The 127,598-nt window shown below is 36.2% G+C and overlaps 1 long non-coding RNA gene across 10 annotated transcripts; it reads left to right on the top strand.

The window, feature by feature from the left end:
- The first annotated feature begins 2,417 nt into the window (after positions 1 to 2,417).
- Positions 2,418 to 107,058, top strand: LOC144283155 (uncharacterized). Of its 10 annotated transcripts, none has more exons than XR_013351540.1 (7): positions 2,418 to 2,484; positions 2,717 to 2,791; positions 89,958 to 90,026; positions 91,671 to 91,851; positions 99,762 to 99,894; positions 101,618 to 101,718; positions 106,854 to 107,058. It is a non-coding gene; the product is annotated as an uncharacterized LOC144283155 (long non-coding RNA). The 10 variants fall into 10 exon arrangements; XR_013351536.1 differs by having other exon boundaries at positions 2,428 to 2,484; positions 91,692 to 91,851; XR_013351537.1 differs by lacking the exon at positions 2,717 to 2,791 and having other exon boundaries at positions 2,464 to 2,484; positions 91,692 to 91,851.
- Positions 107,059 to 127,598: the final 20,540 nt, after the last annotated feature.

The raw sequence follows: 127,598 nt of genomic DNA on the forward strand, positions 1-127,598 counted from the left end.
AAAGGAAAACAAATTAAATTGGAGTTTATCAAGATTAAAAATGTTTGTTCTACAAAACTCACTATTGAGAGAATGATAGGAAAAGCTACAGACTGGAAGAGTATTTGCAAATTGAATTTCTGACAAAGGGCTTTTATTTAAAATATATTAAAATCTCTGAAAACTCAGCAATTAGACAATAATTCAATTTTAGAATAAAAGAACTGAATATACATTTCACCGAAGGAAAAAAAAAAGAACAGAACGCAAGTAGGAATATGAAAAGATACTCAATATCATTTGTCATTAGGAAAACACAAATTAAAACCACAAAGAGATACCACTGCACATTTTTAGAATGGCTGAATAATTAAGTACCAAATGCTGACAAAGATGTATAGTGACTAGAAGTCACTACATTCTTAGTAGGAACACAAAATAGTAGATATTGTGGAGTACAGTGTAAGAGGTTTTAAATTTTTATTTTGCTATGAATTTAAACATACTGCTATGAAATGACCCAATAATTCTCTTTCTGGATATTTATAAATGTGCAGTGAAAATCTTACACGCAAATCTGTATGTGAATGTTGAGAACAGATTATTCACACTCGCCCAAATTTAGAAACAACCTGGATGTTATTCAATTGGTGAATGCATAAACAAACTGGCACATCCATAAAAAACAAAATGCGTGAGTTTTAATTGCATTTGCTAACCATAAGTAACCAGATCCAAAAGGCTACATGTTACATGATAGGATTTATATGTCATTCTAGAAAAGGCAGAACAATAGGAAGAAAAATGAACCAATGGTTAACAGGGATAGCGTGAAAGGATTGTCTGACTACAAAGAGGAACATGAGGGAATTTTTAGGTTAATGGAATTGCTTCTTATCATGACTTTTATGGTAGATACACAACTCTGCATATGTCGAATCCCTTAGGACTGTCCACCACAAAGAGCAAATTTTATTGCATGTAATTTTTTTTTACAAATCAACAATGTATGGGGAAATCACAGTAAATATGACCTATAATAAAGGGACCTAATCATATTAAACATGAAAACGTTACCACATAAAACGGAAATCGTATTTTGACTGGCTAATGTAAGACAAAAGAAAAAAGAAACATACACAAACATTTTATTCTAGTTAGGATATTTGTTTCTCCTAGATCTGTAGCTTACCAATTCTAAAGCTATTTTTACAGCTTTGAAATTTAACTATTACAGATAAGGAAAGCTAATTTTTTCAGTGTTAGACAAAGAAATTATAAATAATGCAGGGGGTGGGGAGAGCTAGAATAAGCCAAGAGACATTTGATTGGAATCTTAAGTATCAATATGGATTAATGTTTTTATTATATACGTGTGTTGTATGTGGCTTTATATGGATATAGAAATATAGGTATGTTTATGTATATATATATACACATATACATCTAAATGTATATATGTGTGTGTGTATATGCACACACATCCAAACTTTCTCCTGAGAATGTCTAGAAATAATGAAATCTTAGTAATAATTCATCTAGTACATCCCCACGATAGTTCCTAAATATGGTTTTCAAAGAAAAAAAAAAAACAGAATCAAGGAATCAAACTAGGTTTAGACATGAAAATTCAATGAAATGTGTGATTCTGGCTTGGATCCTGGTTCAAAAAAACCTCCTTGGAGAAGCAGTTGGTTCCTGGCTTTTGGTCAGGGAAAACACAAGATCAACCTGGATTATCTTTTGGTGCCAAAAATAAGGAAATACTCCAAAAAGGGTGAGAACATGTCAAAAGGGCATAGGAACCAACCTGAAAGAGTTCCTAGTAGCCAAAGCTGAACTTTTTGAGCAGTAAAATAGTGATAATACTGTCTTATAACCCATAGAATTAAGTAAATATCTCTGAGTTCATACTGATAAATCTAAATAACTGAAAAAGTAAATAAATGTGAGGGAAAGAACAACTCTTCCTTTATAAAATAATTCCAACTGCTAAATGCAGAAGAATGAGGGAAATAGAATAGGCATGATGCTAAAATTAGTAGGCAAAAGTTTGAGAAGAAACAGGGAATTTTCATTGCCTTTAAGAGCTTCCCCCAAGATCTTTATTAGTTGAAAAGGGAAGACTACCAACCTTAGAGTGGGTAAACGGCTGACACCACCTCCGCCCAGTTAGCACTGTTAGCAATAGATACACGCAATTTATCTTATTAGTATCATATATCCTCTGATGTTCTGCGTCAAGAAGGGTGCATCAGTTCTGTGGTATTCTTGCTAAAATACATGACCTTCATCCAATCATGAAAGGACACATCAACAACCTCAAACTGAGAGATAATCTACAAAATAACCAACAGGACTCCTTCAAGGTCATAAAAGACAAGAAAGAACCAAAGAGGAGACTAGGGAAACATAAAAATTAAATACCATGTGGGCTGGATCCTGGAACATTAAAAGGACATCACTGGAATAGCTGGTGAAATCCAGTTGCGTTCTGTAGCTCAGGTAATAGTATTCTACTCAATATGAATTCCTTTATATAATTGTACTATGGTTATATAAGATGCTAACCTGAGGGGAAGCTGGGTGAAATTATATGGGAACTCTGTGCTATTTTTGCAACTTTCTGTAAGCCTTAAATTCTTTCAAAATTAAAAAAAAAGTCTAGTCTGATCTAATATTGAAACTTCAATCTTTCATGTAATTTTACACCTCTTGGCACCCTTTCACTATGCAGCCTTTGGCATCTTCAGAGTGAGAACTGGGAGGAGGCAAGAGGGAAGACTCAGCAAAGCATAGCATAACTTGACAGGTATGCAATCTATGGCTTTAAAACCACCTGGGTACAGCGAATGCTATCCAAAGACTACTTCTTTTTCTCATCCTTGCTTGCTTTTGTGCAAAAATCCTTGCTGGGGAACACAAACTCATTTTCTGGCATGGGTAGATGTAAGCCCCAGATAATCACTGATGGCCGCTCCTCTCGGTGGCTACATCTGACAGTTCATCTCTAGTCTCTTTGGGCTAATGTGGATTTGCTCCTGGCAGGAAACGATCCCTCATGGAGGGCTCCTTCCCAAGATGGCTCTATGCCCGTTCTCGTCTGTTCTCTACGAGATATTCACATTGCTGCCCATTCCAAGGTGTAAGACCAGAAAGGCAGCAGGATTTTGCATACTGGACCAGGCCTAAATATTACAATGTTGCTATTCTCTTCTTACACATCTTATCTCTGACAGCAACAACACATTTAAAAGCTAGTAAGAGGTCGTAAGTGGAAATTAATTATAACATACTTATTACAATTATACTGATCACTTTTAGTGTATTGTGCTATTTTGAGGGCCTTATTTTTGTAAACATAAAGAAGGTTTAAATTCATTCTTGGCCTTGGTTCCTCTAAATTAAGTTTCTGTAATAGTACATTTTTTAAAAAATGGGCTTTAACATTGCTGTTATGTTAATTTTACATTTTTAAAACAGTGATTAAAAATTTACAAAGGATCCTCTGGATAATTCATCCAGCATTGAGCCCTAAGCATGGATGTTTGAGAAACAGCTGCAGTCAAGTGTGCTTCCATGAGGAACAAAGCAACTCTGAGCAAATATGTGGGTGACCAGGACTCCCAGGGGCAGAGACACAGGACATGGCAGGGACTTTAGTCACGGGTCTGCAGGTGAGGTTCTGAGAACTCCCACGTACAACAGAAACTTAATTTAGAGGAACCAGGGCTGAGAATGAATTTAAACCTTCTTTATGTTTACAAAAATAAAGCCCTCAAAATAGCACAATACACTAAAAGTGATCAGTATAATTTTAATAAGTATGTTATAATTAATTTGTAGACCACTTTTGGGTTTTTTTTCCAGGGGATTCCCTCAAGACGTATTTGCCCCCTTCCACAAACTCCTTAACTTCCCAGATCTCTGGGCTATGGACTCTTGGATAGACTGCTACTTTCTTTATAATTCATTCATTCATTCATGAAACCCTAGTTGAATACAACCTAATTGCCTTAATACTTGGAAATATAACACTACAGACTCTTGGATAGACTGCTACTTTTCTTATAATTCATTCATTAATTCATGGAACCCTTACTTAATGCATTCTATTTGCCTTAATACTTGGAAACACAACAATGTATAAGACCCTCAAGGAACTTAGAAGACAGTGAAAAAGAAGATGCATATGAGATCATTATATTTCAGTGGAGTTTTATGATAAAGAAGCACAATATACTTTGGAAAGGAAACAAAGTGGGTACTTAACTAAGAATTAGTAGGTCAAGGATGCTTCCCTAATGGACCAAGAATGTTAGAAGATAAAGAGGCTGGAAATGGAAAGATGTAAAACGTGGAAGAATGAGAAAGAAGGGCTCTCTGCGCAGAAGGGACAGGATGAAGAAGGAGATGGTGGAGAGAAATGGCATGTGAATTACCTTAAGTAAATCAAGGTGGTTGAAGCATAAAGGGCAAAACACCAGCGGTTCAGTAGTGGAGTTTATAAAAGAGAACACTGTCAGGATCACAGCGGCAAAGGAACTTGTATTCCTATAGAGCTGCACTGTCTGATACATGTGTTTAATTAAATTACAATTAAGTTAACATTTTAGCTCCTCAGTCACACCAGCCATATTTCAAGAGCCTTTAGCCACATTGGCTAGTGTTTAGAGGATAGAACATTTCCACCATCATTGAAATTTCCACGGAATAGTACTTCTATCAACAGTGGGAGTGTATAGAGACTTTTCTTAAAAAGTTGTTTGAATGTTCTTGCCTTGGAAGATGCAACTTTTCTAAAAATGCAAGTATTTATTTGTCATTTCCTCTATCACATTTTCTATCTAAAAGTGCCACATTTTAATTTTGTTAATATTTGCTTTTCTAAGAAAGATGGATACCTGAACCACCAACAGATAAAGCCCCATTTCACTGAGAGGAAACTTGGTGATGTCAATACAAGGGCAAGCAAGACTTAACCAAGTGACAGTGGCAAGTAGAGAGAGTACTGTGAGAGGCTGAAGCATGGTCAAAGGAGGTGAATATCTGTGCACATTCTGCTTGATCAGAAGATGCTTTGAGAGTTGGCTCATCTCCTTGCCATCCCTCAATACCTACCTCAGGCATGGGCCAGAAGCAGTCAAGTGTAGTAGGAGAATGGTGGCTCCCATCACATCCACTGCTGTGAGAAGCTCTGGGCTCTGAGTGTCTCTAATTTGATATATAGACCAGACGAGGCAGATGAGAGATAAGTGATACTACTTTTGTGTTTGTTCACTAAACTTGAATTAAATGAGCTTCTGCCTCTTGCCTTTGGGTTTTGGGTGTCTAATTCAAGGTGAATGGGATAATAAGAACACTTTAGAATCAATCCTTCCCATGGGTTTGGAAAGGTAGTTAATTGTCATAATGTGAATATATCCGTTTAATCAGCACACAGATCAAGAAACAGAATATTAGCAGCATCCCCAAAGCCCCTGTGTGCTTCATATCAGTTACCATCCCCATAAGGATAACCATTGCTCTAGTTTTGTTTTTTTATAGAGAGAGTATGCCCTCTTCCAAATCTGATTTGTTTCACCCAGTACTATGTCAACTAATGGTTTCTGTTACATAAATTTTAAGGTTGCTTATCTATGTCACATGTGTACAGGAGAATGTGCCAAGTGCATACATAAATTTAAAGGAAAATCATCAAATTAAAAACATATGTTCTCCCACAGGTATCTAAGACAGATTTTTACCAGGATCTTAGAGATTCTCAGTGAGTTCTTCTTTCGCCCTCCCTCTCTCAAATGAGTAGCATCAGCCATCCTAGCTGCATGAGGCAAGGGCAATGTTGGCACTGTAATCAAGACTCTTAAAGGAGAAGATATGCTGAACAGAGCGTCCCTTCATCTCACTGAAGGTTTACGAGTCCCTTCTGGGGAAATCAGAGGAAAGGATTCAGTGAGTTCTGGGACAGCTAGAGCTCACCACGGTCGGGGCATGTGGCAGGGCTGCATCTGGGTAGAGAAGTTGCTGCCTGACAGGAAGGTACCCACATTGTGAGCTTCTCAGTTTTCTCTGCTTCTCCTTCACCATATCCCCGATCTCTCGTGTTCAAGGGTCAGACAGCATAGAATATATCTGTGGATCAGAATGAGTGTTTGCAGCTGATTGGGGAAGCAAAGAACAGAGGATCAGGTGGGAACTTCTTCAGTGCATGGTTGGGACATGCAAAACTCAGGTCTCGTTCTAAGCTGGACAACCCAGCCTCTCTCTGCCCCCTACAGATCCTGTTTTTTCCGTTAAATAGATAGGAATCAGCAGCGCTGATCTTGTACGAACAGCCCTGAGCATGGTGAGTGCCACAGGCCCGCTCCCCTTGCCCTCACTCTTCTTCTGCTAATGGTATTCTGGGTCAATCTAGAGGCTACTTAAGAAAAGATAAGAAAGAGAAAAAGGAAATATCCCTTCCTCAAATAAAACCACTCAGATGAAGTGATGTTAAAAAGCCCAAGTCCCCGGGGGAAAAGTAGCACATGAAGACCACAAGAGGCACCAGAATGCCAGGCTCCATGGGACAGTGGTGCCCCAAGCCGTACCTCCCATTTTTGCTAGCAACTGCTTGTTTCCTCTGGAACTAAGCAAATAAGGGCAGAATAAAAACGATTGCTTTATATTCCCTCCTCAGTAATCACAAAATCCTATTTTCTCAATAGGATAGCATTGTAGGATATTATAGAGAAGGGGTGGTCAGAGGAAATTTCAGAGAGAGTTGGAAAACAGTGCCTGGGGTTTAAGGCCCTGGGCAGAATCATCCCTTTGTTTCGGTCTTGTTTGCCTTTAATCCAAAATAACGTGCTTGGGAGGTGAGAGATGTAAACACGGAGCAGGCTCTTAGAGAATTAGTCCTGTTCATATGGAGAAATCTGAAAAGCACTATTCATTTCTAGAAGCAGAACAGCAGAGCCAATGCGAGGGAAGCTTGGCTCTTCCATTTGGAATGTGCATCTAAAGCTTGTTTTCCTTTCAGTGCAATAATTGCAAGGGCCAGAGTGTTTCAGTGAGGTAAATGCACGTCCTGGACCTTGGAAAAGACTCCTGAACTTATCCCAGGCTAAAACAGTAGCAAAATGAAAAAGGATTTTGGTTTTGGTTTTTGTTTTGTATTTGGTTTTGTGTGAATTTTGAAGTAGTTTGAAGGTAATTTATTCTACTATGTAACACTAGGAAAGTAGGAAATTACACTAGTTTCCAGTTTCATTTGGAGGGCGCTGCCTTATCCTTACCCATTTGCAAAAATATATTCCATGGAATGGGTGAAGAATGCTAAAAGTTACATGAGAGGGGATTTTTATGGTTAATTTTTTTTTTTTACCAAACAGATTAAAATAAGTTAATCACCAGGCTTCTATTATCAATGATATAGAATTAACTAGAACATTCCAACTCCTAGCTATGGTAGTTAGTGGACTATTTATTATATTACTTTTGTCAAATGTAAAAACATAGCTCATACTCAATTTTGTCATTAAATATCAAAAGCATTATTTCTTAGATGCTAGGATTTTATTTCTAGAGAAAAATACACACTTTAAACCACAAGAGGGCAGCAGCACTACTTTTTTTCTTTTTTCTTTTTAAATCCAGTGTATCTTTGGAAACTCAATACTGCGTCTAAAGCCATAATTACAATGTAATAATTACATGCCTTCCTCCAAATAACTCCTATTAATTTTGATGGTATTTTATAAGTAAAGTTATTTTTAAAATGTCTGTGACTAGGGTTCTTTACAAATGAGAATAGTTTCAAGAGAAGAGCAATAAGATAATTTTAGTGAGTGAATTAAAGTGTCTCAAGAGGATGAATTTTGCAAAAGTATTTTAAATTTTAGTTTTAAAAATAGCATCATTAAAATTATACACGTATATCTTTTCATAAACACTAAAGAGTATACAGAAAACAAGAATATTTAACAATGGATAAAACTTGTCATGTTTAGTTGTATGTATTTTTAAAACTAGACATAACTAAAACGAGAAAACCAGTAAGCATAAAAATTTATAAGGAATAGCCCCAACTTAATGTAAAAAATAATTAGGTATTTTTCTGCTGCTGACTACATTTTCTTCATTTTTAAGATGCAATAAAATTTCAATAATTTTATTTAGCCACCAGGTGGTGCTGCCTATTTGAACAATGAAGTAGAAAGAAAACTGAAGATCCGAGAAATAACATGTATGTCTGATGCTATTTATGAATATTTATATGTTCACCAGATTTTTTTGACAAGTATAGAGTACTTTTGATTTCTGTAAGGGACGCCTTTGAAAGAGTATGTTAGAAAAATGCCCTATCTGCAGCAGATACTTCACGGAACTACATGAAGTTCATGAAATTCATTTAATGGCAAAACTGAAACATGGACACTAACCTTTTCACAAAAAAACAAGGGTCTATTCTAACCAGATCTTCCTCCATGGAAGCTACTTATTTTTACCCATGAAATTGTTCCTTTTGTTTCTCAGATGATGAAAAATTGCATTTTATTGCCCTTCATATTAGTAAAAAAGTAAAAGAAAATTGTCTCCTAATTCAGCAATAGATAAGGAAAGATAACAAATCACATTTAATCTGCATCACCTGTAGATGGTGAAGTAATTATATGTATAGAGAGGCCAAACTTTATCCATACTTAGTCATTCTCCAAAAACAGTTTCATTTAAGTTTGAGGGATAAATGATGTGACTGTAGGTATCCTGCTATAGAATAAATAAATTTGGAATATGTTAGCCATTTTATAAGAAAATGCATTTTATAATGACTATTTTTTATATAGCTGATTAAATCATAACAGCATTATGAAATTTAATAAGTATAAACACAGTTATAGGTTTATTATTCATTGTTGTCCTACTGCATATAGGAGAAAGAACAACTAATACTGAGTTCCATAAAGATGGTAGAATTCTCTTTCTTTTTGTTTCATTTAATCCTCAAAATTACCATTGGAGAAGGTGTTATCTCCATTCTCAGTCTAGAATTTGAATAAAGTTTTGACCCTAAAGCCATACCATTTTACCAATGTTGATAAAATCGTGGAGGAGACAGGAGTTCCACCTATGACTTCTCTCATGCAGTTAGTAGAGATCGCTAACTAATTTTGAACTTCTTTCCCTCCAAACCCAGATGGCGCCTCAGATTCTCAGAGCAGCAAATCCAGGGAGCCACTATCAATTAGTAGTAGACAATCATATTGTTTTCATTTATTTGCAGATGTTTTATTGGCAATGAGCAAATGCCTGTATCTTAAGTTTCATTAATTCCCTGTATAGGAAAATATCGTCCCTAAAACAGGTTAATGTTTTAGTTTTTGATTATCTATTTAAACATGATGGTAATGAAATATTAGCTAGCATTTATTTAATGAGTACTGAACTCTTTGTGTCATCTAGTGTTCTGTGTGCTTTTTATGTATCCTTTTAACAATCCTACAAGATATTTATATTATCATACCCATTTAATAGACAAGAAATTTAAGGCAAAATTTATATATACCAGTAACCACAAATCCAGGAATTTTGCAACACCTTTAGGTCAATATTTGTAGGGCCACAGGGAAACTTCAGTAGTACAGTCAGTTAAATGTCCAACTCTTGGTTTCGGCTCAGGTCCTGATCTCAGGTTTGTAGGATTGTGCCCTGCGTCAGGCTATGCGCTCAGTGCAGAGTCTGCATGAGATTCTCTTTCTCCTTCTCCTTCTGCCCCTCCCCCATGCTTTCTATCTCTCTAAAAATAAATAAATCTTAAAAAAAAAACAAATTTGCAGGACCACAATCTCAAACATTTTTCTCTGTTAGTCACAGAGTCATTTGCTGATCCTGACTCAATCAAATTAAACAATGAAAAATGTGCTGGATATGGATTTTTTTTCCTCAGCTACCAACCATCCTTGCTTTGCTTTGCTTTGCTTTGCTTTGCTTTGCTTTGCTTTGCTTTGCGATGCTGGGGCTGGAAGCTCTGCAAACCACAACTCTGCTTTGTCAGCTGCTCCCTGCGGAGATCTGCCCACAGGGGGCATTAGAGACTGAAGGAGGAAGAAGGAGGCTTCTTCCCCTCTCTTGCAGTTCCCCTGCAGTTCTTGGGGGGCATCCTCCAGGTGACACTTCACTCGGAAGCAGTGCCTTCATGTACAGCAGCTGAATCCAACTTCCCCAACATTTGAGTGTTTGCAGTGCTTGCGGGAGCAGCCTCAGTGCACTGCCTCAGAGGCACCGCCACCAGCTGAGAGCAAGTGCTTCTTCCTCAGGTGACTGAGCTTCAGCTTCTTGGGGCCCCTCCTCCAGGCTTTTACATTGTAATAATCAACTCCTTTTCTTTGCTCCTCCAACTTCAGGAGTGTTAGCTCTGCCTACAGTTGCTACCTCTGTGAAGATGCTTTGCTTTTTAGGTTACCTCATATTATGGATTGAATTGTGTCCCTTCAAAAGATGTGAAGTTCCTTACCCCCTACTACCTGTGAATATGCCCTCATTTGGGGATAGGGTCTATCAGAAACAGTAAAACAAAGGAGAAAGAAGAATTTATTGTGAGGGTTTCAACCTGCAGGCCAGGAAACTCAAAGCTCTAGGAGCAATGAGTTTTGAGTTGCTCACAGACCAAGGGATTTTTATGGGGTAACTGTGGAAGTTATTAGGCTTTTTTCAGCTGAAAAAAGTGGCCTTTTTCCCTACTTGGATCAGGGTAGTTGAGTCAGGGAACAAGAAGTCCAGAGATGGCGTGGATAGACTTGGTGTTTGGGGATTGGCTGGCATCTGCTACTAGTTTCTGAGAAGAGCTGTCATTTCTTACAACTTCTGCTAGGTAAGGTTAAATTTCTTTCTTTCTTTCTTTCTTTTTTTTTAAGACCTTTTTTTATTCATGAGAGACACACTGAGAGAAGCAGAGACATAGGCAGAGGGAGAAGCAGGCTCCCTGCAGGGAACCCAAATGCAGGACTCGATCCCAGGACCCTGGGATCATGCCTTGAGCCAAAGGCAGAGGCTCAACCACTGAGCCACCCAGGTGCCCCAAGTTTTATTTTCTTTAGAGCACCTGCATTGGCCAATTTCATTTCTGCCCCGACACAAGAGACTCCATTTTAGTGTTGGTTCTGCAGGTCCTCACAGATGACCCAGTTAAGATGAGACCATTAGGGTGGGTCCTAATGCAATATAACTGTGTCCTCATAGAAAGGAGAAGCGTGGTCACAGAGACAGACACGGCCACAGAGAGCATGCCATGTGGACAGGCAGACACCAGCGTGCTGTAACAACAGCAAACTAAGGCATGCTAAAGATGGCCAGTAAACCACCAGAAACCAGGATTCTCCCTCACAGATGCTCCCTTACAGCCCCCAGGAGGAAACAATCCTCCTGATACTTTAATCTCGGGCCTCTAGCCTCTAGAACTAGGAGACAATAAACTTCGGGTGTTGAAACCATCCAGTCTGTAGTACTAAGTTACGGCAGCCCCTGGAAACTAAGACAGCTAGTTAACACTTTTTTTTTTTTCCAATTAACAATTTTTTGGATTACTTCTGTTAAAATAACTGGTGTGACTTATCTCTTGTGACCAGGTTCTGAATGATATAATGAGTACAGAGAATCATAAAAAAATCATAAAAATCATTAAAAATCATAGTTTTTATTGTGGTAACTTTTTTTTAAAAAAAAGATTTTATTTATTTAATGGGGAGAGAGAGAGAGAGAAAGAGAGTGCACACAAGCACAAGCAGGGGGAGAGGGAGAAGTAGGCTCCCTGCCAAGTAGGGAGCCCAGTGTGGACCTTGATCCTAGGACCCTTGAGCTGAAGGCAGACATTAAACCGACTGAGTCACCTAGGCACCCATTTACTGTGGTAACAGTCATTAAAGGTCATTGTCTTTATGTTGTGGCCATGTGATTAGTACTTAGCTTAGCAGGTGTATCAGCTTGCTAGGGCTGCCACAACTTATACCACAGACAGGAGTGGCTTAAGTAACAGAAATTTATTTTTTCACAGTTCTGAAGGCTAGAATTCTGAGATCAAGGTGTTAGCAGGATTAGTTACTTCTTCATTTTTAAGATTTTATTTATTTATTCATGAGAGACAGAGAGAGAGAGGCAGAGACATAGGCAGAGGGAGAAGCAGGCTCCTTGATGCAGGACTTTATCCCAGGACCCAGGGATCATGACCTGAGCTGAAGGCAGATGCTCAACCACTGAGCCACCCAGGTGCCCTGGACTGGTGTCTTTTGAGGTTTCTCTCCTTAGCTGGTAGATGGCCACCTTCTCCCTGTGTCCTCACATGGTCATCCCTCTGTGTGTATCTATGTCCTAACATCCTCTTCCAAAAAAGACACCAGTCATATTGTTTTTTGGCTGTTTGGATGAGATCAAATGTAGGACACCAGTCATATTGGATTAGGGCCCACCATCTGACCTCATATTAACTTAATCACCTCTTTAAAGACCCTATCTCCAAATATAGCCATATCCTGAGATACTGGTGGTTAGGACTTCAATCTATGAATTTTGGGGAAGACACAAACCCACCACAGCAGTAAATCCCCCTTTAAATAACCTAGTTCAAGATATTGCCTGAGGTCAAACTCAAGATTCCTGGATTATGGAATTTCTTTTCCTTCTCTCTTTTAAAAAGCAAAACTCTCTTTACCAAGCTTTGGTCTTTCTCTCAGTCTCCAGCAGTGCCCAGAGTTCCAGAGAATAGATTGGCAAGCTGATCCACAGGCTTTGCTGTGACTGGCAAGTAAATTAAGCAAGGTTTGCTTAACAGGTGCATTTGGATCACACGTTGCTCCATCTCCCTCTCTCCCTATACAAGCTTCTCAGTACAGATGTTAGTTTGGGCCCATCTTTACTGTGTGTTTTATTTATCTCTTGTCTAGTGGAGAAGATGAATGCTATTTATTGAAAAATGTCTTACAGGCCATGATATATTGGTCATAATTTACATGAAAGTTTTGTGAACAATCAATACATGTAGAATTAAATACAAAGTTGTTGCTGAGAACTTGGATTTACAAAACCAAGCCTACCAAATAGGGATATTAAAAATAGTTCAATAGAACTGAAGTGGAAATATGAGTATTTATCATCCTTCAAATTTGGGAGGCTTTTAAAAAAGATTTTATTTATTCATGGGAGACACAGAGAGAGAGGCAAAGGCATAGTCAGAGGGAGAAGACGACTCCCTGCAGGGACCCTGATGTGGGACTTGATCCCAGGACTCCAGGATCACACCCTCGGCTGAAGGCAGATGCTCAACCGCTGGGCCACCCAGGTGCCCCAAGTCTTGGAGGCTTTAAGTGCACTTATATTTTCTTTTATTTATTTATTTATATATTTTCTTATTAAAGCTTTCCCACACAGTGTGGGTCTGGGTTAAATCTCTTCTCCAGTTCCTCTACCACATGTAATCCCTCCATGTATGGCACTTGCCAAAGTCTGCTCTGTCAATGCAAGTGTTTGTGGGCTGCTTTCACTGGAGATCAGGGACCATAGGTTATTGCCATTATATGCTTCCAGGTCTGCAGCATGTACCTTGCATATGGTTATACTCAAGACATACTTATTGAGATCAATTAAATCATAGAGTTTCCTTGGATACTAACAAAGAACAAATATAGATTGCTTTATTAATAATTTAGAACTAAAGAGTTAGATAATAAAGGCACTTTTATTCTACTTCACAAAATAGCTATAGTCAGACTAGATGACTCCTTTTAAAAACTCTGTGACGGCCCATATTTCTACTAAGTTTTATGGAAATTAAATTCTAATAAATTAAATTAAAGTTCATTAAGAAGTATTACTTAATGGAGCCTGCAGTGAATCCTTCTGAACATGAAGTACCTGGCAATGGGAATAATTACCAGGTTAGAAAAGTATAACTTTTTCTAATATTTTTCTTCACATTTATTTGAAATAATCTATATTTTCTCCTATTCTTTTATTTTTTATTTTTTAAAGATTTTATTCATTTATTCATGAGAGACACAGAGAGAGTGGCAGAGACAGAGGCAGAGGGAGAAGCAGGCTCCCTGCAGGAAGCCCGACGCAGGACTCAATCCTGGGTCTCTGGGACCATGCCCTGAGCCAAAGGCAGACGCTCAACCGCTGAGCCACCCAGGCATCCTTCTCCTATTCTTTTAAACACTTGACTATGGTATAGCTCTTATTTTTAGAGTGGCATGTAGAGGACATAATGGGACTCTCAATTTGATGAAATTTTGTCCTTTAACAGCTAATAATTGCAACTATCATAATATGTAGGAACCTCTAATCAAAAACTTTACAAGTAACAAATACATAGAATTCTTCTCAAAAAGAACAAAAGTCTTTGAATTAGAGAACCTGGCATACAGTCCTTGGTCAGACACTTATTAACTATAGATTTGGGCAAATAACTTATTGTGGATAATTTTCACATAAAGAAATGGAATGACAACTACTTAACAGGGTAACGAAGAAAACCAAGCGAGATTATATATGGCAATACTTATTGTCAATTTAAAGCCTTATATAAACATTATTTGTTACCATTATTTAACAAAGAACACATTTGTGTATGTCCTTCCTTTGGTCTTGTGATTACTACAAAAATGCCAATAAATTATGTTCTTCAATTTCTTAGTTATTAATATTAACTTTGGTATATCAATGCATAGATGAAATGCCACTAACAATGCCTGTAAGACTTAGTGGAATAGAGATTGAAAAGATCTTAAGACAGGGGTCCCTGGGTGGCTCATTCAGTTAAACAACCAACTCTTGATTTTGGTTTAGGTCATGATCTCAGGGTTGTGGGATTGAGCCCTGTAGGGGGCTCTGCCCTGAGTGTGGAGCCTTCTCCCTCTGCCCCTTCTCTCTATTCATGTGCACATGTGCACTCTCTCTCTGAAATGAGTAAATGTTTAAAAAAACAAACAAACAGAAAAAAGACCTCAAAAGATTAAACTCAAAAGTCACAGTTGATGAGTGGGGAAAAATTAGAGAGAAAGATAAATCATGAGAGACTTCTAACTCTGGGTAACAAAGGGTTGCAAAAGGGGAGGAAGGTGGGGGGATGAGGTAGCTGGGTGACGGTCAGTAAGGAGAGCACATGATGAAATGAGCACTGGGTGTTATACTATATGTTGGCAAATTGAATTCAAATAAAATATTTAAAAACTCACAGCTGAAAGGCTTCAGAAACAGCCCACAGGCAGTAATTAAAGGTCTTTATGAGTCATTATGATTTATTTACAAGTGATTGTACATTGCTATATGCATAACCCACATGTCCCAGACTTCTAATTCAAATGTTACTTTTTCTGCTATTTTCTATGTTACCAAAGGCGACAGTTTTGCTAAACTCTCTAACACTTCACAGCAAGCATCTTCTTTCCTCCAATGTCCAATAACACTTTCTTCTGTCTGCCCATCCTTTAACTGTCTCCCTGAGGTATTTTCAGCTTTACAAATGGTCTCCTAAAGGTCTAGTCAGATCCCATCTAGCCTGGTGTTAAAGCCAAGGCCATGTTTTTATCATGAAGGCTCCCTACTTCCAGGCTCCACGTTTCTCTACCACTTACTATTCCCTAACAAGTGTCCTAAAGCAGATTGGTCTAGTTGTTTTACTGGTTTACAACTGCTTTATTATATTCACATATTCTGTGGGAAAGGAATTCAGGGCACAAGAATAGAGGGATGACTCTGCTTCATGATGTCTAGGGCCTCATCTTCAAAGACTAAGAAATTGGGGGTTCTTAATGATTGGGTAATAGAATCATTTGGAAGGATATGCATTCAGATATCTCATGCTTGTTGCTGACTATTGGCTGAGTCCTCAGCTGGAGACAAATGACAGGACAAAACAGCTGATCGTACAGTGCACATATGGTGCATAATTCTCTTCTTACCCAGTGAATTCTACATGGTCCACAGCCCCTTCAGTGTAGACAAGCTCCTGTGATCGACTCTACCCAGGAAGTAGCAGCAATAGTTCAGCTAATGATATTCACAGTTAATCACTAGATTTCCTTTTAGGTCAGTTCTTACTAAAATTATTCTAAAGCCAGTGGTTTTTCAATATTACAAGGGGAAAATGCCTTTAATTTATAGTATTGTTCTTTTAAGAAAGTCATTAATTTGCAAAATCTAAGATTTTATTATGTCAGATATAAATGTGATTGGATATGAGGTTTAACACTTGCTTAATTCTTGCCAATTCTCATTTGCTTTTTTTTTTTAATTTTTTTTAAATTTTTATTTATTTATGATAGTCACAGAGAGAGAGAGAGAGAGAGAGGCAGAGACATAGGCAGAGGGAGAAGCAGGCTCCATGCACCGGGAGCCCGACGTGGGATTCGATCCCGGGTCTCCGGGATCGCGCCCTGGGCCAAAGGCAGGCGCCAAACCGCTGCGCCACCCAGGGATCCCTCTCATTTGCTTTACGTATATAGTTTGTTTATTTTTTAATCCTATAGAGTTTTTATTTCTTTCTACATGGCCTTATTTTTTATAAATTTATTTTTTATTGGTGTTCAATTTGTCAACATCTAGAATAACACCCAGTGCTCATCCCATCAAGTGCCCCGCTCAGTGCCCGTCACCCAGTCACCCCCACCCCCTGCCCACCTCCCCTTCCACCACCCCTAGTTCGTTTCCCAGAGTTAGGAGTCTCTCATGTTCTGTCTCCCTTTCTGATATTTCCCACTCATCTTTTCTCCTTTCCCCTCTATTCCCTTTCACTATCCTTTATATTCCTCAAATGAATGAGACCATACAATGTTTGTCCTTCTCCGATCGACTTATTTCACTCAGCATAATACCCTCCAGTTCCATCCACGTTGAAGCAAATGGTGGGTATTTGTCGTTTCTAATGGCTGAGGAATATTCCATTGTATACATAAACCACATCTTCTTCATCCATTCATCTTTCGATGGACCCCGAGGCTCCTTCCACAGTTTGGCTATTGTGGCCATTGCTGCTAGAAACATCGGGGTGCAGGTGTCCTGCCCTTCATTGCATCTGTATCTTTGGGGTAAATCCCCAGCAGTGCAATTGCTGGGTCATTGGGCAGGTCTATTTTTAGCTCTTTGCAGAACCTCCACACAGTTTTCCAGAGTGACTGCACCAGTTCACATTCCCACCAACAGTGCAGGAGGGTTCTCCTTTCTCCACATCCTCTCCAACATTTGTTGTTTCCTGCCTTGTTAATTTTCCCCATTCTCACTGGTGTGAGGTGGTATCTCATTGTGGTTTTGATTTGTATTTCCCTGATGGCAAGTGATGCAGAGCATTTTCTCATGGGCTTGTTGGCCTATGTCTTCCTCTGTGAGACTTCTGTTCATGTCTTTTGCCCATTTCATGATTGGATTGTTTCTTTGCTGTTGAGTTTAATAAGTTCTTTATAGGGCTTGGAAACCAACCCTTTATCTGATATGTCATTTGCAAATATCTTCTCCCATTCTGTAGGTTGTCTTTTAGTTTCGTTAACTGTATCCTTTGCTGTGCAAAAGCTTCTTATCTTGATGAAGTCCCAATAGTTCATTTTTGCTTTTGTTTCTCTTGCCTTCATGGATGTATCTTGCAAGAAGTTGCTGTGGCCAAGTTCAAAAAGGGTGTTGCCTGTGTTCTCCTGTATGATTTTGATGGAATCTTGTCTCACATTTAGTTCTTTCATCCATTTTGAATTTATCTTTGTGTATGGTATAAGAGAATGGTCTAGTTTCATTCTTCTGCATGTGGATGTCCAATTTTCCCAGCATAAATGGCCTACCTTTAAATAAAGATATTGAATTTCAGAGAGATTAAATAACTTGCCTATAGTCATATGGTAATCAGTCTACTCAAGATCCTTAGCTACATCTGTTTTCATATTTGATTATGTGGGAGATTTATTTATGTTAACAGCTTTTCCCTTTTCTTTTGTAATAGTTATCCTTCTTTGGTTTATGATTTTTATTGACAACTAGATAGCAAACTAATGACCTGGGTGGTGTTCAACACATGCTATGATTACTTATAATTCATCAATTTGATGCTGTCATAAAAGCCAGTGAGGGACTGATGAAAACTGACTCCGCCTCTCTCTTCAGATTTAGTTGTACTTGGGTCACATTTGAAAAAGTACACTGTGAGAGATTTAGGGCCCACAGTCTTTGGAAGGAAGCTGTAAAGAAAATGGTTGAGTAGCTAGGTATTTTGTTTAACAATGTTATATTTAAAATAATTTCCCTTTGATACTGGTTGACGTTCTCAGGATATTTTTGAAAAAATTAAATGTTTGAGAAAATTTGGAAATCAAGAGAAGGTGTAGATTTATTAGGACAGGAGTTTGTAGATTTAATGGGCTGTATGATTTTGTAGCATATAAGCAGGCATGTACCTTTTCACAAGTCGAGGGTACTCACTTGGATCACACTGGATCACCCAATATCCTCTGTGTATGGATGTGTAGTTTGGAAGAGACAATTCTAAGAAATTTTGAATGTTTTTCTAAGGATAGTGGGAAGCTACTAAGAATTTTAAACAGGGAAGAAGAAGCATAATTTTTTAATAGAGAATTTTGACTGTGGGTAGACAGTCAAGTGAATGGGGTATGGATAGACTGAACCATAAGGGGAAATCACATATGAATCAGTATAGTGTTCAGATGAGCAATAATTGTGGCTTGGATATAGATTATGGTAAAGGGTCAGAGGAGATAGAAATAATTTATGGAATCAGTAGTACTTGGTGATTGATTAAGGATATAGGATATGAGAGAAGTAGGTGTCAAGAAAGACTCCAAGTTTTCAGACATATGCAAGTGGGTATGAGGTGGTGTCATTTACTAAAATAGATTATAGTGAGAAGAGCAAGTTTGGTTGCTAGGAGTCAATAACATGAGTTCGATTTTAGGTATATAAAATATAAGATGCTGGGGCACCTGGATGGCTCAGTTGATTGAGAGTCCCACTCTTTATATAGGCTCAGGTCATGATCTCAGGGTCATGGCATGGACCCTGGTATTGGGTGTACTCAGCACGTAGTCTGCTTGAGATTTTCTCTCTCCGTCTGTCCCTCCCCCCACTTGTACACATATTCTCTCTCTCAATAAATAAATAAGCAAAATATTTAAATATATGTATATGTATTTATATTTATATGATGCTTGTGAGGCATGCATTTTTGCAGGAATTTATAATAGTTCAGATTGTACCAAACTTTTCTTTTTCCATTCTTTGTTGAGCATTTATCTTCAATGTGTCATGCTGGCTTACGACCTACATTAATTCATGTTGTATTACTTTAATTTTGCTTTAAAGGTCAAGGCATGAGAATATCAGTGTATATTCCTGTGAAAAGCAAGATGCTAAGTCTGATAATATTGAGATAGTGATGAAGAAATGATCCAAGTTAACTTTCCTAAGATCTATAGATGAATCATAACAGGGCAGCCTTCTAGCCAAGCCTAATAAGGGGAAGAACATTCAGGAAAAAAATGGCTGGGATGAGTTACCAGCTTCAGGATCACAACATCTAGAAGGACAGTTTTAAGAGATGTTCCTCTGCCTAACGGTATTCCTGAATACATTCCTGTGTGACAAAACTGCTGTCACTATGGCTAATAGCTGTCTCCCCCTCACACTTCTTTGTCTCAAAGCCTTCTGATGGCTTTCTTTCTCATTCAGAGGAAAATCCAGTTTCTTACCATGACCTAAAGACCCCATGGAGTCTGGGTCCTCACTGTCAGGCCACTTCATGCCCTACCACCATTTCTTTCATTCAATTCACTACATGGACATAACCTTACTTAATGTTCCTCAAATAGACAAGCTTGCACCTGTTTCAAGGCCTTTGTTTTTTGCTGTTTTCTCTGCCTAGCACACTCTTCCCCTCCTGCATGGCTCCCTCGTATACCTCCACACTATCTCCCTTGCGAGATAGCACTTTCCTGATTCTCTGTGTCCTCCTGACTCTACACTCTTGTCTGCTTGTCCATCTTCATATCACTTATCACCACCTGAAGCATATCTACTCATTTGATTTTTCTCTCCCCTCCTCCCACTCACTCCATCTAGAATGTGAGCTCTTTTAGGGAAAGAACTTGTTTTGTTCACAACTGTATTTCCAGTTCATAGAATAAGTCCTAGAACAAAGCAGGTACCCAATAGATACTGGTTGAATGAGTTTTTAAGTAAATATTGGATGAGTGGATTATTGGAAACTGGAGATGTGGTAGTGAACTGTAAACTACTGCCTGCCTATTCTGATTAAAAGAGTTCTATTTGTGTATTGTATCAATAACTGTCATACAGAAGTTTCATTTTTACATGGTTATTCATTTTTAAAAATTTATTTATGTTTTTGGGCCCTAGGCTTCATTGAATTTTTTTAATGTCATTGCAGAAGTTTGTGAGTTGGCCCTGAACCAATAGGCATACTTTCTAGTTTTTAGTAGCTCATTGATTCCCCCAATTTCACTCTTTGTATCGTCGGTATCCATGCTTATATTACTGTACACTTTGGAGCCTATAAATAAGGCCCATCTACCAAGTTAATGTAAAGAAAATGGTCATTGGATGTCTGGGAGACTCAGTGGTTGAGCATCTGACTTTGGTTCAGGTAATGATCCTGGGGTCCTAGGATGGAGTCCTTCAATGGGCTCCCTGCAGGGAGCCTGCTTCTCCCTCTGCCTATGTCTGTGCCTCTCATAAATAAATAAAATCTTAAAAAAGAAAGAAAGAAAATGGTCACTTGGAAAAATCTGTTGTCAACTGATTTGTGTATTCCACATAATTACCAGCAGATGGCACAACTGTAACAGCACTTCAACATTTTCAGCTTGCCTGGAGAAGCAAGATACTGTTGTCGCAGGAATGCCAAAATTTTCCGGAAGTGAAAATTTTTGGATTTTAGCTGTTTCAGTGCCAAGGTAAGGGACATCATCGTTCATGCTGTTTTTTTGTACATAGTGATAACTACTGGGTGTGTAGGTCTCATGTGTGACCCAGAGTAAGTCTCTTACTTTCTCAAATGTTGTTGAATGGACTACTCATGGCACATCATGCATGGGCTTAAGGAAATGCCAGTTGTAGGTTCAGCCTCTGCTGGTTCTCTATTTAGATAGGGTCTTCATCTTTAAATAACGTCCGCTTGGGTTGTCATTGGAGTTGCTTCTACTTTAAAACTTTTCATTTATGCCCCTCTGTTGAGATGCTTTTAGGGAAAATCATATACTAAAATAACTAAAAGATATTTGTAAAACTTGCATTAAAATACAGACTATGGAGCACGAGAGAAGGCATGGTCTCTTATGAGAGACAAAATGAAATTTTTACTCTTACTTCACTGTTTTCTAGCCATATGACTTCAGGCAAAATACTTTCCTATAATTCTCCAACTCTCAATTTCCTCATTTATAAAATATCATTAAATAAACTCATTTTCCAGAGTGGTTGGAAGCATTAATGCTTTAGGAACTATTACTACATTAATTTTTATTTTTTACGAAGATATATTCTCTAGAGCACTATATATTTACCCAGGAGCCTCAAACTCACATTAGAACACATATTTGAGAAGTCTGTGTGTTAGGAACTTTTTATGAAGGATCAGATAGATGTGTTTTAGATAGGCTTAGAAGAGAAGATTGTTGTTGATTGAAACAGAGGGTTCTGGTTTAGGGGGAAAAAAGAGATGCCAATGAGTAAGTCTTGCTTGTTAGCAGCAGCTGCATGATAGGATTCGGGTGATATCTAAATTATTGTGGTCAGTTTGGCAGTCCAACTGTCTAGATAGGCCAAGGACTCAAAAAATGATCAAAAGGACTTGGGAGTCACCAAGTGATATCCTAAGAGTTCATACACATCATTGATGGAAATCCCCATGACATTGCCCCCGTGAATCGGAAGTACTAAATGATCTGGTTTATGAACTCCAAAACTGTAACATGCAATCAAGAATGAAAGAACAAACAAAAGGTCCTAGAGATAGATATCTTGATGCAACAAAAGGGAAGTGCTTTCAACCTGAGACTGAGGGAGAAAACAAAAATAAAATCTAAAAATTAGTGGCAAGAAACTTCAAATCCTATGCTACATGGCCGTTTAAATACTGCCAGTTGGATTCACCCTGGGAGCTTCATTGTATAATAGCACAAGACAGGCATTGCTGTTCAAGGGGATGAATCTCAGTTTGAGTAGTGTGCGTACATTTTAGAAATGTTCCCATTAAAACAACATTTAGGATTGTAAGTGGTAAGCTTCATTTATTTGATAATTCAGCTTAATGAAACATATCAATTTTCTCATGGTTCTGAATTTTAAATGGTTTCTGATTTATAGAAATAATTCTTGCAGAAAGGTGCCATCTTAATTAACAGATTTAAGCCTTCTGGTTCATTCATGTTTATATTAATCTAATGTTTACCAAGTTTATCTATATGTGAGACGCTATCAGAATGTACTGAGAGGTCTGATTTCTCATTTTTAACAATAATTTCTCCTTGAGAAGAAAAATGATGTCAACGTAGACACAATTTAGGCAAGACTCTGCTGTATTTTTCTACAGTTTGGATGTCTAGTTAGAGCAAGCCAAAAGAGCACAACTTAGCTAACAAATTCCTTTATCCCTTACCTTCTCTTTCATAAGTAATGCAACAAATGAGAAAATGTAACATATTGTGAATCTGTGGCTTACAAGAAATACAAAAAAGAGATGAAGGAACTCTTTACCTAATGAAAACAAATATGTAAATAAGTATTTTTTTTTTCTAAGTGGATGTTATCAAAGGTAAGTGATAAATAACTTTTTAATAAAAGTGTACAAAAATGCTAATCCTTGGGATCCCTGGGTGGCTCGGTGGTTTGGCGCCTGCCTTCCGCCCAGGGCGTGATCCTGGAGTCCTCGGATTGAGTCCCACGTCGGGCTCTCTGCATGGCGCCTGCTTCTCCCTCTGCCTGTGTCTCTGCTTTTCTCTCTCTCTCTCTCTCTCTCTTATGAATAAATAAATAAATAAAATCTTAAAAAAATGCTAATCTTTTTTAATGGATTCAAACTTACTGGTTCAAGTATTTGTAATACCTCACTGGAAATGAACGACAGTATCCAAAGCTAAATTCATTCCATTGGAAACAAGAAGAGTTCTATTTAGATGACACATGAAAATATAAATCCAAATTCAGCCTGAGAGGTTTTTTATCCTCCTCATTTCTTTTTTTTTTAAAGACTTATTTATTTATTCATGAGAGAGAGAGAGAGAGAGAGGGAGACAGACAGAGACAGAGAGAGAAGCAGAGACACAGGAGGAGGGAAAAGCAGGCTCCCATGTCTGGAGCCCGACGTGGGACTCGATCCCGGGATTCCAGGACCGCGCCCTGGGCCAAAGGCAGGCGCTAAACCACTGAGCCACCCAGGGATCCCCCCTCCTCCTTATTTCTATACTTAATGGTGACTCTTAATTTGTGGGGAGTTGAAGAACAGACTCAATTATTGTTGTTGAGGAATACATTTGTCACTGCCTGTCTTCTCTTTTGTTGACTTTCACTTTCCTCAAAATGCTTTTGTGGTTAGAGCAGAGCTGAGTTCTCTAAGTCTCAAAATATATTGTTTTCAATGATGAAAATCTACAGGGGAATTATGTCATTAAGTGGGTGAGTACTTTATGAACATAGAATCCAATAGACTCTACATTGATACACTCAATGGTATTTGTACAGATCCAAAAAACCAACAATCTAGTGTTGAACCATATGTGAGAAGTTGATGGTCATTGCTTTCAAATTCCAGTCGAGATATATATATATATATATTTTTTTTTCCTTTAATGGCCTCAACAATCTTAAGTATTGCAGTCATATTTTTATAAATGATTGAACTATCATCCAAACAATTTAAGTTTGCCTTTTCCAAAATTTACCCAAGTGGTAAATGATCAAAGTGGGATTTATTTATTTATTTATTTATTTATTTATTTATTTAGGTCAAAGTGGGATTTAAATTCTTTAGAATGATGTCAATGCCCATGGACTTTGTACAAGTACTATTTGATTCTTTGTAATACCATACTGCTTCTTGAACTTGCATATAATAAAGCTCTATTGTATTTAAGTATGACTTTCTGTGCCCTGCAACAACCCGGGGGAAAATCTAATTAGATAGTTTGCCTTTCTACATTTCTTTCCAACATCTTGTTGCCCACCAAGTATTCAGTTAATAACTCCTGTTTCCAGCTAGTTTCCCATTATCCTAGCTTTATCTCTTCCTCTTTTGTGTTTGTTTTTTGGATACATCCAGTAATTTTAAAAAATTACCTCTAAGTGCTATTTTGTTAAAAACTGTTTTTTTTTATAGCAGTTTTAGGGTCACAGAAGAATTGAGTGAAGGATACAGAGGTTTCCTGCCTCCACTCGTGCATAGTCTCCCTCTGTATTGACATCCCACACCAGAGTATACATTGGTTATAATTGATGAACCTACATCGACCTATCATTATCACCCAAAGTCCACAGTTTAGGGTTCACTCTTGGTGTTGTATATCCTATGGGTTTGGACAAATGTATAATCACATGTCTCTACTATCAGAGTTTCACACAGAGACTTTTCACTGCCTTGAAAATGCTCTGTTTTCCACCCTCCCATCCTTCCTGTCCCCCACCTCTAACCCCTGGTAACCACTGGTCTTTTTACTGTCTCCATAGTCTTGCCTTTTCCAGAATCCTTTCCTCTTTTTTTTTTTTTTTTTCACCGTATACTGCACTTAACTCAAGCCTCCCCACTGCACCAAAATTTGGGATACTATGGCATTTCAGAGATGGAGAAATTTTTGGACAGAAGGGCCTTCTGGAAATTTTAATCATTTATCATGTTTGTAATTTGTTTTCTCTGGTAGAATATAAACTCCATGAGGACAGTAATTCTCACTTGTTTCATTTATAACCATAAACTCCAGTCCTAGACCAGTGTCTGGGACATTAATTGAATGAATGTTGTTAAATGAATGAATTTCCTTTGCTTCCTTCATCTATTTCCTATTACGATACATTTTATTTTTTTATTTTTTTAGATTTTATTTATTTATTCATGAGAGACAGAGAGAGAGAGAGAAAGAGGTAGAGACACAGACAGAGGCAGAAGCAGGCTCCATGCAGGGAGCCCGACATGGGACTCAATCTCAGGTCTCCAGGATCAGGCCCTGGGCTGAAGGCTGCACTAAACCGCTGAGCCACCAGGGCTGCCCTATTACGACACATTTTCTTCATATTTTGCCATACTGGCTTTTATCCTCTGGCAGTACTTTATTTTGCCAATCTTTTTTTTTTTTTTCAGATGTGGGTACCTTGATGTTTGAGCACATAGAACTATCACAAATGTATCATTAGTCTACCCATGAAGCTTCTGCACTTAGAGTTTGTGTTCTGTTTATATTTGTTGTGTTCTGTTTATATTCTTTTCAGTTATTAGCTGGACTTTGACCACAGATGGAATGGGAGCACACGGTGGATGGAATCACTCAAACAGATTTTGCAGTCACTACTGTGATACCTTGAATGATTGCTTTTTGGCTTAAAAGTTTGAGGCATTGTAACTCTTTATATAAATGATTTACTTTAACTTGAAGAATATTTAGTCTTCATCTACTGACAGAGAAGTGATAATCAAAGCTACAAATAATCTGATCCCAAGAATACACTACTTTGTATTTGCCCTTCAGCTTTCTTAGTTTATTCCTTAATACTAGCAGATAGTTTGCATACGTTGTCATTTTGACCATGTGCTTCATAACTGGATATGCCTCTTAGCAACACTTGAATCATGAATCTGGAGAGATGAGTAGGATATATGACCATTTATGTGAAAATACTGCCCCATTTCATCTCATTTTTGGTCCTCAAATGCTCTAGGACCATCATCTGTTGCAAAATTTCTGTAAAACAGTTTGTTTCAGGGCACCTGGGTGGCTCAGTCAGTTAAGTGTTTCCCTTCTACTCAGGACATGATCTCAGGGTCCTGGGATTGAGCCCTGTATCAAGCTCCTTGCTCTACAGAGAGTCGGCTTCTTCCTCTTCCTCTGCCCCTCTTTCTTTTTCTCTCTCTCTCAAATAAATACAAAATCTTTAAAAGAAAAACATAGTTTCTCTAGTAATTAAAAAAGAACAGAACCTCAATGTAATAAACTTTCACACGGAAGATAAAATTTATGGAGTGAACCAAAGAGCATTTAACTCTCCTGTGCACTGGCATTTCAGAAATTAATGTTTTTGTAACTTTTAATCAAATAATCTTTGGACTTTTATTTTTTGCCTATTGTTTGCAGTCTGGTACCTAAACTACTTGTATCTAATACAGTGAATATCATTTAGGATCTGGAGCTACTTAGCCTTCTCCAATTACCAGCTATTTGCTGAAAACTTGAAAATTCATATTTTTAGGCTAGCTCTTTTAGTCTTAAAAATCTTTGTTTTAAAATGAGAAAGAATGAATTATAAACATATTACTTCAATTCTTTGTTTTTGCCAACACAAAATCAAAAATGAATATTTATTAAATTTTGGACATATAGTTTGGCTTCAACACAAAATAATAAGATTTACAAGCTTCAAAATGAAATAATTTATTTTACCCCATCCTTTCTAACCTTTACTCTAAAAGAAGTTTAGAAAATGAGGGGTACCTGGGTGGCTCAGTCTGTTAATCCTCTGCCTTCGGCTCAGGTCATGATCCCAGATCAGGCTCCCTGCTCAGTGGGGAGTCAGCTTCTCCTCCCTCTGCCTGTCCTCCAGCTTGTGCTTTCTCTCTCTCTCTCAAATAAATAAATAAATAAATACTCTAAAAAAATTAAGTTTAGAAAATGAGAGAAATTAAAAGACCTGATGAGCTTTAAATAAAAAAAAAAATTTCCCTACACTTGGGTATGTCAGAAATTTCCCTTTTCTACCCAGTCTTGCAATACCTCCAAATGCTATCTCTTTAAGGTCTATGAAAAATCTAAAAAAAAAAAAAAAAAAAATTAAGGCAACTTTTCTTAATATCAGGAAAAGTGAGGTATTCGCACTTCTCAGAATCCAATTTTGGATAGCTAATTAGATCATGATGTTTGACCTAATACAATTATGCTTCTCTTCTCTGCATCCAAACTCCACTTACATTTTAGATAAATCAATTTAAGAGTTTTTTTAAAAAATTTATTTATGATAGTCACACACAGAGATAGAGGCAGAGATACAGGCAGAGGGAGAAGCAGGCTCCATGCACCGGGAGCCCGACGTGGGATTCGATCCCAGGTCTCCAGGATTGCGCCCTGGGCCAAAGGCAGGCGCCAAACCGCTGCGCCACCCAGGGATCCCCGAGTTTTTTTTTTTTTTTTTAAGAGCAGTGTAGACTCCTCACAGAACTAAGAGGGAGGTGCAGAAATTTCCCATATACTCCCCCATCCCTACATATGTTTAGCTTCCCCCATCATCACCACCCTCACCAGAATGGTACTTTTTTTTTTTCTTCATCCAGGATGAACCTACATTAACACATCATAATCACTCAAAGTCCATAGTATATCTTAGGGTTCACTCTTGGTGTTTCACATTCTATGGATTTGGACAAATAGATAATGACATATATCCATCATATTTATAATATCACATAGAATGGTTCCACTGTCTTAAAAACCCTCTGTGGTTGGCCTGGTCTTATGTCTCCGCCAGCCCCCAGCTCCAACCCCTGGCAGTCCCTGATCTTTTATAGTCTCCATAGTTTTGTCTTTTTCAAAATGTCATAGGATTGGAATCATATTGTATTTAGCCTTTTCAGATTGACTTCATTCAGTAATTATGCATTTAAGGTGCCTCCATGTCTTTTCATCACTTGATAACTGCTTATTTTTTGAGGTCTCAATTTTTTTTTTTTTTTACATACTTAAAAACCATTGCTAACTTGCTCCTCCAGAGAGCAGTATGATCACATCAGTGGGCAAAGCCGAGTAAGACTGCAGAAACTAGGACAGATGAACTCAAATGCTATTAAATAACAAGAGGCTGCGTTTTTTTTCCTCTAATTTTCTTGCCTATCCTTCTCAAGGAGAAAGTCACACATAGAAGATCTCAGAAAGGGATCGTACGAAGTGAGAAGAGACATTCTGTGAGCATAGCAGTCAAGGAAGGCTAAAAAATGGAAGACAAAGTTTTAAGGGAAATGCATTGTTCCAAACACCTAACCCAGTGTCTCCCTCATGCCTTTCTTCTCCGTGAAAACACTGCTCTTTTTTTTTTTTTAAAGAGTTTATTTATTTATTCGTGAGAGACAAAGAGAGAGGGGCAGAGACATAAGCCAAGGTGCCCAGGACCCCGGGATCACGCCCTGAGATGAAGGCAGATGCTCAACTGCTGAGCCACCCAGGCGTCCCCACCACTCTTTCTTGAATGTTCCTGTGTTACATGTATTTCCTCAGGAAAGTTTTCTAACCAACTCTTGAGTTATGGATCAATGCCCTTTTTACATACTCCTAGAGCATCCTGTACTGCCCAAACCCTATATTAACTTCTCACATTGAATTATTATTGTTGCCAACCTATCTTTCTTGCGCACTGCACAATAAGCTCCACAGAGTCTCCAGCGGCTCTATGTGTCTATGGTCTATTAGAGTATCTGGCACATGGTGTCTTCTCAACAAGTATTTTATGAAGTAAGGAAACAGTTAACACGGGGATTTAATGATATGCACTGCTAATTTAATTAAGCAAGCTATTAGATGGAGGTATCTCTAATGCTGAGGTGGCCTATGTAAGAAAACCAAAATCTAAGCCTGTAAATGCCTCAAGGTTATGAAATCAAAACGCTAAGGATAACCAGTTACAAATAGCCAACTAAACTTGAAACTGTAATCAGTCAAATATTTTCCTTTCTTTATTTCTGTGTTTTTTTTTCCATATAAGTCTCCCCCACACACATGCACCCCACCTTTTGTCAGCATAGCACCTCTAACCATTTCTGGTTTGGCACTGCCTGATTAGAATCTATACATGCTCAAATAAGGTCTTAAACATTTTAATATTCCTCAGTTTATCAAATCCAGAGAGAAAGAGGTAGCTGAAGGTGTTACTCTCCTGGCAGCACCTGTAGATTCCTGGTTGTCCAGAGCTGGGAATTATTCAAGCCTTGCTCCAAAGGAAGAAAAACACAATATACTGTATTTATTATAACTTGGGAGTTCAGATCAAAGAATCTTGAAAACACACACACACACACACACACACACACACACACACGATGCCCCTCAGTGAGGACAGGGGGAAATTACAAGACGGTGAAACTACCTGCTTGTTTTATTTTGACTCTGGGTGAAGAAGAAATAGAAAATACATATGTCTGTACTTGAAAGTCATCATGAGTTAGTAGTTTAAATTTGATCCTAGGTGCCTGGCAAAAGCAAATGCAAATACTTTCTGGGAGAAGGTATCTTAAACCCAAGTATAAAAAAGAGCAAAATAGTGTTCTAAGGAGCTTGATTGCATGATTTAAAAAATGGAATTAATTTCACAAAAACTGCAGTTATATAAATTAAAATAACAATATGTAACATAAAATAGTGGTGTTTTTTATCTTAAAAAATCAAACTAGAAATTGACAGCATGATACATGAAAAAAAAAAAAAGACTGCCAAATAACCAGGAAGCTTTAATAATAAAATAGTCTGAAAAAGAAAAAAAATTAATAATTGCTATTGGAGACTTAGTAGATGAGTTACCTAGCAAATTAATCTGAGATGAAGAAAAAAATTTGTACACTAAAGATAAACCTAAAGAGGAGTGCCTGAGTGGCTCAGTTAAGTGGTTACCTTTGGCTCAGGTCAAGATCTTGGGGTCCTGGGATCTTTCCAGGTTGGGCTCCCCACTCAGCAGGGAGTCTCCTTCTCCCCCTGCTTCTTGCCCCTCCCTTCCACTCAAGCTCTTTTTGGCTGCCTTGCTCTCTTTCAAATAAATAAAATCTATTTTTTTCTTTTTAAAAAGATTAACCTCAAGAAACTAGTTGGGATGAGATACATGAATGGAAAATATAGAAATATAAAAAAAAATAATAAGATCTGATATACTTTTGATTATAGTTTCAGGAGAGAGATATGTCAAAGAAGAAATATTTGAAAAGTTAGTGGCTCAGAATTTTCTAGAATCCATGCAAAATCTCATTCTCCTGACTTAAGACAGGTTAACAACTGCCAGTCATTATAATAAAGGAAATCCACACTAGACATGTCATATTGCAACTGTTAAACATCAAAGACAAAAAGAAGATCTTAAAAGTAGCTGAAGTGGGCTGAGGGGGGTGGATCTGGCAAGAGGGTGGTGCTAAAGCTATAAAAGAATGATAATTTCCACATGACTGATTTCTCAACAGACCAAAAGATGGTGTGTTAATATCTTCAAAATACTGAGGCAGAAATAACTCTCAATATAAAATTTTCTAAACAGTATAACTATCATTCAAGAGTAAGAATGAAGTGAAGTTATTTCCAGGCTAAGAACAAGTGATATGAGTGGGGCTTCTAAGTCCCAGTTTAGCCTAAAATGGTCAACTGATTCCTCTGCTTGTTCCTTTGCCCCTTATCACTTCCAGAGGAACTAGAGAGAGAACATGAAGAAAGCTGGAGTGACAGCTGCGGACAGAGGCTCTTTCTAGCTAGTGTGTGTGTGGGGGGGAGTAAATTTGACCTGGGAGGGGAGGCAGCTGTCAAGCTTGTAAAAAAATATCATTTTGCTTTGTTTTGTTTTGTTTTGTTTTGTTTTGTTTTGTTTTGTTTTATAATAGGAAAAAAAAGGGGACGGTTGGAAGTGTTCTTGTTTCTCTCACACATGCCTGGCTCAGACCCCTGATCCAGGTCCCCTCCAGGTAAAATCAGGGAAGCTCAGGAGCCATTTGCCTGTGAAATGCTAGATTATGGTTAAGGGGAATGATTGTAGTTTTGGGTTCGTAAAGCTCCCTGTCTATATTTGATTCTATTGCTGCCTGACAATAGTATGGTTAAACCACCCACATTTGTCATCATTTCACAGTTTTCTGTAGGTCAGCAGTCCAACCATGGGATGGCTCGGTCTTCCACCAAGGAGGTGATTGACGATGAGGTCTCATTTGAGGCTCAACCGCATTAGATTTTTTAAAAAGATTTCATTTATTTTTTTGAGAGAGAGCAAAAGAGAGAGAGAGCGAGAGCACATGCACAACTGGGGGGACGGGCAGAGGGAGAGGGAGAAGCAGACTCACTGCTGAGCAGGGAGCCAGAGGTAGGACTTGATCCCAGGATCATGGGACTAGGACCTGAGCCAAAGGCAGACGCTTAACCAACTGAGCCAACCAGGTGCCCCTGGGATTTTTGTAAATTATTATTATTTCACCATGATCTATTTCCAATGTTCAAGATTGATGGATATTTAGTGTTTTTTCTATCTGTTGCTATTATTAGCAATAGGACAATGAATATCAGTGGACTTAAGTCACTTTAAATATGCATATTTGTAAGATGTATTTCTACATATGGAACTACGAGATCAAAGGGAATATGTATTTGTGTTTTGATAGATATTACCAAATTTTCTTTGTACCCCCACCAGTAATGTATTAAAGCATCTATAGCCCACAGACTTTTCATAGAAGTGTGTCAGCAAACTTTTGAATTTTTACCTATTTAGCAGGTGAAAAATAGCACCATAGCATAGGGTTTTGTTTTGGTTTTTTTTTGCATTTCTTTTCTGATAAGTGAGATTGAACATTTTAAATATTTTATGTCTTTGTATTTTCTTATGAAATCTCTGTTCATCTTTTAAGTTCTTTTTTTCTACTGGTCTGTTAATCTTCTATGACTTAATTTCTGAGTTCTTTCTATGTTAGGGAAACTAGCTACTATCTGGATATGGACTACAAATTTTTAACCTATTTCTGATTCCTCTTTTGACTTTTATGTTTTGCTATGCAGAAATTTGTTGCTGTTATGTATCAAATCTTTAAATCTTGTCTCTTGTGAAATTTAGACTTTGAGTCTCATTTTGAAATTTATTCACCATCCTGAGGATATAAATTAGTTCATCCATAGTAATATCTGGTTTTGTTTTTTACATTTAAGTGATTAATCCATTTGGAATTTGTTCTGGTATATAATGTGAAGTATGGGTTCAATTTTTATTTTTAGAAGACTATCCAATTGTGCTAACATGATTTATCAGGTAAAACATTATTTCCTCCTTGCTTTGAGATGCCATTTTTATCAGATACTGAACTCCTGAATATATTTTGATTTATATTCTGATTTTTTGTTTTATTTGTGTCACATTGTATTAAATATGGAGAGCTTATTATGTTTTGATATATGATATGACTAGTTTCTCTCATTGCCCTTCCTTTTTCAGACTTTTCTTACCTATTCATGTTTGTTTATCTTTCAATATAAAGAAAGTTAGGGTTAATTTGTCTGGTTAAAAAAACTTTATGAATTTATTGAGATCACATTATATTTATACTGGGATCTCATTTTTATTATATTGATTGCAGTTTATCCAAATGTTCTTTTGTATCATTCAGAAATGATTTAAAGTTATAGGTCTTCAATATTTTTTAGGTTTGTTTCTAGACATTTTAATCTTTTTTTTTAAAAAAAGATTTTATTTATTTATTTGACAGAAAGAGAGAGAAGAGAGAGAGCAGGAGCAAGGGGAGGAGCAGAGGGAGAAGCAGACACTCCGCTAAGCGGGGAGCCAGACATGGGGCTCAATCTCAGGACCCCAGGATCATGACCTGAGCTGCAGGCTGCCGCTTAACCAACTGAGCCCCTAGACATTTTAATATTTTCTGTTGCTTTTGCATATGATTCTTTTTTCTATTAAATCTTCTACTGGTTTACGCTAATGATTTTTAATATTATCAAAATCATACTAATATATCAAAGTCATACTTTTCTCTGTTAATATTTCTATTTTAGTCCTTTTATTTTTTCTATTCACATACACATATCTTTCTACTTAGAATTTTATGTATTTACAATTTTAAATCTGTCTGTCTTTTTTTTTTTTTTTTTTAAGATTTGAGAGAGAGCGAGATAGTCCAGGAGCAGGGGGAAGGGGGAGGGAAAAGAAGAAAAGTAGGGAGAAGCAGACGCCCCACTGAGCAGGGAGCCCAATACAGGACTAAATCCCAGGACCCTGGGATCATGACCTAAGCCCAAGGCAGAGGCTTGATGGACTAAGGCACCCAGGCACCCCTTTGAGTCTATCTTTTTATAGTTAACCTTATATCTTAATTATTGCCTCTAGTTAAATGCTCTTTGAAAAATGATTTTTGAATGCTTCCAGAATTCTGTCATGAATATTTTTAAACATTGGTTTGGTCACACACATTTCCAACTTTTCCTTTTCCAAATAATGCTATAATTCACTTCTTTGTATCAAATTTCGTGTAAGCATTTCTGCTTATAAGGAATTTAGGATAAATTCCCAAAGAAGAAATTATAAGTCAGTTAAAAATACAATATTTTAAAAGTCTTTACCAGTATATATTGCCAAATTTATTTGTGAAAAGGTTATTTAACTTGTATTTTTAAATTATCTGGAAATAAAAGTTTCCAGAAACATCAAGATTTGTGGCAGCTGAAATTTGAGTGGAAAATAATATTGAGCACTTTCTATCTGCCAGATACTGTACTAGATGCTTTACATAGAATAACCCATTTAATTCTCCTGTAATCATATGAAGTAAACAATTTTATTATCCCTATTTTACACTGAGGCACTGAGATTAAATCGTTTTCCCCAGGCTACATATCTAGTTAAGGGCGGAGCTGGATATTCTAGCATCAGAGTCTGCTTTTAACTGTTCTACTATGCTGCTTTTGTATAAATCTTACCAATATTTTTTTATGTCATGGTACACATTAAAATAATGAGTATTTCTGTAGCACCCTGGGGTAAATGTAAGATTTGTGCAGAATAGTAACTGGCAGGCATCTGCATATAACCAGGTCTCTACCTGACCTTTTTGAGAGGTAGGGGAATGAATAATTGATGTACCTAAAGCCCATCATCAGCACAGTGCTTAGGAAGCTCTGCTTTACAGTAGTATAAAAATCCTTTAAAACTTCAAATTAATAGTAATGATGACATATGCAGGTTTACTAATTCCTTCAGGTCAGCTATATACTATAGTTGAAATTGTTTTCTTTTAATTGAAGTTGACATACAATATTATATTAATTTCAGGGTTCAACATTTGTATATATTACCAAGAGATCCCACAATAAGTCTAGGTACTGTCACCATAAAAAAGCATTACAATTTTTTTTGTATATTTTTTATTGTAGTTCGATTTGCCAACATATAGCATATCACCCAGTGCTCATCCTGTCAAGTGCTCCCTTCAATGCCCGTCATCCAGTCACCGCCCCACCCCCACCTCCCTTCCCACCACTCCTTGTTCGTTTCCCAGAGTTAGGAGTCTCTCATGTTCTGTCTCCCTGTCTGATTTTTCCCACTCAGTCCTCCTCCTTTCCCTTATAATCCCTTTCACTATTTTTTTTATATTCCCCATATGAGTAAAACTATATGTTTGTCCTTCTCCAATTGACTTACTTCACTCAGCATAAAGTATTACAATATTATTGACTATGTTGTACTCTACTTTACATCCCTGTGACTTATTTATTTTATAATGGGAAGTTTGTACCTTTTAATCACATTTACCTATTTGCTCATCTCCCTACCCCTTTCGCCTTTCCACAAGTTTATTCTGTGTTTATGAATATGCTTCTGTTTTGTTTGTTAATGTGTTTTGTTCTTTAGATTTTACACATAAGTGAAATCTCACAGTATTTTTCTTTCTCTGTCTGACTTATTTCATTTAGCATAATACCCTCTAGGTCAATCCACATTGCTGCAAATTGCAAGATTTCATTCTTTTTATGGCTGAGTAATATTCCATTATATATACATATCTCATATATACAAATGCTGCTTATGTTTATCCATTCTTCTATGGTTGGACACTTAGGTTATTTCTACATCTAAGGTAATATAAATAATGCTGCAATGAACATAGGCTGCCAGTATCTTTTCAAATTAGTGTTTTTATTTTCTTCAGTTGAATATCCAAAAGCGGCAATGCTGGATCAAATGGTTGTTCAATTTTTAATTTTTAATTTTGTGAGAAGCCTCCATACATTTTTCATAGTGGCTGTGCCAATTTTCATTGCCACCAACAGCGCACAAGGGCTCTCCCTTCTCATCTTCACCAACACTTGCTCTCTTTTGCCTTTTTGATACTAGCCATTCTGACAGGTGTGAGGTGACACCTCACCGCCATTTTGATTTGCATTTCCCTGATGATGAATGATATTGAGCATCTTTTCATGTGTCTGTTGGCTATCTGTATGTCTTTCTTGCAAAAATATCTATTAAGGTCCTCTGCACCTATTTTTAATCAGATGGTTTGGTGTTGAACTGTAGGACTTCTTTATATATTTTGGATATTAATCTCTTTTTAGAAATACCATTTGCAAAAATGTTCTACTATTTAGTAGGTTGCCATTTTGTTTTACTGATAAGTTCCTTTACTGTGCAAAAGCTTTTTAGTTTGATGTAGTCCAAATTGTTCATTTTTGGTTTCATTTCCCTTGCCTGAGGAGACATATCCAAAAAATATTCTAAGACTAATGTACCCAAGATTACTGCTTATGTTTTCTTTTACGAGTTTTATAGTTTTACGTCTAACATTTAGGTCTTTGAGTTTGTCTTTATAGATACTATAAAAAGTGACTCAGTTTCGTTCTTTTGTATGTGGCTATTCAGTTTTCTCAGCACCGTTGATTGAAGAGACTGTCTTTCACCACTATATATTCCTGTCTCTTTTGTTATAGATTAATTGACCAGATAAGCATGGGTTTATTTCTGGGCTTTCTATTCTGTTCCTTTGCTCTATGTGTTAGTTTTTGTGCGAGCACCATATTGTTTTTGATTACCATAGCTTTGTAGTATAATTTGAAATCTGGGAGCGGAATACCTTCAGCTTTGTTTTTCTTTCTCAAGATTTCTTTGGCCATTTGGGGTCTTTTCTGGTTCTATACATATGTTAGAATTATTTGTTCTAGTTCTGTGAAAAGTATATGTGGTATTTTAAAAATATTAATTTATTTATTTGAGAGAAAGAGAGAGCAGGAGTGGTGGGAGGGACACAAGGAGAGGGCAAGCAGACTCTCTACTGAGCAGGCAGCCTGATGCAGAGCATGATCCCAGGACCCTGAGATCATGACCTGAGCTGAAGTCAGATGCTTAACTGACTGAGCCACCCAGGTGCCCCTATTGGTATTTTGATAGAGATTGCATTGAATTTGTAAGGGTAGTATGGACATATTAACAATATTGATTCCATGAGCATGGATTATCTTTCCATTTGTATCATCTTCAGTTTCTTTCATTAATGTCTTACAGTTTTCATGGCACAGGTCTTTCATCTCCTTGATTGAATTTATTCCTACGTGTTTTATTCTTTTTGATGTAGTTGTAAGTGGGATTGTTGTCTTAATTTCTCTTTCTGATATTTCTAGTCTGTCTTTGTATGTTCTATATACCACCCCTCACTGAGGTATCTTACTTCATGTAGCAGTTTTAAAATTGTTTTTGTGTTTTGTTCAAGTATTACAATCTACGTACACTGAGAGTTTTAATTCTCATTTATGATTTCCTTACCTGTAGTGCTTTACTTTTGTCTGATTTTATTATTTTGTAACCCCAGAACAATGTTGAATAATACCTTTGATACAGAGTGATCTTGTTTTGATAATGATTTTAGTGGAAATATCTCTGGCATTTGCCATTAAAAATATTGGCCTTTGGATTGAGAGAGAGATCATGTTAAGGAAGAGTCAGTATTTTCTTTGTGTATTAAGCATTTTATCAAGAACTTTTATTAAACTTTGTCAAATGACTTTACGATATCTATTGAGATGATTAAGATATTTTTATCTTTTTCATCTGCAATATGACTAATTTAATAGATTAATATTGAACCATCCCAGCATTTTAGAATTAACCTCACTGTTTCAAGATGTATTATTCTTTTGGGCATCCCTGGTGGCCCAGTGGTTTAGTGCTGCCTTCAGCCCAGGGTGTGATCCTGGAGACCTGGGATTGAGTCTCACGTCAGGCTCCCTGCATGGAACCTGCTTCTCCCTCTGCCTGTGTCTCTGCCTCTCTCTCTCTCTCTCTCTCTCTCTGTGTCTCTCATGAATAAATAAATAAATAAAATCTTTTTTAAAAAAAGATGTATTATTCTTTTGATGTGCTGTTATATTCTGTTTTCTAGTATTATACTTAGGATTTTTTTCCATTTCTTTGTACCTAACATTATCACACTTGGGGATTAATTAATGTTATATTCACTTTAAAAAATATTTTGGAAGGTTGTTTTTGTTTGTTTATTTATTTATTTATTTATTTATTTATTTATTTATTTATTATGCTTTGCAGCAATCTAAATAGCATTGCAATTTATTGGCTGTTTGAAGGTTTGATAAAATTTTTATTTGGAACTATATGAACATTGTGTTTTGGTGGGGTACTCACTGAAAAATTGATCTTGTGTGGCAATCAGTAGACGTAAACCTTATGATTCCTTAAGAATCTCTTTTTGCTAAATTCAAACTTTTCTGAAAAATTCTACCTTTACTCTTGCTTCCAAATTTATTTTGCATAGAATTAGTAAAGTAGTTTTTTATGGTTCATCAACATTTAAATTATCCTTATTAAAACTATTTTTACAATTTATTTATTTGAGGGAGAGAGAGTGAGCAAGCATGGGGGGAGGGAAGAAAGAGAGGGAGAGAGAGCCCCAAGCCAACTCTGCACTGAGCGTGGAGGCCAACACGAGGCTCCATCTCATGACTCTGAGATCATAACCTGAACCAAAACCAAGAGGCAGATGCTCAAGCAACTGAGCCACCCAGGTACCCCTATTAACTCTATTTTTGAGGTCAGAAAACTGAAGTTAATACAATACTTAGTTCCTATTTATACAATCAAAAGATACAAAGCCTGCCTTCCAAACTAACCCTTCTGACTCATTTTTGCTTCCATTCCCCTAAACCTGGTTGTATATCTACCCAATTTTCCAACAGCCTGTCTTGCTAAGACATTGAAATGTAAGGTTGTCAAAGGGTGATAGAGTCTCCTTAAAATAATGCTACTTTTGCTATGACAGCATTATGAGTTCTGTCAAATTTCCTAACTGAAGATATATTCTGACCATCCTTTACTGAAATTAAACAGCCTGAACATAGCTATGGGGACACTAATCAAAATGACATCCTGTCCTATATCAGGCTAAAGGAATTGATTTCTTCTTTAAAATAAAACAAAAAAAATCAAATTAGACTGTTGCAACCTTTGCAGCTTTGCAGAAGAGTATTTGCAGATAGAGTACGACTCAGTACAACCTGCTACAAATTTATTTAAGAAAAGATATCCCAGGGCAGTCCTGGTGGCTCAGCGGTTTGGCTCTGCCTTCGGCCCAGGGTGTGATCCTGGAGGCCTGGGATTGAGTCCCGCGTTGGGCTCCTTGCATGGAGCCTGCTTCTCCCTCTGCCTGTGTCTCTGCCTCTCTCTCTCTGTGTCTCTCATGAATAAATAAATAAAATCTTTTTTAAAAAAAGAAAAGATATCCCACAGAAATACTTGCTAGCTTATTCCTCAATCAGAAATAAAGGTTTATTGCAATCAATGTCTGATTAAAAAAATAAGTGTAAGCAATATGTAGTTTAGAGGGGATACTCTAGAAAACAAGAAGTTTTATATCATGGATTTTGACATCTCAATTCATTTAAGTTTTTAGACTGACATAAAAAATGCTATTCCAGCAGGGAGAATCTATCAAATATCTCTTGTAAGTATAATGAAATAACCAATTCTGCTTCACCCCTATCAGTGCCAGGCAACTTCCAATCTTGTATTTAGGAGCACTGAGCACAGGACAGAGTACACCACTCTATCCACCTTGTGAGCTTGAACTTGCCAAAGGCTTGAGCACCATTTGTTATACGCTTAATTCAGGAAGCTGAAAACTCCACAGAGAATCTACATTATCTCTCCCTGACTTACCTGTCCAGCTTCACTGTGGGCTATGTGTGTCCACTAAGCTTCAGTCACTATGGATGGCTGTTCAGTTCCACGAACATATTAAATTTTACCTGCCACAGGACCTTTGTCTTTACTGTCTCCCTCCCCCAACCCCCCGCTCTGGTGCAATCTTTTCAAAGATCTCCATATAACTGGCTCTTTGTTATTATTCAACTATCAGTTCAAATGTCACCCTCTCAGAGATGTCTTCCCTGACCACACAGATTATTGTCCTAATTAAAGTTAAGTGACAATGACCTACAGTGGGCATTGCACTTCTGAGAGTATTTAAGTTCAAGATACGTGGAGTTTTAACTAGAAGGTAGAGGATATGAAAATCCCTGATTTTGTAATGTGTTTGGAATGAGAAAGATTTCCTATTGAGAAGAATCTATTTTAGGCTTTAAAATGTACTGTTATTTTATGAAAACCAGTATTATAAAAACATGGTATTTTAAAGCATGAATTTCACAGCTTATACAAGACAATAAAAATATGTTTAAAAAGCTGCTTTTTATATTTTATCATTTTGTTATAAATATTTCTAAATTAATACTATATTGCATTGTTCATATATTTTAAAGACTTGCCTTGAAAATGTACTTAGTTTATCCATAGAGATTTTGATGGGGACTTCAAAAGGCATCTTACTTATCCAAACATGATTCAGCCATGCAAAAGATTACATCATATTTATAGGCAGTATAGCTATACTACTACTACAATATAAACTACATTATAAAGACTATGCTTTCTTGTTTTGTCCTTTAATAATTCTAGCATCACAAAAATTATCAAGTGCCCTAAAAGTATTATAGGGTATAGTTTTGGAATAGAAACATGAAATACAAAAAAGAAAAAGAAACATGAAATACAGAAAAGAATCAGGGACTAAACTAGCCTCATGTACAGAAATAAGTACTAAATAACACTGGAGAGGAGGCCATCATGTGAAGGTTTTAATTGTGAAAAGAATAAGTCCCTGAGGCTGAGGAGGGAGTAACATGGACTATACTTTTCAGAGACTATTTCAGAGGATTTTTGGGACTTCTCTATGGATGCTGAAGGAAGATGAATTATGGATAAGATATAAAAGGGAGGAAGTTTCCTTCCTAGAGTTTTGAGAGCTTGCACTTTATATGTTTGCAGATATTAACAAAGTTATATATTAGTACATTCCAAAACCAGATTTAAATGTTTCATTATTGTTACATATTGTTTAAATATTATATATTGATTATATATCATGTATATACAGACACACAGGAGCTCATCTATATGTTTGATTTTTTTCTAGTTATTGGAAGCAATTAATTGCTAACATTGGGAGGCAGCACAAGTTGCAACTCATCCAGATAGTCACATAATGTCTTGTACAAATCAGTAGGCTCTAACCTGAGTTTTCCTTTCCTGTGGAGCAAAGTGCTCATAGTGGCTAATTTCCTTTTAACCCAAGGCTACTCTTTCAATGTCTCTAGTTGGAACCATGCTCATATCCTTGTGCTTGGCAGAGGTCTGATAGCCAGACAAGTGGGACTTTTTATACAGCAAAAACAAAGTTTTAATTGATGTTAGAAATAAAATGCATAGATCTTATCATCTCATAAATATTCAGCTTAAATAGTACAGTCCAAGGATCACAATTTATGAGTAACTTTATAAGATCAAGGCTAAAGTAATTACTAAAATACCAAAATAAATTAAAAAAATACCAATATAAATAAGAAGTATAAATTTAGGCCCCCAAACAGGTGAAGACCAAATCTTTTGATACCATTAATATTTTGAATCTGACATTTCTAGTACTTTTTTTTCCCTATTGTTAACTCAACCAAGAAATACTTTTATCTTTTTTTAAAAGATTTTATTTATTTATTCATGAAAGAGAGAGAGAGGGATCCCTGGGTGGCGCAGCGGTTTGGCGCCTGCCTTTGGCTCAGGGCGTGATCCTGGAGACCCGGGATCGAATCCCACATCGGGCTCCTGGTGCATGGAGCCTGCTTCTCCCTCTGCCTGTGTCTCTGCCTCTCTCTCTCTCTCTGTGACTATCATAAATAAATAAAAATTAAAAAAAAAAAGGGGGTCATGTCCCCATTTAAAAAAAAAAAAAGAGAGAGAGAGAGAGAGAGAAAGAGAGGCAAAGGGAGAAGCAGGCTCCATGCGGAACTTGATACCGGGACTCCAGGATCACACCCTGGGCTGAAGGCAGGCGCCAAACCCTGAGCCACCCAGGGATCCCCTTACCTTTTTATTCCATAATAATTTATTGTTCTATACTTCGAGTTGTGTCCCTGTATTTAAGTGGATTTTTTTGTTCCAATAGCCCAGAAACCATTATATCCCATTTCTTTTATATCACTTCTCAAAGAATGCATTAATGTGCATACTATACTATCAGAAAGCTAAACTATATTAAAAAACAATAAAATGCAAGTGTATTAAAAAGTAAACAGTGTTTTAAATAGGATGCAGTTATAGAAAAGACTTTTTCTTAATAGTAAGAAAATGAGATTCAGATCTAAGCTTTTATTAATATGTACATTCCTTTATTATTGTATCAGTGATTTAAAATTCACTTAATCCCACAAATGAAAAATCCCAAGTGCACAGATATTTGGGGGATACTTTTCTCTAAAAACAAAAACCTCTTGATACCTTTGGTAACTTGCAAATATAGCAAATTCTTAATCACATAAACAGTTTTTTCCTCCTGTCCTTGGTGTTAAATACAATATAGGATTTATATGTATGTTTTTATTAGCATTAATATGTATTTTCAACCAAATTCAATTGTATTTAAGCTTAGAAAGCTCCTCTTGTTGAAAACCTAACACAGAATGTTATGGCCAGTACTTCTTTTTATTCATGCTGCTCAGTAAAATGTATAATCTTGATATCTATTTATTCTATTGATTATTTAAATTAATATCATCTCCCTTAAGACCAACATATAATGCAAAGAAACTAAAGCTTGTTTAGATCATTTAATTAGTTCAATTCAATGAATATTTATTAGGCTTATCCCAGATGCCTTGTACTGGGCTAGTGTAAAAACACACGGAGATATTGTTACATTCGGGTTGTTCATAGTTCTGTGGAGGAGACCAAAACATAGAGATATAAGTGCAACTCTCCACATGAAGTGACATGATAGAAGTGTGCATCAGGGCAGAGGCTGCATGTAGGGGACCCATTTTATCCAGGCTGCAATGAGGGTTGCAGGAGGTGGAGATGGTTTGAATGGAGTTTTAAAGGATGGCAAAGACTAGGATCATTTTTTCTGGTTTATGCAGTGTGGGAGCAGAAGGGGAGCCAGAATAGGAGCCACACATGTGAAGGCTAGGGGCAAGATATAACATGACATATGCTGAGAACAGCAGCAGTCCCATGTTACTGGAGCATCATTTCCATGGTCCTTAGATTTTCATTTCTTTTTTTAAAAATCTTTTATTTATTTGTTCATGAGAGACAAAGAGAGAGAGAGAGGCAGAGACACAGGCAGAGGGAGAAGCAAGCTCCTTGCAGGGAGCCCAACACGGGACTCAATCCCAGGACTCTGGAATCACGCCCTGAGCCAAAGGCAGATGCTCAACTGCTGAGCCACCCAGGCGTCCCAGGTTTTTGCTTCTAGGTTTGGAAGACTATAGAGTGATTAAAGTTCAGAATCAGACAAATCTGGATGCAAATCATATTAGTTGTCTGATGTAACATCTATCTCACTTAAGGCAAATTGTATATTGCTAAGCCTCCCTTGCCTCATCATGAGTGTGGTTAATAATGCCTGGTTCCTGGGGTGATTGAAAAGAAAAAAAGACATAATCTATATCAGTATGTCTTAGCAATGAGCTCAGAACACAACAGGCTCTCAAATAATAGTATTATTGAGTTTATGCATGGTAGTATTCTCTATGGTTGATACTTATTATGGGTAGTTTATGGATTTGTTAGAGAATCCTGATAGCAAGATCACAGATTCACATTCCTGTAAACCAGGAAATTTTTCTTTCATGGTTATCACTGATATTTGTATGCCTACTGGATAAACATGAGATTTTAATCTTGAAGGAGACTGTGTAAGTCTATTACCCTTGTTAGAAAATAATAGCAATGTTACCTTGTCTTTGTATTTTACTATGTTAGAATACTTGCCCTTAAAATCCATATGGGCATCTGTGGAAAATGTGCAAAAAAAAAAAATACTACCACCAAAATTAGTTTCATTGGATAGATCAGCAAATTAATCAAGCAAGATCAGTAAACTAACAAAAATCTACATATTTTAGCTCTTGATCTCACTCAAAACATTAGTCATATCACTTTCTTATATGAAAAACTTAATCTTCTTTGAATGTCTTGTTTGTCAGTATTTCTGCTGTCTACATAATGTGGTGTACCATTCCGTGAAAGCATCCTATTCTGTATAACATATCACTGGTGTGTAGTGATCATTCATTGATGTGTAGTGATCTCAATGATCTCAAGTGTGATGGTATCAAAGGTATGTCCTCTACAAATGTGCACACTAATGCTAAGAGACACAAACAATAGCAACTTAAAGGTTAGGAAACAAGAAAATCCAGTTTGTATTTGCTTTGAACCAGCAGGATATTTCATATTTCCAGTACAAAAATCTTTGTGGAGCTTTTATTATATGCAAGGCACTGTACTAAGTAGCAATAGGACATATACAAATGATTGTCAGTCATATGTGGTAGAGAGCTGTTGTTAAGGATTTAGATACAAAACAAATCCTTATAACATGCCATAAAAATGTATACAGTTGTATAGCTTTACAGCTTTATAAAATGCTATGAAGCAAGTGTGATAGCATGGAGGGAGGGATTAGAGATTCAGATGAAGAAGAGATCTTATTCAGTCTGAGCAATCAAGAAAAGCTTCCTTAATAGAGTTGAAGTTTAAGATGATTCTACAAAGATAGATAGCATTTCTACTCATGGAACTAACAAAAAAAGAAGAAGAAGAAGAAGAAGAAGAAGAAGAAGAAGAAGAAGAAGAAGAAGAAGAAGAAGAAAGAAGAAGAAGGAAGAAGAAGAAGAAGAAGAAGAAGAAGAAGAAGAAGAAGAAGAAGAAGAAGAAGAAGAAGAAGAAGAAGAAGAAGAAGAAGAAGAAGAAGAAGAAGAAGAAGAAGAAGAAGAAGAAGAAGAAGAAGAAGAAGAAGAAGAAGAAGAAGAAGAAGAAGAAAGAAGAAGATGAAGGAAGAAGAAGAAGAAGAAGAAGAAGAAGAAGAAGAAGAAGAAGAAGAAAGAAGAAGAAGGAAGAAGAAGAAGAAGAAGAAGAAGAAGAAGAAGAAGAAGAAGAAGAAGAAAGAAGAAGAAGAAGAAGAAGAAGAAGAAAAGAAAAAGAAGAAGAAAGAAGAAGAAGAAGAAAGAAAGAAAGAAGAAGAAAAGAAGAAGAAGAAAGAAGAAGAAAGAAGAAGAAGAAGAAGAAGAAGAAGAAGAAGAAGAAGAAGAAGAAGAAGAAAGAAAGAAAGAAAGAAGAAGAAGAAGAAGAAGAAGAATAGCCCCTACGACATAGAGGTAGGAAAGAGATGCATTGGAGAAGAAACTACCCAGATTGGCTAGAGTGTAAAGTAGAACTATGGAAGAGAAAGTCAGACATTAACACTCAGGATGTTATGGGAGATCAAAGGTGAAGAAATTGTACTCAATTCCTTAGGTAATGGGGGCTCAGCACAAGCTTCTGAGAAGGAGTGGGATGCTATAGAGAAATGACTGGATCTGATCTATTTGAAAATTGCCCAGAAGATTATTGAGGCTAGATCCAAAGGAGAAAAGTAATTGCTGCCCAGAGGCTCTGTCAGTAATGAGGATGTGAGCCCAGGCAGTGTACATGGAGCAGAGAGTTAGGATCGAAGCCTGGGACTTCAGAGAAGTAGTAGCCACTTGTCTTTGAAAATGACTGAATGAAGTGGTGAGGATGGGAAAGCATGGAATGCATGTCTTTAAGCCTCAATGACTTCAATATCTTCTCACGGAAAAAAGGCAATGGAAAGTGATGAGGTGCTGCTCATCCCTCATTGCACTGGCCAGATGTTTCCATTTCATGCACCTGACCAGCAAGGTTAGGATTACCTTTCTCCATCACCAGATTGTGCAACTTTCCCAAAGTTTTGAGTATGGCTGAAATGTGAGGACTTTCCTAAATTGAGGAGTTAGACTTCTTTAGTCAATGTTATGAGTAGCTCTGATCCCAAAATATGCTCTTGAAACAGGAAAGTCAGTTAGGAAAAGAGAATTTTGGGGAGGATTTGGTGGATTTGTTTTTACACATGTCAAGTTTTTTTGTTTGTTTAATGATATTTGAGGAACTAATATCATCTCTGAAAAGTAATGCAGGAATTTTATCTTAAATGCCATCTGGCTCAATTATTTCAACCATTGCCATAAGCATATAGGGCTATTCATTGAGCAGGATGAGGTGTACCAAAAAGTGAGAGTAGAGTCCTGTGACATCTGGCCAGTGCCAAGGACCACCAGGACTGCAGCCCTATTTCACTGCCACCAAAGACTCTAAGTCTCTTTCACAGACAGGCTGTCAAATGAATGGTTATTCCCAAAGATATGAGTCTATTTCTCATAATCATTGCCAATTAAAAATAAACATTTTGAACTCAGTCTGTTTTTACACAATGCCAAACTACCACACTGCATGATTTAACTGAAGATGGTGGGGGTTAATTTTGTAATCAACATAAAACCAGAAGAATTCCAAAGAATTAAAAAGAAAAATCTGAATTAAATTTTTCCTATTTTGTGACATTATCAAATGAACTTGATTCTCTGAGTTAACTGTAAGATAGAATGTATAAATGCAGTTCCTACTGTGTTACCACCTGTTTTACCATACAGTATCTCATTTGGCTTTGCAGCTTTACACATGGAGTATCATAATCGACTTTTAATGTTTAAAACAGGAGAGAAAACTTAGCTTCAGTAAGTAACAAATCTATTAATTTCCAAAGTTTGGATTCTACCCCAGTTGTGCCTCATTCCAAAGTCCATTTTCTTTCCAAAAAATTTTTTTTGATTTATTTATTTTTATTTGGGAGAGAGAGACAGAGAGGGGGAGAGCATGAGCAGGGGGAGGGACAGAGGGAGTAGGAGAGAGAATCTCAAACAGACTCCCCACTGAGCCCATAGCCCAGTGTCCGGCTCCATTTCACAACCCTGAGATCATAACCTGAGCTGAATTCAAGATTTGGTTACTTAACCATACTGAGCCATCCAGGTTTCCCGCATGTTCTTTCCACTTTAATGCATACCCCCAACTTTGTACCTGGGACAATCCAGTCATATAACACAAGAGTTTTAAAATTATAAAGCACAATTCAAATATAATAGGGAATATTCTAAATATTCTAAATGGTTCAGAGACCAGTCCTTTCTAGATACCTGTTGATTTTGCTCTAAATTACCCAGTTTATTTGATCCTGGATTTCAAACCATCCTGAAACTTTCAACTTCTAAAGAGCTAAATAAAAGGGTTTAGAATAAGGAAGTCACCGAACATTTGCTGCAAACACACAATATCATACAATGGCATGGGTCATGGAAAAACCAGAAACCTAGGAGAAAGAGTTGCTTTTAAAGAAGGGAGGACAAACGATGAAACCTGCCCACTAACATGCAGGGAACATTTGCATTATTGAACATATATCCACTCACATGCATCAATTGACACAAATGTAATGTTGGAACAATTTCCCTGGGACAATAGCAATTATTTTTAAAATACACCGAATTATACACTCCATTGACATCCATTGAGCTTTAACTTGGCAGTTCAGCAGTAACTCAGCAAGCAACTTGGAAGCTAAAATTGTTTCAAGGTCAGAGAATCAGAATCTTCAGGTGCTAAGGTTGTCTCAGAAAATAACTCTAGATCCAATTAATTTTAAGACATGAGTCACTCATACATATTTATTCTAAACTTATAAGTAAAATTGCTTATAATTATGTTTGGCTTTTATTCATTGGGTAAACTGGCTCTAGCCAGACCTGGAGATTATACTATAATCCCCACTTGGGCTATTTAATATCACAAAATAACAAAGAAGAAACAAATCCCACATCCTAGCCCTTGTGTTTAATTTTGAGCTCTTATCTATCCCTACTGGTCCAAAAATATATTTTTCCATGTCTGGATAATTTCATCTAAAATAGTGCCCTGGAACCTCCAGCAAGATCATTATTAGTAGCCTATGCTTTTCTGTGCATGAAATTCCAGGGAAGGTATGGGCTTATCAGATTTAGTATCTTTCCAACTCTGAATCCATGGGAGTTAGAAATACTTATTTGGCCTTTTAGTTTTTCCACAGACACGTACTGAATTAGACACAAAATATATACACTTACATGCATGCATACATCTCCCAAGGTTTAATGTTGATTCTCAAAGACAGTAATTTCTAAATTTCTAAATCTCGAAAGACAGTAATTTCTTTTTTTTTAATTTTTTTTAAGACAGTAATTTCTAAAGAAGTAAAGAAACATTTTCTTAGCTGCCCCTTAGTTTGCAGAGTGATATTTTTTACAATGGAGTTTGTGCTCAAGGATATGAAACAGCACTATGTTCGGCCATTTTCCCTTTTTCCCACTTTGCCACCTAATGCCTGCTAGGCGTAAGAAGCACCTTCCTACTGTTGAGCTATATATCTTTTTGATGTTTCCTTTCTTAGTTCCATATAGGTTCCATGGAAATACTGAGTTTTATGCTCATAGACATTTAATCAGATTCTTAGGCAGACCCAACTTCCTATGTCTTTGAGGGTAGACAGTTTTGTTCATTCACTTACTTCTTTGCTTATTTTCGTTCTATAAGAGCTATCCTGTGAAATTGTGACATATTTCCCAGAGCCCTTAGAGTGAGTTCCATATGTCCTAACCTGTAACCGTCCACATATCTTCACTATTGACCTAATGCTTTATGGGCGTTAGTCTTATTCTCCCAACCAAACAAAGAAATCTTTAAAAGCAGGAACTGAGATTCATACTTTTAGTATCTCCTAGGGCTGTGCAGTTCAGTAGAGCCTTCCCTGATGTTGTAAATGTCTATATCTGCATGGTCCGGTACTATAACTTCTAGCCATACATGATTATTGAATGCTTAAAATGTGGCTAGGGCAACTGAGGGACTGTATTTTGATTTTATTTATTTTTAATTAACTGAGCTAGTTCTATCTAGCTAGTAGCTAAGATATTGGACAGCACAGCCCTAGAGCATCCATTTCAAATCCAGTGCTCAATAAGTATTGGTGAATGAACAGTTTTACTAGTTAGTGTACTTTCTTTTTCAAGCACAGAATTTCTATCTTCTTTGGAATTTTACCATTAAGTGGGAAGAAAAAAAAAATCTCTTTGAGAGATAAAAAGGGAGAAAGAGGGAAAGAGAGAGAAAGAAAGAAATAAAGAAAAGGGAGAAGGAGAAAGAAAGAAAGCAGAAAGAAAGAAAGAAAGAAAGAAAGAAAGAAAGAAAGAAAGAAGAAAAAGAAAAGAAAAGAAAAGAAAAGAAAAGAAAAGAAAAGAAAAGAAAAAGAAGAAAAGAAATAAAGGGAAAGAAACTAAAGTACTGAAATGAGTTACTTTTAAGGAAGAACCTTAAATAGTGTCCTTGAAAATCACTTTAAATTGGTAGTTACCCTCTCCACTTAGAGTTGGATCAAGTTGTATTGTAATCATGTTCAAAGACTTCTTAGGGGAGCTCAACTTTTAAAGTGGTTTCACTTTGATCATAGTGAGCTAAGCTATCAGTCATATGAGGACAAATAATTTCATTCCAAATTGCTCAATCAGATTTAATCAACCAGAACCAAAGAACATATATGAACATTTTTCATAAAATGTGAATCTGAATTGACTTAGAATTTTATTAAGTTCTTTTAAAACATACTGATTGATATATTCTTGATCAGAACTTTAGACTTTCAACTCATTCGTTTCCTTCATAAAATATTGAGTAAATTTTATGTTAATTGAATCAATTTTATTATAAAGTTTACTATTACCCTTGAGATTCATGTAACATCGTAGGAAGTACATAAGCCAATGAGAGTGAGATAATTATTCTGATTGTATACCTGTGATGAACTCTAAGTAGAAGAGGCTGGACATGATGTATAATTGTTAAACTATGTTTTGAGAAATGGTTGAAGCTTTAATTTAATTTTCACAAACACAAAGCCTGACTTATGCCTAAAACTATAACCATAATCCCCAATATCAAATGTGTTTTCCTTCAAACAGGCTTACTATTTTCTTTGCTTATACATCTTAATAAAAATGAGTGTTAGTAATTTGAACTTACAATTGAATATATATTAAAGAAATATCACCTGAATCTATTTTATATGGGGGGGAGAGGGTTCTTCTAACATTTCATTTGAACATGTTCCACTGCTAAGATCTTTCATAATCACTAGCCTAGAAGATATCTTGGGGCTGTCAGAGCTCTGTTACGTGCTTCTGTCTTCTGAGCTAGTGTCCTGGCTCCTCCTGTACTCCTTTCCAGATCCCAGGGCACCCAAGCAGACAAAGCGAGCAATCCTCCATTCCCCCTGAGACAGGCAGAAGCAGGGAGGGCACAGGAAATTGAGAACTCTCCTGCCGCTGGGCGCTCCCAAGCTATGCAGATCAATTCACCCCCACCTGCCCCCAGGAGCATCTAGGCCAGAGAGGACTGGTAGACTGCAGTTAGTTACTTGAGGGGAGCTCAACTCCAGAGCTGGAGATATAGCGGCCACCATTCTTGTTTTTCCTCTTAGTTTCACCTTGTGGCTGGGAGAAGTGGAGCCGCTAGGGAACAAAGCCCTCACAGGATAAACAGCTCATACTGAGCCAGCACCTTGGCAGGGGGTGGGACATCTCCACCCATGTACACACACTTGAGAATCAGCAAAACAGTCTCCTCCCCCAGAAGACCAGCTGGAAGAACAGGGAAAAGCAAGTTCTTGACCAATCAGGGCTGGAAAGCTCCAGGGCTGAGGGAAAATAGTATATAGAACTAGAGGGTCCTTTTTTTTTTTTTTCTTTTTCCATTACAATCTGTTTTTATATTAGACTAAGTATTGCCAATATTTTTTCTCTTTTCCCACCTTAACTACAATAATTTACAACTCTTCATTTTTAAGTTTTTCCTGTTTGACTTTCATATTTCTATAATTACATGTCTTAGATATATTTTTCAGTTCTGGATTCCCTTCAATGTATTCAATTTAATTTTGGTAGATAAATGAGATAGGGGTATTTGTTTTTTTCTGCCTTGTTGTGTTTTACAATGGTGGAAGTTAGTACATTCTAACACACAACCAAAATACACCCAGAACGAAGTGGTACACCATGTTGGTTCATTCTGTGAGATTATATCTCTCTTCCTTCCCATTCTGCCCCCATCTTTTATCTTCCTTATGTTTTTGTGAACAATGTGAGGACTTTATATAAGTATTGCTGGTATATAAATTTGGGATAGAGCTTCTTCTAACATACAGAACAGAATACACTCAGAACCAAGAGGATCATCATCTAGGACCCCTCAGATAGACTACTTTCTCCCTCCACTACCACTTCCTCACCACCACCATTTCCCTTCCCTTTAATTCTCTTTACTTTTCTTTTTCTTTTTTATTCATCTTTATTTTTGGTTTCTGGCTTTTCATTTTTACTACTTTGTTTTAAAATTTGTTTTTCACCTTAGTGGTCCTTTTATTTTGTTCTGTTACTCTTTTTTCTCAATTTTCTGGTTTCTGACCTCTTCAGAATCATCTGGGGTGAAATTTACTTAGGTCGTGGTTGATATTCTTGACTCAGCCCACCATACAGCCACTCTGCACTGGCCAAAATGACTAGAAGGAAGAATTCACCACAAAAGAAAGAACTGGAAAATGAACTATGGGGACTGCATCAAGATAAGAAGTGTTTGCACAGCAAAAGATACTGTCAACAAAACTCAGAGACAACCTACAGAATGGGAGAAGATATTTGCAAATGATGTATCAGATAAAGGGCTAATTTCCAAGATCTATAAAGAACTTATTAAACTCAAAAGCAAAGAAACAAACAATCCAATCATGAAATGTGCAAAAGACATGAACAGAAATCTCACAGAGGAAGACATAGACATGGCCAACAAGCACATGAGAAAATATTACGCATCACTTGCCATCAGGGAAATACAAATCAAAACCACAATGAGATACCACCTCACACCAGTGAGAATGGGGAAAATTAACAAAGCAGGAAACCACAAATGTTGGAGAGGATGTGGAGAAAGGGGAACCCTCCTGCACTGTTGGTGGGAATGTGAACTGGTGCAGCCACTCTGGAAAACTGTATGGAGGTTCCTCAAAGAGTTAAAAATAGACCTGCCCTACGACCCAGCAATTGCACTGCTGGGGATTTACCCCAAAGATACAGATGCAATGAAACACCGGGACACCTGCACCCCGATGTTTATAGTAGCATTGTCCACAATAGCCAAACTGTGGAAGGAGCCTCGGGGTCCATCAAAAGATGAATGGATAAAGAAGATGTGGTTTATGTATACAATGGAATTATTACTCAGCCATTAGAAATGACAAATACCAACCATTTGCTTCGATGTGGATGGAAATGGAGGGTATTATGCTGAGTGAAGTAAGTCAATCAGAGAAGGACAAACATTATATGGTCTCATTCATTTGGGGAATATAAAAAATAGTGAAAGGAAATAAAGGGGAAAGGAGAAAAAATGAGTGGGAAATATCAGAAAGGGAGACAGAACATGAGAGACTCCTAACTCTGGGAAACGAACTAGGGGTGGTGGAAGGGGAGGTGGGCAGGGGGTGGGGGTGACTGGGTGACGGGCACTGAGCGGGGCACTTGATGGGATGAGCCCTGGGTGTTATACTATATGTTGGCAAATCGAACTCCAATAAAAACAAATGTAAAAAAATAAAGAAACAATGGCTGATGTGATTGTCTCATTTTATATATCAGAACACCGGTTGCACCTCTATTAAGTACCATATCAAAAATCATAACCTAGATCTTCTGACTCCCACTCAAGTATCCTCCCCACAGAACCCCCAGTACTTGGAGTTATTTAGATTTAAGATCTGCCTCTCCACAATCTCCTAGCCCCTCATACTCTGGGGAGCTATCGTCTCTCTGGAAGTATAAGGCAGTTTTTCCCCACTCTCAGGTCTTGAACATCAGATGACTGAAACAGCACTACTAGTTATTGGGTGTTGGAGGGAGACTTTTAATATGAGAGGAGGAAAATTTACACCAGATGGTGTAGGTTCATGTTCCCCATTTCTACAACTTTCCACCTCAAAATTATGATGCACTCAGCCTAGTGAATCCTTTAGATAGTCAGCCTGATGTATGAGTTTAATCCTGCAGGCACAGAGCTTAGCATCTAGTACAAAGAAACATCCCTGTAAGGGTTCCTTTCAAGTCTGGAGGGGAGACTTGATAATAGGCTAGGACAGCTACAGGTTCAGGCAGTACACTGCAAATCACATTCTTTAGATTTCATACTAAAGGTGATGCAATGGAAACCAGTCATATCCAAGCAAAGTGAGGACCTGAGAGCAATGGAATGGTAGGACAATACCTAACTAGGACCTCATACATACCTGGAAAACATGATATTTGCCCCTCACCATAAGAACAGAAGAGGAACAGAAAACCTTGGAAAGAATCTGTCTCACCATCAGGGCAATTTTCCAACGCAGGTAGGTAAATATTTGGAATCCCAATGCTAGTTTTCTCTCAAATTTTGGAATTTTATATAGTATAGATTCAGTCTCCCAAAAGACATTAGCTACCTCTGGTCATACGATGAAATGCTAGCTAATGCAGAAGAACTCTATAGGCCCAGCTTGGGTCAGGAACTCATTATTGAACCAATCATTTATGTCCAGTGGTGAGGTGGTGTCTTTGGCTTCATTTGGTTCAGATATTGTTGAACTGGTACAGGAAAGGCAGACAGAGTTAAATAACAATAAGCTGTGTACTTGCCTCTTCCCCGAGGCTTTAGATTCTGAGATCACAGACTGTGTTTTATTCCAATTCTCTAGCATAATGCTGGGGACATAATTCACATCAAATGAAATCTTACGACTTGATTTTTGAGTTATCCATTTTGCATTTGGGTTGATATTCCAGCAAACATCACAGTTTATTATACAGTTTTGCATGTATTTCAAAGACCACAGACCTCATGATGATTTCAATTTGTATACAAGTTGAGGCTAAGCCCCATCACATTCTCCAAGGAATACATACCAAGGCCTTACATAGTTATGCTCCCTGATCCTATAATTTTAATTGCATCCCCCAGGAGCCCAGCTTGACATCCAATTTGATTTGTACATAGAAGCTTCCCTAAGGCAGGCAACTCTAATGAATTTTAAAATCTATCTTCCCTGTTCAGTCAATGGAACAATTTTTTTTTAACAAAGAGAACTTTTTAATTTTTCCAGAAAATGCCTTACTCTGCTTATATTTTATTTCTTTAATATTTCACATATTTTATGTATTAATTCCAGGAAATAGCCATTGATCATTTTCAATGTTTATTTCTGTATATTTAATTTGTCATTACTTTTATTTCTTTATCCACATGTTCTTGCCCTTCTTCTTGAAAACCAAAATGTTTATGGGCAAGAAAGCAATCACTGTGTGAGAAGACAATTCATTGAAAATCACAATTGCCAAATTAAATTAAGTTCTTCCTAAAGGCCTGGAGACATCTTAAGGTCAAACATGAAAAGAAGTCAAAAAGGTCCTTTTAAAAAATTATATCTTCCCTTCCTATTTAGGATGACTTGACAGATAGAGCTGCTTCCATAGCCAATGTGTGACATTTTGAACAAAAATCCTACCCTTTCTGTTTGGTGCAATTTCCAGGCTTACAGATGAAAAATCAAGCATTTTTTCTGACTTCTAGAATTCACCAGGTTTTACTGTTGTTAATGTGTGAAGACCTATAAATTCCAAACAAGGAATTGGCTATGAATTTAAAGATAAACTTCTGAATTTTGAAAACCTAACAGTTTACCCTTCAAGATGGAATGAATACTGGAGCAATATAAAACGTCGAAGCTAGTTCTCTGCAGTCATGGTACCTCCATATTTAGTACTAACCATGTGCCAAGCATAATTCACTTACCTTTATCACTTTCTATTTTGTTGAATATATTGATTAATATTTTTGTGCCTCCATTTCTTCATCTATAAAGTAATGACAATAACTACCTCATAAAGTTACTCGGAAGATTAATCATAAAACATTATCCCTAGCACTTAGTTTCAATAATCACCATAAGTTATTTTTACTTGGATTCTAAGGAGAGAAATGGTATTTTGATTACCACCATAGTCTAGAAGAAGGAGCATATTTAATGATTTCTATGGACTACAAAAATTTACATAGGGCAATGAGTGGCAATCAGGATCTCATAGAATGATTGCAATTTTTCTTAGGAACATAAACTTAAGGGGACACCTGGGTGGCTCAGCAGTTGAGTGTCTGCCTTTGGCTCAGGACAAGATCCTGTAGTCCTGGAATCGAGTCCCACATCAGGCTCCCTGCATGGAGCCTGCTTCTCCCTCTGCCTATGTCTCTGCCTCTCTCTGTGTGTCTCTCATGAATAAATAAATCTTTTTTAAAAAGACCATAAACTTTGGGATTCAATTCTATGCCCACCAAGCAATATTTCAGAGTTGCTACATGTGATTAGGCTGCACAACTCTAAGGATATCATTTGCATTGTAGTCTAGTTGAATGGAGTCCCTATCAGTTCTGCGTACAAGCTGCGCATCCTACAATGTAGCCCTGCTTCTTATGTACTCATTTGGAACTCCCCTAAAGGCAGATTGAGAATTACTAGGACTTTCAGTTTCATGTTTGCTTCATGTGGTTCAGTACTACAATTTTTTTACCATCTCTAAATGAATTGATGTGACAAGTTGCTAAATTTGAAAATCTGAGCAAGGAATTCTTAATTCATAGTGACCCCATTTAACAATAACAATATTCTGAGACCTACCTTAACATTAAGCTGACTTCACTCTCATCATTGCTTTTGTTTTGTTAGCACAGCATTATTAGCAAACTTCTCTAATCACTGCCTACATAGTGTACTATTCTAGGTCAGGTCCTGGCTTGATAGAGGTGAAGAACACAAATATGGAATTTACTATCTTAATACTGTTATCACCCTAGGTTATAAATATCTAGTAGACTTTTATGTCAGGGGGATATAGAATTGTTACTCCTCTACTGTCTCTTAATGGAGATGTTATAGAAGTTGAGGTGAGATGTTTCTCCATCATATAGGAATGTCCCATATAAATGAATAGGATCTCTAGTCTTCAGGCTCTTAAGTTCAGTTAGCAAGGTCCTGTCATTGTGACAACCAACATGACCCTAAGACATTTCCAAATATTCTTGTTGGGAGAGGGTGGTACTAATTTTTCTTGACACCTCTTGCCCTTCCATGCTGAGAGCTACTGGGATAGAAATTCATCCATACTCTGCAGTAACTTAATTCTAGGATGTACAAAGAAATGGGGTCAGTTAATCACACATCTTTCTTTGTATCTTCTGCACTGAATGCTTTGATAATACAGCTGGATCATCATGAGATCCTTTTTTCTTTGTTTTGTTTTTCTCTTAAATAAACTGTATTGTCACAGTTTATTGAACTGTGTAACAGTTAACATAACTGTGTATACACAGTTAGTGTAATGATAAAATGTTTTATCTGCATTCAGAATTAATTGTTTTAAAAATTCATAACTTTTCTTTAAATTTATGTTCTAAACACATAAATGAGAGTGAGCATAGAGGAATAATCAATGTGAAATATCGAATCTTTGGATTCTTTCTTTCTTATTTAGAATATTGAGTCAGGAATTCTGAGATAAGGCATGTAATCTTATTTTATTGCAAGAGTCCAATCTGCCAAATGGGGACAATTATATCTGTAGCATGACTTATTTCATTTGGGAAGATGTTGTACTTAGTGGTTACTAGTTAGTATTTAAAGTACTAACTTTATCCAAATGAAAAAAATAATCCCAGTTTTGTTATTGATTTTTGATTTTTTTATATGTATATTTTTTATTGGAGTTCGATTTGTCAACATATAGTATAACACCCAGGGCTCATGCCATCAAGTGCCCTCCTCAATGTCCATCACCCAGTGATGGACCATGCCCACCTCCCCTTCCACTACCCCTTGTTTGTTTCCCAGAGTTAGGAGTCTTTCATGTTTTGTCACCCTTGCTGAATTTTTCCACTCATTTTCTCTCCTTTCCCCTATAATCCCTTTCATTAATTTTTATATTCCCCGTATGATTGAAACTATATGATGATTGTCCTTCTCCAATTGACTTACTTCACTCAGCATAATACCCTCCAGTTCCATCCACATAGAGGCAAATGGTGGGTATTCATCGTTTCTAATGACTAATATTCCGTTGTATATATAAACCACTTTTCCTTTATCCATTCATCTGTCAAAGAACATCCTGGCTCCTTCCATAGTTTGGCTATTGTGGACATTGCTGCCATAAAGATTGGGGTGCAGGTATCCTGGCTTTTCACTGCATCTGTATCTTTGGGTAAATCCCCAGTAGTGAAATTGCTGGATCATAGGGTAGCTATATTTTTAACCCTTTGAGGAACCTCCACACAGTTTTCCAGAGTGGCTGTTACCAGTTCACACTCCCACCAACAGTGCAGGAGGGTTCCCCTTTCTCCACATCCTCTCCAACATTTGTTGTTTCCTGTCTTGTTAATTTTCCCCATTCTCACTGGTGTGAGGTGGTATCTCATTGTGGTTTTGATTTGCATTTCCCTGATGGCAAGTGATGTGGAGCATTTTCTCATGTGCTTGTTGACCTTCTTTGTATGTCTTCTTTGGTGAAATTTCTGTTCATGTCTTTTGCCCATTTCATGATTGGATTGTTTGTTTCTTTTCTGTTGAGTTTAATAAGTTTTTTATGATCTTGGATACTAGCTCTTTATCTGATAGGTCATTTGTGAATACCTTCTCCCATTCTATAGGTTGTCTTTTGGTTTTGTTGACTGTTTCTTTTGCTGTGCAGAAGCTTTTTATCTTGATGAAGTCTCAATAGTTCATTTTTGCTTTTGTTTCCTTTGCCTTCATAGATGTATCTTGCAGGAAGTTGCTGTGGCCAAGTTCAAAAAGGGTGTTGCCTGGGTTCTCCTCTAGGATTCTGATGGATTCCTGTTTCACGTTTAGGCCTTTCATCCATTTTGAGTTTATCTTTGTGTATGGTGTAAGAGATTGGTCCACTTTCATTCTTCTGCATGTAGCTGTCCAATGTTCCCAGCACTGTTTATTGAAGAAACTGTCCTTTTTCCAGTAGATAGTCTTCCCTGCGTTGTTAAATGTTAGTTGACCATAGAGTTGAGAGCCCATTTCTGGGTTCTCTATTCTGTTCCATTGATCTATGTGTCTGTTTTATGCCAGTCTGTTTTTATAACACACTGTCTTGATGATCACAGCTTTGTAGTACAACTTGAAATCTGGCATTGTGATGCCCCCGGTATTGGTTTTCTTTTTCAATATTCCTCTGGCTATTCGGGGCCTTCTCTGATTCCATACAAATCTTAGGATGATTTGTTCCAACTCTCTGAAGAAAGTCCACGGTATTTTGATAGGAATTGCATTGAACGTGTAAATTGCCCTGGGTAGCATAGACATTTTCACAATATTAATTCTTCCAATCCATGAGCATGGAATATTTTTCCATCTCTTTGTGTCTTCCTCAATTTCTTTCAGAAGTGTTCCGTAGTTTTTAGGGTATATATCCTTTATCTCTTTGGTTAGGTTTATTCCTAGGTATCTTATGCTTTTGGGTGCAATTGTAAATGGGATTGATTCCTTAATTTCTCTTTCTTCAGTCTCATTGTTAGTGTATAGAAATGCCACTGATTTCTGGGCATTGATTTTGTATCCTGCCACACTGCCGAATTGCTGTATGTGTTCTAGCAATCTTGGGGTGGAGTCTTTTGGGTTTTCTATGTACAGTATCATGTCATCTGCAAAGAGGGAGAGTTTGACTTCTTCTTTGCCAATTTGAATGACTTTTATTTCTTTTTGTTGTCGGACTGCTGAGGCTAGGACTTCTAGTACTATGTTGAATAACAGTGGTGAGAGTGGACACCCCTGTCATGTTCCTGATCTTAGGGGAAAGGCTCCCAGTGTTTCCCCATTGAGAATGATATTTGCTGTGGGCTTTTCATACATGGCTTTTAAGATGCTGAGGAATATTCCCTCTATCCCTACACTTTGAAGAGTTTTAATCAGGAATGGATGCTGTATTTTGTCAAATGCTTTCTCTGCATCTATTGAGAGAATCATATGGTTCTTGTTTTTTATCTTGTTGATATGATGAATCACATTGATTGTTTTATGAGTGTTGAACCAACATTGCATCCCGGGGATAAATCCCACTTGGTCATGGTGAATAATCTTTTTAATGTATTGTTGGATCCTATTGGCTAGTATCTTGTGGAGAATTTTTGCATCTGTGTTCACCAGGGATATTGGTCTATAATTCTCCTTTTTGTTGAGGTCTTTGTCTGGTTTGGGAATCAAGGTAATGCTGGCCTCATAAAACAAGTTTGGAAGTATTCCGTCCCTTTGTATTCTTCAGAACAGCTTTAGTAGAATAGGTATTATTTCTTCTCTAAGCATTTTATAGAATTCCCCTGGGAAGCCATCTGGCCCTGGACTTTTGTGTCTTGGGAGGTTTTTGATGACTGCTTCAATTTCCTTCCTGGTTATTGGCCTGTTCAGGTTTTCTATTTCTTCCTGTTCCAGTTTTGGTAATTTGTGGTTTTCCAGAAATGCATCCATTTCTTCTAGATTGCCTAATTTTTTATTGGCATATAGCTGCTCATAATATGTTTTTAAGTTCATTTGTATTTCCTTGGTATTGGTAGTCATCTCTCCTCTTTCATTCATGATTTTATTAATTTGAGTCTCTTTTCTTTTGAATAAGGCTGGCTAGGGGTTTATCTATCTTATTAATTCTTTCAAAGAACCAACTCCTGGTTTGTTGCTCTGTTCTACAGTTCTTCTAGTCTCCATTTCATTGAGTTCTGCTCGAATCTTTATTATATCTCTTCTTCTGCTTGGTGTAGGCTTAATTTGCTGTTCCTTCTCCAGTTCCTTTAGGTGTGAGGTTAGCTTGTATATTTGAGTTTTTTTCCAATTTTTTGAGGGAAGCTTGTATTGTGATGTATTTCCCTCTTAGGACTGCTTTTGCTGTATCCCAAAGACTTGAATGGTTATATCTTCATTTTCATTACTTTCCATGAATCTTCTTAATTCTTCTCTAATTTCCTGGTTGACCCATTCATCTTTTAGTAAGAAGCTCTTTAACCCCCATGTGTTTGAGTTTTTTCCAAACTTCTTCTTGTGATTGAGTTCTAGTTTCAAAGCATTGTGGTCTGAAAATATGCGGGAACAATCCCAATCTTTTGGTATCAGTTGAGACCTGATTTGTGGTCTATTCTGGAGAAAATTCCATATGCACTTGAGAAGAATGTGTATTCAATTGAATTCAGATGGAAAGTTCTTTATATATCACTAAGAGTGCTGTGTTGAAGTCTCCTACTATTAGTGTTTTATTAGTATCTCTTTACTTTGGTTATTAATTGATTGATATACTTGGCAGCTCCCACATTAGGGGCATAAATATTCATGATTGTTAGGTCTTCTTGTTGGCTAGACCCCTTAAGTATGATATAATGTCCCTCTTCATCTCTTATTACAGTCTTTGGGATAAACTTTAATTTATGTGATATGAAGATTGCTACCCCTGCTTTCTTTTGAGGACCATTTGAATGGTAAATGGTTCTCTACCCCTTCATTTTCGGGCTGGAGGTGTCCTTAGGTCTAAAATGAGTCTCTTGCAGACAGAAAATAGATGGGTCTTGCTTTTTTGTCCAGTCTGAAACCCCGCATCTTTTGATGGGATTATTTAGCCCATTCATGTTCAGAGTAACTGTTGAAAGATATAAATTTAGTGTCATCGTAATACATATCCAGTCCCTGTTTTTGTGGAATACTTCTTTGGGCTTTCTCTTTCTTTTCAGGGTCCTCCCTTAATATTTCTTGCACAGTCAGTTTGGTGGTCCCATATTCTTTCAGTTTCTGTCTATCCTGGGAGTTTTTTATGTTTCCTTCTATTCTGAACGACAGCCTTGCTGGATAAAGTATTCTTGGCTGCATGTTCTTCTCATTTAGTACCCTGAATATATCCTGCCAGCCCTTTCTGGCCTGCCAGGTCTCTGTGGGGAGGTCTGCTGTTAACCTGATATTTCTATCCATATAAGTTAAGAATCTCTTGTCTCATGCTACTTTAAGAATTTTCTCTTTATTTTTGGAAATTGCAAGTTTCACTATTAAATGTCGAGGTGTTGAATGGTTTTTATTGATGGGGGGGGGGCTCTCTATCTCTTGGATATGAATGCCTGCTTCCTTCCCCAGGTTTGGGAAGTTCTCAGATATGATTTGTTCAAATATACTTTGTGGTCGTCTCTCTCTCTCAGCCTCTTCTGGAATCCCGATGAGACATATAGTCTTCCTTCTCAAGCTATCATGTATTTCCCTTAATCTTTCCTCATGGTCTTTTGTTTTTCTCTTTTTTCTCAGCTTCCTTCCTTGCCATCAGTTTGTCTTCTATGTCACTCACTCTGTCCTCCACCTCATTAATCCTCGTCATTAGGGCATCGAGTTTGGATCGCATCTCGTTTAATTGATTTTTAATTTTGGCCTCCTTAGATCTCAATTCTGCAGTCATGAAGTCTCTAGTATCATTTATGTTTTTTTTTCCAGAATCACCAGTAGTTTTATAATTGTACTTCTGAATTGAATTTCTGACTTCGTATTAAAATCTGAATTCTGTAACTCTGTGGCACAGAGTATTGTTTCCGGTTCTTTCTTTTGTGGTGAATTCTTCCTTCTAGTCATTTTGGCCAGTGCAGAGTGACTGTATGAGTGGGCTGAGTCAAGAATATCAACCACGACCTAAGTAAATTTCACCCCAGGTGATTCTTGCTCAAAGTGAAAACCCCTCTCTCTGTAACATTCTGGCCGATTTCTCTTTAAATCTCAGGTGGAGTTTTGGACCTCTAGTTTCTAGACAATTTCAAAGAAAACTTGCAGTTCCTATGTTTTATCCTTCCTGTGCAGCCTCTCATAACTCTCTCCAATGTCATAGTTCCTCTCTGCTGCAGGGAAAGAAAGCTGCTCTAGTTCCTTTTAAGGTCTGAATACCAGGAAAGCAGAATCCTCTTCCTTCTTTCCTCGGTTCCCTTCCTTTTCCTTCGTGTTGATCTGAGATGCTTTGGAATTTTCAGAGGGATAGCTTGGCATCTCATGGAAGGCTTACAGCTGGGAAGAGGACAGTTCCGGGAAAGACAAAGCACAGGGACAGGCCTGGGGGAGGGAAGGAGTCTGTCGAGCTGTAATCCAAGTTTTGTACTTTGATCTTTGCAATATAAATTCTGTATAGGTAGATAGTAATTTACTTATTTTTATAAAATAATAGCTTATTTTTATAAAAATGAGTTTAACTGCATTACATTTAGCTTCTCACTGTGGATTTTTGAACCAGATGCATGGCTGGTGTGTCAGTCTCAATTTAATGTATAATGTGTGTTAAAAAAGTATGCATGCATAAACTCTACAACTGCTTCATGCCTTGCTTTGTTGGCTTTCTAATTACTTGGCAATTGCTGAATGAGCAAATGCTCAAAACTCATTAATTCTCTTCTGCTGTTACTTTCTAATACTTTTCAGAAAGCTTATAATTTTCTTGTCTAAATGTTTCAAGTATTAGGAACCATTGCTGAAGTTGGAATGATAATATAAATAGCTATGAAAATTATCCCAGTAACCAGATATCATTTGTATTTAAGAGTATCCAGCACAAGCAATTTTGCTTCAATAGCTAGGGAATGTCAGTGGCCAAATGTTAAAGCATTTTGTGTCCCTTTCCTTTTTTTGTATTCAAGTCCCAGTATGTTGAAGAAACAGCTCTCAGCTTTAATTTTAGCTTTCTGTTGGCCTTAAGACATGCATTAACTTTGCAGCTAATTGCATGTATTTTTAAATAACTCATATAAGTGCCTCAAACTAAAGTTAGCATATAGACTAACACATCTCATAAGAGCACTTTCTTTGTTACTTTTCAACCTGAGATGGGCTGCAGCAATTTTCAAAGTGCTTTGCTTTTCCCTGAAGGACACATGTCTAACTTTCTAATACATTTCTAAAATTCACCTTTTAGATTGGTTTGTATTCTTTTGGAATCTGTCCTGTGGTTTAGGATTTAGGAAAGTAGCTTTCACTGAGTATAGAGGTATATTAAAGAAAATGTACTTTAAAATTTTTTTCTAGTTTCCAGACAAATTATAGGGCAATCAGAGGTTTAGATGAGTAAAGTTAATGTTTTTCCCAAATATCTACATGATTGCCTTTCAAAACTGGGTGGCTTTGAGTGAAAATTTAGAGCTTTAGAAAATATTTTCAAGCATACAGGTGTTCATGTTTCCATTCTTATAAGTCTACCTTCCACTTTGAAGTTGCTCAATAAGCATTTGCTGAAGGAAAACACATAATTCAATAGTGTAGAAGTAAGATCTGGATTTGTACAATGTTTCTATCACCAGCTATGGGATACTGTGACCATCTAACCTCACAAAACCTGTTTTATCATTCGCCTACCTCTACATATATTATGTATACATGTAATGCATAGACATAATATCAGAGTGCACCTACCTCATAGGTCTGTTGAAAGGATTATATGACCTAATGTTCAGTGATCACCTAGCATGGATCCCAACCTATTAGTGCTCAATCAAGATTAGAAAATCTTGATTTTCTAAAAGCCACCATGGGTGGCTCAGCGGTTTAGTGCCTGCCTTCCGCCCAGGGTGTGATCCTGGAGTCCCGGGATCGAGTCCCACATCGGACTCCCTGCATGGAGCCTGCTTCTCCCTCTGCCTGTTTCTCTGCCTCTCTCTCTCTCTCTCTCTCTCTCTGTCTTTGTCTCTGTCTCTGTCTCTCATGAATAAATAAATAAAACCTTTAAAAAATAAAATCGAGAACAAAAATCATAATACTCATAGTAGTTTGCTCCAAGGGTAGATAGTAGTATAGGAGTTCATGCTTCCCTCTGTGGCTCTGACATTGACTCAACTCTAAATGATTTCAGTGCATGAATCCCTTTATGCTAGGTTTCTAGTTTTCACAAAGGGAATATTTCCAGCCTAATTAGGGTCAATCAGGATGGCCAAAAGGACAGAGACATGTGATACTGTTATAAGAGCAGGAGCCTATGTTTCATACCCATTGCCATCAATAGCTGGAATGATTGGGAACACAGTAGCCATCTCAAGCATGGCTTAGTGCCGTTACTGAATTAAGGTGTTTTTGATTTCAGGTAGCAGTCCAGTGTTGGGTTATTGGACTCATTCCTATTTAATGTTCTATTAATGACCTGAAGGAGGTCACCTATTAACTTTTACAGTTGATACCAAATTGCAGGTTTTTATAGAGAGGGTTGCAGAATAAAAGAACAAGGGAAAAAAAGATTAGAATAAATTTTCCATTAATGAGTTAAAAAATCAGGGTAAAACAGCTATGAAACACAAAGCGAGGTGGAGGAGGGGGTGCTTGGGTCATTCAGTTAGTTTAGCTTCAGACTCGAATTTGCTCAGGCCATGATCTCAGGGTCATGTGATTGAGTCCATGTTGGGTTCTGCACTGGGCATGGAGCCTTCTGAAGATTTTTTTTTTTTTCTCTCTCTCCCTTTCTACTTGCCCCTCCTCAAACAACAACAGCAGCAACAACAAAAAAACTCCAAAAAACAAAAAAACAACAAAGGGGCAGTAACATCTAATGATGTGAGTGAAAAATAGAAGGTGATTTAGACTCTACTATAGAATGGGGGGAACAGTTATATTTTCTGTTTGGCTTTGGATATTTTTATGCTTATATTAAATATGTCTGTTCATGGTATTCTGGGATATTACTTCAAATAAATAATGGAGCTAAATTGTGAAACAACTCAGTGAGAAATAGGAAGCAACCTAGGGAGTCAACCTGTTTCTTTTATTAATATTCAAATAAATCAACTCTGTTCAATCTTCTGTCTTTTAGACATGTCATAGATCAAGACACATGTCAAGAAATGTATTTCAATTTGAAAATGCTCTTACCAGAAAACTAAAGAAACAGTTATGATATGAAGCCAAAACTATGATTTTATTTCATCAAGTGCAGAATTATTTTATGTCAACAGATAAATTTTTGAAAGTTGTGAAAATTTCAATAAGGATTAAAAATTATATTTTTCAAGGATAAACTTGAATTTAGGCAATTCAGATCAGAATGGTCTATCTCTATGTTATAGCTAAGCCACATTTTATAAGTTTCAAAACTCATTTTGCTTAGTTTATCCAGATTGAATTCAAACATTTTAAAATGAAATCAAATAATCATTTTGGTAATGGATTTATGGAGTTTGTATAATTACAGACTGTAAATAATAATAATAAATAATGATTTAGCATTTCCACTCTACTCAACTGCTAATCTTGCCTAATTCTCTCCCATAGCCTTGCATTCCTATTTTTTACGTTAGAGGAAAACGAAACTCTGAGAGATTAAGTAGTTTGCCCTAGACTCCAGTAGGATAGGAGAAACTGCTATTAGAATCCAGGCAGACTGTCTTTATAACCTATGCTCTTAATCTCATATCCTAGGATTATTCAGAATATACTCAGCCAAATTAAAATAACACACCTCCAAACATGCCTGAAAATTTTGGCAAAAAATATTTTTTGGCATTGGGAAATTAATATTTATCCCCAAGCTACAATTGAATGCTTCCATCTTTCTTTTACACCATATTCATTTTAAAGACTAGGGATCCCTGGGTGGCGCAGCGGTTTGGCGCCTGCCTTTGGCCCAGGGCGCGATCCTGGAGACCCGGGATCGAATCCCACATCGGGCATCCCGGTGCATGGAGCCTGCTTCTCCCTCTGCCTATGTCTCTGCCTCTCTCTCTCTCTCTATCATAAATAAATGAAAATTGAAAAAAAAAAACTAAAAAAAAAAAACGTCATTTTAAAGACTATTTTGAAACCTGAGTGTTAAAGCATGTTAAATTTACCCAGAAAAGTATCCAAGAGTTGATCATTACAGCAATGTCAGCCTCCAGTTTTGTTGCAACCAAAGTCTTTTGCTGTAAATATTACAAACCTCAAATTGGTGACTCACGCAGCCAACCTGATTACAACTCAATCTCATTCAGCTGCTCTGGATCCTGGAAACCGTGCCCAGATGCTCAGCTGCTATTCAGTCGTGACTTCAATGGCCAAGTGTTTCAATGAGGAAAATCAGGGTAGAAAAAAATTCATTGAAAAAATATTAATTCAGAATTTCAGTGCTGTTTCTTCATAGACATTATCAGCTACTCCACATCTCTGTGATTCTCAAGGGTCAGAACAGTTTCCTCCTACATTTCCGTAATCTTCAGATTGGTCAGGCTCTGGAAGGATTTTGATCAATTCCCTTTCCTACAAAATCAGAAAAGTCTCAAAACTCCAGTGAACCATAGTGTCTAAAACATGAGTCATGTCTTCTAAGTAATACTGAACAGAATGCAATTCAAACACAATGGGAGGAGATAGAGATACAGCTTTAGGTACAGATATACATTACATAACATACTTGAACTAAAAAAGTTCTTAGAGGACTTGTAGTCTTAGGTTTCCTAATATTTGTTTTTAGCTGCAGAAATATTCTATTAAATAAAATCATGGCCTACATATAGAAAGTTCTTAAAGATTCCTTTATGCCCATCCTTCCACCCCATTTCATGCCTCCTCTATGGAAGAATGATTATTACTGCAAGTGGCCAGATTAGTGTTTGCTAAATGAGCAGAATCATGTGGCTTGCTCTCTTTCTCTTCTTCATCCTAGGTATCTACTTCTGGTCATTTGGCCAGCTCTTGGGCATTTGCTTCTGTTCCTCTCCTCTTTGCTGGAGTGTGGAAAGCTTTATTTGGACTAAAGGGAAGATGGAATGCCTACTGCTCCAGCCCACACTGTTCTGCATAATGATTTAGGGGAAGAGCCTACTAAAAATTAAGCTGTTTTGCTTTATTTTATGATTGTTCCTTGTAGGAACACATGGCAACATGTTTCTCTGATTTGGATCCTTGATTTCCTGAAGGTCCTGGCCAATATACCTTTGACTGAGACAGCTTTAACACTTCCTTCAGCTTGACTAAACTTTAGACAGGCTTCTTTCTGCCCTCACCTCTCTCTCTCTCTCTCTCTCTCTCTCTGGAGCATTTACTTTAGAAAACTTGTAATTGTAAATTCTTTTTCTGTCCCTTTGAGATGTAAAAAGCCTCTTGCCAGTTTTACAACCCAGAAATGTCTTTCTTAAGGATCTGGAAACCATCCCTTTGAAATGTAAACATGAAAGGAGATTACACCCCTATCTCTCACTCTTAATAGCAAACACAGAGGAAAATATTTATTTGCAAACTCAGAAATAACTCAGTGTGCTCAAAGTGTCCCATTGATCAATGTCTGGACTGGTTGTCCTTCAGTACTTTTCCACTAGCTCATAACAGCATTTAAAAACCCTTCTGCTTTTTGTTTTAGTGGGGTTGAGTTCAATTTCTCTTTCCTATTGCAATAGTCTGAAAAAAGTTTAATTTTGCCCAGTGCAACCTCTGTTTTAATACCATCAAACAAACATTATAAATCTTACATAATCTTGTGCTGCTCTGGGTTGTATAAGAATGAGGTGGTCTAGTTCAATCTCCAGATTGTTCCAGGAAGTAACCCAGAGGAAATTTCCTAAACCCTAGGACAACACAGAGCATAATTTGGAAACTGCCAAATTCCAGCTTCCTCAAATGAAAAAGGAGAGATTTTTTTGGAGTTCTCCTGATGCCATCCCAACTCTACATCCTAGGCTGATGCCAGCTCTATTACAGATGCGATCTTTCCTATGCATCTTCCACCCTGTGGATCTGAGGCCATTTCTTAGAGATATTACATTCCTCCCGTCTCTTTTTTTCACTTGATTTCCATGCTGGCATAATATGGAAACTCCACAGAAGAAATGGTTGTAGTTGAGACACTGAAGGTGTCAAAGGTGTTACAAAGTCGTATTTAAACTCTTTGAGTGGGTCTGTTGAGTAGGTTGAGACAGAGGCCTAATGCTACGTATTAATATAAATTGATTTATTGGAAGGGAGGAATAAGAATAGGGATCCTTGTTCTGGGAAAAGTAGAGAATAGCATAGTACCTCTTGGACTGGTCCAGGATGTCTGCCTGAGTTCTAGAGAGAAATTGTGGGAAGACCCAAGGAAAAATACCTCTGGGTATATAAGACTCACTGATTCCTAATGAAATATTCTTCATGAAAAATTATGATAATGTGGTGACACCAGTCCATGCAACTTGAGTTCTTTTTCTTAATGTAATACTTACACAAAAAGCCTGGAACAAGCCTAATTATAGTGGTAACAAGCAATGATTCCACTCAGCAGCTGGCTGGGAAAACAAGTTTTTTATAATGATATATGCCTCGCATATGACTTTCATAAAGTCATATATATATAAGGTTTCTGTGTGTGCGAAGAAATAGCAAGTGGGGAGGAGAGGTAAGTGAAAATGAATAGGAATTTAAACGTGTTTGTTTGTGGAGCTTACTTCCTCCTTTGCTAGCATTTCCCAGATGTGTTTTCTGGAATAACAATATTTCCAGTCAAAAATGTTGGGACATAATGCTGTATTCATTTACTTACTGGATATGTGGATATACACATATGCCATCTAATGGACTCAAGTGGGCCAAATCTAAGTTGGCCCCAGGATCTATCTCCTGCTGTTCCCACCCGGTGTCTCCTCCAGCTGAGGATAGCACCTGTGGCTTGACTCTAACCAATAGAATATGACAAAAAAATGATAGCAAGTTACTTCCATGATTATGTGACATTATATAAACTCTACTTGCTATCATCTAGAGTGATTCTAGTTTGAATAAATACATAGCCATGTTGGGAAAGGCACTTGTCAAGGAACAGCAGGCAACCCCTAGAAATGCCCTGTAACCTCTAGAAGCTGAGGGTGGCCTCTAGCTCAGAGCCAGCAAGAAAGCAGACCCTCAGTACTTCAACTGCAAAGAAATTAATCCTGCCAATAACCCAAGTGACTTGGGAGTGGATTTTTCTCTATTCAAGCCTCAGCATAAGAATGTAGTCTGGCTGCATCTTGATAGTAGCCTTGTGAGAATCTTGAGTGAAGGAATCAGCTGAAATGTAGCTGCACTCCTTAGCCACAGAAATTGTGAGATGGTAAAGGTGTGTTTTATTTTAAAACAGCTACATCTATATTAGTTCATTACAGAGCAATGAAAAAAGAACACAGGAACTGAACAGTTCTGCAGTGGAGAAATCTGTTTGTTAATTAAATATCTCTAAAACTTACTCGGGAAAAGTAAATTACATTTGGCTAAGAGTTTATGGTTGTATAGAGTACCTAGTGCAGTGCTTAGAACATGTGGGGCCTAAGCGCTTGAGTGAATGAAGGAGGAAATACACGCATGCATGAATGGGCATACCCCAACAATACTTGGGGCTTCAGTAGGGATGCTTATCAATATAGGTCACTCTTCCTGGGGAATTTTCGATTTTCTATAGTTTCAATTATACCATATACTCTAGTGGCTCCCAAATATACACTCCTAGGGCTCTTTTTCATGTGATATATACTGGTAAGTTAAATATATTTAACAGGATTATCCAGATATTCCAAAACTAACACTTCCTAAAGGAAATCTTTCTGCCCCCTCCCCCCCATACCACTGTCCACCTGATCACACAAAACAAACCCCAGGAATCATGTCAGACTTCACTGTCTCACATACTTCTCCTGTTCATTTGTTCACCCAGTATATGGCCGTGATCTCTTACAGCCTAATTAACTGCTTGCTCTGTATCTGAGCCTGTACAACGTAGAGAGAAAATGTGCAGTCTTGCTGTCTGGGCTCTCTTTAAATTCTTACTTTGTCTCAAGCATGTGGGTTTTAGGAGCCATCATAAGGCAAATGCAGTCTTCATGCACAGAATTAGGGGATCACTTCCTCCTGCTCTTTCCCCTCAAGAATTTCCTCCCTGCTAATTTGGCAGTTGGTAGTGATTGCTGCAGTCCTTTTCCCCCGTTCCTCTGGCTAGAGGGATAGTAATCTTTCTACCAGAGTTTTAGCCTCCCAGAGTTTTAGCAGCTTTCAGGTCAAAGCTATAAACAGTTAAAAAAAAAAAATCACCTTTGTGCCTGCCACTTTTCCAAGTTAGACTCCCTTCCCATATCTGTTTGCTCTGACTTCCTCTTCAGAGTCATTAGATAGTGGGGGTTTTGTTGTTGTTATTTTTTTTTTTTCATGCTTTGGTCAGAGTTTTATACTTATTATCAGTAGCAGCATTGGCTTATTTCACCACGCTGGAACTGGAACTCTGAGAGACTTTTGAAATCTTTATTATAGTCTGGGTTTGATTTTTTTCCTGTTTGTCATGTATTTCTAGTCTTACTGTATGTATTTCATTTAAAATATGAATCCTATATAAGGCAATGAGTAAATCTAAACTGATTGAGATTTACTTATTGCCTTATAAGACATCAATTTCATAAAATGATTACTAAAAAGAAAGTGTGTTCTATTTAATATATACAGAGAAGTAGGCTTAGTACCCTTATTTATATTTTGTCTACTTGATCTGTCAAAGACTGAGAAAATTAAATACAAGTAATCAACTATTACTGTTTCTTACTATTTCCCTAGTATTTCTTTCTTTAAGAAAAAAAAAAGATTTTATTTATTTATTCATGAGAGAGGCAGAGACATAGGCAGAGGGAGAAGCAGGCTCCCTGGGGAAGCCCAATGCAGGACTCCAACCCTGCACCTGGAATCACGCCCTGAGCCTAAGGCAGATGCTCCACCCCTGAGCCACTCAGGTACCCTAATTTGACATCTTTTTATATTAATCAGTGGAGTCTTTTACTAGAACAGTTATTATTAAATGACTTTTTGTATTATTTTTTTTAATTTTCTGCTTTGTAATTTAGAAAGTATATAATTATAACTTTAAATAATATTTTAAATTTATACTCTTTCTAAATTGCACAATATCTAATGAATCACCTCTCTAATGGGGTATGAGGAAAGTAGAATATTAATCTTACCACTTTTTAGCTACTTCCTTCTGGGAGATTTGTCACCCTATACTATAGGATTTTATTCTCTTTAGTATTGTTATCAAATGCAGGTTTTCTTCTTAAGAAGTTTCATAGAGAGACAGGTACTTTATGTATATATACATACATATATATATAAAACAAGTTTTATAGAGAGATAGGTATTATATACATGTTTATATATATACATATGTATATAGGTGTGTGTATATATGCATATATACACAATTTATAATCATAACTATTTAGCTTTAATTCTGTGTTCAAATATATACAGAGCCGAACTTTCATGAAGTGTACATTTTTATTTTCATTGCACTAAATTATATATTCAAGTAGATTTGTCAGAATATATATAGATTATATATTCCTGAATATTGACATAATTGACATTCTCTCTTTGCATCAACAAGACTGTATAGAACCCTAGTATATGCACATTCTGTATAAATTGTTCCCCTTTTATCTAACAGTTATTATTGCTAATGATTTAAAGATAGATTAACTTTTTAACTTATAGGTGACCTCTTCCTGGTCTAGATATTTGAAGAATTCTTTCCTTATTCTTAGAGATCAGTAAATTCATTAAGATGCTTCTGAGTGTTATTTAACACATTTTTCTTCATGTAATAAATCCTATTAATCTATAGTTTCAGGTCCTCATTCAGTGGTTTACCTTACTGTATTTTTGACTTTTTGTCTGTGGCACATATTCTTGTTCCATATTCAAACAAAACCATTCTTATCTCAAAGATAAATTTCCATTATTATGTACAATTTGAATTACCATCTGTTAAATCACATTCTTTGAACTGTGATATTCTTGAATCTGTCTTCCATTCAGAGGCTCTTACATTGTTAGTTTTCTTCCCTGCTTCCAATTCAGTTCTAAGATCATCAATGTCATTTTCTCTCTTAATTTATTTCATGCTAACTTCCCTTTGTTCCAGCCTATTTCTTTATCTTTTTATTATTTTTTTTCATTTCATAGAGTTGGTATTTTAATTTCCTTTAAGAAGGTGACGTTATTCAATCTCTCTTTTGTTATCCGGGAAAAAAAAATCTTCTTTGAACATATACTTTTTATCAATCAACATAGCGTACTATTTTATGCTTGCTTATTCTTTCTTTCCTTTTCATACTGATTGCATATAAACCTTATTTTTCTTTTGTCCATTTTCAAGTGTAACTATATCTACCTGGGTCTCTTTTTTGTTCTTAAATGTTGAGAATGGACATACTCAAGCTGCCTTATTTCCTTGGGGTCTATTTGAATTCTCCTGTTACAATTTGCGGCATGAATATTGGTATTCGTGTCACATCCATCATTTGGAGAGAGAAGGTGGGGTGACACTCTGAGCAGCCACAGTCAGGATACTTTAACTCTGTGTCCTCCATCATAATGTGTTAACAAGGAGGGATTTGAGGGCTCTTTGCTTGACGCAGCTGCCCATTTTTTCTTTTCCATGTTTGGTTCTAAACTATACCAATGACTCAGTTGAAGCAATGGCAAGTTTCTCCAGTCTATTGCTATGCCTTTAAGAGCAACAATTCAAGTAAGATATTCTCCGTATTTACCCTGGCCTGCCAATGTGCCTTACTTTGCAGGACAGTGGTATAATAAGTCTTCAACACGTTCACAGTGTGGGGGTGGGATACATGATAAATCCTGTCATGGATTGACTAAATGATCAAAACACAATGGCTTATAGATTGAATAAGGAGAAATGGGAGAATAAACAAAAATTCTGTTTAACAGAGAACTAACAAAATTCAAAGTGTATTTGCATGAGATGGAGTTTTACATTTTTAAAAGTATTACATGTGGTAAGAATGACAAGAAGGAGACATAATTTAGGATTTTGTGTTATGAAACTCTTATGAAGTGGCAAGTATTTTAACAGGAGCCAAAAGAAGCTTTTACTGAAAAAAAAAAAAACAGTTTTAGCTTTTTATTTTTGTATGATGCCTCATTTCAACTTTATTTTTTTTAATTATCAGAATAAATAAACATATCACAGCTTTGGACAGCTAAGGCACATTTAAAAATTCTAGTATGTTATAAGAATTCCACACATCTTTGTTGTTATTATGTATTATTTTAGAAATGTCTAGATACTGTTGGATAGTGATAGAATACTTTATCTGTGTTATTCGTTAGCTTAAAAAACATCAAAAGGAAAAAAACCCTCTCTAATGATTCTGATTTACATCTAATTGTTGACATTGCAGTTGCACCTGTCGTCTACTTCCTTTCCATATGTCCTCCAAGAGGGATTGTGTTAAATAATCTTATCTTCTGGAGGGGAGTTGGGAAGAAGGGAAAGAATAGGATGGGATAGTAAAAGAGCAGTAGTAAAGGAGAAAGTGTAAGTTGAGTCTCTTATTCCCACTATTATCTGTTCCCAATAGCCTCAATATGGAGCACACTTCAGCAACCAGAAGATTTCTGGGATCCCTTCTGTAGTCTTAAGAGTCTCCAAACAACCATGGAACCCAGAATTGCTCCCATGGGTATTTAACCTAAAAGAACTGCCACGAGGTGGCACTAAATCATAAACAGGAAACGGACTGATTGAAATGTGATTTCTTGAAGGAGAGCTGAGTTTACCCCAGTCAGTTCCTTAACCTTGAAAAAAATGCAACTCTTTTTTTAATGCAGTTTAATCATGTGTATCCTACATATTGCTTTATGGCAGAAATGTAAGGTACTTTCCAATACCTAATTTCATTTGCTATAAGAACCAGAAGAAGTGGACTAGGTTGATACATTATCATCCCTTTGGATGAGGAAATCGAGGCATAGAGATCAGATGTGGCATTGAGTAAAACAGCACATAGTAATATCGATTGCTGATTTTTTAAATTAAAAATTAATTTTTAGGGATCCCTGGGTGGCGCAGCGGTTTGGCGCCTGCCTTTGGCCCAGGGCATGATCCTGGAGACCCGGGATCGAATCCCACATCGGGCTCCCGGTGCATGGAGCCTGCTTCTCCCTCTGCCTGTGTCTCTGCCTCTCTCTCTCTCTGTGACTATCATGAATAAATAAATAAAATCTTTAAAAAAAATAAAAATAAATAAATAAAAATTAATTTTTAGGTGAAAGTCTTTTAATTATTCTACTATAAGATCCCTGAATAAATTATTACATCTTAATTCAGGTAAATGGTTTCCATGGCAGCCACTAACACATCATAATGTGTTATAATGCAGCTCACATGCATTGTTCTCTTGCCACATAACATCCAACAGGTAAGATGTCAAGGTCAGAATAGCTACTGGTTATATGCCCTTTACACAGTGTACCTCAAATAGCAGCTGTCTCAATCAAGCTATCAGCATCAGGATAATACCATGTCATTAGCTCGGAGGAGGGAGCTTGCCTTACTGTTAACTCTATATAGCAGACAACATAGATCAGATTTATGAGATAGCTATTTCATGTTCTGAAATATAAATTGTAAAAAAAATAAATAAAATATAAATTGTAAAGAAGCAACATGCATAGGACTTATTCTAGCTTTACACTAGCTAAAATTTGGTTTTCACCTTTTTGAACCCACTCCTACTCTGCTAGAAATCTATTACATATAGTTTAAAAGAAGTATTAATAACCGAGATCTGTTTTATAATTTAAAAATTAGGCGTAAAACTAAAAGCTATCAATAAATTCAAAGCTGTCATGCTATTAATGAAATTAGAGTGAGCCTTATATTGGCTTTGGCCATTTTATCTCTTAAAGGGTTAATATTTATCATTGATTAGAAAAGGAATAAGTAAGGCCTAAAATTTATCTGTACCAGAGTGAGATGCCAGATGCACTATTTTGTTATGTAATAGATAATGAAAAAAACCCACAAGAATTTGGAAGGAATATTCAACTGCCTAAGGGTCCTATTAATTTGGGCAAGGTAAATGCATTTGTTTTGAAGACTGAATAACAAGTTAGTTGAAGAGTTCTAAATTAAAAAAGGGAAATTAGTCTAATAATGGAGATTTACACTTCAAACATTAGTCTAGAAGAAATAAAAAATAGGCATGTTCCCAAATCTGCATTAATTATAAACTCAGATGGCAAGGCCCATGATGTTCCAGACACGAATAATGAACACTAATTTGTGTTAAATCTATAACTTGTTTATTTGTAGGGGAGATCTTTTCTTTATGAATGGGCACTAAACACAGTTTAGACTCCAAAGATAGCTCATGGGAAGAGGAAAGTTTTGCAGCATATTAACATTTTAATTTACCATTTCAGTAACTTTGAAGGTAAAACTTACCTTTAATGTTAATCTAAAATATGAATCTTAAGAATGAGTATTTTAAAAAGAAGGTACCACTCAAAGCAGAAGAAAGATGAAAACCGTATATATACATTTCATTGATTCTAAGACGAACTTTTTTCACATTCTACTATTGCCAAAATCAAAATAAATCTTCAGATCAATGATGTGTCATAGTGCAATTGAAAGCAGTTTGTATGTCTCACGGTGGTGCAAAAAATCATTGTTAATCTTAAACTAATTATTTTTAGATTCAATGAAATATGTAGTCTGTTTTCTGCCTTTGTTTAAACTGAATGGATATTTCTCTGCTACTTGTATTGCCTCTGCCTCTTTTTCCTAGCATTTAAAAATGTATTGTAGGGAATCCCTGGGTGGCTCAGCGGTTTAGCACCTGCCTTGGCTCCGGCTCCCTGCAGGGAGCCTGCTTCTCCGTCTGCCTATGTCTCTGCCTCTCTCTCTCTGTGTCTTTCATGAATAAATAAATAAAACCTTTAAAAAAATATATTGTAAAGAATCTACTTTTCCCTAATATTCGCATAAGTATTGTTGGGTATTGTGTGTGGATGTATACCTATTTTACATATACGTATTATGTAAATATATAATTCTTTAGTTAGACATATGAAATATGCTGAAATTAAAGAATTTGAAGTTACTTCATTAAGGGGAAGAGGCAATAATGGGAAATACTTAGTATAAGAGTAAGGAAATTCATATAGTATTTAGATGGTCATGTTTTGGCACTTATTAATATAGCTCATCGTGCAATGACTTGGAGACCGCCAGCTTGACAGACTGAAACACAAACATGAAAGTTAAAAACTTTCTTGGATGTCACCTTCAAAAAACTTTTCAGTCATCTTATATTCCTTTTTCATTATACCCAAATGAAATGATGTCAATAATAGTAATGCCAGTTTCCAAAATCTAAACCTCTTCTGCATGAACCCTGTTTCTATGATGTAAAATAATTATACATTTTTTTTCTGTACCACTGTGGCAAGCAATTATTTCTCATACATATATATTGATTGCTGTAACTCAGCCATTTCATTTTGTTACACCACTTGTATTTTCAAAATTAATTGCAAATGCTACTGGGTCAGTCATAGAGAAAGAATTATGCTGTATGCTTCCCCTATAATTTCTCACTGTCCCTGAGACAGTTCAAACAATGTTACTTAACTGGCTAATTAACTTGGAGGAGCCATGTCTTCAGCCTGTTTGTAAATAATTTAAGAATAAATAATCAACCCACTTTAGGTAGTTGTCAAACTAGTTATATGACATAATCTAGCTATTATTATTTCAAGATTTATACTAAGATTCAGATTATTTAAATATTCATATTTCATCTGATTATTTTGACTATATCAGTGCAAGTATTATTTGATTTGCCCCTTATATCCTTCACAAATTAAAATGGCTTGAAATTTTATTAATTTTTTTAATATATATATATTTTTAATTTTTATTTATTTATGATAGTCACAGAGAGAGAAAGAGAGGCAGAGACACAGGCAGAGAGAAGCAGGCTCCATGCACCGGGAGCCCGACGTGGGAATCGATCCCGGGTCTCCAGGATCGCGCCCTAGGCCAAAGGCAGGCGCCAAACCGCTGCGCCACCCAGGGATCCCTTATTAATTTTTTTAAAGATTTATTTATTTATGAGATTCACAAAGAGGGAGGTAGAGACTGGCAGAGAGAGAAGTAGGCTCCTTGAGGGAGGCTGTTGTGGAACTTGATCCCAGGACCCCAAGATTACGACCTGAGCCAAAGACAGACACTCAGCCACTGAACCACCCAGACTTCCCATGGCTTAAAATTTTAAAAACATACCACTTATAACAAGCTTTAAGATTAGGAAGATAAATCAAAAGCTACATAGACTTTGGCCACAATGAAGGGAGATAAATGTATTTAGAAAAAAGGATCTTGGGATCCCTGGGTGGCGCAGGGATCCCAAAATTAAAATTATTTTTAATTTTTTTAATTAAAAAAAGAGAGGCACAGAGACACAGGCAGAGGGAGAAGCAGGCTCCATGCACCGGGAGCCCGATGTGGGATTTGATCCCGGGTCTCCAGGATCGCGCCCTGGGCCAAAGGCAGACGCCAAACCGCTGCGCCACCCAGGGATCCCTAAATTAATTAATTAAAAAAAAAAAAAAAAGAAAAAAGGATCTTATAGTTGCCATAACTAAGCATTGACTTTAGTTCTATGGTTTTCAACACTCATGCTCAAAAATAGGGTAATAAAAAGAGCAGTAACATTTATATTACCTGATAAATGTATGTATGTATCTCTATTAACCCTTTTAAAAGGTAGAATGCTTTGACTACAATGTTCGAAATAGATTTGTCAGTTAGTTTCTTACATATAGGTAAATAAGTAGTATTATGAAACTCAACACATGAATAAAGAAGAACTGGTATATACAATCACACTTCCTTATTCAAAATAAATTAGGTGAAGTCTATAAAGTTTACATGCTTTACACATATAGTTGGAGGATCTTTCCTTTTTGGGAGCTTCTGTTAATTTATTTTGTTGAAGAAACACAGATATGTTGAATATCATAGCACAGATATTCCATATACTTCTTCAAAATGGTATTTAAGTAGATTGTCCTTATTCTCACTAGAATCACAGCATTGAATTTTAAAATATAAATATTATATTAATTATTCCATGGCTCTTACAGAATTGAATACATACATGTAAGTATATATATATATATACATGTACACACATACATAGGTTCAATTTCTATATATATTCAATCAACACATACACACACACACACACACACACACACCATTTGCATTCATATTGCTTTCACCAAAATGTTCAAAGCAGCAATTCACTTTTGTTGAAATCTTAACAACTGAAATATGACTAGTCTTTCCCAGTTGACAATGGTAGGCAGAGAGCTTACTGAACTCTACTGAATGGTGGAGGCCTTCTGAATCATTGAGGAATCTTTTTGGCCCCAAATAAAAACCTTTTAGATGGGTTCACCCAGGTGAACCTCTAAAGTTCAATGTCTCATTAATTCTCCAAAGTTTCAAGATTTTTAAAGTCCAAAAACAAGGGGAAGTCACTTTCTATTATTTTAATGTCAAGCTGAAAATAACTATTAATTCTGATGGACTTTGCAATTTCCAACCATGTCCAGATCAAACTTTTATTTTTAAAGAAATTCTGATTTCAAATTGCATAATAAAGTCACAGGTCGTACCAGTTTCTCAGATCAGTTACAATGGGAGAGATTTCAGGCCTAAAGCTCAAGGGGACCTTAGTGATTCAGATGGCCTTATGTTAGAACAAATGAATAGCTATAAAATTTGACCCCAAATAAGACATTTGCCCGGTCCAAAACATAGTACAAAATATTTGACCGGTAGAGCAAGCTTAGCTCTGGCCCAACAACTGTAAATTTTTCGAGATGTGTGAGAATAGTGAGATTACTCCAGTAGGCAGTCAACAAGAAGCTCTAGGAGAATAGAGGTTCTTGGAGCCAGACAGATTAATGATAGTATTAGAAAATGTGATTTGTTCATTCACAGCGTAACTCCAGTCATTGGTTGGAAAATGCCCTCATACCTTCATTAGCTAGAAGAATCTATTCCTCTAGGACACTAGCAAAGACCATGCAGAATATCAGGTTCTTATACATAAAGACTGAGACTTTAAGGAAGAGTTCAGTCCTGGAAGAAGCTACCGTGCTAGGGAGAGAAGGCAAGTTCATAAAACTAATCTGGTATTGCAGGCTCTAGGAATGCCCAGGTGCTAAGTCCTGGTCTCTTAGCAGCAAGATTTATTGCAGGGCCTTCTAGATGATGGCCTAGTATCCTTACGGGTTTTATTTGCTTTTGGCTCAGAAATCATGCAAAGGCTGAGTGTCAAGATAAGGACATTGGTGAAGTGATTAAAAAGGTAGGGGCTGGCAAATTTTAGTGAAGAGTTACAATTCCTTAACTAATTAAATGGAACATGTCACAATTGTGTCTGGCACAGATAACTAAAGAACAAAAAGTGGAGCTAACCAAATGTGGCTTAGTTTTTCTTGCTTAACATGAAATTGGAAAACTATGTAGTCTAGGTTGGGTGCATCTGCTCCGGTATGCCATCAAAAACTCAATGGCCTTCCAATTTCCATAACTTCTGTTCTTAACATGAATCTTTTCTCCTCATGTTCACTAGCTTCTTGCCCATTATTTTATATTCCTGGCAGAAAGACTTCTTTTTTTGTTCATAAGAAAAAGCCATCTCTAACATCCCATCATCGAGAAATATAACACATGACTATTCTTAACTGCAATTGAGGCTGAGATATTAAATTGTTATCTCTAAGTACATTGCTATCCTGAACACAATTTGTTATGTTAGTGAAAAACAGAAGTTAAGTGGCTATTAGGTGGATACCTTCATTACCTGGCATGAATTGCTCCTATATACTCGCTGTATATTTTGTTATTTGGAACACAAGAAATTCATGGTGAAAATGATGGGGATATTATTGCAGAAATCCTAGCTAGGAGGATATCATGTAAAAACAGAACACTAAACTTGAGGATTATTTACTGCCTACCTTTGGAAATAACATAAGCAATGAAGAGTTTTGGCCTTTATAAGCTATTAAAAACACAAGAATGGGGATGTAAATGAAGTTACAGATTCCATTCTTAATTCCCAATATAAAAAAGAAGGATGTTGCGTATCTTTGAATCATCATGCATCATACATTGTTTTGATGGAAAAGCAGGACTTACACATTTTAAATAGGTTTTTCTTATTTTGGAGATAGTAGTGTAATAGGATTTGAGATCTCCTCTGAGAGATAACATTGAATTTTTAATGCTATGTGGAAGAGATTGTGGGAATAAAAACATCATACCAATCAATTACATTTCTCAGAGAGATGAAATAGGCATACGGATGTAGCCTTGTAATAGTTCCTTTCAGAGTTTATAGCTTTAAATATTAAAACATCAACACAGAATATAGTACTTAAAATCTAGAAGAGGAATTGTGACATTTGATAACATTTCAAGGCTACATATGTGATCTAAAATCAACTGTTTAAAGGTATGTTGGTTTAAGGACAAATTGAGACTTTTTAGAACTTTGTAGGACTGAAGGACTTTCCAGAAGTCCTCTCTGCTTTCCAGAAGACTGGAATGAAGAATGAGAACAAAGGAAACAAACTGATCCAACACTATTCTTAGTCACTTTGCTATAAAATGATAGAAGACAAAACAAGATTTAATCTTGTGCTGATAGTTGATTTCCTCACAGCTGGTATCCATTGATTTATCTTTATCACCCTGTTAGAAGAGACCTTGGCAATACAGTCACACAGGAATGCTGACCCACTCAGCTGTGGAAGCTGAGGTGATGTGATATCAAACAAAATGGAAAATATAGTATGGTAGGAGCGTTTTTGCTGACAGCCGCCGAGTTGGTGAAATGTATGTTTCAGGACATAAATTAGTTAACGTAAGGATGACTTGGCAGTATATGTTAAGGGCAGTATCCATGAGGCAGACAAAAAATCCTATTATCTGAGTAGTGTGTTTTGCAGAGGAAAATTCTCTGTATGTATCTTATGATATTTTTCACCTGATTGACTAAAAATTATTGCATTTAGGTATTTAGAGCTAATGGAAACTTTTAGTTTTACTGTGATGTTTTGAATGAGATTGTGTGTAGAAAATGTTTATCTCGGTCCCCCAGTAGTGAATATTTGATAAATGGCAGTTATAATCAATCTTTCACTAAGAATATAAATATCTTCAGAATATTTTCACACTTGCTCTGTTTAAAGTGGTTTCTCTTTTCTTTTTGTTTTTCAATCATCTTTGTTGAATTTACTTAATGCACATACAATATACATATTTTAAGTAAACAGTTCAATAAGCTTTGACAAATATACACACCAGGTTCCCACGGCTCCCATATAGATACAAACAATTTCCATCACCAGAGAAAGTTTCTTCACACTCCTTTTCAGCCAATCCTCCATCTCCAAACCACTGATTCTAGTCTTTTTTTTTTTTTTTTTTATTGGTGTTCAATTTACTAACATACAGAATAACACCCAGTGCCCGTCACCCATTCACTCCCACCCCCCGCCCTCCTCCCCTTCTACCACCCCTAGTTCGTTTCCCAGAGTTAGCAGTCTTTACATTCTGTCTCCCTTTCTGATATTTCCCACACATTTCTTCTCCCTTCCCTTATTTTCCCTTTCACTATTATTTATATTCCCCAAATGAATGAGAACATATAATGTTTGTCCTTCTCCGACTGACTTACTTCACTCAGCATAATACCCTCCAGTTCCATCCACGTTGAAGCAAATGGTGGGTATTTGTCATTTCTAATAGCTTATCACCACTTGAAGTTTCAGAATTTCAAATAATTGAGAGAGTATTGTATTTGCATTTTGTATCGACTTATTTCCCTTGGTATAATATTTAGAGATTTACTTATGTTGTGTGTGCCAGTAGTCTATTCAGTTTTATTGCAGGGGAACCCTTATTATCTGAATATTCCACAGTTTGTTTACATATTCCCATGTTAATGAATGTTTGGGTGATTTCTTGTTTGGAAAACGAATAACGCTAACATGAACATTGATAAACAAATCCCATAGACACATGTTTTCACTTCTCTTGGGTAAATAAGAGTGGAAATGCTGGGCCATAGGGTAGGAATATCTTTAAGTTTATGAAAAATTGCCTGCTTTCCAAAATGATTGGATCATTTAATTACTGTCATCAATGTATGATGGTTCCATTTGCTTTAGTTTTTTTTTTTTTTTTTTTTTAGTTTTATTTAAATTCAATTTAGTTTACATATGTGTACTATTAATTTCAGGGTAGAATTTAGTGTTCCATCAGTTACATGTAATACTCAGTGCTCATTATATCAAGTTCCCTACATAATGCCCATCACCCATGGGATGCCTGGGTGGCTCAGTGGTTGGGCGCCTGCCTTAGGCTCAGGTCGTGATCCCCGCATCCGGGATCGAGTCCTGCATCCGGCTCCCTGCGAGGAGCCTGCTTCTCCCTCTGCCTGTGTCTCTGCCTCTCTCTCTAGGTCTGTATCTCTAATGAATAAATAAATAAATCCTTTTTAAAAAAGGAACAAAGCTGGAATAAATATCTGTGTGCATGTTTTTTTTTAAATGCCTATCACCCAATTATACCCCCATCTCTCCACCCACTTCCCCTCCAGCAACCCTTAGTTTGTTCCCTATCGTTAAAGAGTTTCTCAAGGTTTGCCTTCTTCTCTGTTTTTATTCTATTGGATTTTTCCTTCCCTTCCCCTATGTTCATCTGTTTTGTTTCTTAAATTCCATGTATGAGTGAAATCATACGGTATTTCTCTTTCTCTATTATGCTTAGCATAATACCCCCTAGTTCCATCCATGTTGTTGCAAATGGCAAGATTTCATTCTTTTTGATGTCTGAGTAATATTCCATTGTGTGTGTGTGTGTGTGTGTGTGTGTGTGTGTGTGTGTATACCACATCTTTTTAATCCATTTTTCTGTCAGTGGACATCTGGGCTCTCTCCATATTTTGGCTATTGCGGACATTGCTGCTATAAACATTGGGGTGCATGTGCCCCTTTGAATCACTATTTTTGTATTCTTAGGATAAATACCTAGTAGCTCAATTGCTGGGTTATAGGGTTGATCTATTTTTAAGTTTTTGAGGAACCTGCATACTGTTTTCCAGAGTAGCTATACCAGTTTCCATTTCCACCAATCATAGAAGAAGTTTCCCCTTTCACCGCATCCTGGCTAACACCTGTTGTTTCCTATGTTGTTAATATTAGCCATTCTGACTGGTGTCAGATGGTATCTTATTGTGGTTTTGATTTGTATTTCCTTGGTGATGAGTGACGTTGAGCATTTTGTCTTGTGTCTGTTAGCCATTTGTATGTCTTCTTTGGAGAAATATCTGTTCATGTCTTCTCCCATTTCTTGACTGGATTTCTTGTTTTTTGGGTGTTAAGTTTGAGGAGTTCTTTATAGATTTTGGCTACTAGACCTTTACCTGATATATCAGTTGCAAATATCTTCTCCTACTCTGTAGGTTGCCTTTTAATTTTGTTGATTGGTTTCCTTTCTTGTGCAAAAGCATTTTATCCTGATGAAATCCCAATAGTTCATTTTTGCTTTTGTTTCCATGCCTCTGGAGACATGTCTAGCAAGAAGTTGGTATGGCCCATTTGCTTTAAATTTTTATCAGCATTTGGTCTTGTCAGTTTTTAAAAATAGGTATGAAGTGATATCACATTATTGATTTTGTTGATGGCTAATGTTGAGTATCTTACGGTGTACTTATTGGCTACTTAAATATATACCTTTTATAAAGTTTTTTGAAACTTTTAGCCATTATTATTGAGTTGTTTTTCTTTATATGAGTGGCCATGTGTATTTGAATTTGAGTCTCTTGTTAGATAAATGTTTGCAAATGTTTTCTCTCATTTTGTGGCTTGACTTCTCATTTTTTAACAGTGTATTTTGAAAAGCACAATTATTTAATTTTAAACAAGTCTAATTTACCTATTTTTTATGATGAGTGCTTTTTGTGTCCTGTTTAAGAAATCTTTGCCTACCCCAAGTTCATTATTTCAGTCTTTTCTCTTTCTATGCTATGATTTTGAATTCTATTGACTTACATTCAAGTTTATTGGTCTTCCTACTCTTGTGTCAAATATTCTTGGAATGTAAGTACCAGGTGTATAAGACTTTCTGGTTTTCAGCCCAATCCCCATTTCACTATGCCACCAAGGGGACTGATTGTTTTGATTATATTATAATCAAATATAAATTTGGTTGTAAATTTGTTGTAAATTTGGTTACAACAAATTCTAAAACATTTTGAAAGGAAATTCAGGCTATCCTTCCAGGAGGTCACTGGAACTAAACGTTATAATATTGCTAGACCTCAAAACTGCATGACCTTGAACCTGCTAGATAGACCTTAAATCTGTATGACTTGGGAGATCTAGAGATCCTTAGAGCAAGTTTTTGCAAACCATGAGATTTCTGTACCACAAACTATGGGATTTTCAAGGCCATATGCTATGAAGTCTTGACACTGTGATGGCAAGACAACAGACTCTGGAGCTGGGTTCTGTAAGGCTCATGACAGTGAGATGATAAACAAGAGACATCTGGACATCAGATTTGGGATTCTTTGAAACCAGAGAGATTTTTTGGCTTTTTAATCATTCCTAACCTCTGATAACTCCACAAAACTTCTGTATAAATGTATTATTTAGCAAAAGAACATTATCCTTGAGTTTGGGCTTTTTCCAGATTAAATACTGACACACTGGTTTGCAGGTTGGTCAGAAGTTTGTCAGTTTCTCCTTAATGCAAGTCAAACATTTCATTTTATAGATGCTTGTTATCAGTCTGTCCTCTACCCTCACCACAACTTCAACCATGGGTCTCAGGGATTAAAGTTTCCGGGATCCCTGGGTGGCTCAGTGATTTAGTGCCTGCCTTCAGCCCAGAGTGATTCTGAAGTCCTGGGATTGAGTCCCACATCGGGCTCCCTGCATGGAGCCTGCTTCTTCCTCTGCCTGTGTCTCTGTCTCTCCCTCTCCCTCTCTCTCTCTCTCTCTGTGTGTGTGTCTCTCATGAATAAATAAATAAAATACTAAAAATAAAAAGTTACAAAGTTTCTTTCCTCTGTTCCCTTGTTACTATAGAAGGGCTCATCTTTCTGAGTTCATCTGATTTTAGGTTTTAGATTTCTGTGTCCACATCTCTTTAATGAAAATATGTATTTTTTTAGTGAAATGTTTGAATTTATAAGGAAATATGCACTAAAACAGAATGAATCAATGAAACTTTGCCAAGCAGAAACAGAAACTTCCATTGGAGATATCCAATCAGCTAGCAAGAAAACTGGGAGAAGCCCATGAGACCCCATCCCATAAAGCCTCTTTCACAAGACCCTAAGTCACTTCTCCTAATACACCCATACAAATTTAGGAGTATGGACTATCCACATTTTCAAATACTTTTAGTTTTTTTTAACTGCAATAAACATAACATTGGCAATGCTCACCACCACCACTCAGACAATGTTTCAGCTTTATATGAATAAATATTCATATGTAGAATATATATTCTATATTCTTTCAGAATATAGAAACTTGTTAATGCAGTAATTTCTTACTGTTTCAGTGGGAAGAAAAGGTATTTTGTATCTTTCTATATCCTAACTGCTACTGTAAATCTAGGTTTCCCAACTTTGCAGGTGTTTGGAGAATATGTCTATTTGTTCCAGTCTTTCATAGGGAATCCCCTATGATCAGACAGATTCAATCACAGAATTTGGTATATTGGTTATTTCAGTTGGGCTCTTCTTGAGTATATGGTGAATGGTGACTGATTTGTGTGCCAAATCTGGATTTTAAGCATAAGAGTTTTAGCATTTGAGACACCTGGGTGGCTCAGCAGTTGAGTGTCTGCCTTTGGCTCAGGGCATGACCCCAGTCTGGGGATCAAGCCCCACATCAGGCTCCTTGTGAGGAGGCTGCTTCTTCCCTCTGCCTGTGTCTCTGCCTCTTTCTGTTGTCTCTCATGAATAAATAAATAAAATCTTTTTTTTTTTTTAAAGAGTTTTAGCGTTATAGTTCTCTCGAGTCAATCTCTAATTTAAAATCTAGGTTTCCATTTTCCCTGTCATTTATTTTGTCATTTGAACCAAACATTGGAAAAAGAAAAATTTACAACTTATGTATAAAATATCATTTGGGAATAGAATTCCCCTGGTGGGGCCTTATTGCCTCTTAGTTCATCTAGGATCATCTTTTTATTATTTTTTTAAATATTCAGTTGAACTTTGCAAATCGAGCTATCTAACATAGCTGCTGTTGTACTCTCTTTTAAAGTTATATATAGAATGAATTGTAAATGGGTTAAGCCTTGAAAGCTGGGAGTAGGAAATGAGCATTGTGTCATGGAGAAAAAAGAAGGAGTTAATTACGGCATGTGGACAGCATTGTTAGGGTAATTACTGACAGGAGAAGGCTTCAGGAAAGAAATAGAAAAAGGAAGGTCATTCCTGAGCCTTCTTATAAAGCATTTATCATTTCACAACATAGAACATTTTTAGTACATCTTTTTCTGATGTGATAAAGTGTTAGAGGCAGATGTCCTCAAGATGCTATGCTAAACAATTCCACTGCCCTTTTTTTTTTTTTTTTTTTACCACTTGCAATGTTCATAATAGTGACACTCCAGAAGAAAAATTACAGGTTTATCTTGGGCTCCCCCTCAACATTAGTCTCAGAAGCAATATGGCATATATAATATTCCAGACTTTGTGTTAGTGTGTTGATTTATATATAGTCTTCTCTGTTTCTGACTGAAATTTCTGAAAGAAAACCAATTTTAAGATGGCCGCCAAGGACAGATTCTCAATATTCAATATGAAGGTGTTATAAACAAAGTCTAATATATTCATTGAAGTTCTTAACATTTGAGATTTATATTTCTAAAATTTATGATAGACACTGTGACTTTGAAACTGACCATAGAAGTGGTTAATGAACAATGAAATCCCCCCTACTACCCCAGATTTAAGGGAAGGCATAAGCACACACAAAGAAATCAGTCTTCTGAGGATAAATGCACTATTTCCTAAGATATGGAGTTTTCAACATTCTATAGTTTGAATTTTTGATGAATAGTGTGCATAAAGAAAGAGTATTTGAATTCTGACTTTTTATAGTTATAATTATTGTCATATACAGTACTACAAACATCAATTCAAAGACATTGTCATCTTTTTCTTTCTTTGTATATGTTCCATTTGTATAAGTATTCTTTTATAATTTTATCTTCTTCTTAGAAGGATAAGGATAGGCAAAAATATCTCATAAATTATCAATAAAAGTAACTGAATTTGAGAAAAATGGAAGATATTTCCTCCTTGCATAGGTGATAGAATTTCACTGACAAATATTTGGTGAGTCAGGTGGTAGGCAGAAATATTTTAACATAATGTAGACAAGTGGGCTGAATGATGCTTCAGCTGGATTTAGTGTAATCTAGAAAAGTAGCTTACTTCTTAAGATACATGGGTTAGGAAATAAATCCAGGATCAAAATTATGTATTGAGACTAGATGGAATAACAAAATGTGATGACCAGATCTAGCCTCTTACTGGATTAAATAAAAAAAAAGAAGAAAAAGAAGATATTAGAAACAATGTTGTTTTTAAGACACAGGACATCAGCCGATAGACGACAATAACCTTGAGAAATAACAAATGAGATAAGCTCTACTGTTTCCTAGCTTACTGTCTTGAGTTTCCAGTCCATGACACTAAAAGGGAGCCCCAGGGGAGCTAGACAGACTCCCTTACGTGAGGGAATGAAATCAGTAGTAACAGAGAGAAGATAATTGCATAGAGAGAGAACTCCAGAAATCTGCAGAAGGTCCATTTTTAGTATTCAGTAGAGCACTGACTGGTTCATGCCTGCAAGGAAACCACCCAAGTTTGGGAAAAGAACCATCTGATGGGTTAAAACTAACAGGGTCTGATGCTCAGGTAGGACCAAGAATAATGGTCCATTCCTACTAAAGGATCAAAGAAAAAAATAAAAGGAAAATAGAAAGTATTTTGAACTGAATGAAAATGAAAACACAACATATCAAAAGTGTGAGATGCTGCTAAGGCAATACTTAGGAGAATTGGGGCACTAGATGCCCATTTTGAAAAGGGAGATCTTTAAGAAAAGATCTTAATGTCAGCTTCTTCTTTAATAAAGTAAGAAAAGAAGACCAAAGGAACTCCAAAGTAGCATAAAGATCACAGTGGAAATCGATGAAATAGAAACAGAAAATCAATAGAGCAAATAAATGATGCTTAAAACTGATACTTTGAGAAGATCAATGAAATTGATAAAGCTTTATTCAGAGAGAGAATGTAGATTAGCAATATCAAAGATGATAGGAGGAATCATTACAGATTCTAAAGATATTATCAGGATAATAAGGGAATATCATGAAAACTTTACAACTACAAATTTAACAACTCAGTGAAATGGATAAATTCATTGAAAGGCACAAACTACAAAGCTAACTCAAGAAGCAATAGGCTAACTGAATAGCCCTATATTTATTGAAAGAATGGATTTTGTGGTTGAAAACTTCTCCTCAGCAAAGATGCTATGCCCAGATAGCTACACTGATAAATTCTACCAAAAATTAAAAGAAAATATAATATCAAGTCTACACAAGCTCATCTAAAACATTAAAGCAGAGTAGATTGACTCAATGCACTCCATGAGGCCAGGATTACCCTTATACCAATATTATAGAGGGACATTACAAGAAAAAACAATAACAAATATAGATTGATTACCCATATGAACATAGATGCACATATTCAAACAAAATTTTATTGTATCAAAACCAGACATATTAAAAGTATACATATCATTCCGAAGAAGTATTTATCCCAAGTGCTTGGTTGGTTTAACATTTGAAAAGCAATCAATAAATTAATTATGTTGACCAAGTAAAAAAGAAAACCATATAATTGTCTCAATGGATGCAGGAAAAGAGCATTTGACAAAACTCAACGTCCATTCATGATAAAAAATCTTAGCAAGGTAGGAACAGAAAGGAATTTTCTTAACTTTATAAAGGGAACCTATGAATATCTACAGCTAATATTAGATTTAATGAGGAAAGACTGAATGCTCTCCCTTTAAGATCAGGAATGAGACAAGATGTCTACTCCCACCTCTTGTATTCAGTTTTGGAGATTCTAGCAAGTGCAATAGTTAAAAAAAAGAAATGAAAGACATCTCGTTGAAAAGGAAAATGTACTCCTTGGATAAAATGGACTAATTTATCCAGTATTCAAAGACAGCCTGGTCATTTATATAGAAAATCCAATAGAATCTACAATAACTTGCTAGAGCTGGTAAGTGTTTTAGCATATTTAAGGATACAAAGTCAATATACAAAACAAATGCAATGAACAAGGAATTGAGGTTAAATAATTAATAATAATAATAATAATAATTAATAATTTTCAATGGCATCAAAATATGAAATATCTTAAGGTAAGTATGATATAAATGTTTAAGACCTGTACACTGAAAACTAGAAAATATTGTTAAGAGAAATTAAGAAGACCTAAATAAATAAAAAAATTCAGGGTTCACATAGAAAAAGACCCAAGGTTCTTAAAATGCCAATTCTTTCTAAATTGATGTATAGAGTAAATGAAATCCCAAGCAAATACTAAGAAAATCACACACCGAAAAAAGTATCTGACAAAGGCCTAGTATTATGGACTGACTTATGTCTCCCCAAAATTCATATGAAGGTTAAATGAGGTTAAATGAGGTCATAGGTGTGGAGCCCTAATCCAGTATGACAGGTGTCCTTATAAGAAGGAGAGACACCAGGGATGTGCGTGCACTAAGAACAGACCTTTGAACACAATAAGAAGATGGCCATCTGCAAGCCAAAAAGAAAGCCTCAGGAGAAACTAACCCTGTCACCTCCTTGAACTTGGGCTTCCAGCCTCCAGAACTGTGAAAAAATAAATTTCTATTGTTTAAGTCACCCAGTCTGTGGCATTTTGTTATGGCAACTCTACCAGCGAAAAGATTTAGTATCTAAATTAGTATTGAATTCTTAAACTCTGTAATAAGAAAAGAAACAATCTATTTTTAAAAATGGGTCAAAAATTTGAATAGACAACTGACCAAAGAAGATATAGGTTAGCAAATAAACATACAAAAAGACCCATACATACTATTATCAATCATTAGAAAAGTGAACATTAGAACCAGAGTGAGATATTACTTCAAATCCATTAGAGTGGGTAAAAATTAAAAATTTTTTAATCTCATTTTAGTAGACCTCTTAGCTCCTTTCAACACGGTTTACCACTCGCTCCTCCTTGAGATATTTTTCTCTTAGGTGACATCATATTCTTGTGTTTCTCCCCCTCTCTCCTTTTGTCATCTTTCCTGACTTTTCTCCATCTGACATCTAAATGTTGCATCCCATAGCCCAGTCATTTTGTTTTATCTGTCTCTTCTCTTGGACAAATTGATCTCATTTCATCCTATTGCTTCCAACAGCTTCTCTGTGCTGGTGATCCTCAAATCTCTATTTTACTGAATGTAGGCACTTTTTTTTTTCCTTCATTAGGTAACTCTGCACGTGGAAACTCCAAGAGGTTTCAGCCACTTCTTGAGTCCACAAGAAGAGGCTTAACAAGTAAGAGAAGCCCTGCACTATAGTTTATATGCTAAGCATTTGCACATTCATTATCTTTTCAGACTGCTCTCTCTAGCATGCTTCTATGCAGACAATTATAAACCTTATCCTCATTTGACAGATTAAAAAAGTAAGAGCCAAAGACTCATTGAGAGTCACACAGTTAATCAACAGACTAGATTTACAGAAAAGCCCATTTCTATATCACTGGACATGAACAATGTGAAAGCAGGGAGTGTCCAACTCTTCATCATTATCCTTAGTTGCAGGAAATAAGAGTAATCATCATTTGAATGATTGAATCTATTTCAACTTTTGTTGTTAAAATTGCTTCTAAAGTATAGGATAAGCTCATTTTGCTGATTTAAAAACTGACGTTCTGATCATCAAGGATTGATCAAACCAATTGATACGTAGATCATTAATTTTTATTACATATTTTTAAAGTCCAAACCTGGAATGAATGAAAAATAAATGAAATTAAAAATGAACATTTTCCCAAAGGAACTTAAACCTAAAACATTTCCCCAGAGAAACTGAGATTAAATAGTAATATTCACTTGGTTTTTTTTTTTTTTTTTTTTTTTTTGTCATTTGCCTTATTTTCCTCTCTGAGAATGAAAAAAAAATTATTTGAGAGCTCTAGTTCATGGGTCATTTATTTTCATAGCAACAAGGCACCTTGTGACATATTAGCACTTGTCAGTTTCACATAGCATAACATATGGGGCATGAAGAGACTGTAAAAAGGAAGTGACAACTTGCTGGTTCAATCTGGAGGAGATATAGGACTAGTAATAGCTTCTCGCTTGAATCTTTTCCCAAACAATTATTATAACACTAATTTTAAATCCTTGGCACCATAAATGATAACAGTAACCAAAATAAATTTCTGTAGCTTAGTGAGTAGAAGTATTTTTCTTAATCTAAATATGAACAAAGGGGAAGAGTTCTTCCTCTGTAAGTGAAGAATAGGTTACTTGAAGCCACACTGAGGAAAATGTGTACTGTTCCTTAAACAAAAGTGCCCTTACAAAGGGGGAATCTAAAAAAATGGCAGTGGCAATGCTAGCATGGAGTCTGGATTTTCAAAAATCCCAAATAAAAACAGAGAGCAAAACCCCACAGTGAAACTAAATCACATGGATAGCATGGAAAACAAAACAAAATGACAAGGTATGCCACACACTCCAAAATATAAAAAGATGGGGAAGGAACACCAGTAGCCAGAAGACCAAGGCCATCAATGTGTGTGAGAACAGAGGGAAGCAACAGAGTGCCTAAAAGATCAGAGAACAAGAGAGCTCCTGAGTAGCAAACTTCATGGAGTGCCAATCTGAGCACAGGAACTGAACAAGAAGGGCTTTGGCCCACTCTGGTGGTGGAGGACCAATGTCTGAGAGGTCAGAGCCCTAAACTAAATAGAAGGTTAAAAGGAAAGATTTAAAAATCTGAAGAAATAAAGACAGAACCATTGAAGAGAAATTAACAAATACAGGAAGTGCAATTATCATATAGATTTAGGATTCCTTGAAAAAGAAAATCAAGGAAATAATGGAAAACAGTAGTGAAGTAATGACCAACTTGGTAGCAATGCCCATCCCTAATGCCCAGTTGTTTCTAAAATACCATTCCCATTAACAGGTCTTCTTTGGCTGATTCCAGGTCTGGAACTGAACTGTACAAGAGGAATTTGGAACATCTTAATATACCAATAGCAAGATAGCTATGAAAGACTGTTACTAGAATATGTCAAAAGAATTTGAAGAAGCTTCAACTGACCAAATATAACATAATTTGAACTTCTAATGAAGTTCAAGAATTGGTAAGAATTGCAGTAGATATAAACCTATGGAATATTTCTACATTCTTGAGTTTGTAATAATACTTTTTCATTAAAAAAGGAAATCTAATTGTTTCCATTCTGAGGATGAAGTTAAAACCAATTGATTAGATTAAAACAGTAGTTATAAGGAAATTACCAACATTTATTTTGACTTTTACATTATGAACTATCCCATTGGGTAAACAAATAGTAGATGAGAGGGAACAATTCTTTATTCAATTATTTGTTATCTAACAAGTAAAATAAAGTGATAGAATTAGCATATCACAATTTTGCTACCCTTAATGAATTAATGGTCATAGACATTGAGCATCCAGGGATGCTAACATTAAAAACAGAAATCATTGATTGCTTGACAATGTTTATTCAAGTCCAGAGATTCCATTCTTTAATATATATTTGGAGGAATTGAAATCAATATCTCAAAGAGATGTCTGCACACACATGTTTATTGCAACGTTATTCACAATAGCCAAGATATGGAAACAACTTACATGTCTTTCAACAGATAAATGGATAAAAAAATGGGTGTATGTATATATATATATATATATATACCCATTATATATATATATATATATATATATATATATATATATATATATATATAGGAATAGTATCCATAAAGAAAAGAAGAAAATCTTGCCATTTGCAACAACATGGATGAATCTGGAGGTCATTATACTAAGTGAAATAAACCAGACAAAGAAAGAAAAGTACTGTATGTATTACTTATATATAAAATTTTTTTCAAAAGCTGATTATATAGAAACAGAAGATAACAGTGATTGCCAGTGGCTGAGGGAAGGGAGATATGGGGTGATGTAGGTCAAAGGGTAGAAAAATTCAGTTATAAGAAGAGTAAATTGTTTTTTTTTTTAAGATTTTATTTATTCATTCGTGAGACATATGGGTGGAGAGAGAGAGAGAGAGAGGCAGAGACACAGGCAGAGGGAGAAGCAGCCTCCATGCAAGGAGCCTGACCTGGGGTCTCCAGGATCATGCTCCAGGCCAAATGTGGTGTTAAACCGCTGAGTCACCTGGGCTGCCCAAGAAGAGTAAATTCTGAGGATAAGATCAATATATATGAATATATATTCCTAATGTACAACATGGTGACTGTAGTTAGTAATACTGTGCTGTATACATGAAAGCTACTGAGAATAGATCTTTGGCATTCTTACTACACTCACACTAAAGAGTTAATTATGTTAATTACATGAGGTGGGGGATGTGTTAATTACCTTAATCTCGGCAAACATTCTACAATGTATATGTATATCAAATCAGCACATTGTGCACTTTAAAGTGTATACGATTATATTTTTCAATTATCTCTCAAAGAAGCTAAAAACTTGGAGACAAAATGTCATACTACATGATTAATATCAGAATGGAGCACACATAATTCATTGTCTTGACAAAAATGAGGGACAACATAAAATTACTTTACTCATTCAGCCAACCATCCATGTATTAAACAAAACCAAATGAACTAACCATAACTAGTTCTCTTTCTCTCTCTCTCATATGCATACACACACATACACACAGAGTCATATTTTACTTGTAGTATCCCAATGATTGTGAGAACACAGAAGTGAATGACACATATCTTGATTTTAGGATTAATGTAATCTACTGGGTGTTTGCAGAGAATTATATCAAGTACATAATTCTAAAAGTGTCTCAAGAGAAGTCCAGAGCTACATGGAATTTTTTTTAAAAACTCACTCATACAAAACAAATAAAGCTCTTATTGAATTTATTGACTTTTGAAAGGTCATTTAAAGTCCTGGTGTATAAACATTCTTATGTTATACTTTTCTTCACTTTGTTAAAAAATAAATTTGTAATTTCTGATTTTCTCCCAGAGGCTGGCTTATGAAAATTTCTTTCAGCTTGATTTTGAAGATTCAGTGGGATTCAGTTTTATTCTTCATTGTAATTCTCAAATGAAAGCAAACATTAGACACATATTAAGTTTAGGCCACGTTAAAGTTATTGACATTTCTAAGCAGGAAAGGTACTACTAGACCTATTAGTTGCTCACTCTGTATTAAGATGAATTAGTTAAATCTGGGAATGGTATTCAAGGAAGAACAGATATCTTCTGGACACTTTACTGTATGAAAGATTTCATATAAAGTATGCTTTTAGGTAGGTTAGGAGTCCATGAAATTACATTATTAAAAATCCAAAATACACAGCTAAGTCCAAAGAAATAATTAAAATAACACCATACAAAAAACCCCACAACTATTTTAAACATGTCATGTACACCATTCATAAAACTTTTTTATATATAGGTGAACATGTATATTAAAAAGAACATGTATTTATATACATAGTCTTATACATATGCATATGTATTTTTATATTAATCATATATATTTCTTTTTAAAGATTTTATTTATTGATTTATTTGATAGAGAGAGGGCACAAGCAGGAAGAGTGGCAAGAAGAAAGAGAGGGAGAAGCAGGCTCCCCACTGAGCAGAGAGCCCTATGCAGGGCTCTCCCAAAACCCCAGGATCACGACCCAAGCAGATGGCAGACGCTTAACTGGCTGAGCCACTCGGTGCCCCATTGTATTTCTGAAATGGATTTATATACACATACAAATAAAAGAATAAATAAGGAAAAATTAACTTCTTTAAAATGGGATCAACGTTAGATGCAATTTTAAATACATTTAAAAATGTAACTCTTAATGAAGTTAATAGAGAAAGAGCTGATGTAAAACTGAAGGACGTTTAACTTCCTGTATACAATTCTTCATCACAAGAGAAGAAGTTTCTAGAGATAACTCTAAAGTTGAGAATAAATACTAAGATGTTGGAATTGTTAAAATTAGAGTTGACAAATGAGGAAATTGACGTTTTACTTCCTTTGACTTATACTGTGATAAGATGGTTTTAATGACATCAAAATATATACAAATTATATTTATTTTTAATCATAAACCTCACAGTTTTATATATGAATACATTCAATTCCATCAACTATCTTTTACATATCCAATAGGTTAAAAGAGCTTTAAAACACCTTTTTTAGTTCACAGGCAGGAATATATATTCATACAGGTGTGCACTTATTCATTTAATTTACTCCTTTAAGCAGTTTTTGAGTGGTTGTTACAACCAAGGCACTGTGCACTGAAGTTCAGATGGTAGGCAACACCAGAAATCATCCCTCCTTATATGACATTACATTATAGCCCATGACAAAGGTAAAATGAGATGACACATCAGAAACACCAGCTTATACCTGACCCTCAAGAAATGTCAGTTTCCTTTCTAATCTTCATCTTTCTCCACTCCTGCTCCATTTTGGGAGTTCCATTGCTGATCCCCCGGCTGCCAATGTCTTAGACTCTCCTCTTAGTATCCATCAGGATGATTCTCAGTTCTGACCCTTTGTTCCCCATTGAAGTCTTTGTAACTATCTCTGATGCAGAGACCTAGTCTTATTAATCTTTCTCCACCATTTCTCACAGCCTGCCTTGAAATACTTTTTTAAAAAATACATCAGCATCTGTGGCGAGGGGATCTTTCACTAAATCACTAAATTGATAACTTTGGGAAAGTAACAATTTGTCACATGGCAAAGGAATGTTCTAGGTGCACTGTCAGCAATATGAAACCTACCTAGGTTAATGTGGCTTTACGTTGGAATAAAAATAGCAATCATCTCTAACATTTATTTTACTTACTATCTGCTGGGCATGATCACATGCAGGCAGATTATCTTAAAATGATCTATCACAACAACCCTGTGAGGTGTGTTTGTTCTACTAACAGGGAAACTGGAGCATATTTATTTGCTGAAGGCTATAAAGGAAGTGATTGAGATTAGCCTTCAACTATGAACTCAGAAAGACTTCATGAGCTTTTAAGTATGGCTTGAAAAATAGCTAAGAACATATAAAAGAAGACTGTTAAGTTTTACAACAATTTCTGAGAAGACAATTTGTTAGCATAGAATCATAAGCCATAGGAGCTTGAAGAGGCTTGAGAAAAAAGAATTCAAATTCTGGATCTTGGGATGCCTGGGTGGCTCAGCGGTTGAGTGTCTGCCTTTGGCTCAGGGCGTGATCCCATAGTCTCTGGATCGAGTCCCGCATTAGGCTCCCTGAATGGAGACTGCTTCTCCCTCTGCCTGTATCTCTGCCTCTCTCTCTCTCTTTCTGTGTCTCTCATGAATATATAAGTTAAATATTAAAAACAAAACAAAACAAAACAAATTCTGGATCTTATAGATTAAAAAGAAAAAACAACAACCACTTTAGTTCCTGATAGGTCCTTTGTCTTATCCTGTGTCTTATACCTAATGTATATAAAACATGAGCCTCCTCCTGCCAAAGCTAGCCCCTGAACAATGTTTTTGGGTTTTTTGTTTGTTTGTTTTTAAAGATTTTATTTATTCATTCATGAGAGACACAGAGAGAGAAAGGCAGAGACATAGGCAGAGGGAGAAGCAGGCTCCAATGCAGGAAGCCTGACCTGGGACTGAATCCTGAGTCTCCAAGATCAGGCCCTGGACCAAAGGTGGCGCTAAACTGCAGAGCCATCCGGGCTGTCCCATAATGTTTGAATTTCATCTCTTCACACCTCTGAGTCTCTGCTCCTTATTTATTTATTTATTTTTAAAGATTTTATTTATTTATTCATGAGAGACACAGAGAAAGGCAGAGGGAAAAATAGGCTTCCCCGTGGGGAGCCTGATACAGGACCTGATCCTAGGACCCCGGGATCATGACCAGAGCCAAAGGTAGACGCTCAACCATTGAGCCACCCAGGTGCCTCTCTGCATCCTATTTAGCCCTGGTCCCTCTGTATCATCAGTCTATTTTTTTCTCTCTGGGATATCTTTTAGCTCTAATAGTTCTCATTTTTAAAAGTCCCTCAGCTATAGCTTCATTTATATTTTTGTGCCCCCCAATACTAAGGACTGCAAGACTCTAGCCTTGGTTTTTATTACTGACCTGAAATGTAAGAGTGTACTCTCTCTGATGGCCAAATTGTTCATTGTCCTTGCTAACCTCCGACCCTCAGAATGTACTTTTATAGACGCTTATCCTTAGGCCATCTACTTCTGAGAAGTGAAAACAGGAATATTTACTTTGCCACACATCACATTCTCCTGTCCTAATACTTTCATATTTTGGACCAACCCAAATGCCTGGAACATATCAACACTTTTGCTAACTGTCAGAAGACTGCAAATAAACGGTTTCTCTGTTGCTCCCTTGGATGTTCTTTATTTCAGGAACCATACACTTGCTAGTCACATTTGTTGAAATGTTTTTGCACTTGATTTTGTTTTCTCTTCAACTCATTTTAATCCAGTTTTTGTCAACCTTCTGAAACTGTTCTCACACCTCCATTGTACCAGTTCCAATAAGCCTTTCTTGGCCTTATCTTATCCAACACGTCCATGCTTTTAATACATTAGGTTACTCTCTTTGAAACACTCTCTTCTCAGTGTTCCTTACTCAGGAAATTCTTAGTTTCAGCTTTGCCACTTTCTACCTGGGTCATTTTACCTCTCTGAGATGATCTCCTAATTGTAAAAAAGATCTAAAAACAACTTCCACTTTACTGTTTCTCCAGAAGTATTGAGTATAATTTACAGAAAAATATTATTTCTATATTTGTGAATGTAATATAGCAGGCATTATAGTTTTGCATTAACTGTATGAATCTGCAAGAAGATCAGAAAAGAATACCATATATGTAAGATCATCATACATAACATAATGAGCTTTATAACAACAGATTCAGGTTCTGATCAGTCTAATTTTGATCAAAGTATGGACAATAGCAGAGTTTATATGAGAAAGGCCAGACTCTCAAATCTCATCAAAAGTGCTTAACAAGAAAATGGTTGAAAGTGAAACTACTACTTAATTAAAGCTCACTCTTAGCATTATGATTAAACCTCAAAGCATTGGGAAGCTACTATAACATTAAATAGTATAAACTTAACTTCTTTAGTCTCACGATAAAAGCAATTATAATTTGTAAATGACCATCTCAGTTAGTTTTGAATATTCACCTTGTAATTACATTCAGCACAAGGTTAATTGGAAAACTGTTTTCCTGATTCAACTTGAATGTTTATGTAATTATGTACTTCTTATACATGGAACCAATATTGAGAAAGCAATTTGTTCAAATACAGTTCTGATTTTATGACAAAAATACTCTGCTAAAAAAATCTATGTAAATAATGTTACTTGGGAAAAAATCAGCTTTCAGCTTAATTTACTAAGCATGTAACCTATCCAAGGGTAAAGATGCTTCTCTAAATTTTTTGATATACAAATGTGTTTTTCAACTAAAACATTTCAACTAAAACTTGGTAATGTTAACCCAAACAGGTGTCCATTAGAGATACAAATGCCTTTTTTTTTTTTTTTTTTGAGATACAAATGCTTTAAGCATTGTTTCACGGTACATATAACAATGACTTGAACACTTGGAAAGTACAGTCTTAATTACCTCTCAAACAGGGATACATTGCCCTCTTGTAGTTTGTACACAGACTTGGCTTTTGCCTATTTCTTTTCTGTGAGTTTTTCATTGTCCTGGTGCTCTGGGACCATTTGTAAATGGAACCATAATGAAGGTTACCACTCAGAGATCAGCATGAGCATCAGAGAAACTCATCTCATGCCACATGTAATTATCTTTGGCTAAATTTCTCCTGTGTTGTTTTGTTATATTTCATAATATTTTTTTCAGAGCTGGAAGTGGCTCATGTGAACATATAATTGAAGCACTATGAAAATGATTTAGGTTACACTCATAGCGCAAAACTATGGCTAACTTGCTCACTCCTTCGATAATTTATATATAAATAGAGAGGTCAGTCAGCAACTATTTGCCATATACTTACCACATGTAATATGCTAGGCTAATTGTTATAGTAAACAGATGGATATTACAGTGAATAAAATTTACATCTAATTTAACATCATATGCAGATGGTGCAGGGTCACTTGAACCTATATACTTGGAAGCCACTATCCTTATAATTTCAGGGCATCATTCACAATCCAGATGGCAAGAAAAATTAAACATATTCTATTACCTCCAGAACTATACTGGGCTTTTAAAATGGCCTACCATATCATGGTTCGGTAATAATATTTTATTCCAAAGGCTCACAAACCAAGTAATTGCTTCATTTGAAATACATCAACATTCAAGGAAAATACCTCAAAGTCATAAAGTAACTTGGATAAAATAATTTCCTTAGAAAATATTTATGAAAATATCATAAAATTTTTTGAGGAGTAAGTGTTGGAAATTTTTCTTTATAACAAGCCAAAAGAATGGATCAAGCATAATAGAACCTAATGCTGGAAAACCTAATGCTTGATTCTGGAAAAGAAGGTAAAATTTCCAGAATCAAGAAGCTCACGCTGCATTGGCTATCATTACTTGAGTTAATTTTATAAGCCAGACACTATTTTAATCCACAGAACATATCTGCAAGGTAGGCACTGTTTCCCCTATTGTATGGGTACGAAAATAGAGATCCAACTGATCTGTAGATCAGGATCACAGAGAGAAAATATTGGGGCTTGGAACCTGGTATTTTGGTATTTTAAACCTGACCATATACCATTTCTAAAATGCTAAGTTGCTATCTTTAAAGATTCCCAGAAGCAAAGCTCACTATGCAGAATGATAATGGTATCCCCAGAGTATTGCATTCTGGGCTTTTATGAGAGGACATGGACTCTAAAGTAGAAATACATGATGATTTCTCACTATTATTTATGAGGTAAACTACCCAGTTGATCAAAGTAAAGCCTATTAAGTTTATTCCTGTTAGAAGTACTCTAAATATTAAATATATTTGTGCTTTCTTTGCAAGATCTAACCTGAAATCCAGATGGAAAAAAAATGAACTGAGAAGAATAGAAATTATTTAAGGAAATGAGGAATACTGCAGTCAAAATTCTGAGAATTAAAAAAAAATTACTAAAGAATAATATAGAAACTATCATGTAAGTATGCAAAGTTAAACCCAGTATTCAGTTTCAAAAATTACTATAATTTTTCACAAAGTATCACAGTGGTGTATCTTAGGTGAATCAGTAAAATTTTAAGTGAGTGGATTGCACAGAATTACAATTGTCTGAAGAAACCTTAATATGTGCTAAATAGCAATAAGGTGTACTGGAGAGAAACATTAGCATTTTATGATAAGCTTTCTCATGGAGACAAAAAACGGTGGGCATTTGAGATTTCCTATTATGGTGACCCATAAATTTATATTTTGGGAAAATTGAACAGGGCAGCCCGAGTGGCTCAACGGTTTAGTGCCGCCTTCAGCCCAGGGTGTGTTCCTGGAGACAGGGATCTATTCCCACGTCAGGCTCCCTGCAGGGAGCCTGCTTTTCCCTCTGCCTGTGTCTCTGCCTCTCTCTGTCTCTCTCATGAATACATAAATAAAATCTTCTAAAAAAATTAACAAGGGAAATGTTCTAGAACATCAGAAATTAAACTTTCTCAAGTGGAGCAAACAAATTTGATTTAGGTGTTTTCAGGAAAGAATGGTTCTGACTTTGATACAAACAGAAAATAAAGAGACAACAGAGTTCTAAAATAAGATGGTCCAATAATAACCTGAAGCAAATTATAATCAAATACAGTTCATACTAATTAAAAAGATGGCCCCAAACAGAACATAGTTATTAGAAATAATATGTATTCTGCTCTAAAGCTAATGAAGAGTCAGAGGAAAAATGCAATGCATTTCTCCAAAAGGAATATCAATAAAGCAAAACAAATAAAAATATATAAATTTTGCTGTGACTTATATCAGCTTCCCAGCTTCTTCTTCACTTCTTGCCCTGACACATGCAGAATTTGACCTAATTCTTGAGAAAGATTCTCCATAATCCCCCTGGGGCACATGAAGTCACCTTCAGGGAAATATACATGATTAATTAGATTGACATCAGTACATAAAAATGTGTTGTTTACAGAGGAACTAGAGACAAGAAAAAAAGAACAAATGAAATTCCTGTACCAGACCCCTGGTTTTCCATTGGCCACCTTTGCAAATCTGTGACCACTTGAAATACTTGTGCATGATTTGGCAGACCGTTTCATCAAATGTGAGAACTAGTGGATAAAAAAGTAGAGTCTGCAATTCAGCAGGATGCTCAAAGCATTGCCTGTTCTTTTCCACTGTTTGACTTGTGACTAAATAAAAGTAAAAAAAAAAAAGAAAAAATCAGCATATTTTCAGATCAGAGGTGTCTTACATGTATGTCCTTAAACTAAAATTGATCTATCAAAACAGATCTCAAACTTCTCAAAGTACAATGTTCATATATATATATATATATATGCACATACACACATATACATTTAATTGCTTAAAATAGGCTACATAGAAAGAGCTATTACATACATACTCTTTTTCAGGGACAGTGAAAAGACGCACATTTCCTGACACTGTGTAAGCCTCAAATGAAACTCTCACTTTTTTGCACTTATAACTTTACACTTAAAACTGGTTAACAAACACAAAGTGTCCACTCTGGCAAGATATGGAATGATGGTCGTTGTAGCAAATGGCAGGTTCTCCTTTCTAAATCTTTTAAAATTTATTCACCCCACTCATACCAGGGCCTATTATGTCAACATTTCCCAAACATGGTAACATATTAGAGTTGTGAAGAGACTTTCTAAAGTACTGGTACCCTGTTCTTTTCTCAGGTTGCTGGAATCGGAATGACCAGGATGCAGCCTGGAGCAGAAAACCACTGTACTATGAAGTTTTAAATCACACTTAAAGACCTTATTATCACTTAATATTGGCAAGTATTATTATGATTTTTGATGTCTTTGTGATAGTTGCTGAAGCTTGTGTCACCCTTCACTTGTGCTTCCCTGGCTAAGATATCTCCTCTAGCTGTTTTTTGCTCCTTAGGATATTTATTTATTTATTTATTTATTTATTTATTTATTTATTTTATTTTATTTTATTTTTTTCCTTAGGACATTTAAAAGACTATCTTCTAACGCACTACCCAGTACTTTTTTCATTTCTGCTCACCTTGCCTCCCAGTGGGATATTATTCAAGTTTCAAAACATATCATTTCTATAGAAAAAGACACAATTATCTCCTAGAAAGATGGACTTACTATGGTGAATCTAGAATATATTTCTAACATTTTTTTGTAATATATATATATATATTACATACTACATATATACATATACAATGTCTATGCAATATACATATATACAATATACAATAGTGTATATATAAAATGCATGTATGATATATATAATAGTATACCACACACACACACACACACACACACACACTGTATATATACACTATACCATACATATATTTTGGAGGCCTAAAATGAGTAGTCTCTGGCTTCAATTTCCTTAAGCAGAAAGGGATGGTTTGGTCCTATATTTTTTCTATAAATATGTAACATTCTTTTTCAGGTTCCCTTTGTCCTGTTGGCATATTTATTGGTATAGAAGTCTAGTATTAGGACTTAAATCGAGCCAAAACTCAAATGAAAAATTAGCACATCTACGTTTGCTATAGATCTTGCTCCATCCTCTCCCTACCTCATTTAAATAAAATTAATTTTGCTAGTGTTTTTTTCTGTAGAAAAATTATAATAGCGACAAAGGAAGGAAAAAACAACCTCTGAAAATTGGACATATATTAATAACCTCTGTACAATCAGGCTTGAAGTGCATTTTAGGAGAGCAGTATCAATCTCAATCTTTCCAAAATGGAACAAATTATTACTTTCCCAAAGCTATAAATTCAGTGACTTAGTGAAAGATTCCCTCACCACAGATGCTGATGTGTTAAAAAAAAAAAAAAAAGGTATTTCAAGGCAGGGTGCAAGAAATTGTGAAGAAAATAGATTAATAATATGAAGTCTCTGCATCAGAGATAGTTACAAAGACTTCAATGGGGAACAAAGGGTCAGAACTGAGAATCATCCTGATGGATGCTAAGAGGAGAGTCTAAGACATTGGCAGCCGGGGGATCAGCAATGAAACTCCCAAAATGGAGCAGGAGTGGAGAAAGATGAAGATTAGAAAGGAAACTGACATTTCTTGAGGGCCAGGTATAAGCTGGTGTTTCTGATGTGTCATCTCATTTTACCTTTGTCATGGGCTATAATGTAATGTCATGTAAGGAGGGATGATTTCTGGTGTTGCCTACCATCTGAACTTCAGTGCACAGTGCCTTGGTTGTAACAACCACTCAAAAACTGCTTAAAGGAGTAAATTAAATGAATAAGTGCACACCTATATGAATATGTATTCCTGCCTGTGAACTAAAAAAGGTGTTTTAAAGCCCCTTTTACCTGTTGGATATGATACAAAGATAGTTGATGGAAATTGAGTATAAAATCCAATTTATTGGGTGTTCTGTTATTTGTTAATCAGAGTGAGATACCAACATTATCTGCTGTAATGACAAGAGCACTCTACAACAGCTGGAGATCATGGTGTATTGGCATCATGCAAAAACCAGTTAAATCAGTAGGCAGTACAATATTATCAAGGGGGATCAATGTGGACACCCACCAAAATGTTGTACAGGAAGGTAGACAGGAAACATGACAACAGAGATCCAATTATACAACTTAGGAACTAAAATTCTGTCCCATAGAAAACTTTTGTAACAAATCATTACTTTATTCCCTTAAGAAGTGAACTCTGAACAGGGACTTGAATTGCAGTATAAGGTGGAGACTTGGTCATAATTTTTTTTTTTCAAGAGATAGGCCACAACCAAAGAGTATGACTAATATCCAGAGAGATGTGGAGCAAAGATCTTAGTCTAGAACTCCCAAATTCATCCTACTGAGAAGGAAGCCAAGGGTTAAGTAAATCCAGCTAAAGGGCCCGAAAACTTATAGGCATGATGGGATAAGTGTGGATATTAATCCAAGAATAATTTCCTGGGGAGGTAAGCTTTAATATCAGCCATATTTGGATGCTCCTTATTAACTACCCAGATCACATCTGGCCCTCTAACTGGAAGAGAGTCTTAAATTTGATTTTAAGGTATCTGGCCCCTTTGTTTTTGAAAGTCATGCTGGCAGAGGACTGAATAAGTGGAAAGTGAATTATTGGGTAGTAAGTGGCACACCTCCTTGGCTTCAGTCCATTACTACCACCTTAATCCAGGCTTTCAACACATCAGTAACAGATGATTGAACAACACACAACAGTTCTCATGTCTCCTGTCTTTTCTCTTCAATCCTGCAACAAAGTCATCTTTAAAACCTCACTTTAATATCTCTGCTTAGATTATTTGCCCAAATTATCTTTTTTTTAATCCTTCTTCTAATCTGAATATTATTAAATACTTTGATGCTAACTTCAACTTATGTTTCCTTTTTAAAGAGGCTCTCATTCAAGACTCCATCTACTCTAAATTCCTATAACTCTTTCATTCTACATCTTTTATATTAGAATGCAATGATATATTTCCAATGCTGATATAAATTCTTCATGGGAACAGGTTGTATTTTATGATTGTACTCTTAGAACCCAGGTCTGTACGTGACAAATAGATTCAACTCATAAAAATTGCATTAATCTTTCTTTTTCTTTAGTGTCCCCTCACTGATCAGCATAATGACATGTTTTGTTGATTTAATGTAGTAGATACAAAAATGTCCCACCCATGTCCCCATGATCTACTTCTGCAGATGGTTCCCTTACAGGACAGTGACTTTCTGCCTAAGGATGTTCTCTGGCATCAAGCATGCTTAGCATTTCTGCAGGACAGATTGGAAGTTCTGAAGGGTTAATACCTCAGTAGAAATCCTTAGCCAATGAGGGATAGAAGTTAGTGGACAAATACTCCTTCTTCCTCTTACCTTTCCTGCTTATCTCTCAGTGGAAAAATTCTAAAGCATGTTTTATACAATCTCTCAGAGGGTTGCAAATGGAATTTTTCCTATGCTGCCCACAAAAGAAACCTGCTCACTAGGCACTCTTTACTGCCTATCTTCCCTTTCTTGTCTCACATCTACTCACTCAGAGCGCTTGTTGGATTCGTTTCCAAAATACTTGCCCACAAATTCTGTGTCAGAATGTGCTTTGTGAGACCTCCAGATAAAGACAATTAATAATGTACTCATTCATACTAATTCTTATTAACCTAGTAAAGCATCTCCACAAGGTTTAACCAACACAGGGAAATTCAAGACTGTGCCTGACCCATAGTAGATATTTAACAAAATGTTAATTGCCTTCGTTCACTTTTTGGTACCACTTTATTCACTTGGATTAAATAAGATATATAGTTGAATTGAAATATTGCTTTTTGAATATTCATTGCTGTGACCATAAATTAATGGACCTAAATTTATGAATTTTTAAAAAATTTCTCTTGTTACATCCCATATAATTTTCTTTCAACTATTGCCAAGTGCTTTCTGTTGGAATATCTTTATAAATGAATTCAAGAATGCAAAACCTAGCGTAACTTTTAGTAGAATTTTAAGAAACTGATGAAAACATTAACAACTTTTTATCTCTGGTACACCCTGTACCGGAACCACAGGCTTTTCACTGACGTAATTTTTATCCTTTGGGAGGAGGAGACAATTTTATGTTCATTCTTGAAAGAAAATGTCAGAAAGGATTTAAATAGTGTACTTTCTGGCTTGTTATTACCAGTTTCCATCACTGGTAATTGCAAAATCTGTGCAGTGAAAACTAAATTATGTGGAAGAGGGATGAAAAAATTCAGCACCATTGCACTTAGTACTATTAGTTTTTGAATAATATTTTATTAATTATTCTGATATGTACAATCTGCAGCTTTCATTACAATAAGCCTATAAAGTAGATGATTTTTTTTCATGTATCTCCATCTTACAAAAGAAGAAATGCAGCTCAAAATAGCTAAATACTTTGATTAGAGTCTCACAGCTAATAAGAAATGTATCGAAGGTCCAAGGAAAGTCACTCTGAAGTTCTACCATCCTGTCACAGTAAAGACAAAGACAAAGAACTTTGGCACATCAGTGAATCTTGAAATCTCTTTCAAAAGTCACTCCTTTCTCTTAAAAAGGAAAAAGGAAAGTTAGATCTAGTAGCCTCTAAAGCTCTCTTGGAAAAGAATTGTGGTTTTATAAACCAGCTTATCTATCTGCATGTTACTAATCATAAATCAGATTTTATTGCTCTTACTTTAGTTATCCACTGGTTTGTTTAAAAAGGAACTCAAAGTGGCTTTTCCATCTTTAGGTTGCTTGTTCAATAACCAATTACCCTTGAATGTAAAAGTAAGAAGTCTGGAGACATTAAAAGGTTTTGGATTGGATAGTCATGTGAAAATGGTCTTGCCAATTTAGCAGTATTGTACCCACCAAAGCAAAAAGAGATTCCAAAAAGAGAGACCCATTGGTACACTAATTCAATAGTATAGTGAATTATTCCCTAAATGGTTGGACTAAGGTGTAGCAATGGGAATGAAAAATTATAGTAAAGTGTAAGAGAACTGGAAAAGATCAATCAATAGGAGCAGATCTGGATGACTAAATGTTTTAGAAGAAGTCATGAAATAGTAAGAAGTTCAATGATAAGGAGACTTCACCTTCCTCGGTATTTACAAAGCAAACTATCTTGGCTAACTTTGGGTGTATCTTCTGCACACACAAAGTAGAATAAGATAAAATGTGTCTGATTCTGTTAAATATATACACAATATTCCATTTAGTGGTTTTGTTGGACAGAAATCCAAATTTAGTTTTGTGCCACTAGGGAATAAAAAGAAATAAAAAGGATTACATGCTCTATGGAACTAGGTGCCATCTATCACATCTTTCCAGATTATCTGAATCTAAAGTGGTTTGTACATTTCATTATCATCTTAATATTTTATTAATTATTTTAGAATTCTGTAAGTTGTAGAAAACTCATATTAATCATTTCTGTCCATAGATATGCAAATGATTTTTTTCCCATGGAGATGTATTAATTCTTCCAACCACTGAAGAAGAAGCCAGTTTTGTTTTTGTTAACAAATCCTTTCAGAATTGCTTCATTGCCTATATGTGTCACCTCTTCCTCTTGTCCTTGAACCAGTTTTCAATACTTTGCTGATTCCCTCATTCATTAACAAGTTAAATAAAATCTCAGAAATATAGTCATTTTGTATTTGTATGAGTCATGATTTTACTGTTAATTTAAAAAGTTCTCTTATAGCACACCTTATTTTTTAATCCAATGAATTATTTCCTCTTGATCATATCTAAATTGACACAACAGTGATGGTGAGGGAGGGGAGCTGTGGATGTTGGATAACAACTCAGTGTTGACTTGCTATCCTAGGAAGGATGAATCGAATGGTTTGCACCAAGCAATGGCATACTTGGTTTTTACTTTACCTCAGTAATTACAGTTCAAATAAAGAGAGTTCAATTATTTTGCACTTTGCTTACTTGTATACTCAGAAGAATATCTTGGAGGAATGTAATGCGTTGTATGTATATCAGAGTTGCTGTATGATGCAGAGCTGATTCAGTGAAGAAAAGTGCAATTAAGTGGTTGATTGGCTCTTGATAAAGTCTGTGTAATTTTGGATTAGATCTTGGCCTCAGTCACAAAGCTAAAAGTCTTTAAGATGCTGATTTTATCACAGGACTTTGGGTGCTTCCCTTTCAATTTTACCTCAAGTGGAAGCTTGTTCCTATTTTTTTCTTTTTCAAAATAAGGAGCCAAGATGATTCACTTTACTTTTTACCTTATGTGAGTCATGCTGTGGTGCGTAAGCATCCTTCACCATCTGACACAGCCTCAGCTGCAGGCTGCTGGAGTCCGAACCTAATTAGTGTTGAAGTGCTATTGAAGAAGATATCTTGAAGGTTCTGCATATGTGACTTGAGACTGCCATTTTCTAGTTCTAAAATGATGAGCTCTATGACCTCATCGCATTAAGATATGCACATCATTAACTAGTTGATGATTGATTTCACTACACTGGACATTAGTGACTTCCTTATAATCCTCAAATTTCATTTGCTTTGTGAAATCCCTCACATATCTTAAGGTGAAAAATATTTTGACATGATTTTACCAATATTATAGATTAAGCTACACATTCAGTAGTATAAGCTGATTTACTTAAATGATTTTGGGGGGATGGAGGAGCCCTTCTCTTTTGAGCTCCACCTTCTTTTACCATAAGCAAAGAGATCTCCATTTCTCTCCATGATAGGGAGCGTATAGAAGAGAATTCTTGTTTTTCTTTCCATCCCTTGTTTACCAAAATGTTGGAAGAACTAATCTAACTGGTAATGGCTTAGTATCTATTAGATTCTTTCAGCAGTAGGTAACATTGTTGTGTTTTAAAAGTAAGAACTTACCAGTTTCTTGCACTGCCTGTCTTATGCATTGTTATGACAAGCCAAGGCTTCCTCTCCATTTCTCCTCCTGGAGGCAAGCCGAGAGCATCACAAATATGTTCTCTTATATACTTTATTCTGATAGTGACTGGGTTTCTGAGGAAGCTCACAAACAATCCATGTACCCAGCTAGGTAAATATATTTGTAGTCTAATTTGAAAACTCAGCTCTTCCCATATATAGATGTCAAAAATAGATTTGTAATAAGTCGTAGCAGGTCTCCACCTTGACCTCAGATTCCAGACATGCTTTTCAATCTGAGTTTTTCAAAAAGCTCTATACTTTAGAAAATTAATGGATTGCTATTTACAAAATCCATACATTGATCTCCATTTGGCATCTTGTATCTATATATACCTTTGTGAAATAACCTAAAGAAAAGAAAGAGTGATAATTGAGAGCAAAACAGAAATATTTTATTTTAAATTTTTTCTATATATATAATAAACTAGTTAGTTTTTCAGAATCAAGTCTCTTGGGTGGTATCACCTCATTTTAACTTTGCAGGTATTGATTAAATACATAGTTACTCATTAATGTTATGGTTTGACATATTTAGTCTATTATACGGGTCTGCAGATTGCTCCAGCTTTTGGGGGTACAAAGGTCTTTTAGATGAGAAACTATGCCTGCATTATTCAATAGTAGAGTGATATGCAAATTTGGAACCTTAAGAAATGCTGACAGATGATAAAATAGTCATTCTAGGCATAACCTACTGGGCAATGCAAGTAACTTTATTTTTATTCATTTTTATTAAAAGTTTTTGTACTGTCTGCAGTTCAAGATGACAAATTGAGCACAAGAATTTCTCTCTCATCCCACAAGAGACCTCACTAAGGAGATGATAAAGGAAATTGAAAAAGTGTAACAATGAGGTGAAATAAAAAGGAGCCATTTGTTGTAATAAAAAACTTTATGTGGAAAAAAGGAGTAAGTGATAGATTTCAACAAGTTCCCAGAACATCAAAATCAAACAGGACTGTTGCAGGATGACTCAGTAAAGGAAGTCACAGCTTAAGAAAGATATTGTGGACACTGTGGTAGAATAAGGAGCTGATCGCTTGGATAGAAACACAGAGTAACTTGTGATCAGAACTGGCAACTACAGCCCATGGGCCAGATCTAGTCCACCATCTATTTCTGTAAATGAAGTTTTATCTACATCTATTTTTTTTTTTTTTGTATTTTCATGTTATGATGGCACAGGTAAGTACTTATGACCAAGATCATTTGGCCTTCAAAATATTTCCTATCTGGTCTTTTACAGAAAAAGTTTGCTGACCCATTCTCTAGACTCAAGAATGGAATTTTGCATTCGGAACCGGATTGAGAATTGAGATTTAAAAGTAAGATTAGGTGGAAGTAGTGGAGGGTTAAATGTCTACCTCATTTTCCATCTCTCACCCTTCTTTTGTCATGAAAGACTAAAAATCTATCCAGGACTGAGAAAGTGAAAATCAGTTCAAACAGGAAAAGCAAAGAACACTTGGGCATTATTCAGGCCCTAAAAACAAAACAGATAAAGCCAGCTACAAAGCTAATAGAAAACTTTGTTTTCTTCAAGAAATTACAGCAATTGTAAAATGATGTAACAACTCTCTCTCTCTCTCTCTAACTGAGCACTGCTTTCTTACCAATGATGCTCCTGACCCACTTTGCAATTTTCATTTATTACTGGGGCTACTGATTTGCTAAATCTCCTTCACTTTAACATTACCTGGCCTGGTTAATCCTACTTCTTCCAATCCTGCCTCAGAAAGAGCAACCAATCCAGAACTGCGTAGCCTCCCTTAGTCCTCTTCAGAGTCCTTCAGTGAAAAAGCAAACCTTACAAAGGATACTTTCCTCCTCCTTCTTGTCCAGCAGAATTCCTCTGGAGTGCACTCCCTTGTTAAGAATTAACAAATCTTATTTTATCAGACCATAGACTTGTTCTTGATCATCTGTAGCTGATTAGACTTTAATAGCTGTTAAAGTATAATATTCAAAGAAGTAAAACCATGACTCCCATATAAATATAAAATGAACACCCATCAAAGATCTTTAACTCAATTAAGGAAGGAACCAATAAAGTTATAGGGAGGTAATGTAATAAAAAAAATATAGCAGAGTAGGAGTGCTAAGTTAGATACAGAGCTAATTAATGTCCAGCCAGGATGTAAACTACAATCTCTAAGATTATCTTTTCTACTTCACAGAAATCATTTGCATCTGTACCAAACAAAAACTTAAAAATAACCTCTGTTCCAAGAATTATAAAAATAACACCGACAATAAAATATAAATCCTTGGAGTATACTCTTTGGCTTTGTTGAAATTTCAGATAATTTATAATGTAAATCCTAGTGGGCCTAGATTATCTCCCTCTGCCAAGTAAACTATAGGTATCATTTTATGTTTATTTTATTTTATTTTTTTAGTGAAGTAGAAAAATTGTCTGGGAGGATGAGGGAAACTATTGTGCTATTCACATGCCAGAATCAGTTCCAGTCAGACTTTCTGGTACTTAGAAGGCTTACCCCATAACGTCTGGATCTTGCCTGCCAACGCTAAAGCAAAATTGACAGATGATGTATTACCCACATATGCAAAGAGTCCAATAAGCATCTTCATCTCCTTTCCTAAAGTTAAATAAATTATCAGTCTTCACCAAATATTTCAAGAGAGCCTTCAAAACACAGAGAAATGTAGGTAAAACAAAAATATATTTTTTCCTTAACCAGGGGAAAATATATAACCTTTAAGAAATAAAATGTGTATTCTCAGAGATTCAAAAAGATTTTTGCACCATAAAGAACAATATACTAAGAAAAAGAGAAGTTTTTTTTTAAAAGCTCTTGAACATTTAAAATAATATCACTAAAACAAGATTCAAAAGAAAATTTGAAAAAAAGATAAGAAATATCCAAGAATATGGAATAAAACTTCAAAGAATGATTCTAGTTTGTCAACCCCTGTTGCCATAACAGGGGTTATTGTTTCATAACAGAGGTTATGAAAAACCTCTGACCAATAATTCAATGCCAATTGGTGATTTGTGGGTCATATCCTTGTAGTGTTTGCACATGGATGTATATTTTGTTGATTCAAATACCTGCATTGTTGGGGGCACCTGGATGGCTCAATTGGTTAAACATCCGTCCAACTCTTAGTTTTGGCTCAAGTCATGATCTCATGGGTCATAGGATAAAGCCTAGCTTCTGACTGTACTCAGCAGGGGGTCTGCTTGAAGATTTTTTTTCTCTCTGCCACTCCCCCACTCACTCTCTCTCACTCTGTCTCACTAAAATAAATAAATCTTTAAAAAATAACCCAAATTCTAGCATTTTTTAAGGATTTATTTATTCATGAGAGACACACAGAGAGAGAGAGGCAGAAACATTAGGCAGAGGGAGAAGCAGTCTAGTCTCCCTGTGGGAGCCAGATGTGGGGCTTTATCCCGGGACCTCATGATCACACCCTGAGCTGATGGCAGACGCTCAACCACTGAGCCACCCAGGCATCCCCCAAATTCTAGCATTGTAATGTATATTTGAACGTTGTTAAGAAAGTAGATCTTTAATGTTCTTATCACAAGAAAAAAATTATAATAATAAAAAAATTAAAATTAAATAAAAAGCTAGCATGTCAATAACAAGTGTGAATTACTCCTTGAATAAGTTCTGCACAAGTTGCTCTGTGTGGAGGATGGAGGAGGCATGAATATAAAAAAAGAATAAAAACTTTAAAACATCAGAAACCTCTAAGTCTCTAAGCATAATTCATGATCTATATAGCTCAACTCTTTACAGAAATTTCCTTTGCAAACCAAAAAAACTCCACAATTTTAGAAAATTAAAAATATTTCCTACTCTTGCACTAGGTTTCACTGTGACTAGTCTTCTAAACATTTGGAAATACTCACAAGGAGCATGAGACAGTGACAGGAATGCTCTCTGGTCCTTAGAGTCTCTGACCAGGATTAATGATAACTCTTTAAATAAATGGGCGTGGGCTTGTGTATTGCAGGCACTCTTATTTGTTGGGCAAATAAGCTATTTTTCTCCGATTGTCGATGTTTCTGAAAAGCCTTACAATAGACTGAGACATGGTGTAAAACTGAACCTAAAAGGTAAACCCAATGAAATGTCATCATTGCTGGATGAGGCCAAAGGCTCACAAAACTTGGCTAATGGATAGATATCCAAGGCTTTCTCCACTCCTAGAACTCATACAAAGGACACTTAATTAACATGCCTGAATTATAGATCTCTTAATCACCATGATTCACAGGTTAAATTAAAATTAACAACACTACGCAATTGCTCATCTGTGGAAAGAACACAGCTGTAACCAACAAAAAGGATTAAAAACAGCAAGTCAAAAGAACGGAAATGGATGGCTTGGGGATTTATCACCCATATTTTTGGGTTTTCATCTTCCTGTCTCTAACACCCTTCTTATTTCTTGTCTTTAGTGGCCCATGGATATTTTCCCTCCTTTTCCTAGTACGTCACATCTGCAGCTGTATCTTCCTTTTGAAGAAAGCCACAAAAGGAGGTTCTCAGAACTTGTTAATCACTCTCCTATCAGAGTAAATATGTACTGACCCTCAGCATTTCTCTACCAAAATTGAGCCAAAGAAAGGACTAGCTCCAACATTTATTATTTTTATTTTGTTTATCGATAGTATGTTTGTTACATTAATTTAAAATATTATTAAATTTGGAAATGAGATAAAAGATGTAGACAAATTCTGCCCTAGAGGACTTAAATTTAAATAGTAATCTAGAGTCTAGTAAATCGGGATGATGACTTTTGGACCATTAAAATTGTGGCACCTAATACATTTGGGTCAGCTTCTTCTATGGGAAACTAATGAAAAAGAATGAGCTCTTAACCCAAACAAAGCCACTAGGGAAATTAACACCAAATTCCGTTGCATAAATAATTTTAGGAGGTTTATGTATTCGCTAAGCCAATTTGTAGAATAGTTCAGAATGCTTGGTTTAAGACAAAATATCTTCTGTGACTGAAATAACAGCATCAGATTCTTCAGTTTGACTACATTAGTTAAGTGATAAGCACTGTTTGGGAAAGAATTTAATATCTTAGCAAAGAGTTTCTAGTAAAGAAACCTCAGAGTTTCAGGGTTCAGTTTTTTAAATTTGTTTTTCACAATTCAGTCTTTGCAGATGATAATTACTTACTTGTGGGCACCTGGGTTGCCAGTTGGTTAAGCATCTGCCTTTGGCTCAGGCCATGATCCCAGAGTCCTAGGATCCAGTCCCACATCAGACTCCTTGCTTTTCCTCTACTCCTCCTCCCTGCTCATGCTCTCTCTCAAATAAATAATTTTTTAAAATATCTTTTTAAAAAATAATAGTTGTTTGTTTTTTGTTTTTCTTTTTACCATGTATCTTGTTTGGGTGCTCACAGCCTCAGAAAAAAACTAGCAATTATTTTAATCCAATCTCTCATTACCCAGGTTCCTTGCCATATATATAGTCTCCCAAAGCAACACATAAAAGAGCTCACAGTATAAGCTCATGTGATTCCCTTCATCCAAACCAATGCCTTCTTTTTTCTTTCCTGATTAAAATCAAGATTCATAAACCAGAGAATTAAAATAACTAATTAATAAAAATAATTTTACATTTTTCTCAATTGTCACATGCTAGAAACAACAGCTTATCAAATTAAAGCTATCACATATTGCTTTGTATCTATCACTTTGGTTGATTGGGTATTAATTTGGCAGGTAAATCAGAGCTATTTTTGCTTCTGTTTTGTGAATTTAAGTGAAAAATAGCATTAATCCATAAAAATTAGACCATATTAAGATCAAATAATTTGCACATTTAGCTATACATTAGATAAATTATAATAAAAGAACAGTTGGACTATTCTGTATTTGTTCCCTACTATTAGCAATCATACAAATCACTACTTTCTTTTTTTGTGTGTATATTTTTATTGGAGTTTGATTTGCCAAAATATAGCATAGCACCCAGTTCTCATCCAGTCAAGTGCCCCCCCAGTGCCTGTCACCCAGTCACCCCATCCCCCTGCCCACTTCCCCTTCCACTACCCTTTGTTCATTTCTAAGAGTTAGGAGTCTCTCATGTTTTGTCACCCTCTCTGTTTTCCCGCTCATTTTCTCTCCTTTCCCCTATAATCCCTTTCACTATTTTTTTTAAAGATTTATTTATTTATTTATTTATGAGAGAGAGAGAGAGAGAGAGAGAGGCAGAGACACAGGCAGAGGGAGAAGCAGGCTCCATGCCGGAAGCCCAATGCGGGACTCAATCCCGGGACCCCAGGATGCTGCCCTGGGCCAAAGGCAGGTGCCAAACCGCTGAGCCACCCAGGGATCCCCCCTTTCACTATTTTTTTATATTTCCTTAATGGCTGAGTAATATTTCATTGTATATATAGACCACATCTTCTTTATCCGTTCATCTTTTGATGGACACCAAGGCTCCTTCCACAGTTTGGCTATTGTGGACATTGCTGCTATGAACATTGGAGTGCAGGTGTCCTGCCTTTTCACTGCATCTGCGTGTTTGCGGTAAATCCCCAGCAGTGCAATTGCTGGGTCACAGGGTAGCTCTATTTTTAACTCTTTGAGGAACTTCCACACAGTTTTCCAGAGTGGCTGCACCAGTTCACATTCCCACCAACAGGGCAAGATGGTTCCCCTTTCTCCACATTTTCTCCAACATTTGTTGTTTCTTGTCTTGTTAATTTTCCCCATTCTCACTGGTGTGAGGCAGTACGTGATTGTGGTTGTGATTTGTATTTCCCTGATGGAAGTGATGCGGAGCATTTTCTCATGTGCTTGTTGGCCATGTCTATGTCTTCTTTGGTGAAATTTCTGTTCATGTCTTTTGCCCATTTCATGATTGGATTGTTTCTTTGCTGTTGAGTTTAATAAGTTCTTTATATATCTTGGATACTAGCCCTTTATCTGATATGTCATTTGCAAATATCTTCTCCAATTCTGTAGGTTGTATTTTGGTTTTGTTGACTGTTTCTTTTGCTGTACAGAAGCTTTTTATCTTGATGAAGTCCCAATAGTTCATTTTTGCTTTTGTTTCCCTCGCCTTCATAGATGTATCTTGCAGGAAGCTGCTGTGGACAAGTTCAAAAAGGGTGTTGCCTGTGTTCTCTTTTAGGATTCTGATGGATTCTTGTCTCACATTTAGATCTTTCATCCATTTTTAGTTTATCTTTGTATATGGTGTAAGAGAATGGTCTAGGTTCATTCTTCTGCACGTGGCTGTCCAATTTTCCCAGAACGATTTATTGAAGAGAGCGTCCTTTTCCTCATGGATATTCTTTCCTGCTTTGTCGATTATTAGTTGACCATAATGTTGAGGGCCCATTTCTGGATTCTCTATTCTGTCCCACTGTTCTATGTGTCTGTTTTTGTGCTAGTACCACACCGTCTTGATGATCACAGCTTTGTAGTACAACCTGAAATCTGGCATTGTGATGCCCTCGGCTCTCAATATTCCCCTGGCTATTCAGGGGCTTTTCTGATTCCACCCAAATCTTAAGGTGATTTGTTCCAACTTTCTGAAGAAAGTCCACAGTATTTTGATAGGGATTGCATTAAATGTGTAAATTGCCCTGGGTAGCATAGACATTTTCACAATATTAATTCTTCCAATCCATGAGCATGGAATATTTTTCCATCTCTTTGTGTCTTCTTCAATTTCTTTCAGAAGTGTTCTGTAGTTTTTAGGGTATAGATCCTTTACCTCTTTGGTTATGTTTGTTCCTTCGTATCTTATGCTTTTGGGTGCAGTTATAAATGGGATTGATTCCTTAATTTCTCTTTCTTCAGTCTTATTCAAACCACTAATTCTCAATTAGGTTCCACTCTCAGAAATTCTGCTATAGCTTGGGATGTAGTCTGGGCATCAAGAATTTTTTTAACTAAGTAGCCTCCATACCCAAAGCAGGGCTTGAACTCAGGACCTTGAGATCAAGTGTTGGATGATCTACGAACTGAGCCAAACAGGTGCCCCTGAGCATCAAAATTTTTATTTATTTTTATTTTTAAAAATATTTTATTTATTTATTCATGAGAGACACAGAAAGAGAGAGTCAGAGACATAGGCGGAGGAAGAAGCAGGCTCCATGCAGGAAGCTTGATGCAGGACTCGATGCAGTAACTCCAGGATCATGCCCTGAGCTGAAGGCAGATGTCAACCCGCTGAACCACTCAGGTGTCCTGCATCAATATTTTAAAAGCCCCCCAGCTGAATCCAATATGAAGCAAAGTTTAAGAACCACTGATATAAATGCTATTTTATTTTTTTAAATTTTATTTATTATTTATGATAGTCAGAGAGAGAGAGAGAGAGAGAGAGAGAGAGGCAGAGACATAGGCAGAGGGAGAAGCAGGCTCCATGCACCAGGAACCCGACGTGGGATTCGATCCCGAGTCTCCAGGATCGCGCCCTGGGCCAAAGGCAGGCGCCAAACCACTGCGTCACCCAGGGATCCCATATAAATGCTATTTTAAATGAGAATACACTGGGCTTATCTTATAGCAAATCTAACTATAGCTAGCATTTCTCATTATTATACAGTAATTTAAACTAGTGCTTTCTATCCTTCTATTATCGTGGTATATATTAAAATTGTGAAATTTGTATGGCTCACTGGGAGTAAATTGAGAAGGCTAAATGTAGCAAAAGCAACAAGCCCAGAAATCTCAGCTGCCCCAGTTGGGGCTAGACTACCTAAATGTTAAAGGGGGTCAGCACTGAGGCATTCTAGTAACCCATCCTGTGCAATTCAAAGGCTGAAACACTCTAATTAATTTATTTATTCATTGACTCTAACATGTAGAGTTAGTGAACATAAAAATATACATATATACACACATACATATATGTATACATATATATATATACATATTGAAGGCTATGTATATATAATTGAAAGCTACTTGCTTGGATATTACTCCCTTTCTTAGAGCCTAGCTGAGTTTGGGGCTCATTTAGAAGCCTCTCGTAGACTGGGTTGAGCCTCTGAATGCATAAACAATGTCAAAGATTCCAGAGACATACCTGACACAAGTTAATCTTTCTCATTCTGAATTCATGGACCAATTGTTTACTTAAATCTAGAATCATGCCAGCATAAGTTCCACTCATATTACTATGGGCCTTCTTTCTCAAGGCTAGACAAGGTTAGACTTGTCATCTCCTTTATCTTACCTTAAGCTTTCCTATGAGAAAATATGGAGAACTTAATAACCACCAGCACCTGAACCTAGTAATAATGGATTTAAAAGCTATAAAATCATAGCAGTATAAGAAAGGAACAAAGGTTGATTTTTATTAAAATTACATCTTTTTAATAGGAACAAGAAACATATAGCATATGGGATGGGAATATAAAATAAGACAGAAGAGGCTGATTTTAATTATGCTTAATTACAGAACTGCACACATGTGGGATTATGACAAAGCAGAGCGCATTTGGCTTCAATTATTTTTGCTGAAAATAGGGAGGATGAAATGTATGAAATTAAATCATTAAAGAGGCGTTATACTGAGGTAAATTTCATATTTTAAAATTTTCAGGTGGAAAAAATGTAAATATGCAATAACAAGGTTCAAAAGTTTTACTAGGAGGTGTCACAATGTGAAGAGCAAAGGCCATCATTTCCTCATTTATTTGAGTAAGTTTTAAAGCAGATGCTTTCTTTAGGAATATGTTTCTCATTGTGGGGAACATCCATACCAACCAGACCTATGAAATTGCTTGGGGAATCTTTGGCTCATTTAAAGATTACAAAAGCTGTTGTATCTTTCTGGTCAATATGTTTGCCTGCTCTCTGAAATGGCAACTCAGATCTTCACTTTTTTTTTTTTTTTCAAATATTGATCTCTTTTGTTCTGGGCAGCTTACTGTGCCTCCTACTTCATAGCAAAATGGAGGAGCTATTGGGATGCCTTCAATGTCTGATAGCAAACCCCTGACCTATTTGTACCTGGGCCAATTTGTCTGCCATCTAGAGGTGTCTTCCCTCCCTACAGAAGGAAAATAGTTCTTCCCATTATAGACCTCTACTTACCTTCTACTTTGCTACATCTTTTCTTCTTCTACTTGCCTCCTTTGCACACTCCACTTTCTGGAATGCATTGACATTGTTCTCTTGGTGTTTGCAATGTGTCAAGCTCTTTCCTGCCTCAGAGCCTTTATAACTGCTCTGCCTTTGCCCAAAATATTCTTCCTCATGCTCCCTTCCTCATTCAGAACTCAGTTTACATGTCAACAATTGAGAGAAGCTTTCTGTGACAGTCATTTTAAAGTATTTTCCCCTAAACTTCCTTATCTAGTGCATCCCATTGATTTTAGTTCCTAATTCACTCTTAACTTTATTTCTCTTTAATTTTAATAGCCATATGCTAGGCAAAGGGGGACAAGTTACTATTCCTTGTTTCCTAAACTACTATAAAATGTCCTTAATAATTTTTCCCAGCAGGAGTTATATTAAAAATATATTTATATTTAAATATATATATATTTATTTATACAATCTTAACTGGACAGGCATCAACTAAAAAGAATAGATGCTGTGCTCTAGTGCTGAGAAAGCATTCTAGAGGCCCATTGTGGCCCCAGGTACTAACCCTTTGGTTGCTTGATTCTGGCATTGGGTCATGACTGCCCAAATGGCAGCAAGGCACTTGAGCATGAGGTAATAACTACTTCTAATAAAAATGAAATTATATCAGTTTTTTAAACAATCATTATGGTTGCACTATTGCAAACTGATTGGTGCATACCAGTCAATAACATAGTTACCCAATTCCTCACATATAAACAAAGGGGGTCTTTAATAAATACACACACACATATACTTTAAATTCTGTAGAGCCTGCCCAATATGACCTACAGTTCCTGGATAACCTAGTCCTTTTCTACGTCTTTAATACCATATTGTTCATGATCCCATTGGCTCTTCCCATTAGAGGCAAGCAGGAAACCGAGCTGTAGAATGCTTTCATACTGCAGAGTGTGTGCATGACTCCCATAGAATTTTCACTGAAGACCAGATCAAAGGAAAAAACTACAAAGCCAATGAAAAGTCCAGTGGCAGGCAACACAGTCAAAAATGAGTGACTATATAGATAAGGTAGCCTGAGATGAAATTATGGTTTTATTGATATTAGAAAGACAACTTGGTAAAATATACTTTGTGTATAGTTTGGGTATGTATACACACTTCAGTAAAATATAAATACCTTTTGACTTGGTAATTCCAATCCTATAAATTCACTTTAATGAAAGAAAAATACACATTTTTGCACAAGGATATTAATTGCAATATCTTTTATGATAAATGTCACAAAGTTTCTATCCATTGATAGATAACTAGTAAATTAGAGTATGGTTCAACACTACAAGATGTAGTAAGCAGCCATTAAAAATGCTTGAGAAGTATGTTTAAAAGCATGGCAAATGTTTGTTATATATTATCAAGTGGAAAAATCAAGCTATACAGTAGAATATGTAGTGTGATTCTAATTTATATAGAGATCATGTGATTAAGTTATGTGATGAGAACATAATTTTCTTCTTCTGTATGTTTTTCCATATTTTTCAAATGTGTTTCAGAGGGCTGTAATTGCCTTTATAAATAGGGGGAATGCCAATACATTTTATTGAAAAAATAGTAGTATATTATTTTTGAAAGGAGTATACCAACATGCTTTATGGATATTGTTATCTATTGTGAAAAGCAGACCTCTGAATGTCTATAAGGCATGGATAATAAAAGAAATTTTGCTGAATAGAATGAATATTACTTTCTGGGCTTTTTTTTCCCTGTGCTTTATATGATGCTTTAAGATGATGCAGCAGACTTTTTTTTCCTAAGACCCAAGAGCAATTTTTCTTGAAGATTATTTATGCAAGTGTCTTTTACATACTAAAAGAGTGAAAGAGTCAAAACTTATAAAACCAGGCAATATGAAGGCAAAAAAGTTCCAAGAGTCCTGTTCTAATTTTTCAAAAGAGCACTGTGTTCCCTCATAGCTTGTCTCCATTAAAAAGACCTATGTGCGTAACTTCTCAAAGACTTTTAACGTTTGGTATAAATTAAAGAGGTTTGAGATGACATCTGAGAATAATGTCAAGCTAAGAAAGCTTCTATTATACACAGGCCAGAAATGTTTCAGCCCACTCCATAAAATAAAACTGAAGCATTCTGGGTCAAGGAAATTTTAATTCAAATCTTTGTTCATTTATTTTATTTTCAATGTCAATTAACAACATGTTCATTCCAGCTAATAGAGCCCTTAGTAGTGAGCGAATGCATGATGAACGCCTCAAAAGCTAATTCAATGTACTGTTTGGCTATTCAAATTGAATAAACTTTTCTGTAAAGTTGCTCCTTATAACCTAAGTGTGTTGTCATGGTCGACAGAAATTAACAACTTCGATTTGTAAGTGTCTAAAAAAACTCCTCAGTCATTTATTCCAGTGGAATTACTAATAACCTTCAATATATTTTTGGTTCTTTTTCCTTCATCTCTTTTGCCATCTTTTATTCGTTGTTTCATTTACTTCATTTTTGTCTTGCTACAGGTAACATTTTGTCCTTCAATATGTCCTGCTAGATTATTTTTCTAAAACTCCAGTTTTATCAGATCATTTTTCTTTCTTATACCTGCAAAGACAATTTGTTGACCAAGAACTCACACTGACACAATCAGTTTGGCATTAATGTCCTTCCATTAGGCTACACTATCTACCCAGCCTACTCAAACCATCTCCCAACAGGTAATTTTCAGCTAGGTTGATTATACTCCTTTTTGCTACATGAATGGTATTCTTTCCCCACCTAAAATAATTCCTTCTGGGCCTTTCCTCCCTTCCTCCTAAACTTAACCAAATTAATACCCTATCTGTTTCAATTCTTTTAAATCCTTTGATAATCACTTTTAGTTTTCTCACTATTCCAACCAGTTGATTTCATAATCTTGCATAGTTATTTGATTACCTTGCCTCTACATGCATAGGCCTTGCTCCAATTATAAGCTTTTTGTTGATAAAGACTGTATATAGACTTACATTATCTCACCTAACCACTAGAATAAAGTACAGTATTTATGAGTTGGGATTTTGGAGAAATATCCTATTTATTCTACCTTTCAATATATGTTTCAGAATATGATTACTAGATTTAGAACTGCCTCATAAAGACACGAATTTAGTCAATTACCCATAAATGTGTGTGAAGGAGGTGGCTTGGAGATAGGAAGAGATATCTGAGCTTATTCATTCCTTAAATCTTCACACACTTCTTGTTTATCATGTACAAGGTAGATACTGATAGATAAAATTCAGTGCCAAAAACATTTATGAAACTTACATCTAATTGAGATAAAAGATAATATACTAGTTATCAGATATATGCATATGTAATTTATAAATTGTTATAAGTTCAATTGACAAGGATAAGCACTATTAATATAATGTTATAATTGGCATTAACAAGATGCTGTAGTGATGGAGAAAAGTGATTGGAGAGAGGAAAGAGTACAATTTAGGTAAGCTATCTGGAATAACCTTGCTAGAGGTGATTTTTACTTGGGACTCAGAAGAGAAGAGCCAGCTATATGAAGAGAAGATGTGGGACTTTTCAGGTTCTGGGAATTGTATATGAAAAGGCTTAAAAGTGGGGGCAAAAGAAAAAAAAAAGGTGGTTTTGAAGCATGAAAGAGAAGCCAGCAAAGTGAGGGCAGAGTAGCATGAAACAAAGATGGAGATGTCCTCAGGATTCTAGGGAACGCAGGGCCTCACAGGTCATGTAAAAATTTATGCATCTGATTTAAACTAAAATATGAGTTGATTTTTCTTACGTCAGGTTTAAGGCTATGTAGAAAACAATATCTGATACAAAATGGGGTTTTGGTTTTTGTTTTATAAAACTATATTGTTTGTTGAATCATATCACCTAAAATAATGAAGAATTATAATATGACCTAGGTTAGATACTTTAAACTTTTACATTGACCATTAGACAATTGTCACTTTTTAAATAGTAGTTATCTTATAGCTCTTAGAGATCTTGGTGTTTTGTTTCACTGATGGTTAAATAACAATGTCTCTAGTTCAGCTTTACTAACCTTCTTGTTCACTAGTAGTACGTATGATCCTCTGTCTTTTGGTTGTTTAAGTCCAAGCAGGACATTCTCAGACATCAGTGTAGGATGCTCCACCCTACATCTGGTTATATCCAAACCCAAGACTAGAATTTTCTGATGAATGTGATCTTTCAGGGATGCCTGGGCGGCTCAGTCAAAAAAGTGTCAGGCTCTTGATTTCAGCTCAGTTCTTGATCTCAGTGTTGTGGGATTGAGCCCTATGTGGGGTTCTGCACCCCACATGAGCTTTGCCTTCCACAATGAAGACTCTCTCTCCTTCTCCCTGTGCCCCCGCTCTCTCCCTCACTCTCTCTCTAAAATAAATAAATAAATCATTTTTAAAAAGTAATCTTGCAGTGATCTTTGATAATGTCAAATTCAAAAGCATCCTTTTTGCCTGTTTAACTAAGATTAAAACTAATTGTAACCACTTCATTCTGACATTTAATAGTTATTGTCTTTCTGCACCTGTTACCTTAGACTTCATTTGTCAGCTAATATTTTGCTTAGCATCTCAAGGAATGGCTGAGAGTAAGTTAATTGTGTTTTCTGTGGAGATGAACCTTTGGGAGGAAAGAAAAAGCTTGAATTTATATCCCTTAATCTGTACTACCCTTTCCAATTCATGATACAAAATGACCTAAATAATCAAATTAGCAGGAAACATGTAGGAGTTTAGCTTACGTGGCCCTTATGTGATTGCCATCATAAAATCACAAAACACATCCAATTTTAAACTGATCTTGAAGTGTGATGCGTAGATGTTAAGTAATCCTCTACTTCCTCTCAACGTGTTTCAGTGACAAATTCCATTTTGAACTGTTACATGATTACAAGCCCTGAAATTCAATTTCATGATGAATAATTAAGCACCACTCTTCAGAGTCCCTGGGAGAAATCACATTCTCTGCATCACAAATACTTGGAATAATCGATTGGGAGTCAATTGGCAAAATACTTCAGATTTAATTTGCAGTTCTGAAGGATCCTCCTTTGCTTCAGCTATCAGGGAGCGAGCTGAAGCTTTCTCCCCTTCCTGTATTAATGGAAGAAAAAGCAATATTTTATCTTGTTTTAGTATTGTTTCACACTGCGATGCAGTGTTCCTTACTTGGTTTTAAAAGATACTCATTCAAGAGAAGTCCTATTTATTTAAACATTCTTTTAGAGCCACAGGTGGAAATAAAATGAAAAACACAATTAAAAAAATTTTGTTCACTGTTTTTTATTCTGGAGTTCAGGGGATAGTCAATGTGGGAGTGTTAGAGATAAGACCATGGACTTTTCCTGAGGGGGAAAAAAAAAAGCAGCTAGATACTAACTACTCGGTTTGGATCTGTAGCAAATGGGTTAAATGCTCTGTGTCTCGGTTGCTTTATCTGTAAAATGGATATCATATTTCTTAAAATTTGTTGTGAAGATTAAATGAGATTGTAAATAAAAGATCCTTCACATTGTTGTTGGCTGGATTAGACAGTTCTCTCTGGGGATAAAGTCTAGATCATTCCTCATTCACAGACCAGAGAAAGGTTACAGAGATAGTATTCAATATGATTTCCATTAAAAACATTTTTTCACTTGCCTTGAGTATGTGTGAGTCAAACATTGTCTTTCCCACAACAGTCCCATATCTTGAGCCCAGTGCAGCCTCTCCAGGCTATGCCACAGATGGTGAGGGTAGATAAAAGCAATTCTTAGCTCACAGGTTTTAAAAACAAAAAACAGATGGTGGACAAAATTTGTTTAGAGGGTATAGAAGAGCCCAAACTGGGAGGCATGCTACCTGGACTCCAGGTCAGCAGTTAGATCCTTGCTATAAATAACTATGTGCCACTCAACGCCAGCTGTGCATATCCTTTGGGCTCATTTTTATTATCTGTAAAATAGAAGGATGAATTTTGATCATGTTTAAGTTTTCTTCTAGCTCTAAATTCTCTGTCTCCAATTCTCAGTGCCTCTAAGAAAGCAAAGGCAGAGCCATCTGGCACTCTCCAGCCCTGGTCAGGTGCTCTTCTGGGCTCTGGAGTCTGAGACTTGCAGAGATGTGCGCTCTATTCTATGTAGTAATATAATATTGGCTTGTCTACTTACTATTCCAAGGCTCTTCTAGGGGAATCTGAGCAGGACATTTTCTTCAGTCACTTACCTTTGTAAGCCATGGAATGCTTTTCTCTGTAACTAGAGGGAAAAGTGAGAGGCCATACATGGGCAGCCAGAGACAGTAAGCAAACAAACAAGCACACTTGTAGTTCAGTAAAACATTCCTATGGACACTGGGATTTGTATTTCCTATAGTTTCTGCTTTTCACAAAATATAATTCTTCTTTTGAGTTTTTCTAACCACTTGAGAATGTAGAAATTCTTTAAAAGAAGAGAATTTTGTGGCTTCACTTATCAAAAAGAGGCAATGGCATCTGTAGAAAAATAGGGAATGAAAAATATGATGAGGGAAAGGTAGACATTCTGAGATAAAATGAAAGTTCTAGAGTTAAAGAGAACTGGATCCTATTTTTCCCTTTCATTGGCTCTGTGACTTTATTTTTTAAAAACATTTATCTATTTATTTGGTGGGGGGAGCAGCAGAGGCAGAGGAAGAGAAAGTCTTCAAGCAGACTCTCCACTGAGTGTGGAGCCCAGTGCAGAGCCCAATTCCAAGACCCTGAAATCAGGACCTGAGCCAAAATCAAGAGTTGGACACTCAACCAACTGAGCCACCCAGGCACCCAAGATCTGTGACTTTAAACACAAGGTCGCTGAGCATCTTTCTCCATCAATTTTCTCATTTGTAAAATGGTAGATAATAATGGTTACCTATTTGGGCTGTCCTAAGGATTAAATGAATTATTCTATATCATGACTCTTTTATACAGAAGGCACTCAATAAATGTCATTGTGACTAATCCTTTAGTTACTGTGTGGTAGGCAGAATGGCCCCATAAAAATGGCCATGTCTTGGTCATAGGAACCTGTGACTAGACAGATTCTAAGGCAAAGGGCAATTACAGCTACAAATGAATGGAGGTTGCTAATCAGCTGACCTTCAGATGGACGAGGTTATCTTGAATAATCCAAGTGAGCCAATGTAATCACAAGGGTCCCCATAAGAGGAAGAGGGAGGCAGAAAAAAGTAGAGAGATGGTGGTACAAGGGAAAGAGCCTCAAACTGAGGAATGCCATCAGCCTCTGGATGCTGGAAAAGGTAAAAAACTGTGTTCTTTCCTAGAGCCACCAAAGAGAAATGCAGTCCTACCAATACCCTTATTTTCATCTAGTGAAATTCATTTTACACTTTTGGCTTCCAAAATTGTCAGATAATAAAATGTGTTGTTTTAAGCCACCAAATTTGTAGTAACTTATTAAAGCAATAGAAAACTAATACTATTATTATTATCCATAAAAAAAGGCTAGTTGCTTACCAAAGTATGCCCCTCCCCTTCTTTAATGCAAAGATTTTGCTGGAAATAGCTGCAATGTCAAAAATCCAGAAATAGCAAATTAAAACCATCAATTTAATAAATAGTATTTAGTAAGAGTCTATTGCAAATATAAGAAGAGCTCTATAACTGGAGGCTTTCAAATTCAAAGATATGAAGGTCAGGGGTAATGATGTCACAGGGTGGCTTGTAAAACAAAAATGAAGCTGTTAACTTTTACAGTGGAGGTTTCCACACAGCAGGGGATTGGTTAAAAGTAATTATCTCATACCATTTTCTGGAAAATGACTTAATTTTTTTTATGATTGTCAGAAGCATTTATAAGAAATAACCTAACTTTTGCTCATATTTATGAAATAAAATTGATTTAGTTTTGCTTACATGGCTAAAGTGTTTTATGCCTTCTTGGGGAATTCTCAAGCCTGGTCTCCATTTTGCATTTGTTAATTTTAACAATTCCCCACTTTTGGTCCTTTTCTCGGCAAGCTGAGAGCTTGACCAGCTAATACAGCATTCCTCTTAGATACTACTGCTGTTGTAGCCAGCCCGAGAAATCCCATATTTGCTATTTTCACTAGTTGAGTCAGGATGGAGTGTCATGTAGTCAGTGTCACCAACAGTTGCGTTGTCATCATAGACCTAAGAGGTCAGATCATTGAGTTTTTGCACCTGTCCAATCCTAATAGATATCATTTGATGTGTGAGTGTCTGCTGAAAAGCATAGGGGATATAATGCACCAGAGGGGATATAATGCACCAGAAATGTTAATATGATCACTAGAAGAAGAAGAACCGCCAAGAACTGAAAAATCTCCTAGGAATCAATATTTAACCAATTAAGTAAATCAGATGTGTTATAATAAGACTCAGGTTTTACCTAAGTCAAATTATCTTCTTTTTTTCTTTTGGATAACGTGTAATTGGGTTTCCACTTTTTTTCTGAATTATTTGCCTAGGTACAACATGATGTATTAGCAATCACATATCCTCATAATTACTTAGGACAAGATGAACATGAGGATGTTTTATTTTAGGAAGTGGTGTCGCAGGTGAGCATCTACCCAAATTAGGTCTCCAAATGATGTGAGCAATCAGGTAACTTAATGAGAGGCATTTCTATGGAAACAAGAAAAACAAAGGTTAATTTTAAACAAGGGTCAAAAGGTTAACAAAGGTTAAAGTTCAAACACTAAGCTCAGTTTCTGGGCTTGGAGAGCAGTCAGTTGAGAAAATTTCTAGATTTGAGTTGGAAGCATCTTCAGATGTTAGAAGAAAGATGGCATTTTCAGTCTGATAGATTTTCCTGTTTGCAGTTTGACTGTCTTTGAAGGTAAATTTGGTATTCTGGTGAACTCTCTTGAGTGGCCCATACAGTAACAGACATGAAGGTTGTCCATATATGATACGTTGTGGTGGTTTCTCTCAAGTTTATAAGTAGATAACAAAAATCTCAAACATCATTAACAGGACTAGAATCTGATAATAGGTATACTACAGTTTTCTATTGAGACACATTTTTTAATAGTCCTCCCATTCTTATCAAAGATATTTACAGTGAAACACATTTGTAAAATAAGGCTCATCTTATTAAGCTTGGCTTGATTATTTATGCAAGTGAAGGAAGAATAGTAATTCTATGCATATTCTCAAATACATTTCAGTCAAAGCTTTGGTCATATCTAAGGG

This window comes from Canis aureus, chromosome 14 (genome assembly GCF_053574225.1).
Source record: "Canis aureus isolate CA01 chromosome 14, VMU_Caureus_v.1.0, whole genome shotgun sequence".
Lineage (NCBI taxonomy): Eukaryota > Metazoa > Chordata > Mammalia > Carnivora > Canidae > Canis > Canis aureus.